The sequence below is a fragment of the Falco punctatus genome (assembly GCF_963210335.1).
Source record: "Falco punctatus genome assembly, chromosome: 12".
Lineage (NCBI taxonomy): Eukaryota > Metazoa > Chordata > Aves > Falconiformes > Falconidae > Falco > Falco punctatus.
The window spans coordinates 19,393,854-19,538,032 of NC_137592.1; the positions used below are offsets into that span (position 1 = coordinate 19,393,854).

Below are 144,179 nucleotides of genomic sequence, written 5' to 3' on the forward strand. Positions count from 1 at the left end.
CTCTGTGTAAGTGCTGCTCAGCAGTAATGAAAACAGACCTGTGTTACCAACAGTTCCCAGCACAAATCCAAAACAGAGCCCCATACTAGCTACTATGAAGAAAATTAACTCTAGCCCAGCCAAAACCAGCATACCTTTCCATCCACAGCAGCCTTACCAGTTATTCAGTTACTCTCACTTCACAGATTTCTCCCTCCTTTCTGTCAAACTATTCTGTTGTCACCTTTCCCCCCTTCCCTTCTGAACAAGGTATATGTTTGTACCATCTCTGCCTTAATTCAATAGCTCTTGAACTTCTTACTTCATGTTCATCCTCTTAAAATAAAACAACTAATTCAGAAAACTTGTTGACTTCAATCTTATTTGCAAGAGATATTTTCTGGAGCACCTGCTTTTCTGTATGTTAGGTAATACAGGCCAAATGACAAGACCTGAAAAACACTAAAGGAATAAAATCTGGAGCCAATTTGGGATCCTGGAAAATGTTCCAAACAAGGAAATCACATTATTGCTAGCATTAAGCAACTCAAGCTCTAAAAATCACACATTTATTTCAAAAAACACTCTTTTAACATACTTTTTTTCTCAATTCACCAGATGTTCTCAGGTTATGCTTTAAGTTTGTTTTTGCAAATGAAGTTGAAATACGAGTTTGTTTTTGCAAATGAAGTTGAAATACGTATTTTCACAAGATCCGAGCATTAACTAAAAGATTCAACAGAAAAATGTGAGGGTTTACAATAACAATTATGCAATACTTCAGCTGATCCCACTTTCTCCTCTCAGAACAAAATGGAAAAGAGATATTAAAGGTGTTAAAAAAAAACTCAGCAAGTGTGAATTTAGACTTAGATTTCCTTTTCCTTCACTATCACAGAAGAGTATCTCTATATATAGATCTGTCCAGATTTATATCTATATAAACATACACAGAACCACAAGGAACCACATTCATTATTATCCTTGTCTTTTAATGTCTTGAGTATCAACTCTTTCAAAGGGGCTGTTGCTTCAGTCTGACTTGCATGCCTGAGATTATGCAAGAGGCTGAAGCCAACACTTTCAGCCAGGTTTAGAGAATAAGCCACAGGGAAAGGTCACTTCTTGGTTTCTTTGTCGTGTTCACTCAAGATATATCAAGAATTCTTATTCTTCATACCAGAATCTCCTAAGTACCACATTGTCTGAAATATAAGGTTATCTTCACTCAGCCATCAGAAATAAAACAAATATTGATACAATACAAATATGTATCTCGCCATCTTCTCCAGTCCCTGACCTACCTTCCCCCACAGTCTCAGGTAAATGCCCCAGATTATTCTCTCTGTGGAAAACCTTCCTGACAGTTCATTTCCCAAGATGAATGCAGCCACTAAATGAATGGTGGGAACTATGTTCCCTTTCCCCATTGTGTAACACGGACCATGCACCACATGGAATTATGACCTTGGTGGGAGGAGACTGCGCTGCTGTCATCCTCACAGAGCTGCCTCTAGATGAGGCCATGTTAATTTAGGGAATGAGGGAGAACTGGCAATCCCCCCTGCACACCACAAGATGTTATGTGCCCACCTTAAATCCTCCTGCCTTGACAACTCTAGAAACGAAGCTCACCTTTCCAACGTCAGAGCTCAAGCCATTAGAGGGCACCTCCGAGACCCCTGACGGCCCCATGGATCCCCCAAACCCCACAGCACAGCTTGCAAGCACAGGCCATGTTTGACTTTTTTCAATGGTTAATATCTCATAAACCTCTTATAAGAGAGAAAGGCAATTAGCCATGATCCCTGTTATCACCTTATCCCCTGACACACAGTAGCCACATCTAAACTGCCTAAAGGCAACAGTCCTAGGCCAATACTGATTCTCTTCTGCATGTCTTCTTGTCTCCTCCACTGTCAGGAAGGCATTTTGACACTACTTGGATCAATCACTCCAGAAGTTTTACTGCTCAGATTTGGGGATGTCGTTTATAGTGTAATTTCAACTTTGGATTTCCAGATTTTCCAAAGCCAACTGTGGCATAAGCTAGTTTTTTAAGCAGTTTTGTACATATGGGGGTTTATTTGAAAGACAGGAGAGTGAGCAAAGAAAGCTCTAATTACCACAAGTTAAGTGTTGCTTTGCAAATTTTCATGTCACAATTCAATTAAGTTTTAAAAATCATTAAGAAGTGTTTATGATAAACTCTCAAAGAAATTAGCAGAAGACTTATCAGAATGTACAAGTTCCAGCAGAGGTAGCATGCATGCAGGCAGTGTCCATCTATTCCCTTAAATAACCAGAACCATTCTATGGCCTTCAAGCCAACTGGAAGAATTTCGCCAGGGTCCTCGATTTTAAATCCTCCTGCCCTCCAGCATAGTGTGGTTATCGCTAAACTGCCTACTGGCAACAGCCCCAAGCTGATGGATTCTAATTCCTCAGACTATGCCAGGCAAGTGTCTAGCATGCACTGAAACTGTTGTAAAGAACAATACTAGAGACACAGCTTCAGAGCCCAGGAACATAACCTATCACTACTTAATTATTATCCCCAGGGGTAATCTCCTGAGAATTATTAGTGATGGGAATAAATTCCCTGGGCAGAATGAATTAGGCCAAGAACCCTGGAGAATGTGGTCTATTTAGAGAGAAAAACCCAAGAAGTCAGCAGAGGATTTATTTTGCTTGCCTGGAGCTTTTTATTGATTCTTTCCTTTGGTGATGAGACCAGCTAACCAGGTTTCCATAGGCTGCTCCTTTTTCCTGTCCCTTGTCTGCCACGTGTGTCTTTCCCTCCCACATCTCTTAGCCTGGACTCATTTACATCTGACTCTTCTTTTGGCCCTTATGTAGCTGACCACAGCCTTTCCTTCTAAAACTCCTTCCTTTCCCTAGCACATCTTTTGCAATCATCCTACTTGGATGAGTATCTTCAGCCCCCTCTTTGGGTATGTTTGTGCCTTTGGCCTTTTGTTTTTCATATCTCTGGATCTGTATCTTTTACTTCTGGGTTTGTATTTTTTACAAATAGAGCACAGTTACTGTGCTGAGGACCCAGAGATCTGTCTCAAGCTTTTGGTCCATACTGAAATCCTAGTGCTTCATTCACATCTTGTGTATGACTCAAGCATGGCATGGCTAAAATAAAATGCTTGCTCTCCACCTTATAACTCCTGTTTCCCAACTACTATGGGTGACACTACCATACAGTGCTTTCTCTAGATTCTCATATACAAACACCAATAGTTTTTCTCCATGAATAACTTATCTCTAAGTCTACTGCTTCAGCTATATCACATTTTGAATTAATTCCTCAGGACCTTCCTTCCTTTCCACATCAAGCAAAAAGCTGTCCTTACCTCTAAAGCTGAATCATACCCATGACCTCTCACTCAGCAGTGAAAAGACAGCTCCTCTCTGAGATCATTTCAGATCCTGTTATCCACTCACTAGATTGTAAAATAAACACCTTTTCATTTCCTTTGTCCTTTGGAGGCATTCCTGGTCATCACGTGTGCCACCATTCTCCTTCTAAAGACTTCTTATTTCCTGATTCGGTAGCAGGGAAGTCTCAGCAACAAGAAACTTCTTACTATGCTGATGAATATAATCTCATCATTTTCTCTTACTCTTCCAGTCATTTGCTTCTATAATTTTTGGTCCTGATTTGTAAGTGTTGTAGACATTTTTGTATTGGGTTGTTAAGAGCGAGTTCCCAGGGCCTCTAGTCCATAGGCTAGGCTGGCCTATTAGCATGTGTGCTGTTTGTATTTGGGTTTAAAAAATTCATCTTGGTCTCCTCATTAAGACTGAGCTCTGTATTCCAGTAAATATCCTAACACTGTGATACAGCAGAAGCCGTGATAAGCAGTAATATTGCAAATATTGTCTTATTAGCTGTGACTCCTGCCTTCAGGCTTAAGAAATGTTGTACATCTGGGACTTTTCTTATAAATAACAAAAATAAGTGTTCATAACTTTTAAAAATTGGGCTCTTTGCATCACGTGATGAGGAGGCTTTGGAAGTCTTTCCAAGTAAACTGTAATTGCAGATGGCTGATTTGTGGTTGATTTGATAAAAATCAATCTGTCACCTGGAGTAATTGTTTTCCATTTGTGTCAAGAATAATTAAATGCTTTTTTATGAAAACACTCACTTGGCTTGCAAGTACCTAAGCAAGCTGGTCGTTTGTATCATAGGAACCCACCTAACTTGCACACTAAAATGAAACATCAAAGCAGGCAGCATCTTAGTAAACATAACCAAGCTCAGGCAGAGATACACAGTTTAATTTTTCTTTTTTTATTAAGGTTCTTCCATCTGCCCCTCACTTCCATTTTGATCCCAGAAGGAAACGGGCCGGCGGGATTCCCAAGCGCCGCCAGCGCCGCCCTTCCGGGGCAACGCGAGGACGGAGTTTTTCTTATTATCGGCGAGGCTGAGGCATTTTTCTTGGCATTTGCCCGCCGCCTGCCACGCTTTTAGTGGCGCCCCGTGTGACGGACCTACCGAACGCGGCAGCTCCTACCCTCCCCTCAGAGCGAGCGGGCGGCGCCAGGAGCCCGCGCTCAGCCCCGGGCGGGAGGGGCGGGAGGGGCGGGCCCCGCCCCAGCGGATGGCGCCGCTCACGCCCCGTCGCCCACGTGACTTCCTCCCTAGGGCAAGGGCGGGCGGGCGCGACACCAGCCGCGGAACCGCGCAGAAGGGCGCGCAGAGCGGTACCCAGCTGCCGGGCCGTGCCGTGCTGGGAAAGTCGGTGCCACACCCCCGCCCCGCGCGCAGGAGTGAGGCGCGCAGAGCTCACCCTGTTTTCCCCTCAGCGAGCGGCCCCCTCCCGGCCGCCTTCCGGTGGAGCAACTCCGGGTTGGCTGCCGATCGATCCAACCCGGCGCCGGCGCTGCGCCGCCGACCTTGCGTGGAGCATCCCATCAGCGGCGCGGGGGAGGGAATTAGAAGCACGCCGTTGCCCGAACGGGTCCATTCCGAGAGCTGGGCCGTCGGTCCCCCCTGCGGGGAATGGTTCCTCCCGTCACGTGGTGCGGTGGAGGCGGAGCGCCGGCGCCGGCCGCCCCCTCGCCCCCTGGTGCGCGTGCGCGGTAGCGCGGATTCCGCCTCACGTGCTTCTCCGCGGCCGGCGCGCGCGGCGGCCATGGCTGCGCTGCTGAGCTCCGCCGGGCGCCTGCGGGCGTTCTGCCCGCGCCTCCTGCCCCTCCTGCTCCGCCCGCCCGCCGCCGCCGCCGCCCGCCCTCCGGCCCCCGCCAGGTGAGACCCGGCGCCACGGGGCTGCCAGCCGCTCGCCGGTGGGCCGGCGGGCCGCTGGGGCGGCGGTCCCCGTGTCCAAGGGCACTGGCGAGCCCGCCGCCGCTCCCTTGCTGCGCTGCCCCTGTGGCTGCCAGCGGCAGCCCTGCGGCTTGGGCCGGCCCGGCCCGGCGGTCTCCGGCCGCGTGTGCGCGGCGGGCCCGGCTAGGGGTTGAAGGCCGCGGGGGAGCCCCGCTTCCTTCCGATGGGGGCGGGCCGCTTCCCACCGGTGTGTCGCCGGGCGGAGTGCGCCCTGCTCTGGGAAGGGTGCTGACCCTCGGGGGTCAGGGAGCGGGGGTTGAGCGGTGCCCGGCCGTGGGGAGAGCGCTGTCCCCCCGGGGTCGGGGAGCGGTGCCCGGCCGTGGGGAGCCGCACGGCCGCAGTCTGGGCAGCAGCCGGGCTCCGCTGTGGCAGTAGCCGGCCGGGGTGGCTTGATTCCTGCGCTGTGGGCCCCTCTGCTATCGCGCAGGTGGGGTGGAAAACTGCCCCCTTGCCCCACTAACGCATGGTTGGGGCCCTGCAGCACGTTTGGAGACACAACTCTGCCTTAACACGAGTCTGCTTTTTTAATTAACAAAATTTTTGTTTTGGGAGAGCTAAGCTTTTTCTCTGGTGGTGGTGCACTGTGGCTCCACATTTGGGATGTTTTTTGCCCTGATCACATATGTCTTGGACGTCAAAGTGTATAAGGCTTGGCCTTGAATACATGAGCAAAGGTCAGAGCCCCTGTTTGTAGGAAACATACAATATTTCAGGTTTTTCTGAATGCACTGTTTCTTTTTAACAGATCATGAGGGTGCTGTTACCGTTGTTGTATAGGCAAGCTGATTGCTTCTGTAACTTTTTCCTTAATTACTCGTTCTAAGAAGGAAGCACCATGTGCAGATGATGACTGTGTCAAAGAGTTGGTATTTATGTTTTGTATTTCATCTACCGAGTATGCTGTTAAAACTACATGAAGACTTGCACAAGCTTTTTTAACGTTAGGGGTTACTTAATTGTCAGCAAGTTCTCAGACTTGTTGAATGAGAAAGGTCTGTTTATGACTTCTGAGCTGTGATGGGGTTAGATTCTTGGCTTCCACCATGTCCAGGTTTAAGTCTTAAAAAAGAGAGTTGGCAATGAGTTGAGATGCTTGACTTTTCATTTATGTCAAGTGATTTGCTGTGATTATAATTACAGTTGCTCAATAAAACTTTGTATACAAGTAAGTAATAATTATAAATAATTTGCAAATATAGATGTCTAGCTAAAAAGAAGTATAGATCCATTTCCTTCAAGGATGTAAGTGTTTGCTGTATTTTTTCCAGTGTTTGCAAAGCCTATTGAGATTTCAGTGCAGGCAGGTGGGAAGGGGATATATGATGCTTCTGGTGTGTGGAAGTGTCACAAACTATTCAGATAGCAGCTAATGTTGCCATTAGCTCTGAATATGGCAACACAGAGTTGTTATCTGAAAAAAAGTATCAGCATGTAGCTTTAGTTAGTATTAGTGACCGAGCTTGAAATTAATCTCTTCTTAGATGTCCAAATGATGCTGTAGACAAATTTTTGCATAACAATTAAGAACATAAAAGTATTAAACACATACACTGAGTTTTATGAGCTGACATAATAACTTAGTGCTATGAAGGGGAGAAAGTTGTTCTGTCCCGTTTCGCTTGTGCCTTAATATAGTGTTGGTGGTCCTTCTAAGTCAATGTAACAATTCCTGGCAGAAAACCAAAACAGTTTGCTGCCAGTCTAGATTCTGTTCACAGAGTCTTCTGGGGAACAGAATCTAGAATGGCAAAAACTTCTTCAGGTTTCACAATTCACAAATTCCAGAGCTGGTTCAGGAAAAGGGATGGGAACAGGCAAGAGTCAGCAATAGAGAACTCCTACAGGCAAGTCTCACCACCAAAATAAATCTGTTGCTACATGCACTAACTTTAGTGCTTATCAAACCGATTGTGAGCCGATTTTATTTGGTAGCCTGACAGAAATCTTACAAAAAAAAAAATCAACCAACAATTTTCTGCTGGTTTTAGTGATGGAAACGTAACAGGTTTGTTGAGTGCTAAAGTTGGTGGGAAGGATGAAGTAGACCTGTGCAGGAAGGACCAGGGAACTGGGAAGATGTCTGCTGTATGGTTGGCAACAGAACCACGTTTGGTTAGCGGCAAATCAGTAATAAACTTTTCTACTTTGTGGTAATTCAGCTGATTTTTGTTTTCCTCAGCTGGAAACTTAGTTTCCTAAATTAGTTTGTTCAGAGAAGTAATAGTCACCAAAATTGACATATGACTTGATGAAGGACTAACAGTGTATTTTTTTCTCGTAGAACCCTGTTTCTGGAAAAAAACTTGAAAAGTGCTTTATGCGATGATAACTTGGCTCTGATAGCTGAGTTTTGGGTTTTTGGTTAGTGGTTTGTAGTTATTACCCCTGCACCCCCCTGATACTTTTTTCTTGCACCAATATTCTTCTGTATTTTCAAGTATAAATGGGGTCATGTGTGGGATAGTTCAGTGATTGTTCCTAAAACTCTTCAGTTCTCAGGTTAGATCTAGTTAACTATGTAAGTAGGTTCGTGGTAGAGAATACATTCACAGGAAACAGCAGCAATATTTAGCTCATAGTTTTTAGGTTTTGGTCTAAACTGAATTATATTGGAGTAAGACTGAGCAGCACATGTGAATTTGTACGTTCTGTCCAGTAATTTCATTCCTAAGATAATTTTTTACCTACAATCTTTGTCTTACTGTCTTACTAGGTATGAATTTAGGCATCCTAGTGCACAAGCGATGCTCTGGGGCCAAAGTGTTTGTTAAAATAAAAAAGTCAACATTTATGAAATGAAATTGCGCATCTAAGCATATAATTTCATTTTATTTTTTTTCCTAAATAACTATTGTTGTGTTTTTCTACTTAAGCCTTAATTTCTGGAAGAAATTTTCTCTCTAAAGAACTAGAATGACATATGGACAACTTTTAGACTTGGTATAGTCACTGTTCAGGTCTTGAGATGGTATTTTGAGAGTGAAATGCAGTCTGCTGCAGTAAATTCCAGAGAAGATTGATAAAGTTCTGATTGGAATAGTGGAGAAGAACCCCCACAGTTTTAGGAGTAAATGAATAACAAGGAATAATTAGCGTTTTGCAAGAGAACGGGGTAAATGACTTTAAGTTTACATGTGCTTGGTATAGTTGCTTTAGCATTGAACATAATAAAGTCAGTTCAGAGGCTGGTCTGTGACTTTCGTTACAGTAATGGTTACAGAAAAGTTGCAAATACGTTAACTTATTTAGAAATGTGAGACAGCAATTATTCACATTACAGCAGAGATTTTATCAAAGCATCATACTGGTCTGATTTTTAATCTAAACTTCAGAAAGCGGGTTAAGACAGTAGATGGAATATCCAGTTGCATTGGTTGAGAAGCATTTCATAGCAAATGAGATCAGATCTGTGGCAAATTTATGATTTCATTTGACTGCCTCTAGGATGAGATGTGAAATATACTGAGCTGTATGTTGTGACTCTGGCGTGCAATTAAAATGGGATGTACAACAAACTTCAGATCTACAACAGCAAACTAGCTGTAGGAACTTTGTTCATAGAAGCTTTGCTAAGGAGAGAAATGCTTGAATTTGCTGCTAGTAGCTGACTCAAGCTACTAGCTACAAGCTCTCAGTCAATGAGTGTTCAGAGTAGATTTTGAATTAACATCAGAATATCTTTTGGGAACTTTATTCTGCATACTTGCGGTGATTGTTATGTTTTGATGTTACAGCTTGCTGCTGTGGCAAGTTAGTGTTGGGAGAAAGGGTATTGGCTTCATTCTTCCCACACTGATCGCCCACCCGTTGCTGGACAGCTTGTCCTACTCTGTCATGGTGCTCCTTGGACCTATTACTGGGTTCATTTCATTTGCTAGACTGCAAGGAGAACATTTCTGACGGATCAACAGGTTTTATTGGATCAATTAAGGATCTGATGAGCTCCAGAAGAGTGGAACCACAGGCAAAAGGAGAAGAGGGAACCAAACCCTGTGATGATGGTGTGATGTTAGATCACTGCAGCTGTATTGCTGAACTGTACTTTTGGATGTGTGAGTGCTATGATACTCAATCCTGAAGTCAACACCTTATGTCTCTTCAGAGAAAAGGAGAACAATTGGGCTCCTAAGGCATAGATCTTGAAAGTATAGCTGAGGAGGAAGATCAAGTGGAATCCATGTGCAAGTCTTGTGAGGCATCTTTGGCTTTACTGTCACTTCTTCACCTTGAGATTCTTGGCTGTAAGATTAAATGTAGCTTTTTAGGAATGCAGAGCAAAGAGCATTTCCCCAGACAGCAGATTGTACTGTAGTGAAACCTGCTTTTTGCAAGATCTGTGTTCCGTTCAGAGGAGTGGTTGCTTATGAAGTTAGTAAGAGGGTACCGTGTGCAATGCTTCTCAAGTTGACCTTATAAAGGCTTTTGCCTTTTGGTACATTGTAGTGTGTTTGTACAACAGTGAAGCATGTTGGTGAGAATACCCTTTTAAAGAATCTTGTGTCAGATCTACGGGGGATTCGGTATGAGCTTTGGGGTAAGCCAGAAGTTAAAATGCCAAATATTCATGGCTTAACGTGTGATGTGGTGTGGTATTTGTTTTTTGTTTTTAATTAGCTGCAAACAAGTTGCTTTTGGTTATTTACTATCATACTTGGCAATCCATCACCAGTAGACAAAAATATAGAGTTGAATGCTTAACTACTTAAGCAAAATGGTACAAGTGGTAGAATGCATGGGCTTTAAATGCAGAGGAAGTGTTCAATAGATTTGCATTTGGTAGTAATGAAGCAATGCTCTGTTGTAGTGAAGTTTCACAAGCTGCACTGTTGTAGTTGTTGTATGTGTTGTAGTGATGGACATAAAACATCCAGAGACTTCCTAAGAAATAGCACAAAGCTAAGTGTTTCTGCTTTGCTACTTGTGAATCACTTAGGCACAGTTCTCCAAAAAACTGGAGATTTCTCAGTCTGCATAAAATATCAAAATTTTGTCTGAGGTAGAATCCTTCTGTATCTCACTGAAACAAGGGTACAGTGGCCTGAACATTGTGGCTCTTTTTTTTTTTTCTTTTTTTTTTTTTTGGTAGGTGACCCTGGTATAGGTGACTATAGTCAGGGGAAATACTGTTTAGCAGTCCTGTGAATTATGCTGGGATCTCAGGTGGTTTATTTAGTCTTATATTTAGTAAATTTAATGCTAAGTCTGTAGTGCTTGTATTTACAGTAATGAATTTTAGCTCTTATGTTTACCATTTTTCTACTTTGAATATGGCTTGTATTTTGAAAACCATTTCATACGCATTTCACCTATTTAGTTTAGTAAGAACAAAACATTCAGTACTTCCTTAGAAAAAGTGTAGCAGCTACCTTATTGTGCCTCTGATAAAGGCAGGCAAATATCTGTATGGTGGCTTTGTGATTCTTTTTTTGAATGTCTGGAATGGGTCAAGTTTTACAGAAAGTAAACCTGCTGCTGCTGCCAATGAAAGCATTGGAACCATCTACTTCTTGAATTTTGGGAAAGATAGGACATTTTTTACTTGGTCTGATGTGTAGGATATGTTCCTTTAGGAAACTGAAGGCACTGCCTTCAGTGTGCTCTAGAAATATGGAAAACATGTAAGTACATCAGTATATGGTACTGGGCTTCTCACTGAACCATTGCAAACAATTTTACTACCTGAGTCAGTATGAATTTCCCCATGTGCACTTCACCTCTGCATAATTTTTTTTCCAGTTTATCTTCAAGTACTTTCCAAATGTTCCAAAATAAGCTATTTTGGAGGTGAAAAGTTGCCACGAAATAGTGGGTGGTTGTGTGTTGGGTTTACGAACGTACAATTGGTTAAACTTTGCTGTGTAGGCAAGGTCTGTGCTTTTAATCTTCACAGTTGTAGAGACAAAGCTGAAAATGGTGTAAAGGTACAGTAGTATCAGAAGGCTACTTGTAATTTCTGATTGTGTGAATGGGAGAGAGATCACTTTATAGGGCTTAATATATCCTTTTCAGCTTCTCTGGATAGGTACAAAGAAACATAGTTATGAAGCATAGTAAAGAGAAATTACACATGTGGGGGAAGAATCAGATTGCTAATTCAAACATCTGAAGATTATTGTGCAGCTTCATGTGCTTGCAAATGTAATGTTTCATATGGAGAAATTCTTAAAATGCCATGTACAGGTAATTGATGAAAGTAAAAACTTGACATTCATTACAGCCCTTGGAGAAGTGTCATGCATTTTGTGGTGTAGCATAGCATTTAATTCTGAACAAAGTTAATTAAAATAATTGAAAAAAATATAGTTACATCATAAGACTATATAATCCAATGTCTACCACTGAGGCTGGATCAGAAGTGCCAGGGTCATGATAGATTCCCTCCCCTCCCCCAGTCATACTTTATAAGCTTCCAAATGAGAAAGTTTGACTGTCAAAGTATCTAGTATTTCATTACAATTAATATGACAATAATTATTATTACCAGTTTGATGCCTGATGGATTAGGTACAGTTGCTTCTCTGCTTGGAGAGTGAGATGGGATAGATGATTCTTTTTGAGTTTTTTAAACTTGGTTTTTGTGTTTTTGTGAGTAAACACACCATGACAAGTAGAATAATTCTGTATTTTATCTGTTTTGCTTTTGTTGAAGATTTTAAGTTTGGGGTTTTTTTTTCTGCGTTATGTTTTGTGTTTAGCAGTGGCTCATTTTCAGTACTTTTTTTGTTGTACTGTTGTCTAGCTAGTCATATACCATCTTATGTTTCTGCATTTGTTTTTGTGCCCAAAACATAAAGCTTTTGTTGGTGTGTTTCCTTTTTGTTGATATCAGACCATTACATCAAGTAATCAAGATGACTCTGAAGTCTGAGGCTCTCCTTAGAGTTTGCCACCGTTATGGTGCTGTCTACAAATTTTATAAGTTTATTAACTCTTCTGTCATCCAAATTGTTAATGAAATTATTGAATGGACATGGGTCGTACCACTCTTTTCCCAGTTGGGTCCGGAGATAGCTTAACTTAGGATCCCACATGTATATTCCCAATTTTGCAACAGACCCTGATTAGCACATTTTAAAGTTATCTATATTTTAATTTTTTTTTAAACAACTACTGCACCCCTATTTTTGTAACTGAAAGTAGATCATATATCTTTGTTTTGCTTATGACATTGTAAGGTAACGTGATGCCAGAAGTCTGTATATCAATCTTTTTTTTTCCCAAAACTTTAATGAATTTTTTAAGGTTATTCCAAAGGAGTGGAGATTGAGTAAGGTCCGTTAATGTGTCTTAAATATAACATATCTTAATATTTCTAGAAATGACTTAGCACATTCTTCCCTGTTCTCATCTACAACCCCATCTCCTTATTAAAATTTACTCATGATAAAATGGTTAAAATTTACATAGTATGGTTGCAAATAACATTTTTAGAAAGCTAAACAGTGTATGATCTGTAATTTTTTCCCATTTTAAGAGTTAACGTATATTTTTAAAAACCACCTGTCTTATATTTAGAAGCCTTCCTTGCTGTGTTTTTATGTGACTTCCTGACTAAAATGTTTAACGCTTCCTTCTTGATGTTTGTCCTTGCTTTTTTTTTTAATTCCCCTTAATCGTGTGTTCTTTCTCAACTTCTGAGAATTAAAAGAATCACACAGGATGGTTGAAGATTCCTGACACATGAATAATTATGCCTTATTTTGTTAGCTTCTTTTTCTGTTTCACAGGGAGGTTGTGCCGTTAGTATCAATTTTCAGGAAGTGTGTTGTCTACTGCATTCTTCTGTCCTTTGATCGATTGCCCCAAATCAAAACTAATACTGTGTCCCTTAATTTGTCAACTTTACAGGGTTTTGGGGAAGCTATGTTTCTGGTCTGCTTAATCATTCATTTTTCAGCACAGTGAGCTTTTAGCTTTTTTGTTTTAAATATTCTCCTAAATGTTGTGTTCTTAGTTTTAGTACTAAGAACCAAATTTAAGACAGTAGATGCCTGCACCTTCATCCAATTTTTGAAGCCACAGTTATTTTTAACAAACTCTTATTATGGGATTGGCTTTAACATGATTTAAGGCACTGCGTAATGCTAAAGTCTAATTTATTCAAATGCTGAAAGCCTACATATGATAAGGTACTCATGAGTCTTATGATAGACATTCTATTTCACATTGATAATGGTAATTTAGGTGGATGCCTGTGGAAGTTTTAAGAGTCCCTCAGTTTGTTTTATACTCTCATACTCTTTTCCCATCTGTCTAAAACTGTAACTCAGACACCTATGTTGCCATTTTTTAAATATCTTCAATCAGTATAAATTAACAGAAACACCAGTATTATATTTGGTAATACCTGGGGGTGGGGTCTAAATAGAAATGCCCAACTCTACTAATCTTTGAGAAGGGTTAGTGTATGAAAGAAACGCTGCATGTATGAGTATAATGTTTTAGTGTGCAGCTGTAGCAATTGATACAGTATAATATTATAAACTTGTTATAAACAGCATCGTGTAAACAGTATCTTTGTCTGTGACACAGACACTGGGATCGAGTGCACCCTCAGCAAGTTTGCCAACACCGCCAAGCTGGGTGGTGCGGTTGACACGCAGGAGGGAAGGGATGCCATTCAGGGGGACCCTGACAGGTGTGAGAGGTGGCCCCGTGCGAACCTCATGAAGTTCAACAAGGCCAAGTGCAAGGTCCTGCATGTGGGTCATGGCAATCCCAACACAGATACAGGCTGTGCAGTGAATGGATTGAGACCAGCCCAGAGGAGAAGGACTTGGGGGTGTTGGTGGATGGGAAGCTCACCATGAGCTGGCAATGTGCCCTTGCAGCCCAGGAGGCCCACCATGTCCTGGGCTGCTTCACAAGAAGCGTGGCCAGCTGGTGGAGGGTGGGGATTCTCCCCCTCTACCTCACTCTGGTGAGACCCCACCTGCAGTGCCGTGTTCGGCTCTGGGCCCGCCAACATCAGAAGGACACAGGCTTGTTGGAGCAAGTCCAGAGGAGGCCATGAAGATGCTCAGAGGGCTGGAGCACTTCTCCTCTGAAGACAGGCTGAGAGAGTTGGGGTTGTTCAGCCTGGAGAAGAGAAGGCTCCGGGGACACCTTACTGCAGCCTTCCAGTGCCTAAAGGGGCCTGCAGGAAAGTGGGGAGGGACTTTGTGCAAGGGCATGTGGTGACAGGACAAGGGGTGATGGCTTTAAACTGGAAGAGGGCAGATTTAGGTTAGGTATTAGGAAGACATTCTTTACCCTGAGGGTGGTGAGGCACTGGCACAGGCTGCCCAGAGAAGCTGTGGATGCCCCATCCCTGGAAGCGTTCAGGGCCAGGTTGGATGGGGCTTTGAGGTACCTGGTCTAGTGGAAGGTGTCCCTGCCCATGGCAGGAGGGTTGGAACTGGATGATCTTTAAGGTTCCTTCCAACCCAAATTAGTCTTAAAATTCTGTGATCATGCTAAATGCTAAGCAAGGAGAGTTGAGTCCTTTCATGCTGTTAACCAGCATATTTTGGAGTATGCACATACTGTTTTTACCTTCATACTTAATGTTATAGAGCTATGCAAGTGCTTCAAAAAGTTTGTGAGTTTTGACATACAGAGAATCTTACAAAGATTGCTTTCTTAAAACTAGTGCTGCACTTAAGAACTGTAGATATAAATTCATTTACTGTTACAAGTGTGCTGTGTGGCATAAGATATAATTCAGTAATTTGCAGAATACTATAAAAGAATAGCAGATTTTTTATAGAAAAATATATTTAATTTTTAAGACGCGGCACAGGAGTTTTGTCCACTTGTGCTTTGATTGTTATTGGAAATCAAAGTATAAAATTCTGTGTTATAAAGACAGAAAGTCCTGTGTTGCTGTTGGCTTTCAAAGCATTTTTTGCAAGCTGACTTGGAAGTATTCTGAAAAGCTTTCAGTAAGCTTTTTCAAAAAGGTATATAGAAGTGGATGTAAGGACAATTGAGAACAGACTTCCAAAAATGCATGTGTGCAACCATAGTTTTACCTGACCAGGCTGTTCACTGTTCTGTTTTGGCACAAATACTATTTCCTTATTTTTCTCTGTATCAAATTATTCTTAAAAAAACAACAACAAACAAACAAACTTGGCAAGCTCTTACTGTTGTGGTAGAAATAAGACTCTCGTTGTGTTAGTTCTTGTTGTCAGACTTTTATTTTGAGAAAATAAATGTTTAAACAAATCCAGTGTTGATGTTTATTGGTTGACATCACAGGATGGCAGCTTTGTCCTCATTAATGTGAATTCTGCAGAATGGGGACTGATCCCATTGTTAAGCCATTGGTGTCTAAAACACTGGTCTCTGCATTAGTTTTTGTATGATTTTTCAAAAGCATGCAGGAGCTTTTGTGAGAAGCCGTAATGGGGCAATAGACTTCTGTAGCATTTGAACGGCTTCAAAATTTTTCTTTTTCTGGGAATAGTATTTGAACCCTTTAACTCATGAGATGAGTCCAACTGAAAATCTCAGAGAAACAGCTGTCATGGTGAAAAGATATATGTGACTATATATTTTTAAGTAGAAAGACACTGTAATGAATTACCTTTATTTATTTGTTGTTATCAATATGGAAAGTGTTTCAGTAACTTCATCAGAAAGAAGTGCATTATCTCTCTGTCACTGTGTGGCTAGTTTAGTTGCAAAATGAAGTGTAATCTCTGTTTGTTTGTTTTTGTTTTTATTTCAGCAGCAACATTGTGTATCAAATAAGGTTCCTTACAGTTGCACCTCAACAGGAGGGAAGTGTTAAAGAAGAACCAGTTTCAGAAATTCAAACCAGACAGACCAGGCAGTTTGACTGGGCATTAAATAGACTAGATAACTCTGTCAGAAAAACTGGCCGCATCCCTAAAACTCTTCTACTAAAAATCTACGGTGAAGTGTGTAAAACAGGTAAGCTGCTTCCAATTAAAACAAAGTAAAAGCTAAATTCAAAACTCAATATAATAAATCATCAAACCAAGCAAATTAATTGAAAGATTTATGTTTTGAGTATTGTTTAATTTGCTTTATATGTTGGTGAACAGACTTTATAAATGCTTTAGAGGTGTTACTTTGCTTTGAATGCACGTTTACTTTTGTGTTGGTTTTTTTTTGTCTTTGGGAATTAGTAAGTTGTGAAAATTCAGTGTGCTTTTAAGAAAGCTTATCATACTGCCTTGCTTATTGCGGACTTTACTCTGGTAATGTTACACCTTTCTCATAAAACTGCATTGTGCACTCTGAACAGGGATCAAATCTGTCTGCTTTACACAGTGTGTTTTTCAAATATGTGCAATAAGCCATGCTGTCCTTAAGAAGTGATTTGTTTTTAAAATGAAATTATACGGGGAAATATGGAGGTTATCCCCAAGCTTCTACACTGCCAGGTAGCTGTGGTTATTCAGGACAAGAAAGCTTTCCCTTTTTTTTGAATAAAACAAAAAGAAACAGTTGAGGCATTGTTCATTCTGACAGATTCTGTACCCCTTTGGTTAAAAATAGCTGGTCTGTATTAACACTGTGCAAACCAGGTGCCACAATTGATAAGGTTTGGTACTAGTTAGCATGAGTCAATGGAGATATTTGCTAAATATGCTCTCTTAAGTTCTACTGCCAATATTTATCAATGGCAGCATGTATTGTTTTGTTTTAAATTTTGCTGTGTATTACTCTGGACTGTTCATGGCTTGTGTACCTGGGATTGTGCTTTTAAAAGTTTTGCACTTCACTGTTTAAAAGCTGAGTCTTCAATTCATGCTCTCTTTCTGTTGAACTTCGTTTTTTCTTGTTGCTTGTGTTATCCTTCCTGATTCTGACTGCTTTGTCTTTTTTAGGTATAAACATAGTTTGCAAGTGTGGGTTGGCAAGAATTTTGTGTCTCTAAGCTTATTTGCAAATCACAGTTCTTGACATTTGATTAGTTACACGTTTTTTTAAGAAGTCATATTATGAAAAGATTAATTACTTGTAGTGGTTTCCTTCGGTTGTGTAAGTAAATTTAAAAAAAAGTGTAGAATGTCACAAGAGATTTAACAAGGATGCTGTTAAGATAAATGAAAAATATTTCCATATGAAAAAATCAGTCCTTTTTTACTAATAATGTTAAAAACTAACTTAGCAAAAGTGTGAGAGGTTAGTTACTGTTGATTTCTTAAAAAAATTGCCTGTTTATATTATTCTTACATTTCTAATTACAAAACAAAAAATGCTCGATTAAGGTGTTTGCTGTAGATCTCTTACCCTGCATCTTTCTACACTCATACTGCTGAACCTTTTCCCATTTTGGGTTGTTTGGTTGAGTTTTTTTGGGTGGGAGTGGGGGTGTGTGTTGTCTTTTTAATTATTGTTGCTGTTTTGGGGCGGGGGTTTTTTGCCTTTCAAGGTACTTGGTTGCTAGTGTAAAACTGGCATCATGAATACTGGAGATGTGATGGCATTTTTATTGCATGAACTAATTGTATGGAGGGATTTAAAAGTTAGTCAAGTATGACTTATCTCACCACTCCATTATGACTTCAGAAGTTCAAATCCCCATTTGCAATTTTTACCTGGCCCCTCTCAATGTTTTAACTTCTCATTTTCTCATTGTCACTCATTTTTTCGCAGCGCTGCCTGTGTTTCTTTCTAGATGAGCATACTCTATATTAACTTTCCCGCTGTAGATGGTACTCTTGAAACAGTTTGCAATAGTTACATGGTATCCTAGATTTACTGACCCTTTTCAGTACCTAAAGATCTAATTCTAGGCAGTATATAGCTTTCTGCAGTTGAGGTTTTTCACTTTATTTTGCCATTAATTTATAGCTGTTTCTGCAGTACTGTATAATTAAAAATTACATTTACAGTGAATAGCAGCAGCTGGACATACAGTTACTGGCAACAGCTCTGGCCTCTATGCTGGGCTGTACACAGTTTTGGAGTGTTGGCATGATGATTTGGAAGTAAATTACAAAGCATAAGTGATGCTTTAGACTTCAGGTTGTGTTGGAAGTGTTGAGTCTTTCAAGTCTGCATGTATGTGTGTGTTCAAGATACAAAAAACCTTACAGATTTTTTTTCATCATTTGTGTTGTATGTGAACATTTACCTTGCGCCTTGTTAGATGAAATTACTTCTGAAGTACACCTTTCTCTGTAATAGGAAAGGAAAAGACAACTTTTTTTGCCTTCCCCCCCCCCCCCCCTTCCCACTTTCTAAATAAACTCTTCTTTTTATTAGAAATTGTCGGGTTTGCTTATAAAGATGCAATTGAGAAAAATTCTGTCTCCATTTTATTGGATAATCTGTGATAAATTCTGCAGCTCTGCCTTACTTAGCCTCAGGAGTAGTGATGAAGTCTGAGAAAAGCAGATGAGTTTATAGTTTGTTTTTCAGCATTTTGGGGCTAGTGCAGAAGTCAGAAAAAGCCGGCATTCTCGCAGTTTTCTTCAATATTTTTTTATATATAAGTTATTGATTTTATATTGAGCATGGACAGAAGTGGAAATGGAAATTTCACTGTGGAAACTCTGAATACCAGTTTTAGAAGAGTATGGAATTGATATGAATTATTTTGCCATTTTAGAAATTTACCAGGAAGTTATGTCCCTGTAGGATGAAATCATTTATGGGTCTTGGATTAGGAAATTTAAAGTATTAGGTCATCTGAGTTTAGTATTTTGTGTTATACTTGTTAAAAATTCTGCTCAGCTGGGCTCATTATTATGCTATTGTGGAAGGTGTCCCTGGCCATGGCGGGGGGTTGGAATTTGGTGGTCTTTAAGGTCCCTTCCAACCCAAACCATTCTATGATAAATAGCATGTTTTATCATGAATTTTTTTCATGAAAGTGCGTAACAGTGTCATAGATTAATAATTGGATATCCTGTTCAGTAAAAAACTTTGACCTTGGAAAAGATTCTGTTCTATATAATACGCATAAATACCACAGTGGATCAGTCTCGAATCTTTTTTTCTAATATTAAACGTGTAATTATTTATAAAGAAATTTGTGATTGTGTTCCACTTGCAGGGTGTCCAGGGAGTAACCAGATCTTGCTTTTATTGCGAAGTTGTGGTGCTCTTTTACCAGAGGTATTGGCACCTGAAAGAACAGAACTAGCCCATATGATATGGGACAAGATGAAAGAACTGGGTAAGTTGGTTTTGTTAGCCTGTCTTCAGGAACAGCTATGTACTTTAGTTACTTTCTTGGTAAATATAATACTGAATATATTTTAGTAGTGTTTAAATGTTGGGTTATAATAGCAAATAAGCATTGCCAAAGAAATGCCAAGTTTTATTGTTCAGGTGAGACCTATTTCCTATTCTGGGAGTTATACTGACATCTAGGGGTATTAATAATAAAGACTTTTTTTTTTCCCCCCTATAAGATGCTTAAACTGGACTCTGGCTTGATTTTGATTATTGTAAGAATATATTTCACTTTTCTGTTAGATGTTATCTTGACATCTGGTGGGCTGAGTGCTACCAGCTATTTTATCAGATTTTTTTTAAGTGAGTCATTTATAGATGTTGCATAGGTGAACTGCTTCTTGATGGTAATATTGCTGAATCTGTAATGTAGACTGTGGAATAGCATGCACATGATGTTTCTGTATTCTTGTTATGTTTTAGCCTTTTATAAAAATGTCTGATATTTCAAAGGTGGATAAAAGGAAGCAGTCTGATTATATGTAAGGCTCATACAGAATAAAATTTATGTGAAATTAATCACCTGAGAAAGCTATAAAATCACATTGAATTCAGAGAATCAATGTTTACTGACTGTGGTTGAAATATTTCCTTAGGTGCTGTGTATGATACAAGCCATTATAATGCTTTACTTAAAGTCTACCTTCAGAATGAGCACAAATTTTCTCCGACAGATTTCTTGGCCAGAATGGAGGAAGCTAATGTGCAGCCCAATCGAGTAGGTACCTTTTTATATCTTCAGTGTTAATACTAGTATCCATTTATTGGATGGAAATCATTAACTTCCCCTTTTTTGTTTTTTGTAGGTTACATACCAAAGGTTGATTGCTGCTTATTGCAATGAAGGTGACATTGAAGGAGCGAGGTATTCTTTTGTATTTAAGTTTAAAGGGATTTATGCAAAATCGTTCTCATATTCCCTACCATTAATGTTAAAATTTATTTCAGTGTAATTCTTAGAAATTGAGCAAAGAGGGGGTTTAAGTATATTTTAACCAAGCACTGAAGAGCAGTTTCTTAAGAGACAGCTGGAACCTACACAGGCAAAATTAAAACAAGCGATAGACCAGTGTGTTCAAATCAAATTCTATTCAAGCTGCTCAGAAAATAGCTTGTGTTGTCATTTTTAGAGCCAGTTTGAAAAAGTGTACGTTATGAAGCCTTAGTGGCTATGTAAGGAAATGGCTACTGGAAAAGGCATTTGAGAACAAAGTGGGCTAAGGAGCAAATAGTAGTAATTCTGTTTGTCATCGTTATGCAGGGCTTGCTGGATATCTATATAACGTTTTAATTTTAGCAAGGTTGAGTTGCAACAGTGTGATTGCTGGGCATGAGAAATAAGTAAAGGAAGATAAAAATAAAAAATCTCATCCCTAGCCTTGTGTCAGCATATTTCAAAGTAACAAATACAATTAATCTGAAAAAAAGAAAATAACTGCATTGTGAGCATATTGTGCAGCATCCCTAAATTTAATAGCTCAGTGACATCAGGATTTGGTTTTGTTACAGTACTTGTCTGGCAAAGCAGCGATAGCTTGGTAGTTTGTTCTCAAAGGAAAAAAAAAACAACCTAATCATTCATTGCCTTGTATTTTGCAGTAAGATTCTTGGATTTATGAAGAACAAAGATCTCCCAATCACTGAGGCAGTATTCAGTAGCCTTGTGAAAGGCCATGCAAGATCAGGGTAATGTTCAATGCCTTTTTCTTATGTTTTCTTTTAGTTTTACTAAAATATAAAGTGATACTGTACAGAAAAATTACATACTGCAGAATAGTGTGATGTTTAAAAGACTGTCTTTTTATACATTTTTGAAGCAAAACAGGCCCATTTAACAAAGTAGATTTTTGTATCTGAAAATCTTGAATTTCAAGATAAATTAACTGTACTTTTACACTGTTTGAAAAAGAAGCGTGCGGCATTTAGTTTTGAACTTTGTCAACTTTTAAAGTTGAAAGAAGATTTTAAGTAATAAAATAAATTATTTGCACTTTTGCCTTTCAGGGTTTGCTTAGTTAAAATAAGTTTCTGCATGCTTACTGTGTTCTTTGTTTCCAATTTGAATTAATTTAATGATGAAATGTGGAACTCACAATAAACATTATTATGATTAAATCTGCTGAAGGTCTTTCTTTTGAATTCTTTTAGAGATATGAAGAGTGCAGAAAATATCCTTTCTGTGATGAGGATGGCCGGTGTTGAGCCAGGTCCAGACACCTATTTATCACTGCTGAATATGTATGCTGAAAAGGGTGATGCTGATAGCATCAAAAAGGTATTGCAAGTTTGAGTTTATGTACAGCTTATTTGATCTTTCGTTCAGTTCAGCTTTGGAATGCTTTCTATCCATGCAGGAGGAGTAATACTGAGATTTATAACTTACATTCTCCTTGTCTGCAGCAGTTAAATTCTTATTTTTCCATCTGAATAGCTGGTTAACTGCAAGCAGTTTCATACTTGATGAAAAATACTTGTCTTTTGATAGTTGCTTTTCACTCTGAGAAAACAGATTTGCCAGTGAGTGATTTGGTAATTTGGGGGGGGGTGGGAGTTGTTGGGGATGTTAGAGAGGCAAATAATGCATGTGAGGCTTTTTTTTTTTTTTTTTGGTAGTTCATACCAACAACTTAGGTTTTCATGAAGTGCAAATAAGCAAATGCTGCCTTACAGCCCTTTGTGTAGCTGGGGTTTTTTTTTTCCAAGTATTCTTTCTTTCTTTTTTTTTTTTTATAAATCAAATAAGTGATTGGAAAGGAATGAGAAAAAAAGTCAGATTGAGTTTAATAAGTAGTATCAGATCAAAATCAAGGAGAAGGGTGTGGGAAGCAGTACTGTTCTGTGACTTACAAATTAAACGAATCTTCATCAACCAACCTTCTTCCAAACAGTAACAAAAAGTTTGATTAGTCATTCTCCCCTTTTCAAAGTAATCTCTTTTTAAAGTCATCTCACAATGGGAATACCTCTGGTGTTTTCATATACTACTAGATATTATGTCCTTTTTCTCTGTCCCTTTTTCCTTTTACAGTCTAAAGGTGTTCGATGCCCTCTCTACAGATCTTGAGTATTCTCTCTACCATATTCCATGTATCAAACCCCATGGTTTTAAAAAAGTAAAAAAACCCTAGCTGCTTTCTTTTATTTTAATGTAAATTTATTATAGTTAAATTTATTCTGGTTTACAGACTCTACAAGAGGTTGAGAAGACTGAAGGGTACCTTATGGATAGAATTTTAATGCAGGTGATTTTTAGCCTTGCCAAGGCTGGATATCCTCAGTACATTGAAGATATTAAAAAACACATAAGATTTGAAAGGGAATTAATTCCAGGTATGTCCTTGGTTACTGCAGCAGTGTTTTGCTGAATGGAGAGGGAAAACATTTTCTTTTCTTTTTTTTTTTTTCTTTGCAGCAATAACAAATGTTACCCAAAATAGGCAGTTCTGTACTTTTCTCTTGAATACTTAGGGCAAATAATATTTTTGCCATTAGTTTGTGGATTTGTTTGTGCTGCTTCAGATCACGTTTTATAAAATTTAAATATAAATCAATTTTAATCATTTACATACCAAAAATAACAATTTTTTAGACTTCTGAAATTAAGATTTCATAGGAAAGCAATGTGGAGTCCTTTCCTCAAACAATGCTGTTGTAATTCCTGTTGTGACAGCTCTTTGTGAATATCATAAAAAGAGAGACTAAACATGTAATACAGTTCTTTATCTACAGTTAAAGTCCCTGTTGGATCCCAGTATGTGTAATCTGATTGATAACTGCTAATTGTACTTTATCCGTATTTTGGTTTTTTGGCATGTCTAGAAATGTTTTTCTCTTATTTGGTATCCTTCTGTCATGCTGCAGTGGTGATGCTTCTGTAATTTTTTGCATGGTCTTCTAATGGGAAAATTGAATTTCATTCAAAAGCTAAATCTGGAAAATGTAGTCTCAGATTTGATTGATTAAAAGTATGCTAATGATACTTGGGTAACGTTTACTTTCCTAGCTTTCACCAATTTTAGTAGTTTAATGTGAAAATAGTTACAGGCACTTTTAAAATGTTGTTTTTCTCTGTTTTTCAATTGCTAGATGCAATGAACCTGTGTTTGACTCTGATAACTCATGGCTTCGAAGATACAAGTTTTCATATTTTGAAGTCTTTTAATCATTTATCACGTGATAATGTGGACCAGGGTAGCTTCTTCTTGCAACATTGTGTAAATAGAGATATGGTATGCAGAAGAGTAATACTTCTTTCTTAATATACTAATAACAAAGTATTTATTTAGTTGAATGTAACTGTGAAGATGGGAAATGGTAGATTTTTGTGTTGTTCTTAAAGAATAAAAGGATTTTAATATTTCATATCAGCTTGCATAGTAAATTGAAATTCACAAAGGAATCATGTTGGCATGTGTAATATCCATTTCCTAAACATTAGAAGAATCTGACACTGTTAAAAATTTGAGAAATCGAAAAATATGTAATTTTTTTTAAATTATTTGCAGCCTGTGAACAAGCTGAAGCAATTTTGTAGTGAGTTAAAAGAAGCAAAAATGCACTCGGCACCATTACAGTTTATTTTGCGTTGCGCTTTGGAGACCAACAAATCAGGTAGTCTGCTTATTTAGTTGTTTTACATATGCTTATTTAAAGTACTTGGTGGCTTTAATGATCTTGTAATTATTTTCAGCCTTGGCCATTGAGGTGATGAAGATGATGAAAGAGGAATGCTTGCCACTCAGACCTCACTATTCCTGGCCACTACTAGTTGGGTTCCAGAAAGAGAAGAATCTTAAAGGTTAGTTATTTGATAAATGCTCCTCCAGCTTTACTGCAAAACTAGTGCACAAATCTTTGTTAAAACATTGTTGTGAGATTCAGCAGACTCTTGAAAGTAAATGAAAACTTTGCTGCGTGTCTGACTTCATTGCAAACAATTTTTCCTTCAGAAAGACTTTTTTTAAAACTCCTTTCTTAGTCACAGTACACTTCGACAAATTTGAGGTCTACGCTTGTATAGAAAGATGTGAGGAGTGTTTAATTATCTTTTAACTCTTCACATTCTTTCTGCCTTCCACTGGTGGTTCTTGTTGCTCATTACCTTTTACAGAGTTTACTTTTGAAGAATCTGAATGTGAGAAGAATTTAAAAGTAAGGTTATGTTATAATAGCTCTCTTGGACTGCAAACTCAATCATTTTTTCAAGCCAGCTTCTTACTATCTACCTTATAAACCAGATATGAGTTTTGTTACAATAATAAAAACTGCAGAAGAACTTACATTGCTGAGTGTGTGAGCCTGACCTGACAGCATACTGATTGAAGGACAAAAATGCTCAATCTTTGGGATTCTTAAGTAGGTTTAAGCATTTAGCCTACTTTCCCCTGTTACACATGGGGATGTCTACAGGATATGAATAAGAATTGAACAAATATTAAATTTTAGAGTACAGTATCTAATTCTTTGGTTTGCGTTATTGGTAATTCAGAAAGAATGGTATTGTAAAAAGATGCTTTTAACAGAAGTACTTCCCCCTTGGGGAAACAAAAAACTGTCTTTTTCATCTTATCTCACAGTATAATGTGCTTTAGAATGAGATGCAGAGTTGTTAGTGTGACACTGGGTGACAAACAAAATGCACAAACAAAAAAAAAGTGCTTTTAGCAGACTCTTCATATCGCAATTTTATCTTAAATATACAGTCACATTCCAGTTTGGAAGAAATGCTGAAACAAGTATTCCCTAATTGTTTCTGGCTATAAAAATGTCTCAAGTCTTTTTCAAAAAGCCTTTGTGAAAACAATATTCAGTTTTTATTAACTCCTTAGGCTCTGTTCCTGCTAGACTACTTCCCAGGTTTATCTTCCCATGCTTTCGAATGCCTGAAAGTTCTATGATATTTTAAAAGTCTGGCAACATTGTTTTAGTTGGGTCCTTTGTGACTTGCTTGAAGTACAATGTTGCCAAAAATAAGTAAATTGAAATTGGTGTCATACTTCTCTACATGGATGCTGCCTACTGAAAGACATGCTTTGTGTTACTCCATGGGAAGTTTCACCTTACTGACGCAATAAGAGAAGTTGGAAGTATTTTTAGGTGTAGACTTCGTTCCCAAAACTGAAGCAATATCTGAGCATTGAGAGAAACTTAAGTTTTCAGACCTCTATTGGTCTTTGGCAAGATCAGAGGTTGCCTTAATTCTTCTAGTGTAGAAATCAACTGTGTTTTGGCTAGTAGTTCCTGCTGGAAGCCATCAGAAGAAAACTGATGAAGGAACTCTCAGTTCTGACTTTCTTTGCCATTTTCTAGGGAGCCTTTATTTTTCTATCTGGAAAGACATGGGATACATAAACTTCCATATGGCTGTATGATAATACTGTGCATTTGCAAACACATTTTTGTGGGTGATTTTGCAGTTTTTAAAATACATAAGAAGTTATCTAAGTAATTTCTTCTGCAGTGAAGAATCAGTGGAATTATTCTTGCTGCAGTGAAACAAGTTGTCTTGTTCTTTTCCATGTGTAAGCTCACATTAATTTTTTTGAAATTTAATAATAAAAAAATGAATATATGAGATGCAGTATCAAAAAATATAACCAATATGCTTGAAGGAAAGTAGTTGGGGGGGGGGGACGAGGACGACAGACACCCCACCCACCCTGAAACTGTTTCATAAAAATAATAGAGCAAAAAATAATCCTGCAGTGAGAACCTAAAGGTGACAGCAGACAGTAAATGAACAGAATGGTGCTTTCTAACAGCAAAAAATATCAGAGATGTATGAACAAAATTATAGACAAACACTGCAGCACATCTCATACAAAAAATGAGGTAGTAGTTCCTTTCTCTACGAAGTAGTAATGCCTGGCCTAATGTGTGCAATTTTGTATCTTGGTGTAGTTAAAGCTGAAAATGGAGAACTTTGAGGAAAAACTATTAAAAATCTGATAGGATGTAGACAATGGACTAAATAATCATTAAAGAACACAAAATATAAGCAACAACCTATCTAGAACTGCAGGGTAAAAATGCCTGAATCAGTATGGATAATGTGACCCAAATATAACTAGCAACAACATTAAATTATATGTTTAGTTAACATTTATTATAACTAAAGCTGACACTGGATATCAAAGGAAATTCCCTAATGTCGGTATTAGGGAATTGAGTTTGAAAGAAAAGTAGCAGTGAGATGGTGGCTGAGAGGAATGAAACTAAACGAGGCCATTTTTAAATACACTGTAGAGAAGAAGTTAATTGCTCTGAAATAGCAAACAGCTTTTTTCAGTCATTTTACACAAGTAAATAATTTCAGATGGGGCATTCTTGCTTTTATGTGCATCTGTTATATAAGTTGATAATTACTTACTTCCATAGTATCTAAGTGTGTGTATATATATGTATAAAAGTACCATTTATCTGAGTAAATGCTATTAGGCTTTTAGGAATGTAAAGTGCTTGCAGAGTTTAAAAGATCGATATGCAGTGAATCTGAAACTGTTAGTGGCACGGACAGTCATACTGTGTCAGATGATACACTAAAAACAGGAGGGCCTAGTAAAAATGAGCAGAAATGTTTGACTTACACTTGTTACTGAATATTATATAGCTTTGCTTCATCTTTGTGTAATATTTTTTCTTAAAGACAGTTTTGAAGTCGGTTGTATATTTCACTTTTGGTTTCTACTAAACTGTTGTTATATACACAAAGCATGGTTAGTGAATTAAATTTTTACTTTGGGAATTAATGGAGATAGTCTTAGTCTAGACAGGAATAAGGGTGGCAATTTCACAAATAAGCTGCTTGAAATCCTGTTAGGTAGATATAGTTTTCAGGTAAAGAACTTTCAGAGTTCATCTGAAATTAACAGCATAGCAAAAATATGTCAAGTATTGTGTTGTTTCCCTGGATGCAACCTCACTTTTCGATCTGGAGGTTTCTTTTTTTATTTTCTTAGTAAACTGCTTAAAGCCCAGTTTTGCTGCCCTTGCACATGTGGAACTGTATGTAACCACCTTAGAAATCCTCCCTGTTCTGATGGGACTGCTTTAGAAAAAGGCACAATTTGTTTTGAGAAACTCGGGAAATGAAAGGTGGACTGAAATGCAGGCCTCACTTCTCACTTCTTCAAAAGCAGCAAGTTGCTGTGCTCTACCACAGAAATACTGTGACTATTTATAATTAATCTCTTCTGTATTTGTTCTTGGGATATACTGATTCAAGGGTGGAATCTGTTCTGTTGAGATGTTTTGAGTGCTGTTTCCAGTATTGACAAAAGGGAGAACAGAAGCTTGGCTGTATTTTGTTCCCTATTTCTATCCTCTTTCCAATGACTCAATTATTTGATTTTTATATACTAAACTCCTGCAGTGCTTACCTATTTCAGCCCAGGATCTCAAAAACCTGTTCTTGATCCAGCAGGGAACGGCTAGGAGACCTTACTGTGGGTTTTAGTCACATCCAGTCTTTTCGATCAGTGGTCTCCAAAATGGAGCGTGCCAGGCAATACACTGGCGTGTGAGCGGGCTGTTAGTAGATAAAATAAAAATTATATAATTAAACTTCCTATTTTTGTGTATGTTTTATGATGGGCATAATAGTATAGTAGCACATATATATAATTTCTAAATAAATACACATGTACTGCGAGTGTTCTCAAAAAAGTGTGGGAGACCAGTGTACTAGATAAATGTGACTGCACTTGTGTCTCTGTTCTTTGGTTTGGGGAGAGAGAACAGTTTAGTGTATTTTCCAATATGAGGAGCAAAGTATTTCTCAAAGTCCACACACATAATGCTCAAATCCTATTTCAGGATGTATTTGACAATTTTCTAGTATTTTGATTGAAGTGGTAATGTTTCATTGCTCTGTATTGTAGAAGATGTATCTGATAATAAATTAGTTCTACTCTTTGTGAGATAGAAAATGTATGTAAAATTGTAGGATTCTGTGTTAGTTTTCATTAATCTTCTGTCTCCTAAAAAAATTGTACATCAGCCATCTTGGAAGCGAAGAAGTGTGTGGTAGCATTTTTTTAAGTTTGCAGGTATTTTGGGTGTGTGCAGTATTGGTACTGGTATTCTTCCATAATCTGCATCTCACTGTTGTTCTGGTGTTCTGATCTTCATGCATGGCCCCTCTTCTGCTCAGGAACTGTGCCCTAGTAGACACTTGTGACAAACGTCTACTAGGGAAAGGGGATGCTTAACAAGCCTGTTTGCTACGCTGTTCTAGATACAAATTTGAACTGAAATCTTCTGCATTCACCACACCTTATTCACTATGGTATTTGTTCTTGGTCTTCAAACTAGTTCCTAGTGATAGAGTTACTTTGGAAAAGGTTTCAGCATACGAGGACTTAATGTATTATCTGGGAAACTGAAAATACGAAAGAGAAACTAGCTGTCAAAATTTGAAAGGTGTCAGGAAAGACTTACTGTAATTAATTCTTTATTCATATTTTTGCAGATTCTGGGCCAAAATCAGGGTTTTGTTTAAGGCAAACTCGAACAGATGATGCGACTTTAATCTTGTGTGACTTGCCTGCATGTATTTTCAAGTGCTCAAAGGGAATTCACATTTGATTATTTGCACCATAGTGCACTGCATAAAACATTCATGGAAGTGTCACTTTTCCATAGGTGGCACTCCAGGGCAAAGACAGGGACTTTGGACATTTTTAAAGTAATAAGTATGAAATGCAAGTTGAAAAAAACATATGCTGTTTGGTACTGGTGTCCTGCAGCAACTGACAAATCGTTTTTAGACCAGCAAAAAATGGTAATACCTGTATTGGTTTTGACAGGGGTTCAGAGTTTGTAAGCTAGGGTTACTGTCAGAAGTTTCTGCAAATCAGAAGAGTGCGAGCAGTTAAAAAGTGTGACATATACTCTTAAACTCTACACTGTAATTGCTGAACTATTAATATTTGGTATCTATTGTTTTCAAATGTGTATCTACAGTAGTAATACACAGTCTAGTTGTGTGAATTGATCTGAACCCTGTAAAAATTACAATGTCACTTTACTGGGGCTTGAGAGACTCCAGCCTTTTTCTGGATTTCCAGTTTGAAGCTGATGCGTTGATAATAAACCTATTTACTTACAAAAATTTTGTTTGTTTTAAACAAATCTAGAGAGAAATCTTGAAAACATGCCTTGCTGATCAGGGTTGGATACTGGGAACAAAACTAAGAATGTATTACAAATTGAGGAATGCATTTGTATCTTGAATTTGGTTATATACTTTACACCAAATGTCAGATCTGTTTTTTATGCACAATAATATGGACGTTTTGATATACAGCTCTAAAAGTTGTTTTACAAACATGACTAAGAGTAACTGTCATGTATTCACTGTGTTAGAAGATTAGTTTGTTTACTAGCAATTTCCAAACAAGCCAAGAGTTTCATGGTTTTGGTAGTACAGCATGGAACAGGAGGTTTAGTAAATCTCTGTAAGTTTCACAGTTAAGAACTTAATACCTAAAATAAAAGTATAGTATCTTGAGTGGCAATATCAAGGAGGGACATTGAGGAAACAAGTCTTTGTTGTTTAAAAGCACCATGTATTTTTAAATGTTGACTCTCAGGTTTTCATTTTTCTGAAATGTTTAGCCTTACCATTTCTGCCTTGATAGGTATCTTTGAGGTCCTCAAACTGATGCATGAGTTGGGGGTGGAACTTAATGCAGAAACATACACAGATTACGTTTTTCAAAATTTTGCTGATATTGAAACCGCCCGTGCTCAGATGAAGGTGAGTTTACATTTAGAATTCATAAAAATGACTATAGTATGGCTTATTTTTCTGTGTCGTCTGTGAAGGCTTTAGATCCCAGTAGTGCTCTGAACATGAAGTTGGTTTGATGAAGCCTATTCAGAATGTTTAGACTACTTTTGAAACTGTTGTTGCACTGATGGTTTGTTTACTTTGTCTTTCTTCTGCTGCTTTTCTGTCTCTTCTCCAGAGCTAACCAAAATACTTTGCTCAAGACTTACTAGCTTTCAGTTTCCTGCAGTGGAAAACTAAAATGAATTATGTATTTTTTTTAAACTGGAGATTAGAGGTATTACAGTTGTTTCTGGTTGGTTTTTTTGTTATTTTACCTGCTAAAGAATTCATTATTGCAAACTAGGTTTAACTGTCCCACTTCTGCCTCTAGTAATTTTGTCTCTTGCAATTGATTTCAATACGAAAGCTGGATAATTTTTCATCAGTAGCAACTTGCCCAGCTAGCCATGTAGACTTCTGTAGAGCATCTTCTATGTTCTCAACAGCTATCAATACAACAATACCAATGTCCTTTGGGAAGGAAACTTTTACAGATACCAAGTATCAGGTCTTCTCTGTGTGTACTTTCAATGATTGATTGCTTTATCCTAGAAAAATGGGTGCCTGTTCGAAACTGTTGGACTCTCTGTAGCAGAAATAAGATACGAAGCAGCACATGGAAGACTGAACAATGTCTTTTCTCTGTGTAAGTATTTTTCAAGTTGTGTGTTACTGCATACTTGATGGTAGCGTTGATTGGTTGAGACTAAGAGATTTACGTGTATTAATGTATGAGGTTTAAAGATACATGGGAAAGCTGAGCAAAGCTTTTATAATATGAGGTCCTCTATGATGAGATGTCGGACTGTTTGAAACTACCCTTTCTGGATAACAAATGGTTAAATTCTTTTTTAGTATTGAACCTGGGCATGAGATTTACATATAAGATATCTACAAATCACAGCTTTGCTGTGATTGTGACAGGATTGTGATCCTCTTGTACTGAAGAGGGCTTAAGGAAACAATTTGCCTTGCACAGTGGCTGTTAAGTTGGTGTGGGGATTTTTTTTTTTGTTTGCAGCATCAATTACAACAGGATGCTAGTCTAACAATGCAGCTCTGAAGTACTACAGAATGATTAATGAAAGAACCAACTTTAAAGAACTGATTGGCACTGACATTAACCTGAGGGTATATTGCTGATCTCTTGGTCATGGAAGTTATGTGTACAAATTTGATGGGTTAATGAGGTGGTGAAGTTGTAACAGCATGAATTAATCATTTCCTAAGAGTTTTCTCCAAAGACTCTTCTGATGCTCAGTGCTTGCAAAAGTTCCTATACCTCATTGACTGAGTGTATGAGAGGGGATGATTTGCCTGATTAAGTAGGAATAAATGTCTTCAAAATTTAAAACAAATACAGCTTTTGTTTGTCTAGTGTACTGAGACAATAATAAAACACCTAAATTTGGACTAAATCTGGTACAGAAGGATCTCTTTTCAGACAAGTTTTGTGTCCAAGGTTCAGGGAAAAGCTTAAGCAGTCTTTTGCTGCAGTTGTCATTAACTGTTTTATTTAACAAATATAGAATTATGTAGTCTATCGGCAATGACCCTGGGAAACTGTTGTGTTGAAAATGAGAAAATTAAATGAGTAGTTACTAATCAGTGATTTAATTTGTGTATTGGAGATTTATCAATTAGTGAATCATTAAGATTCACCTTACATTCTGCCATTGTTTTGTTTGTTGTTATTACAAAAACCCCCACATTAACCATGAAAAATGAAGTACCTAAAATAACTTTGAAATTTTTTTGAAAGGATAACAGTTAGAAGCAATGAGATTTCTTCTGGAAGGTGAAATAGTTTTGGTTCGGGTTTTTTTGCCTGCATTAAAGAGTAGAACCACCCCTGCACACTAAGTTTGATTAACTGAGGTAGTCAGATTTTAATGTGTTATAAGGCACAAATACATGTGTGCCTGATATATGGTAAATATATATGATATTGAAAGTATGATACAGGCACATATAGTAGGCTGCATTCTGTCTTACTGTCATTAAATCAGTTTTACCTAGCACATTATTTAGCTGTTGTCTCTGTGTTGAATTTAAATCTTGTAGTGGTATTTCTGTTTACAAAGACTAGGGTTAATAATTCATGGAGACATAGAAAATTTCTTTTGAACTTGCGCTTTAAAGGAAGGTGCTCCTGTAAATAGTTTACAAAGCTGAAATGAATGCTAGTAAATCTAATTAGCACCTATGTAATGATAAGGCACAGATATTAAACAACTGAGTTTTTTTTTTTTACTTGGCTCCTTTTGCAGTATTACAAAGAAGGAAAAATAAATGCAATATGGAAAATAGTTCAAGATTGTCTCATCAGTGTAGTCAGGGGAGGCGAAGGTTGGTTATTAATGCTGGTTGCTATCTAGGTGTATTGATTCAGCTTCTCATGCCTTATGTATAGATTTCTGCTACTGACAAGATGAAAACTACGAAGCATCAGCTGAGGAATCTGGGCACATAAGGCGGTGTACACGAGAGCCGCTTTTTCCCTTTATCATGCCGTTCCATTCCACTTCATTGTCAGCCCCTTGATTTTCTCAGACTTGTTTGTTGCTAAGGAAACCAGGTTGCCAATTGTCAGCAGCAGCTGAGCATACTAAGATGCTTTTCTGCTTGTCTTTTTATGAGCAAAAAGTTTAGTGTACTACTGGAGGAGGATTTGTATTGAGGGTTTCTTGAAAACAACTTTACCTGGGATTTTCAAACTAAAATAAACATTCTAACATTTAAAACTTCGAGTTTTCTAAATGCCTGGAGTTAGACTAAGAAGTAGTTTTAGTATGCTGTTCCTGCCTTTTATTTCCCAGGTTCCTACAAGAGCTGGTGTTTTTATTTCAGTCCTCTTCTACCGTGTACCGTATTGCAGCCCTTGCTGAAAGGGCCCGGTGCATTCAGGTTTCTAGAGGGGTTAGTTCTGTTGTGATAGTGAAGCCAGATGGTGATAACTTCATACAGGACTTAAATGCATGTACTACTAGTTTTGGGCTTTTTTTGGGTGTGCTGTAGTGCTGGAATGAGAGACAGCAATTCTAGAGGAAGGAGGTAGAATGATTTGAAATATTTAGCCAAGAAATTATGTAAAGATGAGGATGTAAGGCATACCTGGAAATGACCTCTCGGGAACGTTTAATTTCAAGTAATTTTACAGTTTCCTCTATGTTCAACCAGTACTCTAAATATCAACATTTATGAAGGTATATCTTTCTCCCCATATGTTTAACTTAATTAAGCGGATAGTACTTTAGATGGAACTTTTTCTCTCTTGTTCAGGCAGTTTACACCAGCAGAAGCAAACACCTAAGGAAGTGTCATATGTTTTGTTTGTTTGTTTAAATAAAAAAAGAAACAGAAGGCAAAATTGTAAAGCCTTTTAAGGCAGGTATTCAGTCTGAAACAATCAGCAAACTATTTATCTCTGGTGGATCTTCTTTGTTCCAACACTAATATCAAGTTTTCTTGATTAGGATTGTTTGGGGTTTGTTCTGCTTTTTGGAACAGAATGGTTTTTTTGGTCTTGAACTTTTCTACGGATAAGATGCTTACTCCAATTACTAATTTGTATAAAAGACTAATGTATTAACTATTGAGATTAAAGGCAATGAAGAGGGAAAAGATATGTCTTTTAGAATATGTGATGCCTTTTGAAATGGAGCAGATCTAGAGCTGATAAAACCAAGACTGTTTCAAATACTTTGGTATTTGAAATTTTGTTAGACAAATGTTTGTCAGCGTTCACTGAACTAACAAAATAGTTCTTCTAATGACACCCTATTTACATGACCTACTGAGTTGTTGCAGTTCAGGGATTTTTCTTAAATCACTATTTAGAAACATTTCTTTCATTTACAGTGTCTTCAGCAAGCACACCTCCTATTGATATTCGTCAGTTTAGAAGTAACCTCATTTTGGGTTTTAAAAGGTAAGGTAGTTATATGATTACCTCTCACCCTCTCTTTTTGCCTTGTTGAGTAAAAGTCTGTGAAGTCTTCCCCTGCCCCACCCCCCAACTCTGTGTTTGAAAATGTAAAAGTAGGGTTCCAGGTGTAGCAGATCTGAGGTGTATCTTTGTTTCTCTCGGCTCTCTGTGGTTTTCTTGTGTCTGCTTGTATATGAGCATACAATTGTTATATATAGCAGATCAAAAATAACTTCACTGTTCTTGTTTGTTTTGTGGTATTTGACAGTGTATAAACTTTTCAGTGTAGTAAACGTTCAAGGCGTTACCTTGATTCACTTTTTTGTTTATAAGCTGCTATGCTAATGTAAGATTTCCCTAAAGATTATCACTATTAACTATTAAAGTAAATGGGTGCTTAATGAAGATGAAGTACCAGTAGGAGCCAGGCATATTCTACTATATCTGATAGCTTTCTGTGCCTTCTGGGTTAATATGACTCCCAAATGCTCATGTGTAACACCTGGTGTTGTATTATATCACCATGACTTTGTATTCACAGCACTATGGGTCCCGTTTTGCAATGAGGGCTCCTTGCTACCTTGCTAACTTGGAGCGTTGTCTTACACTTATACAAGTATATGTGGATTAGCAAGCATTTCTATCGTTCACTGTTTGCCCCAGTCAAGCACTTAAGACTGAATGAGGGATTTTTACAACATACCTACACCGCTGTGAACCAGAGAAATCACTTAATGTCTCTCAGGGTCAGTGTTTGAAGGCTGATTTTGTGGACTAAGTTTTTTTCCTAAAATTTTGTAATGGCTATATGAGATACAACTATGTTTAGGTTGGATATTAGTAAAACATACCAGGTGAATATGACTAAAATAATTTCCTAGTAAATTGCAAGTTCTATCTAGATGATCCTGCTCTACCATGGGAAAAAGATGAGAAAAAAACAACCAGTGTTCAAACTGGGTTTGGTAACTGGGCCTTAGTTGACCATCAAGGGATAAGTGGAATAACATTTTGGATCCAAGAGGAGTCTTTTACTGTTGCTTTCAGTAGTCAGCCCCAGAATCATTCATTTCAGATATATTGATATAAGTAACAGATTTTTGAACACATTTTCTCTCTGTAAGTACAGATAAATATTCAGTTGAAGAAAGACTTAAACTAGAAAGCAAACCATACCGATGTCACACACAACAAATGCTGGCACGAGATAGCCCTACCATTGGATAGTTGTACAGGTGTTCAGAAGGTGATTTAAAGTATCTTTGAGACATTACCAACTTGTATTAGGAAAACTAGCTGCTGAAGAATCATAGTGTACTGAATCGAAACAGTTACTCTCCTCAGCGGTGGAACAGTTACTGTTGTGATTTCAATAGATATCAGACATTTGGGCTAAAACTGTAGAATTCTGAGGGAAATTAAGGATTACTGTTTTCCCCCTTCTCCTTGCCACTTGGAATTGTGGAATACATTAATTTTTTTTATTTCTTTAATCTTAATCTCTCTTGTTTGCTTTTATTGCTACCTGATTTCAGAAATGATGTACAAGGTTGGCTGTGCCCAAATTTAACCCTTACATTGTTTCTGAAAGTGTGTTCGTTCATGTTTCCTTTTCTATTTTAAACTTAATGGCTAGAACAGCCTGAAAATAAAGCTTGAGGGTATGATAGGATAGAAGAAAAGAATACTTGTACTTTCTGTAAAGACTCCAGCAAAATTTTATGACTAAATGCAGGTCTCAAATGTTCAAGTGAGTGGAGTTTAGGACCAGCGTACAAAAGTACAGGATATGGACACCAGGGACACATGAACAATGTCTGTGGCAGACTAGTTTATGGATTATTGTTGAAGCTGCTCTCCTCTAGTACTGCTTCGAAGTATTCCCATTCTATCTGCCTGATGTACCATTACTATTTCAGAGTGAAGTACTTTAGGAAATTGATGCATTTGATATCTGCAGTTCATTGTCATGCTGTCAGTGGTGGAGCGAGTTCACCCAGGAAAGCTTAACTAACCTCACAGATAGCAATTTATTTTTTGCCCCTGCACTGTGTGGACCTACATTTGACTTGTTTTCAAATACAAGTGGCAGCTCCCCAAAAACAATAACTCTTTCATAGGCTTAAACCTCCTAAATAAAATCCTAAACTTCTGTGAATGCTTTCAAGTTTCTATGCAGCTGTTCAGATTGACATAGGAAGATAAAATAAGGTCATAAGTTTTTCTTCTCTTAACCTTGTCTAGGTTAATGCTGCATTATAGTTGTTGAAAAGTTATAGCTTCTAGCAAGATTTTTGATGTTCTACAAATTACAGAAATATGTCAGGAGTTTTTGTAGTTAACATAATATGTTGGGGGTTTATATGTTAGTGAACTGGTTAATATGTGATGTTTGGTTATAACCTGATGATGTACGGAGAAGTGCTCTCCATTGAGCTCTGTCCTGTTCTAGGAAAGGAGAAGTTAAGAGTTCTCCTGTGTTTTGTTTTCTATTTTTGTAAATATTATCTATTTATCTCTCCATAAGAAACATAATACCTTAAGAGATTTGCTTATTTTCTTTTCTGTGTGGTATAAATGAATTTATAGCTGCCGGTAGTTTTCTTTCTATACTCAAAATGGAATTTTAATGCACAGAGGTCTAGATTTTTGCTCTAGCAAATTCCACATATCAAGTGTTTGCGATGTAAAGTGCAACTTAAATGAAGCTTATTTTCTTTAAATGCTAAATAGTGACTTATAAAATCAAAAAAATACAACATAATCTTTGTAGTCTTAATTATCTGTTTGGATTGCTGCATTATTTTAAGTTATTCAGCAGAAACTATGACCACATGCAGTATAGTAAAAGTACAATACTTACTGTGTATGAAGTTGATTTAAACAAAAGTTGGCAATTATTGTATTTTAATTTTATTGAAATAATTTAATAAGTTCCTCAGTGTAAAGGATTTATGGGTTTATTTTTTTAAGAGAAGAGTAAAATCATTGTCTTGCTCTTAATTTGTTATCCTTTGCTGCCCTCTTCAGCTCAGATGATGTACATCTTTGGAGCAAGGTAAGTGGAGATAATGCTGTAAATAAAATCAAGTTCTTTAGGCACTACATGGTTATGATATGTTACTGTAAATCTGAATTGTAAGCCCAATAATTGTAGCAATTAATTTGAGCAAGAATTTTGTCAGTGGCAGATTTTACAACTGTATAAAGTTGAGTTTTCAAATTGGATAGTTAAGTGTAATTGTGAAAAATCAAATGTAGTGTTACCATGGAGTGTACGTTAGCCACTCCAATTTCTAGATTGATGTTGTAGCTGAAGGTAGTATATAGTTATATCTTCCAGAACAAAGTCTGCCATGGTTTTGCAATCTGTAGTTGTTTAATCCCCATGCTAGCGCTAATGAAATAATAAGGTACAATTAGAACTGTAAAGTTTTTGTCATATAACATAAAACATTGAAGGCAGTGCCAGATAAATCACCTGGATGAAGTCAAGGGAAAATGATGGATCATCTTGCCCTCTCTGGTATGGGCTGCATTAGGAAGACACTACAATATAACTTGATCAATAAATTTTGCGGAGCACTAGAATAGAGCTGTTGGCAGATACTGCCTGATGTGGTTACAGAATTTGGGAAGAGATGCACTGTGCTTTTTGTCTTTTTTCTTTGATACTGTACCTGGTGAACTAATGAACTAGTACATAGTTTGCAGTATATTTTAGATTTTTGCAGAGCAATCTTGGAATGAAATGAAAATTGTAATTTGAAAAGTCACTGATTAACGATACATATAAATCAGGTACAGCTTGTGAGGTGCAGTTTTTTTTTTTTTATTTCACTACCATTTTCTGTTGTGTAAAGACTGTGGTGAGAGGATGTTTTTTGTCCTCTGCCTCTATCTTTCCTTTTTTGCATTTAAAAAATGACAAGGGGGATAGGGAAAGGAAAAAAGGGGATCTCTTATTACTCCCATTGAGAAATCAATTTTGAAGAACAGTCAGAGAACTGAAGTAATGGTGGTCTGCACATGAAGTGGTGTCTAGAGTTAATTCTGCTGTTTTCCACAATGAAAGAAAGACACATTTTGTTGTCTTCACTAAATTTTTGAGTAAATACGTGTATCAACCTTTTAAAATAAGAAATGCTAACTTGGGAAATAAATAGATATCTAGCATTAGAAATGATACCACACATTCAGTTTTGGGTTTTTTTTCCTGTAATCCATCCTTTTTTGCTATTCTGAGATTCGATTCAGAAGGAGAATTGTGTAGTTATGACTTTCTTGGATTTTATTGTAGTGTGTGTTGATTTGTCATACGAGGGTGAGGGCAAAAGGGCAGAAGACGGCTGTAGTTTAACTGTGCACAGTGTCCATGGTGTTTGTAGAATGAGAAGTGATAGATATTGTATTCCACTGCACATCTGGTATTTTCTGGCTTTATTTCTCCCATTTTCACTAACAATTAAAGCTGAGGGCTCCTTCTCATTTGTCATTACTTAAAACACAGCACTTTAACAGGGGGAATGTATCTCCTTCTGACTTCTTTGAGATTGCATTCTAGAATCATGGCAGATAAAGCAAAATTATTAAGATGCTTAAAATCTCAATTTTTTAACTACAGATTATGGTATTTCCTTAAGAACAGTCAAATGTTTTTTTTTCAAGTTATATAGTTTAGGTTAAAGTATTTGTAGGTAGGATGTGGGGACTTAACGTAAATGCTTCTTTTGCTATGATGAAGTAAAATCTGTGTATTCCTTCAGTTTGTATGACTGATGGTACGTGTGCTAAATTTAGTTAAATGCAGTTAATTTTTATGGATGCATATTTTATCATTCCAAATTGCACTTATTTACAACAGCTCTACTAGTTATCTTAAATCTAGCAAAGCATGATAGATTGTGTTCCTCTATTTTCTTTATATATTTGGGCTGATTTCAGCCTTTCAGTAAATTGCAACATAATTGTAGTATCTCCAGGAGTGACACTAGTTAATATTTGCTTTAAGCGATGTCTTAACGATAGCTAACTTTCTATAGAAATGATACATAAACAGAATACTAGAGTACCTGTCTTACTGCCATACCTCAGAAGGTATTTCTCTTTGCCATATTTTTCCAAGAAAAACCTATTATTTACAAAAAAAAAAACTTCTTTGTATTTCTTAGGGAATTACTATGATGTGGTAAAGAATAATACTCTAACAGAGAAATGCTTTATTATTTTGAGAATTCAATTTCAGATACTGTTTGTCCTTGCTTGCTTCTTTTGGCTGCAATGTACGATTATTCTGTCTTACCAGATAACAGAACTGTTGTACAAGGATGAACGTTATTGCCTGACGCCTCCAGGACCAACTGGTAGAGTTTCAATTTCTATGATTGTAACTTATCCACAAATCCGTTCTTCTGTGTAATGATGGGTTTGAGGGATTACAACAGTAAACACTGATTGCTTCTTTTTGAAAGTGAAATTTGAAAACATGTTGGGTAAAATCCTGATTTGAATAATCAGAGCATATTTTGTGAGATCCATGAGGTCTTTTTTTAGAATTATAAACAAATCTTGCTGATTTATTTTTCTAAATTTATTGACTGAAGTAAAGATTTAGAATGAACATAATATCAGTGTTTAAATAGTTTTTAAAAAAATATTTAAAAATGCAGTCTTTCAACCCAGTTTTACCTTTAGTAGCTCTTCCAATTTCGTGAAGCAAAATGGTACTTAACATCCCAAATCTTCTACTTTGATATAAGTATACTTTTCTATATAATCTGTTTTTTTAAATAAGAGGGTTTTTTCCTCCTGGTGGGGCTGGAGGGGCAAGGGGATATGGGGAAGGCGTAACCTTTGAGAAGAAAATAAATTGATGCTCTTCCTGTTCGTGGCTACAGGATTCCATATATTTTTACACTTTCATATATAAGACACTTAATGCTATCTGCTAAAGTCTTTTAATCTTGATTTTCTTCAGGTAATAGCCAGCTTCTTCAGTATTAGTTCATCTAATGGTTAAAATATTTTTTATATTAATATTAGGATACTTAATGTAGCTTGGTAATGGAATATAATGGGTAAAATGTACAGAATAAATATGCAAAGTGTTAGAAATCTGTTTTTTTTTCTGAGCAATGACAAAATATTTGTGGCAACTATTTGGGGTAGTGGGCAGGAAAGGGGGGGAAGGCCTTGGGCAGTACCACTTCTGTCACACAGTAGTGGAAAAAATAGATTGAAGTAAGATTCTGTACTGAAAAGCTGTCACTAGGTCTGAAAATAATTAATATTCCTTTCACTCACCAGTTAGATATGTGCTCCCAAACCACATAATCTCTATGCCTCAGTGATCATTGTTGCCATTTCAGAGCCTCTCATCAGGGTGACATCTCACACCAAAATGATTTCTTATAAATTAATCTTGATAACATGACAGTCTCAGTAATTTTAGGGGAATGCTTTCTCTTGTTTTTTTTCCACAGAAGCTGTTGGCTATTTTCTTTATCACTTGATTGACAGCATGAGTGACTCAGAGGTACAGGCCAAGGAGGAGCGTTTGAGACAATACTTCCATCAGCTGAAGAAGATGGTACCATTTCATTTTTTGCTACATAATGCCTGTCCTGCCTGACATGTATCTATTAGATTTAAAATTGCTGCTTTTAAGTACAACCAGACCACTTCTCAATGACATGCAAGAGCTGGAGACTTGAATTACGCCTGAGATAATTTCTGTTAGACAAATTTCAGTTTGGTTATGTTTCAAAACTCATATAATTTTTTCCCCACCTCTTGGTACAGAATATAGTTATCCCTACAACCCACTGCAGCGGCATTTGCAGACTGCTGGACTCCTCTCAAGTTCCTGAATTAATTAAGGTCTGTGGTTCTATAGCAATTACTTTGAAGCTAAAAAATCTGTACTCTGTGAATATATTCTCCTTTGCAACATAAATGCCTTTATGCAGTGATTTTATGTAAGCCTTTTAAACTTTCCATGATTTTTCACCGTTGAAGCTGTTTTCATATGTGAAAGGGATACATTTAACAAGTGCTTTTTTCAAGTCAATGTAATAATGCTGCAGAACACAGCTTTTTTTTAACATTGCAATTATATAATTAACTCGGAACATTTTTAGCTTGATATGCTTGCTTAGAGATGGAACTTTTGTGGGGGGATTAGTGATATCTTTGTCTTGCTGTGTTTTAGGATGCAAGGTTACTGTCTCATAAAAAATTCCTGTCTACAGACAACATTCCAGAAGTAAGTAAATTCGCAGATAGCTGTGCTTGTTCTTACTGTAATAATAATGTTTGGATATGGGTTTTAGATGAAGTGTAATCACTAGCTTTCAGATCGTGGAAGTATATTAATGTTATTTAAATCTACCATTTGAAGTTCAGAGGTTACTTTCCAGAGTAAGAGTAAAGGCAGTCCAGATTTTCACATAGACCTGATACTTGACCTTGGAGTTGGCTAAGGTTTCATGCCTCAGTTTCCCTGTCTGGTAAATTTTTTTCTTGAAAGTTCTAGTTAGTTAACAGTGGTGGTGTGAGACTTAATTCATGCTTGTAAATTACAGTGATCCACTTGAATGGCAGGAACCATATAAATCCACACAGCTTCTAATGGTGGAGTGTCAAGTCTTTACGTCTCTGATCTGAGCAGAGTGGAGATGGAAAAAGAAACAGGCTTCTATTCCCTACTTGCCTGAACACAAAGAACTGAGTAGGGGAGAAATAGTAATGTTGACCTTCATAGATACACTGCTTACTGCTTTTTTTACTGTATTCTGACTCAAATCTTCAATTAGTATGTACTATTTAAACAGATAAAAGCACCTTAAATGATTAAAAAATTTCTTAGAGTATGAAAGAAGAGGATTATTTTGTCTGTCTTTTATTAAAGTGATCCGACAAGTTGTTCAGGGAAGGGTGTTTTTGCAATTGACATTCTTTCTGTTGCCTCCATTTAGAGTGCTAAATCTGACGTGTCTGCTTTGGAGAAGAAGCTAGAAAAGTGCAAAGCTGAAAACCAGCCTATTACAGATGTCTTGAAACAACTCATACATGCTCTTTGTGAAGAAGAGGTATCTTAAGCAATGCAGAGATAATTGGAAACACATAGCTATATTTTTAAAGGGACATAAATGACTGTATTATGGAAAGACATAGTTAAGCAAAGACAAGTGCAGTGCTTGAGGTTTCATGGTTTGATGCTTATAAATCAAACGGAAGTGCAAAAAGCAATTAAATCAAAAGGTTAACTAATTTCAGCAACACCTTGAATGGCATGTTTTGGGGTTGCTGAAGTTTGTTTACAATAATCTGCAAAGTGAATGATAGTAACAGCTTTGATAGGTTTATCATACATGCCAAATGTCCTTTCAAGCCATGGCTCCGGTCTCTTATATCTAGATTGTCAAGCAACTGATACATGCACTAGTCATTTGCAATTCAAATATTACTAGGTTGTTAATGCAGGGATTGAAATTCCATTTTCCTGCAGGAGGAAAGCTCTTCTGAGATAAAGGGTCTCTTGCCTTCATTCGGCAGGCGTCCAGCTGTAGTTTACATTCATTTAGTGTGTGTCTGTAATTTGTGGGGTATCACCACACTTTTATTCAGTTTCTTGTTCAGTATGATCCTGCCTATAAAGCTGTATATATAGGAACAGTCACAGTTGTGCAGATGATAGCACAATATTCTCTGTTGCTAAGAGTACAATTTAGAAAGAGTGATTCTCAGCTGTCTGTCTCTACAATTTTGCATGGGAAATAAGACTAGAAGCAAACACCATTGTAAGTTCAAAGTGGTCAAATGTATGAATAGGAATGTATAAAATATAAGCTTTCTATGGGATCATTAAGTAGTTTCTTATTCTTTAGAAAGTAGTTTTGTTATGTGTTTGGCAGTGTAGCAGGTGAAAATTGTTACGAATTCCAAATAAACAAGAACTATTTTAGAATTTGGATTAATCATGTTTATGGTGTTTGTCTGGAAAAAAAAAGTCTTACATTAAAACATGCTAGAAATATAAATGTTAAGCAAGAAAATATAAATATATTTAGAAATCTACTCTCAAGCTAGTCTAAAAGCTGGTTTAGAAAAATAGTTAATTTCTGCAAAATAACTTCCACTCTTTAAATTTGCTAAAGCATTGCAGCACTGTGTTTTCAAATGTGATCTTACACTACTAAAAGCACTAAAGCAGTCATGTAACTGCACACTGAACATAGAAGAATCTTAGTGTCATATTGACTTTTCCTCTAGTTCACATCTTTGCTTTGTTCCTTTTTTAGAATATGCAAAAAGCCCTTGAAGTGAAAGCCAAATACGAACCGGACATGGTTGTCGGTGGCTATGCAGCCTTAATAAATTTGTGCTGTCGACATGATAATGTAGAAGAGGCAATGAACCTGAAAGAAAAAGTGTAAGTACACCGGCACTGAAACATGTCAGAGAGATTTATGCTGATACACAGACCTTACTGAATTAAGTAGGTTGAGTATTAACCCCCTCATCCATTTTTAATTAGTTTTCCCCACCAATGTATGTGCATTTAAACAGTCACGGGTGTGGTTTTTTGAAACAAAAAATTTGCTTTGTATAATGGAACATCAGAAGCAGCTACTTCGTATGGTCAATAATTATCTTTTTCGTTTTCTTTTTTTAAGACAAATTGCTATGTAGGATCTGATTTGTTTTTGTTATAAACATATATAGCATCCAGGTTGAAGTTTGGCCTAATTTTTGGGGAAAAAAAAAAGTACTTGTATTCTGTATTAGAAAGCACCTTAGAATGTGTTTAGGATACACTGTACCTATATTGTCTTTAGAATAGCAGTGTTTCTGAGCAACATTATTTTAAGACTGTCAACAAGCATTCTACTTAATTTTTACTTTCAGAGCTTTGTATCTTGGCTGTGAGAATTAGCTCCCAGGTAAAAGATGCTATGCATGACTTAGCCTGGAACAGATTCTTACAGATCATCTTTCTGTTTGCCCCTTCCCTTTTTCCCTTGAAAGCCTCCTTTAAGTCTGATGCTACAGTGATTATAGAACAAGTTATGTGTTACTTTCAGGTTTTCTCTCTCAGATGCACCTACAAAGTATTTGCTTTAGTTTTACACTAGGTTTGCAGGCAGGTGCTCATTATACTTGGTTAGTGCTTGAAATTACGTGAAATGATTGAGCTGTGAATATCAAGAAGTTTGCTACCCTGCACATAATGGTGGTGTATTTGGTTTGGCTGTACTACCACTCTCACAATCCTCATAGTGAGCTTGTGTGAAGTAAAACCGAGTCTTCTAGTGGAGTTTCAGCTGCTTTAGCACGTTTTACTGATCTGCCTCAAGTGTAGCATAATATTGCTAAAAAGTGACTCTTTGAATTGTTACCCCCAAAAAAAACAACAGAGAAAGAATTTATTTTAAAACTTCCAGAAAAAAGAACAAAATACATAGCTGAAACTTCAAAACAGTAGCTTTTGACTTGTTACTATAGGCAAATAGTTTCATTTCCTTTATTGAAAAGAATATAGCCCTGCACCAGCCACATGGACTGAGTTTTCTTCCCAGGCTTCTGGGAAATACCCTATTTTATGCAATAACTACCAAATAATTAATTAGTTAAACCTTTTGGCTCTTTAAAATACAGCTGGGATTTTGGGGATGTGAAGGGTGTGTGGGTAATATTTTTTAATCCCATTTTAATGGTGCATCTTTCAAAGTCCATCAGGTGTTTCTTTTAATACTTAAAACTTTCAGTTCTTAATGCTGTTGCTTTGTTGTGTAGTTTTAAAAATATATCTTTAAGCTGCATCCATAAAATGTGAACTTCTGTTGATACAATTCGTAATGTTTTAATTTCTAGCTTCCCTAAGAATTCACCTGTTGCTCTTGACGCTGGAAAGTACCTAGCACTGGTAGAAGTTTTAGGAAAGCATGGTAGACTAGAAGGTAATCCATTCGCTTTCATTGTGTGTTTCTGCTATATAATAAAGGTATCTTGCCTTAAGAATAAAAATGTGAGTTGATATTAATGGTATATCATGTCCTGCAAAGTGCTTGAACATTTTGCATACAAATTTGCATGTGAATTCAACCAGAGATGCTTGGACAGTGCAGGCCATTAGTTTTAATGGATTGGCAAGCTTGTCATTTACATTTGCACAGCTCAGTGCTTTTTGCATTTCTGCAGCTAGTTTTTATTAGCATTGCTGTTTGGATTGAGTTTGAAGATCATGACTTATGGCACAAATTGCCTATGTGCCTAGACTAATGGCTTTGTTTTTGCTTAAGAAGGTCTGAAGGCTGAACATAAAACCTATAAACATAACCTTCTCATAAGAGCCAAGTTACTGCAAAAAATCATTTAACTTTTTATAAAGTATATATTTTTCTCTTAATATATTTTTATGTTTGCTACTGAATTTTAGTCAATCTGTCAAACTGCCTGGAAATTTTGGCTTTTAATCAGTGTTCTGCAAACTGCCTATTTTCTATTTTTGTTTCTAGGTGTTTGCATTAAGCTGTGTGCTCTTTAATTTCTGTAATTTAGTCTAATACAATTCTGTAATTTACATGATTTGGTTGATCTTCAAAAGATCTCTAGGCTGTCATCAACTTTAAAAGGTGATTCTGAATATTTATCTATGATTTTGTAGAAGTCTTAACACTATAAAAGCATGGTCCAAGCCTAGACAAAAAATGTTACGGTTTTACATAAAACACTATACAATAAAATAAAATAGCTGATGTAATTATTTTCTTATCTTTCTTTAAAAATTTTCTTGGCCTCTTAGTATGCTAAGCTTACTGTTAGAAAAATAATAAACAAAGCTGATGTTTTCCAAATCATAATAAATCGGATCATGACCACCTCTACGTTAAAGCAGTTTGAAAAGATTAGCTTGCTTTTAAGAGCATGAATGTCCCTCAGAAAATGAACCAATTCATAAATGTAGCCAAATGTAGAGTGGTCAAAACATTCTGTCTATGCAATAATTAAGAACATTATAAAAATGCACTTATTCCATATACTAAAATGTTTGTTTCTGCCTTACTAATGAAGCTTAATGAACCTAATGTTTTAACATGCAGTCTGTTAGAAAGCTTTCATTGGCTCTCCTTGGCTAATTAGTATCGACACAGCAAACAGGCCCTATCGGTATCAGACCATTAGTCTGGCTGTATATACAGTGTAAACATATCTTTATTATCTGGCCTCGTGACAAGCCATCTGCTGAAGAAACAATGGAGTGATTTAGCAGATGTTAGCACTGAACGATAAAAGCATCCATTTAGTAGAATCTTGCAGCTATAGGGCAGACTATACAGGGTTATGTGGTGCAGAGTGGGCACACAGTTCCTATCTATAATTTGTAGTCAAAGTTGCAGCAAAATGATAAAACCATGCTATTGTGGATTTATAATTGTAGTCTCGTTTAGAAATGCAAGTAGTAATTAACTTGAAATCGGCATTATACACCAGAATTTACATTCCTGCTGGGTTTGAAATGCTGTTTTAATAGCAGTTTGTTTTCCCTACATGAAATTACCTAAGGGTCTTTTGTGTTGTTTCATTGTAGATGCTATTAACATTCTAACAGAGATGAAAGAGAAGGATGTTCCTGTCTCAGACAAAACAGTTGCATCTTTTTCCCGGATTCTTAATGCTGCTGCCATGCGAGGTGAAGTTGAAACAGTGAATCGATTACATGAGACCATTGTGAACCTGGGGTTGTCAGAAGCTGCTATCCTTCATTCCCCTCTGATTACAGTTCACCTTGAAAAGTAAGCTATGTTGGGGCTTCAGATGAAACAAGTTACAATACGATAATTTACTTGTGTTACATGACCTGTGTGTGCTATACACAGCTGCACATTCATATTTAAAAGTGCTTGTGCACATAAACATGCACATACATAATACTTAAGTGAACTAGGAATAGTTGTGAGCGAATATGTTTTCTTAAGTTATGTAAGTCTGTTTTCATCAGTTGTACATCACCATGTTTTCTGGGAACAACAGCTGTGTTTTATGGACACATCAGAGATGAAAGTGGCTATATATTGCAATATGCTTATGAATTAGTTGTTCCTAAAGTCTGTTTGACAAGATAGCTGTTCAGAGCATGATAGATACATTCTCAGCTCTTGTGGTTAAGTAGTATATGTTTTCCCAGTAAAACAGCATTATTTTGCTGTGCCATCCAATCCATCTCAGGTGAGTTGAAGGGCAGTTGTTGAACACTGAAATATTTTTAATTCATTAATTGAAATAATTCAATGTTATTGCCAATAGTTTGCTATGTTGCTGAATTTAAAATTCAAAGAAAATGTCTAGTTTGTCTGTGGTGAGTGCCCTCCCACCCCATATACTTTTAATACCACTCAATAGAGAAAAGGAAGTTCATTCATCCATACATTAATTCATTCTCGCAGGAAGTATCTGTAATTCCATGTGTCATACTCCTTCGCATAAGTTCTCATTATGAGTTGTAGGATATTTGAATTCAGGTACATGTGAACTATATTAAAATGTGTTACAACTGAGCCAAGAGTTCCTTTCACTTCCTTTACCATATGCACAATCCTTTTATTGTTTTCTGAAGTAATTTATGTAGTTGCTGGATTTTAATACCTTGCAGCTAGAGTGATTGATGAATTTCTTGCAGTTTGGTTCATGTATATGAAATGTTCTTGGCTTAAATAGAAACCTATGAAATAAATGAATCTTTCATAGTATTGTGAAAGTCAGCCTCAAAGATGCATACTAATATCTCTGTTAACATGTAGAACTTTTTAGTTCTTTTAAGTATTCTGGGTATGCAAGGTCTGTATAACATTTTCTGTGCACAGAATTCTTGTAAAAAAGATGTAACTCTTGGTAGATGCATCTACATTCTCTTCTAAAAAATAGTATTTTAGTGCAGTGGTCAACAGTTAAGAATACAGTGTACATCTCGGTCAGCAGCACTGCCTTGGTTACGTCACATGAAAAGGCGGATGTGTATGAAAGTAATTTAACTGCAATCCTATGTAACATGTCGGAAAAATATCTGATATGCTTTGCAGTGTGCAGTAAGAGCAGCTGCATTTTACATAATTGTTTTATGAACATTGACATGCAAGTCGTACATGGCACTACTTGGGTTCTTATCGCTTGAGAAGTAGCGTATGATGATGTAAATAAAGATGTCGTCATGTGCAGATGCGGAAAGGGGGACAGTAAGGAGTGTTATTTCAGTTTGATTTGCACATTCTTTTGGATTATAAATGCTTGGTAAAACTTTCTAAAAAGTTGGTTGTTTTTTTTAAGTCACGGGACTTGTGATGAGACTAGACTTTTAAAGGAGAAAGTTATTCCACACTGTGGAGCCATATGGCTACAAGTCATTGGGACTCACCTGTATACAGGTGAGTCCCAATGTTTTAATACATTTCATATACATAAATACAATATAAAGTAAGCTAATCTACTGTGGGGTTTTTTTTGCCACCTTATGGGTGGAGAGTCTTGCTTCCTCTCTCAGTGTTAGACAGAACAGAAGGGAGAAACTTTTTCCCCGTAATTTGCTTTGGAGGAATAACTTGAGCTTTAGTGGTTTGGTTTTGGTTTTTTTCGCCTCCTGTCTGGGAGATGCTAGGAGTTGCTAGTCATTTCATTCAGGAGTAGTGCTTACTGTTTGACATCCAGCAGCTCAGGTATCATGTTGAAATGCTGTCACTTAGCTGCAGGTCGTCATCATGCCTCTGAAATTAGCTTGGGGATATTTTTTAATGTTCCGCAGCAATGGTTATGGCTAGTGTTTTGTGTTCTTAATTTATTTCAAACTTTTTGATTGCATATAAAGGGATCTGTGGTTTGCTTTTGAAGATTTCAACAATTGTAGGTGTAAAAGGTTATTATCTACCCCTTTGCTCTGTACTCAGCCTTGAATATTCTGGAATTCTTGTTGAGTCCCTGTGCATGTTAAAAGTGATATTTTGCAGCAGAGCATGGAAAATACCTTGATGATGATGATCAGTGCAACTTGACAAAAGCTAACAAAATACGATATTGTACTAGAATGGACATTTTGCCTTCAATATTTTGAGAAATATTTAACTGAAGTAATGAGAGAGAGAACTCACACTATCTTGGGTTTATTTACCCTGAGTATATTTAAGGGGAACCACACTTCTCCTTTTAATTGTACGTTCTTCATTTATGACTGAACAGTTTTGCAAGATTGTGAATTTGCATTAGAAATTGAGACAGTCTACATGTGGAATCTTGCTTTGTCGTTCAGGGTGGTAAACCTGCCTCGAACAGTATGACAAAATCGTAGTTTCGAAAATATACAAGGATGTGAAGAGCTGGTACTTTTCCTTAAAGCACGTCTTCTGTACTGGTTCTTCCAACTGCAAATAATTGGAGAAGGTTATGTTACATACGCTATATAAAATTTCTTAGGATTTTAAGAATCGTAATTTTGGCTTTTACCTTCTCTACCAACTGTCAGGGAAAGCCTATTTGAATATGAGCCATTTTACAAAACTGAAGAGGTTTGTAAAGCTAAACTGCTCCCATGCTATATGATACTTTCCTAATACCTGTTTACAGGATGATAAATTAGCAGATACAGTAACTACTGATTTATTTTTTCTCCAAAAAAGCTGCACAATCCAACTTTCCTTAAGAACTTGATACAGCTCCTGCCTTTTCATTAATGTAAGTTTCTTTCTGCTCTCCTTAAATAATACCACCTCTGAGAAAAGAAACAAACCAAAATATCTTCAGGTTTGAAATTTACTAATGCCCTATTCAGAAGTGCTTTTAAGCAGAGGGAGGAAAATCTGCAGGTAAATTATGAAAACATGTTACAGGCTGTATGAATAGCATTCTGTTATTTTGAAAGCAAGCAGTTAATACTTGCATTTTAAATGATCACAAAGCTATAGCTGGATTGTGCTTCTTTAAAAATGGTCAGAGTATTTTAGTATGGCATTGTCCAGTAAAGCATTGTGTTCTGCTCTGTTGATTAATCTTATATAAACTCACCTTGTTTAGTTTCTGATCTGGCAGGCACAGTGTGAATGCAGTGCAGTGACAATGTTTTCTACTGTTTTTACACAGTTAAATTCACCTGTGGTTTTGTTTGAGATGATACTGTGGCACGTGCAAGTTAATTGACTTTAAATTTGCTTTAAAAAATAGGTATCTTTTTAAATGAGGTGATATTTTTAGGGGGAGGAAAAAAGAATGCCTCTAGTGGGGAGAGTTTTTTCTGATTTTTAGCGGCATTATTTCAAATATTTATATTAAAACTCTTTATGTATTGCAATGAAATTAGGGATGTTTGGCTCTCTTACTCCATTATTGCAATTAGGAATTTAGCATCATCAGTGCCAAAGGACAAAAGTGTCTCATTTGCCCTATGGGGACAGGACAGTGATAAGATGATTTTTCGTCAAGGATCATTGGGTCGTAATTAAGTTACATTCATGGCTATTGCTTTTTGAAGGATGATTGGTAAATGACAGGCTTCATGTGCTTGGTACGGACAGTGTTCACTAGGGTTTTTTCTCCCTCTGTCAGAAAATCCTGTTGAGTCTGATAATGTAAATGTGGCATTTTATTCTGAACAAAAGAGCAGGGAAATGAGCTATCTTGTCTAATCATTCAGTTGTTTAACACCGACTTCCAGTTTAGACTCAATTGGCTGGAAAGCACTTGACATGTGAAGTTAGTGCTGTTCGGAACGCATGTTTGAGTAAATTTTAAAGTAAGTGACAGCTAAATTGTACCTAGGGAAATTACAAAGCCTTCAACACAGTTAATTTTTTGGGGAGGATTAGTTGTAATTGCAACACCAGTCTCCTTGAAGATTCCTTAGTATAGCAAATGAACAGAAAAACATTTAGCTCTTTCAAGAGCCCATTCTCTTTTAACAGAATAATTTTTGTAAAGCTGATTGTACCTTGCTGAATTGACTTCCCTCTACACTAACATCTGCTTCAGATTTGTAGAGAGGGTTTTGTTTTACCAGTCTACCCTCCACCCCCACCCCAGAGAGTCCCTTTTTTCTTTCTACCTCTCTAGCGATTTCAGGTTTGAGAGCTTTTCAATCAGTAAACCCCTTAGGTAAATTGCCACTTCACTAAAGCTTTATGCATAATGTTGCAGCACTTCAATTAAAATCAATATTTGGAGTCTTATTTTTATCAGGCAGACTCTCTGGCTGGGAAAGTTGTTTATTACAAGTAAAAGGGTTAGATTTAGTGCTACATTCTTGAAGCAAAAGGGGAGTGGTTTGTTGAAATTGAAGGGAGATTGTTACATCCTTGCCTCTTAGAGCCAGTCCTGCTACACAGTGTGTTCTGCAAACCCTTTGATACCGAGTTATGTTGTCTCTTCAAATAGCTTTGTGTGAGTAAAATTGCCCACATAAGTATTTTTGGAAGATTGTGCTCATAGTATCTTGGACTTCATAGGCATCCTAAACAGAAACTGAGTGAATCTGAAAACTTTTGATATCTTAACCCTAGCATCGATTTAGTTGAAAAATAATGCCAAAGTAGTACTCTTCTGAGATGATGTAGGGCCAAGCATAATGCAGTGATGACTGAAGCTCCTTCTGTCATTCAAAAATAATAGTGTATCTTCTTTTTTAAAAGAACAAGTTTCAATGAGAGGGAAAAATACACCTAATCTGTAAGTGGAATGGGTATTAGCCCTCAACAGATAATATTTGTGAGTGACTTAAAGCTGTAGTATCTGGCCAACTCAAAATGAAGCATGGATCACCTGCGTTCACATTTTAAATAGTATTTTATCCAGACTGACACTGGAAATCAGATTTTCCCGACACGGGTATGTGGGCTTTATTTCCTTTTTGACTTGATCTGTATTAATTAAATAGTAATTTTGGACCAGGTTTTTAATGTAATAATGTAGTAAGTATCCTTTGGGAAGATATTAAAAGGATGTTTGACATGCCAAAGTTTGTTCAGAGCCTGCCAAATATTTTCAAAAGTACAGCTGATTATTAGCTTAAAAGTCTCCTGTCTAAATAGTATTTTCTTAAAATCTGGAAAATATTTTTCATGCAGTTCTTTAAGTTAGCGAATCATAATAAATATACTGAAGTGTTAACTACACTCAAAATTTGAAGCCTACAGTAAGTTCTGTATTTTCATTTTCATTCATTTTCTGACAGGATTGTTAAAATGCTTACAAAAGTCATTGCTGGTACTTCCTGGAATTAACTGCAGTTTGTGACAATTACAAAATACTGCAGGTTGCTGAATAAAACATATTAACTCAAGTACAAGCATAAGGCTTGGTGGTTTTTTCTTTGCAGTAGTAGTAAAAACAATTTCTTTGAAGAGGCTGAACTTCTATAACTTATTGTTTTATAGTTGGTTGTTGCCAGTTTTATCATTTATCTGTTTTATAAAACCCATTTTCTGGTAAACTGGGAATGACTGGTTGTTTGCTTGAATGCAACTGAACAAATATCAGTTTTTGATAGATTCAAAACAAATGTCTAGTAAATTAGTGTGTAAGATACAGACCTCCTTAAATGCAGACTTATTTAGGTGCCTTCGAGCAGTAAGTACCAGTAACAAGTACGATATTTCTAGTTCTTTGCTGACTTTTTTTCTCTGCATATACAGTATTTATGCCTTCAGAAGTATACTTTTAGAGACTAGCAAACTGTAATGTTCCTGTTTGAATGACATTCCAATTATTCATTCATTTATTGATAGCTTTGACCTAAAAACAGTCACTTTAATCCTTTAGGAATACAGCTGAGACAATAGCATGGTTGTTTGAGCATCAATCTAGATTTATCACTGAAAAGCTACATTCAAATTAAAGTTTTCAGTGATAAATGTATAAATGTTGTTGTGCCTCCTTAGAGGAGTTTTCTGTAAAACTGGATTTTTTTTTAGATGTTAACTGAACTTGCATCTAAAGCAGGAGAAAAATACTGATTATATAAAGCTTTATATCTGTCTATGGTAACTACCATAGTATTTCTCTTTTATGACAGTAATCTAGCCTGCAACATCTACTTGCAGTTTTGAAATTAACCTGTAATTTAGTCTTCACCCCAAATGACAAAAATTCAAATGACTCCATGGGGTGCCAGAAGATGCACTGTAAACAGGGCTCAGTAAGGGGGATAAGGTAGAAATCCATCATCTTAGGTTCATTTTCAGAATGCCAGTATTGCAGAACAAAATTAATTCTTCTTCTGTGTTTTACTCTTAAAATTTTTAAAATATTAGCCTAGATGAAGATAGTAGTATACAGTAGTCTAGACAGTTCATTCTTGGAAAAAACAAAATCTGTGCTGCACAAGAAATGCAGTGTGAGGAGAGGACACCTGAATTCAGTTTGTTTTAACAGTAATATCTTAATTTATTAAGGTTTAATTGATCAAGAATACAGTTGCTTCAGGAATGCAAAATCATTTCAGGTCCTTTTTATTATGGCCTTCAGCTGCTGCTGTTAACTGATGGTTGGTTGTTTTAAATTTTATTATTTCTCCTTACCTACTTCCACCACCCTTTATTTGATAAGCTTTTTGAAATCTAAAATGCAGTCTTATTGACTGCTTGGCTATTTAGTACATTTTGTGTGTGTCATCTTCGTTTGTTTCAGTTTTAGTTTAAACCTTCCCCTTCAAAGAATACCTTCACATACTGTTTTACCAGTGTTTCAGCGGTTCTCTTCTTTTGCTTTCGGTTTTGTTTTGTGTTTTCTTTTTTAATTGGGTTGTAATCCTTTGAAAAAGGGTCTGCAGCAGACGATTTAGTTCTGTTAGTTACACAATAGAGAATGTTAATTTATATTTGTTATTTTAAGTTCCAGATCTGATTGTTTTTATGGCTTTTCAGTTTTGCATTTTAACTATGTATACTTCTGAAGGTGCAATACTGTATATGTAGGAAAAAATCCAGCAAAGGACCGAGATAACAAAAATGGAAATACTGTACTTGTTACTGGTACTTACTGCTCGAGGGCTTCTGAATAAGTGACTTCAAGGAAGTTTGCATCTTACCCACTAATTTACTAATACCGTGGATACATTCTAGCGTCATGGCTCTATGTGACATAGACCAGCATACAATACATTTTGGTACCTTAATATATTGTTGAATTAGTTGCAGAAATTACATTTGTATTGCAGAAAATATACATTGGATTCTGACCTTTATATAGAATGAAAAAATGCTAGCCCTTCAATTGTGATGAAATGGAAATCAAGAGATGATTTATAGCTCGTTTGTTAAGGTGTAAAACAAGTATAAAGTGATCTAAAGAACTGTGGTTATCTTAATTAACTCTGGAGATCTGTATTGAAATAAGTGCTGTGGAAAAAGTTTCAAGAGCTTAAAAATAGAAAATGTCTAAACAGAGACATTTGGAGGTAATGTAATGTTCATAAACACTACTTACTAACAAGAAAAATAGAACTCAAATACGAACAGAGGTATCTGTTATTGGGATTTTGTCACAATAATAGTACATAGCAGAACTTAAGAATTTTACTTCAAAGAGAAAGTGCATCTAATGATGGAGAGCATTCACACCTTTGGTTAATTTGTAGTGAGCAGTGGTCATGCAATCTAAAATCACACAACCAAGAGGTTTAAGCATAAATCTGTAGTTCTGTTTTCATGTCTGTGGCTGTCAAGCATACATGGCATTTGTTTGTGGGAAAACTTCACCGGTTATTTAAAAATAACTGTAACATATTGCGGGGAGGGGGAGCGAAATATAGTCTTGAATTATAGATTGTTGAGTGAATTTTCCTTGAAATTTTCAAGACTAAAGTGGGCTCAGCATGCACTGCTCCTGCTTGGAATGTTTGATTATTTTTATTTTTATTTTTGCTTTGTTTCATTCCACAAGGGATGACATGCCTGCAGCTCTGGAAGCTTTAATCAACTGTTATAAGAAGTATGGTAAAGTTCTTCAGCTTCATAACGTCTACTGTAGACTGATAGAAAAAGGCGACACTGATCTTCTGCAAAAAGGTTAGTTGCATGTGATCAAATCCTGTCTAGTTATATGGAGTGTTTTCTGGAGGCTTTTCTTCCAGGAGTTGTATGTTATTTCTTTCAACTGAAAGAAAAAAAAAGTTTGTTTATATGTGTAACTTCAAAGCACTTAAATGATGCCTGCATTCTTTGGATTGAAAATTTAAATTTTAACTGTAGAAGAATCCTGATGTTTGGGTAATACAGTGTCAAGCTCTCAGATTAGTGCCGATACGTATTCTAGTTATGTCTGCTATTGAGAAACAACTTAATTGTAAAACAACACATCTGCTTTTCAAATAGTTGTGCAGTTAAGAAATCTCTGCAGTAGAGAATGCCAATATATAGTCTGTTTTCTTGAATGTAATGCAAAGTACAATGCAGATAAATAGAAAAACATTTTAAATATTCTCAACCGCAGATAATATATTGTAATTATTCTGTATGTATCAAAATTTGTCTCCCTATAGCTTAGTCTTGGGAGTTTTGTGATGCTTGGAAAATATTAGTGTTAAGAATATCTAATATATATGTGTGTATATATACATAAATGCTTCAATATATTTAGTACATTAATGAGTTTTATTCTCTTTAGTTTCAGATTTTATAAGCAGAGAATATGGTGACATGATGGCTCTTTATGATCTCTTCTTTGCCTTCTTGCAAACAGGAAAATACAAAGAGGCCAGGAGGGTCATTGAGGTGGGATTTTAACTATAGTACTTTAATCATGCAGCTATTTAGACTCTTAATTAGAAACATTTAAAGTTTTTAACCTTTAATTAGACTTGTTCTGATTCATGTTAATAGAATTCAATCCAATAATAAAAAAACCACCCTCGACCAGCTTTATTTTGTATAATTACAGTTCAGAAGAGAGACAGTCTTGTATATTGAAATTGTTTCCTCACTTTCTCAAATTCGCTGTTATATATCAAAATGATATTTGCATATTAAATATTGGATTGTGGAACAATTAAATTAAACTGGCATTCCTGGGTGTAAAGTTGCTAATCCTCTTTCCGAAGGAATTCTTTGTTCTTAAAAGCACTGGAATTTAATTTGCTGCAGACCATGCTCAGATTTATTTGTAATGCTTGTCTACAAGTTAATCAGCCAAACAAGCGCTGTCTGCTACTGTTTGGCATTTAATTTAGCATTTCTTCTCTCTCTCTTTTTCAGGATAGTAAGCAGCTTATAGGAAGTGGTAGGTGACAAACTTGGTCTATTTAGGATTAGTATATTTTATCTAGACTTGATTGAAATTGTGCTTACTGAAATTGATAAGTCAAAGGGGCAGCTGCAGAGTCTGCCCAGATTGTGATTATTTTTCTTCTTAACACAGTTGTATGTTTTTAAAATGCTGCATAAGTTTCCCAGTTAATGTGTGGGAGGAGGCATCTTGAAGAAAAAAGTAATACTTTGTCCTCGTCATTTTTGTGTTATATACATATACAACTCTGTAACCTAATATTATGGGGGGTTTCTTCCTAAGACAAAGTATGCTTTTTTTCCCTCGTTCCCCCTAGAATATGTGAAATACCAGTTATACCTACTTGAAGAATCTAATGGAATTCTTTCATTTTAAAAAAATCTTAACTGAAGATCTGCTTGTCTGTGGTGGAACAATACTGTCCTGCTGCGGGATGTGTGGAAATTGCTAAGCACAACATTGAAGCACTGCTATTTTCGTTCTAAGAGGGGTTTTGGACCTCGGAGTCTTATAATACAGAAAAATAGAAATAACAGTATCTGACAGAAGACGACACTGAGGAGTTGAGTTCTTTTTATAGTGATTAAAGTATATAGGAGATAAAAGGATGAAATCTGATTTGGAAGTAAAATTAAAGCTAAATTAGTAAAACTGGTGCTTGATGTGATTCAGCAGCTGTTTCTTTGATACTGGCATTTAATTTCTCAAAACTTGTGTTGGTGACTACAGTTCAGCAGCCAGAACTATCAGAATAGGATAGTGAAACAATTATCAAATTGTTGGGACTTTGAAACTTGTCATTTTCATAATAGATGCTAAATGATCTCTGCAAATAGTCAGTATTTGGTGATTGATCATAAATTATTAGCAAACACAGACGCACACTTTGGTGTAAATCTGAACACCTGTATCTGGAGACTAAGTGGAAGTTTTTCTGGCTTTTTATGCTATTTGAAGTAGGTTTTCTTGCTTTTACCTAACTTCTGTCAAGTATGAATTAGAGCTTTGTATATGCATGCTGTTGAGAAAAAGAGATTTTAAGTTCCAGAAGTTTTAGGAGTTTAGGAATTTAGCTAGGATTAGCATGCATGTATTTTTACTAGTGGATGAAGTGGCACAAAATCAATTACTACATGGTGTGTTATATTTCAAGTATGCTTTTATTATGTAACAAGATGGTTAAGTATTTTTTGTAAAAACTCGACGAGGGGTAGAGGGGAGAAATCTTAAAATGGATTTTTTTACTCAAGAAGAAAATAGTTTTAATAGATTTGAACCATAAACAAGTTACTGTTTGCTTTTTTGTTTGTTGGGAAGTTGAAGCCTTATTCGTTATAATGTGGATGATGGATTATGAGGTGTATGTGTATCCTTTTCTCTAGACCAGTGTTTTTTACGAGTAAATTTACTTCTCTTGTTGGTCACCTCAGATTGTTTTTCTATTTTCCTTTCTTGTGAAATATTATTCAGTGAAGGTGATCAATTGGTACTGCTTTCTCTTTTCAGATGCTCTTGCATATTAGAGATAGATGATGTTTCAGCATGTGCTTTTATCATATATTGCTGATTGTGGTGGTCAATTGATTTCAGTGATACCATTTGTTTTGAGAGAATATACGAAGTTAATAGAGTATCTAAAAGCATGGTAACGAAGCTGGGAAAAAAATATCTTAGAAACTAAGGAAATGTAGGTTATGGAGGATATGGCCATTTAAATGGGGTGTTACTTGCTGGAGACCACTGCCTCTGCTGGCTTTTGCTATTTTTAGAGATCAGGTGTACACTAGATGCTTATGTGAAACTTCATGACAACTGCTGCTTTGAAAACTTAAAACTGAAAGCCCCAGGAATAAGAAATTAAGTCTTAAATCTCAGTCTTTGGTAAAATATGACTAGGTGACAGTAGTGGCAAAGGAAGAAGGGTAAGATTTGAGTGAGATTATAAAAATTACGTCAGAGTTGTATATGTACATTATCCAATCACACATGTTGAGCATGCATATATGTGTGTATATGAGCTTGTGTTGTGGGATATTGTCATAGCAAGAAAGCTGAAAGCTTTGGGGCTTCTTCTGCTTGCTGGAAGGACAGCAAGACTAAGCAGAGAATGATAGTATAAAAGACTACAAAAGGTGAATAGAAAGGAGATGAGGCAACGAATGCACCTGACTGGTGCTAGAACAAGTAAACTGAAGCACGTGGAAGTTCGGTGGTGCGAGAGTCTGTTGAAGTAATGATAAGTGGAAGAGAAGCTGTGATGGAGAAGACTGGGGGCAGAAATGCAGCTAAGTTCTAAGGCTGCACAGAGGTTGGTTGATAAGGGAACAGCCTGCTGGATTGCTGGATTGCCTTGTTAAGCTTTTGAAAGTTTCTTCTCATTTGTTCTGTGGCAGGTAGCTAGAGAAAACCTCTCTCAGAGGCAATACCTCCAAATGAGGTAGCCTGCTTTATTCTAGCTGTACCTGAAGATTCTTGAGCCCTTGAAGTTATGCTGGTAGATGCTCTTTTGTTTTCCACTGGAAACAAGTTCTTCTATTGGGTGCCATAGTACATCAAAGCATGATTTAGTCTTCAGTTCTTTTGTCTTGAGTCCTTCAGAGTTGATCATGTTCAAACAAAGTTGGCACATCTCTCTTCTTGGCCCTTACCGTAAAGTCACATACTAGCTTGCTTTCCCTTGGAGTGGCACCACATGTCATCAAATCTAGCTCTAGTTACTTAAGATTTTTTCCCCTTACTTGGAAAGGCAATTTAATTGCCTTTTTTTCCTTCAATTTTGTTTTTCATATTTTGTTTTTCATATAAAATTAAGTCCCCCCTGCCATGGGCAGGGACACCTTCCACTAGACCAGTTTGCTCAAAGCCCCATCCAACCTGGCCCTGAACACTTTCAGGAGTGGGACATTATGAGTAAAATAAACTACATTAAAACTAACGTAGGCTAAAAGAAAGTGATATGAACTTTCAGTATCTAGGATTAAGCTAAAAGTACTTTGCTAGAATAATATTTTCTTCACCTATCTTGTAAAATGTTGTCTTACTTTGAAAACATCTAATCAGATTTTCTCCTGGAGAGAGGTCTTATGTAATTCTTATGTGTTGCTCCAGATAGTAGATCAAAGAGTCTGGAAGAGCTGTTTGGCCTAATATTCTTGCAAGACTGGTATATAAATGGTAGGAGATTTTTCTAGAGCCTAGTCCCCCAAATCCTTCCAATCCACAGGTACTTACTTACCTGTTGCCAGAACTGGACAATTGGAATTCCCTTATGTTTACTCAGTTGTTGACCGCCACTTTATTAACCTGATCAGGCTGATGGTTGAGAGCTGGACTGATGTGAAGGTCATCCATGAGAGTGGGAATGAAAAAGGGAATGTTGCACCACCTTGGAGGAATCTACTTCCTCTTCCCTTTATCTGTTGTTCTGTTATTTTGTTTGCATGCTGCATGGAGGTTTAAAAATCTCACTACCTGTAGTACTTATAGTTGTTGTCCATCATTTTGGTCCAATTGTAATTATGTGGTCATCTCTGAATTTTATACTGAGATCTCGTTCGTACTTGCAGCTGTCTTATCTGCATGGTGGTTGAATATTTGTAGACCTGCCCATTTTCCTTTGTTTATTATTCATGCTGAATGCAATTATCAAAGTACTCTCTGAATCCGTGTTTAATTAAGCCCATGTCCATGCTTGGCTCTTCCTGGTAGAATTACAAAACTTAAATATTTAAGTACTGTAAACAGTCCTGCAGCAGAGGTTCAAGCAAGCCCTTCTATGAATCTGCTTAGCAAAGATCTAAACCATGTTGTCATGAAGTAGAAATGAGCGCTCTACACCTATGGCTAAAGTATGCAAGGTTTTAAACTGAAGTTAAATCCATTTCTGCGCTGTATGGATAAAATCGTTACACCTTAAGCTATATTTCATTGGACAGCAAAATACTTCTGTAAAAAAAACAAAACAAGCACCACATTAACAAAGGGTATCGGGTCACTGGCATTTTTAGTTCGGAGCTGATGGATTCCTTTGTTAGGAACTAGGAGTTTACAGTAGAGATGTTCAGTTGTCTTCTGTTGTTTAACAGATACTTCCAGAAATCAGTCTGGATCAAATCACGTCAGCTATTAAGTTAAAATTGTTTTTTCAATGAAAAGAGTAAAAGCTCTTGTTTCTCTTGTGTTTGTAGTTTTACTGGAGATGAAGGCTAGGAAAGGATGACTGTGTTTGGGATATAGGGAAGGATCTCAGAACTGCATGGCAAAATTTTTTATTAGACCAGCCTGTAGAGCTTTGCTACCACTAGGGGAACCTCCTTTGAAAATAGCAATGCATAGTGCATGGCTTCAGAATTGTTTGAAGCTGATTTTAATTAAGTGTGATACTTTACTCATCTTATGCTCTTATGCTAAATTTATCATTCACATTTAATAGTTAAATATATCATGCCATATTTCACATATCTCAAGGCATTTATGTGATGAATTGAGGGACAAACAGTTGTGAAATGTTTTAATGAAATGTGTTCCAGTGTGAATAAATGGAAGACATTTGCTGCAGAAATTCAAGACCTGACAAAAGAACTGTTTTGGGTGAGTTTAGTGTGCAGGAATATATCTATCAACAGATGTCAAGTTAATTCAGGAGGTAAATAGATTTAAGCAAAGAATTGTGACATCCACTGTCAGCAGACCTCAAGATACCATTTGCCATTGGATTTAATCTACCATAAAAACAACGAGAATATTTCTACTTGATATTGAGAGATTACAACCTTCTTTCATCCAGATTGTCATTTTTTTTTTTTTTTCCTAAAGAGTCTGCATCATAAAATTGAGTCTTGCTGATTTTATGTTGGAGATGAACTATGGGGAGAAGATGCTTTCTTGATTTGTGACAGCAGGATTTAGTGTTTTTTAATGTGTAATTTAATGATGGTTGTATCTAGTGTCTGAATTTACCTACAGAGGCTTGTTTTTGGTGCTGTTAAGGAAAGAATGGAGGCAATTAGAACAAAATTTAAACATTTGTGCATGTTGAATGCAAATTGTATTAGATAATGGTGGTCTGAGATTGAGCAGTAGTTTGTAGGGGGTGTAATAGCTTTTATTAAAGTAACTGTATACAACTGAGAGGGAGGGGAAAGGTTGAAGAGCTCCTACGCATGCAAGCCCTATAATTACAAGAAAAGATTTGGTTTTTTCCTTACTATTGAGTCCTGTTAGTCAAATAAAAGCATTGTTTCTCCTTATGAAACTGGACTGTGATACAACTATTAGTGAAGTTGGATTTTGTGTCCATGCATGTGTGTGTGGTTTAATAAAAAAAGGGTGCTTGATAGTTCAGTCCACATTATTTAGAAGTTCTGAATTACTGCTTTCTTAAAATAAAGCAGAGGAATATGTTTCAAATAAGTAGATCTGGTAAAGGACGTGACAACTAAAGAAATTCCTTCCAGAAAGGGAGAGGGTAATATGTTTGGAATGTGGAATCATGACAAGAGCTGTGCATCCTTTCTTGGCTTCAGGACTTTGTGTTAGAGGGAGGATACTGCTGAGTTTTATAATGCTTTTTTCATTCATCATCCAACATAAAACCATGTTAGGATACAAAGAACAATTTTTTCCTCTATTTTGAGTCTGGAACATCCCTGAGAATCTTGTTTTGAGCGAGTTTTTTGCTTATCTTTGATGTCATCTTTTCTTCCAGCATGATTATTGTTGTGAAGTTCTCTTACTGTCTAATGATTATACACACACACATATATATTTTATTGCATAATTTATCTTGGAAAACTTACTGGTAAATGTAGAATATTCCAATGATGCTTAAACACACATCAGTTGAGTTGTCATGAGCAGTGCTAAAGTTGTAAAGCTCTTTGCTGTTTCTATTTTTGTATTTTTGGAAAATATTCAGGTTTCCTTACATTTTTCTCAGTATCTGCCTAACATAAAGAAGCATATATTCCTGTTTCAAGTGAAATAATAAAATCGGAATAGTTACTCAACAGATAATAATCATGTCGGTAAAGTCAGTGAACTATGTAACTGACAGAAGCTTTGAGGCAAATACATACTTCAGGAAAAAAAACACAGACCGACAGTAAAAGCTTTCCCAGTGGAGACTGTAAGCTTTTTATTTTCTTATTATGAGCTACTGCTGCTTTTTATGTAAAAATTAACCTAGCAGAAGTAGGCTAGTTGATACCTTGGGTGATTGTAGGATAGGCAGAAAGGAAAGCATGAGCTTGAATTCTAATAACTCCCAACAAGAGAGTTAGGGAGGATATATATGCAGATGTGTGTCCCTTTATGTCTTTCATTAAGTATCTGGTAGAGCAAATAAAATATCATATACACTTCAATGAGTAGGGTTTGAAGTCATAACTTGCAGTGGAACAATTAATGATTTTCAAAACTCTGCTGCTGCATTAGAGTACTTGCCCTTGCTATCAAACATAAAAAGTACGCATATGGAAGGTACAGATTTAATTGTATTCAAGCTTTCGTACAGTTGTCCCTTGCCCAGAAAGTTGTGCAAGTGTTTGGATGTTTCAGATGAGCTTCTCTTAAAGAAATCAGTGTTGTGGGAGTTGGAGTCTGTTTAGTCATGTTTATTTTAGGGTAAAATTGCTTATAAAGGACAAAAACAATTACTCTTTTTTTTAGAGAAGTCCCATGTTGGGTATGAGCTGTTCACAAAGTTTTCTTTTGTGTAGAAAAAATAAAGTGAACGAGGATCTTTCCATGTCATCACCAAAGAAACCCTTTTGGAAATCCAGAAGAGCTAAACTTTTTTTGAGGCGGGAAATTAATTTGTAGGAGGAGTATTACTTGCATTGCCTGCCATAGACAGATGTAGCTCTAGTGTCATCCTGGTAGTACAATGACTTAAAGAAAAGCCGAGCTAGAGAAGTAATGTATTTTATTAGATAGCTGATATAATTGTAACAGAAAGATGCTTTTTGACACAGATTGCTTATTTAATAAGAGGCAAAAATATAACAGAAATGGAAGAATTATATCCATCTCATCTATTGACTAGACTTGGATGGCTACCTAAGGTACAGAAACTTAATATCTGCGTATTTTTTTCAACTTTCTGATTAAGTAGTACACCTACTGCTTAGTAGAAGTGAGGACTTCTGCCAAGAGTTTTAACATAGGGGAAGATTCAACCATAGCATACAGTGTTTATATTGTAAAAAAACTTGTTCAAGTAAGCTGCCATGCAAAAATACCCAGGCTTCATTGAAGCTGCCTGGAATTTGTGATTTTCATAGACGTTTTTGTGGAATCAGGGAAAAATCTGTCTTTAAATTAAGAACTTGCCATCAAATGTTCTGTTTTCACTGGTGCTTATGTTAGAGCTGTTAGAAATGACATACATCAGTTCTTATAGCTGTCTGTTCAAGGCTGTCTGTTTGGAGGAGTAACGCACTTTCTTGCAAGATATTGCTTTGGCATCTAAATCTCAGTAACTGGTTCTGGTACTGGTAACATAAGTCTGTAGTGGCTGTTGATGTAACTCATCATGAAATATTCTTCTTCCTTTAGCAGCGTTAGCTGTCTCTTATTATTACTGGCTTTTTCAGCTGCAAAGAGAGGAATGAATGGATCTACCTGTCGAAAAAACAGCATCAGAAAGTGCAGCACAGATGATGTTCATAAAATTTAGCTGTTTCTTTCCGCTATGTTTGGATTGGTGATGAAAATAGAACTGTTTCCTTCAGCAAAGAGCAAACTTTGGGAGGAAAATAGAATTTAGAAGAAAACATACAACATGTATGGAGGGCAGAGTTAAACTTGAATGGGTAGAATTAGCGTATTATTCATAGTGAAGTTACACCATGAAAGGCTAGAAAAAATTGTCTGGGATATGTAAAGTTATTTTGCCAGCTTACACGAGTAGTGTGTGGAAGTGCAGTGCTGGAAGGTTAAAACAAGAGTCATCCATCTTCTTATGATACACCAAATGAAGAATACTTCTGCTTGCTTTCAAATAATTAGGCATTCTAAGCCAGCTGTAGCAAAAGTGGTAGTGTTTTGGGACATTCTCAACTCTTAGTTTTCTGAAAGTCCTCTTTTTGAATAATACCATAAGGTTTCTGGTCTGTATGTTGTGGGTTTTCTCTGTAAGTAAGTTCTGTGTTTAAAGAGAAAAAGGTTGCTTCAGGCAAGTAGAGAGAAGTAAGTAAATGTTTTCCATATGTCTTTTGTAAATTACTTCTAATAAAAGTATTTTTAGAAGTAAAAAAAAGAGTATTGGTCTAGTAGCTGTTACAGAACACTAATGTAAAAAAAGCTTGAATATTTTTATAGTTATCTAAAAATCTGGAAAAAAATTTGAATAGATTCCCATCTGACAGGTCAGTGTTTTCCCGGACAGTGTTTTTTCAGCTGTAATAAGTAGAAATTAGCTCAAATAAAATTCTTCAGTACAGAAAAGATTTTTCTGGTGACTGGACCCTTTCAATCACCTGCCTGAAGTGACTGGTTCTAGGAAGGAGGAGAACAAGTCAAATGCTTTCAGTATGTTAGGATTGCTGCATTCACGTGATTTTTGAGTGCTGCTTGGCAAGAGTTCCTCTAAAGATGCAGCATACTTTTTCCCCTTCTGGTTAGTTTTCCTGTGTGTGAAGGTTTAGAATCAATGAGTAAATTAGTGTAGGGTTGTAAGTTGAGCCTCAGAAAGACAGCAACAAAGGTGTTCAAAATATGGAATGGTTTCTATAGGAGATACAGCTAAGGAGGTGTGTTCTACTTAGTCTGGAGGAGAAACAATAAATTATTATATGTACCACTCATGAAATTAATGTGAAATAGAGATGCTAAAGAAAAATCACTTGTGCATTGTCTTCCAGTACAAAATCAAACGAAGCCAGTAGAAGCTAGGCTGGAAACAAACAAAAAATGGTAGTCTTTTGGTTGTTCAGAAGGTAGCTGAGGCAACCCTTTGCCAAAAGATCTTAAGAATGCTAAAATCTTAAGGGATTCTGAGGGTAACCAGAAAAGCTCATGGAAGAGAAACCACTTGCTAGAAACTGTGACCCACTGAACCTCTAGTAGTTGGAGAGTCACAGAGCATTAAAGGGGGAAATATTTCTGGGGTTTCTGTCATTTTATATTCTCCTGTAGGCACTATTAGGGAGAGGTTAACAAGCTACATGAACCTTTGGGTTTGTTACAGCATTGCTTTTGTATTCCAAGGGAATGTAAAAGCCAGAAGATCTCCATGTTTAGTTTATATGCTGTATGAATTGCTTGATACTTTCAATGGTTGTTTCATTCTTTAAAGGAGTGAATGTCTTTAGAAATTAAAAAAAAAAACACAACCAAAACCAACCAAAAAAGTCGCAACCAACCACACAAAAAAACCAGAAACAACAAAACACTTAAGACTCAATAATGATTTTTGTGTGTCTATTGAAGCAAGCAAGATCAAAATTGTAAATTGGAATTTGGAAGAGTAATTAGAATAACAGTTTTTTAATTTTATTCGTTGCAGGTTTTTATTCTGTATTTTAGTCTGCTGTGTTGTAGAAAGTCTGCTTCCTGCTAATGCAATGTTTAAAATTCCCTAAGATGGTAAGGGATAAGCTACAAATATGGACTATCAGGCAAGCCCTGGAGATTTAGTTAATCTGACCTAGATGTTCTTTTGATGATTGAGACCTGCAGTATGTGAAAACACTTCTCAATTTCAAAATGAAACACAAGGATATCTGTTGTATAACTCAGCTGTCCTTGTAGTGACAGACACATCAATCATTTCTGAACAGGAAAGGATTTACTATAAAAAGTTTGTAGCTTTAGAGCTGTTGAGTTCATTGGCATTCGGATCAACAATGATATTGGAAGTTGTAAGTGAATTCAGCATTTGAATTTTACCATTTCCTAAAGAGGATTAGCTACAAATGCAGGCAACATACTTTTTTCTTTTTCATTTTCAAGAGCCTGTTGTGTAAGATCTTAATTCTTGACTTAGTTTTCGGCATATTTTATGTGAAACTGCTTGGTAGCTCTTAAAAAAAAGCACTGAACAGGTACCTATAAACATAAATAACTTCTTTTTTTTTAAAAAAAAAAAAAAAAAAGAAAAAAGAGAAACTAATGAAAAAAAGCAAGTACCTGGAAAGCAAACCTGTGTTTACATATACCACTTCTGAATGGTTGAGAAGCCACTATTTTTCTGTAACCTTTTAGGTTGAGACTATTTTTATAATACAGTTAAATACATAGAGAAGATGCTCCATGTTGAAGAGCTGTGGGGTTAAGGCCCTATTTTTTTAAAACCTTACAATGATTGCGTAAAATGGTTTGGATGATTGGTAGGATTATATGGCCTAACATTTACTCTGCAGAACACTGTTTCTTATGTATTTAGTTTTGACTAAAGTTTTGCATGCTGGTTTTCTAGTGTATGCTGAATTATTTCAGAAAGATGTAATGGTGATAATTCTGTGCTTGGATAATGTGGGAAAAGAAAATAATGAGTGTTAAAAAGACAGAAGGTAAATGGACATTTTCAATGGTAATTGTTTCCACTATTTTGGAGCTGAGACTCAGTATTTCTCACTGCTTTTTGTTCAGACTGCCTCTTTTATGCAAAGTAGTGTTCAAATTCTTGAAGTTGTACTTCACGTTTACACAGTAGATTTCTTATAATATTAACAGCTAAAAGCCTTCAAGAGTCAAAACATGTTTTTCTGTAAGAATGAACAGACATTTCCTCGGAATCACTTTGAGGTATTTTAATGTGAATCTGGACACCTGCAATGAAAGCAGAATCCTCTCTGTAAATGATCCCTGTGCTAAAACAAGAGAGTATAAACAAAGTAAATCCAAGTACTCTGTGAGAAGGAAGGGTAGGAGGTGAAAATGACAGATGCTTTGCACACAGGCTTTCTTTTTTTAATCATTTTTTGAGATATGTCAGACTTAAGTACTAGCAAGCCTGTAACATGTTCTTATGTTTAAGAATTTATTCAAGTGGAGAAACCCGTATTTTGATTGTGGTATGCGGTGCTGAGAAGGCACAGTGTGGTAGTCTATACAGTCTATTCCCAAAGATTGATATCTTTTTGAGGATGTGTATTCTGCAGGTTGTAGCCTGCTCGGAACAACAAAGGAATAAGTCATCAAAAGCATTCAAACCTGGGAAAATTAATAACTATGGCATATTGACTATTGTGCATCAATTCTTCCATGTACACATGCTTAAGAGTAAACTTTTTCTCTCTTCTGGGGTAGGAATTGCCTTAAGGTTTGTATACCTGGCGTCTGCATTGGCAGTGCGTTTCAGTTTTGACAGTTACTGCTCTGTAAATTCGTATTTTTCTTACTGAGCAGTAGCAAGAGAAGTCAACATATAAAACACTATTGTTTTTAAGTGTTAATAGTTGTAAGAAAATGGCTAATGTTAGCATAGGAGGGGTACCAAATGGTGATGTTGAGGTTCACAGGCATGGTTTTCTACTTGCTAAGACATTGCAGTGGTGTTGAATAGGGACATTTCATTGTGAAGACAGTTTGGAAACATTTGGTGTAATTTTTTGCTATGAGTAATACAAAGGATTACTGTGGGTAATAACAATAATACTCTGTTACAGTGGTGATAAAAATTATTTAACATTTCTGTTCATCTGAAGTGTATTTTAAATTAATTCTCTTGGCAGTGTTCAACCAAAAAGGAAAACGTCTTGAACAAAATTATTGCAGTTTTCAAGTCTCTCATAAAGGCAACCTAACCTGATTATTTGTGAGCTTGTAGTCTCATTCACATTTCAAAAACTATGAACTTTTATTATGAATACATGTACTATGTTTACTTTTCTCATGTAATGTTCTGTGTGAAGTAATGTGTTTCTTCTTGTGGAAATATTTTGCAGACTCCTGGCTTGAGAGCACACTCTGCAAGGCTGCAGTGGTTTGCAAAAAAGTGTATATCAAATAATAAGGTATGTGGCTTGTATGATGTCTTCTATGTAACTGTCATTATATTCCAAGAAAAATTGTTTTGAAATATTTCATTGCTTGATTTTTATGTTTTTGAAAGGACATGCGACAGGCTGATGAGGTGAACCTAATGCTCTGTGTAAATCCTGGTGTATACTCTAAGAGAAATATTCTTTTAGCTGAATGCACAGAGCATGTAAGTGCACATATATACAGAAGTAATTGTTTGGCTGAGTTATAACTATGTTCTTCATTCTTTTTAAAGATGGAGGCTTTGGAACACTTTGTAGAATTAACTCAAAATCTATTTGAATGTGATAGAGATGAGATGTACTATTACCTGCTTCAGCTATGTGGTGAGTGAGCTTGTGGTCTCTTTCATGTTGTAATCGGTTTTCTTTTGTGGTTGGAGATAGGAAATAACCCTGAATTGGAGGGGAGTTTTGCCCTGCTATGAAACTAGCCTGGATACTGTTTCTGAAGCATTGGGGGGTAGGGAGGAGTACAGTTTGGGATTTTGGGGTGAGGATTTTTTGGTGTTTTTTTCGTTTGTTTGCTTTTTTTTTTTTTACCTGCAGAATTTAATGTAAGTACAAGTCTTCCGGTCCATGCAATGTCTTATGTCCTAATTTAAAAGTTTATCCCATTTTGGTTTTTAAGATGCTTGAAGAAGAAAAACTGCTTGTTTGTTGTATCTTCATAACTGATAAAGAGCTGGAGTCTCCTATAATTGGGTCTGCTTCTGAAAGGTGCATTTAAAAAAAAATAATCTGCCAATTCTTCACCAGCCACAGCTTAATTTTTGCATCATTTATAGGAATGGAGCAGTTCTTAAAATGTTAGTTTCTATGCTACAGGCTTAGTGTAGGATGTATCTGCAGTGTTTTTCGTTCCTCCTGTATTTTCCTTTCTCTGCTGGTTTTGTTATTCAGTGTACCATACTGTATTATAATAAAAATTTTGGAAACTCTAGTTCGAGTTATCTTGAAAAAACATCTTGTCTGAAGATTGGCTATGGAGCACTAAATAGTACATTGGGACAAAAAAAAGGCATTACAGGGATTGCTGTGTACTTTGGTAATGTGTAGATAGATACGTATTAATGAGCCATTACAGAAATTTGATAGTTTGGTTATGTGAAAATTACATTTGAGCATTAAGTAATTTTAGGCCATTCCCCATGTATATTTTTCATTGACTAGAACTAGTAATCTTTTAATGCTAAATAAAGTACTATTTGAACTGTCTTTTTCATAATGGTAATGAAAGAGACTTCCTTCTTCCCCACTGCACTCACCCCAAGCAGAAGAGATGAGTACTTCCACCAAAAAAAAAAAAAAAGACCAGAGACAGCTTGAGAACCTTGTTGCTTTTCATTTCCTCAACACACTTCAGAGAGCCTCAGAACCACACTGTAGCGTTACCCAGTTCTGCCTTTGCGCATACTGGTTCACCATCAAAAATCAAGTAGGCCTGAAGAGCAAGCTTGTCTCTACCGGGGGGAGCCTTCCTATTTCTCCACTCATCCTGTTCACCTCTGGCAGTGACTAAGGCTGACAGTGTGCCTGCTAGGAAGAGAATCTAAGAAGATACAATTTATCAAATTCTGTCATGCAGAATCTTCAGTTTTCTTTCAAAAGACAAAACCAATTCCGTCTATTCAAAGAAGTGGAAAACGTTTGTGGGTTTCTGTCACTGTAAAAGACAAAAACCATGCACATACCGGCTTTCAAACATTTTATATTATCTGTCAAAGCTGCCCCATGCACAGGTACAGTAGAGAGTTGTCATTGTGCACCTAAGCCATCATTTCAGATCTGTTTTAGGCTTACAAAAAAAAAAATCTACGGTCTAGTCCCAGCCGTGATCAGAAATGTTGAAAGCCATCTATTTGTTTTTTTAGAATCACAGAGTAATTCACGCTGTAAAGAATCTCAGGAGTGTTAGACCTAGCTCGTTCCCAGAGCTAGGACAGCTTCATAGTTTGATCACATTGTGGCCTTGTCTAGTAAGCTTTTGAGTGCCTCCAAGGGTGGAAATCAAAACAGCTTCCCTGGGCAGCCTGTTCCAGAGTTGATCGTCTTCAGATACACCGTTGCTGAAACTTTTAATCGCCTTTCATCCTTTGCTGTGCACTTCCAAGGAGAGGCTGACTCGCTCTTCTCTGTAACGGTCAGGTAGTCGAAGACAGCAGTTGGATCCCCCGTTAGCCTGCATTTCTCCAGGCTGACCAAAAGACATTTGCTTTGACTTCCTCTTCTTCCTCCAGCCCAATGTCTGTCTTGATGGCTGAACTTACTCCAGTTGCTAACATCTGTTCTGTAGCTGTGAAGCCCAAAACTGAACACAGTCCTCTAGATGTAGCTTCGTGAGTGTCATACATAGGGGCAAACATGTGAGAAAGTGTTAAGACATTCTCTGTCCTACTCTGTTATCTGACATAATATTTTAAAGCAGATTATTATGTGTGGTATTTTTTCCTCAAAACCAATCATTTTATTTGACTTAGGATAGTTACCAAGTTTGCTGCCTCTTCTAAAAAGCTGAAGTGATACCAGAACTTTGATGGAAGTGGGCTTGGATCTTGAATCAACCTAGTTACGTATCCATGTGTTTTCTTAAACGCATGCTGTCCTGGAAAGAAGAGAGCATTGCGCTGTAGTGTTTTAGTATTGCATTGCAATATTGTTTGCAAAGCAGCATATGCTGCTTGGAAACACTGACTTTCTAACAATTCTAGGGAACATCCTGTGTGTCATGCTGCTTCCAGGTGGCTGCTCCAGCTTTTCCTTGTGTTGTGATTTAGACCAGTGGAGCTTGAGCTACAGACCAGCTGAAGTTCCTTAACTGTGGAACAGTGTAAGAATAGCTGAAGAGCTAAAGTGCTGTTATAGGCTGAGATGTTGCAGTGTAAATGATTCATTCCATCATCTGCCTTCTTGCCTTGCATCTCTTCATTTCTGGGATTCTGAATGAAACCATAGAAAGGACAGATAACAGCTAGCAGTTGTGGTTAAGTAGCGGTGAATAGTATTTACAACCAGAAGGCAATGCTATTCTGGTAACTAATGATAGGAGGCACAGGAAGCCACCTGCTGTATGTAGTTAAATAGTAATTAACTTTTCTTTCATAAAGTCCAGCTTTCTATTTATTTACAGTTATATACAGTGATGCATATGTAAATTGCTGTTCTTGTTGAAAACAGTTGAATTATTCTGTGAATTTGGTAGCAATTTATTAAGGTTTTCTCTTTCAGAAAGCTTACCTTTTACAGTTGCCAGAGATACGTTTTTTCATTAGCAAAATGAGAGCCTGAGGGTCTGGAACACTTCTTTGACTTGAAAGTGGCAAATTTGTGGGATGTAGTTGCTCTAATACGGTAGCAACATAACCAGGGGATTTCAATTCAAGAGTTTCAGAGTGGATCTTAGGCATGCTACTTCAGAGTGTTAATGTTTTGTAATAATTTAGAACTTTTGAACTTTTCAGGTTGATGATAATATGAAGCAGAAGTACATGATTAATACATTATTTTCCAAATATAACTTTTCTGAATAGCTTTCAATATGTATGTGTACTCTAAGTGTGTTTTATCTGAAGATTTGAATCTTATTTCAGAAAACAACAGTGACTGGAAGAAGGCTGAAGGTGTTTGGACTAAAATTCAAGAAGAAAATGTTGTTCCTCGTGAGAAAACGCTACTGTTACTGGCTGATATACTTGAGAAAAATGGTCAGGTTGTTCCATTTGAGGTACCTAAGGTAATTGGAGTTTAAATTTACTAACTGACAACACATTTGAATATATTTTTTTCTATTGAAAAATATTAACAGATAATATTATAGTTTCTGAAATAGTTTGGTTGTTTTAAAGGTTAGACACGAAGATACCCGAAGTTTAAGTGTTTCTAATGTGGAAGAAAGAAAAATAAGGATGCTTTGCAGAAAAAACAATGCAAAAGGTAACCTGAAAATCACTGAGTTTTTTTTCCCCTTCAGCATTAATTTTAAGATTTCGATTAACTACAGAGTAACAGGTGCTTGGTGCTGCTTTTTGTTGGTTTGCTAGTGTGTTAGGGAGGAAAGGTACATGCTAATGTTACCTGGCAATATTATGGTTCAGAAGCTGATAAGAGAAGGATGTGCTAAAATATTTAAAGTGTTATTGGAAATGCTGACTTCTAAAGGCATTTTTGAAAGCCAGTCTGCAGTGAAGTTGCCAATTTAAAAGTTACTGAAGTTTTGCTAGTCTGTAGTTCACTTTATGCTGTTAACACCATATTCTAAACTTTCAAAATGTATCCATTAAACAGTAGAAATTATATTTACAGGATTCATGCTAAAATACCAGTTTTATGCTTTCCAGAAAATATAGCTGTTCAGTCACAAGTTCTATGTTGTAAGACATGAGAAGTGTAATAAGAAGAAACATTAATAGCAAGTGAAATAGCTGGGAGAGGTTTATGGGAAGACAATCACCTATTAAAAGTAGTTGTTCAGAGATTCTGTATTTGGCTCCAGCTGTTGAAAAAAGATCAGATATGATTCCAAAGTATACTTCAGGTACCTTATTTAAGCTATAGATTTGTCAAAAAAAATAAATAGTTGAGATTAAATGAGATGGGACTATGTTATGGAGTTAGTCATTGTTGTCTTCCTACCTGTCTTTTATCTGTTAGTCTGTTTTCTACATCTATTTGTTGATGTGACAAGGCTGTTCATTTGTTTGAAGGGAGGATTCCATGTGTTGTTGCATAGTGTCTTTAGCTTCTCTGCAGCTAAGATCTAAAGTTGTCCTTCCTTCTCTGTGAATTCACAAACTTTTCCTCCTGTTGTTCCTCCCTGAAAGAAATACACATATTTTAAACAAAAGATAAAAATGTGTCCCCACAGCTCGTTTCCAAATCCCTGTGCCTGTGGGTGCCACCCCACAGATGAAACAGTCTTATTGAGAGATCACTTCAGATCCATTCTGCAATGGAAAAGTAATAGCTTGTCTGTGCAAACTTCCCTGCCTCAGATAAACACAGAATTAACTTATACATGGGTGTTTGCTTTGGTATATAGGAAGGAGGAGTGTACGTCAGTGCAGGTCATTTGGCTTGGTCTGTGTTTAAATCATTGGAAATCCATTCCTATCCATCTCATCCCAAAGCAGGGTCACAGAGTCAGAAGTGGCATTAGTGAACCATTCAAAGGGAGGAGGAAATCGGTCCATTTCTAGCATTTGCTAAGGTGCAGGGCATTTGAGTATTCCAGAAATCCTGATTTTCTTTGCCTATACTATGGCAAATAATTAGCTATGTCACTTGAAAGCAGATTAGAAAATAGAATTTAAAAAAATAATTTTGCTGAATGAGGAAAATATATAAATAGAAGAAGATACCTGGTTATTTTCTTCTGTGTTATCAGTGTATTTTACAGGTTGGATGTACAGATTTTTAAGATTTGAGTTTTTAAAAGAAGAATCTGTCAGTCATTCACACAATTAACTTCTGTTGTTAGTGAAACGACCCTGTACAGTTATTTAGTTGCAGGAGCAATGATTAAAAATCTGAAGTGAAGCCTAGATATTCTGTATATAGGGAATGCAATCTCATGTTACGGGTATGAATTTAAGAATCTTGTACATTATGTCAGTCATAAGGTTAATGTTTTCAGGAAGTTCTTCATACTGGTAAATTTTGGGAATCAAAAGAAAATGAGAAATACAGAAATGTTTTAGCTGAAAACCAGCCAAAATCAATGGAATGCATTTTATAACATTATTCCTAGAAAAGTGTCCTTTGCCTTTGATATCATAAATGATCCGGAGAGCAGGAGGAAACTAAACGTACCCTGGACCTTGCAGGGAGACTAGTTAAAAACAAAAATACAAAATTTAACTGCTAAGAGACTATGATGACATTTGATACTGTGAATTTATTATTAAATCATTTCTGTGTATTCTTTTATTTAAAGGTGCAGTATTTGAGAGGAGGTGGTCTAGAGCTATTGGGAATTAAGGGAAAAAAGACAATTGTTGGGAAACGGTTCTCTTTGTCTTAAACTATACAAACTAAGTTGTTGCTTTTATATAACAGTATGATGCAATTTTGATATCAATGTAAATAGGGCAGAATACAACTTTTCGTCAACATCAGCTTTTTGATAGGAAAAAGATTAACTTAATCTAGTTATGTAACTAATTTAATGAACTTAACTCTGACATGTAAGTGTTGTGAAAATCTATTCTTTGAAGTGCTTGATTTATGCAAAATCTTATTTTTATTTTTATCTGGATTCCTTGGTGTGAGAACTTGCCCCTGGGGGATCATGTTACACATAGCCCAGAGAGCTGCAATTGCTGAAACAAATCTGACTGTCTTGAGAACTGAGACTTTGTTGGCAAATTGTCAGTTTTCTAACAAATCTTTCTACTTTAAATAGCTAGTATAACACAATATGATTTTGAAACCAAGAACTTTCTCTTTTGAATGCTAATATACTTTAGTAATTTTAGATGCCATATGAAGAAGTAATAAGCTGATAATACCTGATCAGGCGTATGTCTCGATTTGAGTCTCATCTAGGTATACTTCAAACATGCTACTTGCACTGGTACAGAACATAGTTAAGCAAGTAATCTGAACAGGATAATCATTCTGAGGTCAGTACTGACATAGACAACAAAACATCCTAGAACACGAAAACAAAACACACAAGGATTTTTAGTTCTTCATTGGAGTAGTCATTACAAAAAAAGACATCTATGTTTCCTTGTAGAAATAGATCTTATATTTGGTGGACTGTGATAATTGATGGTAACGTGCTTGACGTCATATCCACTGGTGGCCAGGTCCATTTCTGTGCCCCACCAATGGAAAGCAATATTCGAACACAGGGTGAAATCCTAGTGCATTTTGAAGACAGCAAAGCTTTTGTAGGGGTCTCCAAACATAAAGAGGTTTTGGCTTTAAAAAATAGAATATAAGTGGGCTTTCATGAGCAGAAAGAACAAAGCTATCACCAGTCAGCTACATTTTTGTAAATAATTAGTTACACTAGTAATAAATTATATCAGCAAAAGGGGTTTGGTTGTTATTAAAAGTGATTGCTAGTCTACTGGTACCTCAGATTATAGAAAACTGGAAGAAAAAATGTCTTTTCCACTAAATACTCTATGAATATTGGTGTACAGTATATGAGCAGGCAAGAGATTTCAGCACATTGCAATAGGCCAAACTTTAACCTTAGAGTTTCAAGTAAACATAGTGGAGGATTTCAAGATCTTTCCTGTATCATCCTGTTGTTGTGTCATTGGTCTTTTGGGTGACAATGCAATCACTACTGTAATGTCAGGCATCAGTTGTTTTCACTCTTGTGTGTGTCTGTCTCTTTTGTATATGTGAAACTCACCTACACAGAAGTAGACTTAATTTTCACTGTGATATTCTTATCATTTACCTCTGCTCGTAGCTGCAAGCATCCAAAGTAGATTATGGATAGCAATGTTAATTCTAAGTATTAACTCAGTATAAGAGTTTCTGGTGTGTAAAAAATAAATTCTATGCATAGTCATTTTTGCATACATTTCAGGAGGTTTTTATGTATACTCTTTGGTTGAAGAAGTTTAAGAGTCAATCCAAAAGGCACACCAACAGTTTTGGTTTAGGGAATGCCTCTGCAGCACACCGTAGTAAGTGCTGTTAGTATGACATTTCATGTGACAGTGAGATTCAAAACAATTGTCATCGTCTTTACTTTCAAAGTATAAGGAAAAAAAAAACCACTTAGCTGTGAAATTTGTAGTGATAGTCCAAGTATTTCTGAAAAGTTTTAAAGGTTATTGTGGCTATGATTTGAATTAGCAAAGGGATTATTTTTTCAGTTTCATTAAATGAAACATGCAGTCACAGTTTAGGCGTAGAATATCATTTGTGGTTCATAACATAGCTTTCTAGCATATGTTACAGCCTGGATGGCAGTTTTAGCTGCATGTTTATAGATGCATAATCTTGTTTCAGAAAAATAAATGACTGAAAAGTGTGCTTATCATTTTTTCCCCCTTTTTGGTAACATCTTTTCATACACTGACAGTTATTGTGAATGCATGAAATAAAACTGTTAATCAGTCAAACAAATGCAGTGTAGTTTACTTGCTAAATATCTGTATATTTGTAAATTGTATGTTTTGTATAAATCTTGTCGTAACCAAATAATTTGATCTCCCCATATTGGAATCACCTCCTATATTATTTGTTAAACGCTGTTGTGATCACGCACCAGACACTGTAACCGTATACCCCAGAATTAGGTGTTGCTTTAAAAATCCTGAGTCTTCCCCTTCTAACCAGCTGCATTGGTATTTAAGCAACAGCCACATATAGAAAAAGAGCAATAGCAAACATTTTGTTCTGTGGAGGTATGCATCAATTGATTGTTGTATACAAGCACGTTTGAACAAGCTGTGACCAATAGCTTTGGGCTCAAAGATATAAGCAGAGGATAAATAGGTTTAAGATGGACCTCTTTGATGAATAGGTGACTTCTATGATCAACATCATCACAATATGACATTTCATTTTGGTCTTTTTTTTTTTTTTTTTTTAACTCTTAGCGGCCTACAGTATTTTCCTGAATATGCAAGGGAAGAATGAGTTTCATCATCATTCTTACAGCATCCTTATAAATGCACTCTTAACACAGGATTGTCTTGAAGAAGCCATGGAAGTGAAACACATGTAAGGCTTTTCTGCATTTGGGGGATTTTAATTGTTTGGGAAGGATGTTTTAAAATAGTTTCTGGATCATTTTCAGGTAAATCCGTATCTTTCAATGGAAAAATAGGTCATGACTGGTAATTAGGAGCTATCGTAAGAAATACACCGGTGTTTCATAGGGCAATATGCCATATATTAAAAAGGTACTAGAGTGACAGTGTATTGCTAATAACTCATTTCAACTAACAGTATCAACAAATGTATTTGGCATCAGAACTGAAAGTCTACCCTTCTGGCAGTCTGCCTTCTCCTCTTTAGAGCAACATCCAAACAGACAAGATTCCTTCACTTAACTGCCCGTGAGCCTTCCCCTCAGTGCCCATCCCTGCTGCTGTCCTGCCCTACCCACGCTCCCTGGCAGCTGGCTGCCTGCCAAATGCAAAATGGTACATTTGACTGTGATGCCAGTGGCTAGGAGATGACCAGAAACCTTAGATCCAACTCTCACACATCTGAAATAAATCCAACCTGCTGTCATGTATTGTTAGAATCACCAGAATTGAATTAACCTTTAGTGAGTTGTAGGGTGGTACACCGCTTGCTTTAATTATTGCCTGCAATGTGTATTCTAGTCAGGTTGTAGGCTTCAAAGTAGTAGTGTTACTACTCATCAATGTAGAGGTAAGAACAACAAAAAATTAAGTATTTTAAGTCTTTCAGTTTCTTCAGCTAAAACAAGAACTGTGGTTGTCATCAATGTGTTATCTGAATACAGTGAATTTGAAAGTGCCTGTAGGTAACTTCTGTGATGCATAGACACTGTAAAAATTTAATAATTTTTAAAATCACCTTAGTTTCTGGTGTCTGGCAACAGTATAGTTCCTGACTATATTATTTCCATGGGTTTATTATTTTCATGGTTTCTTTAAAAGTGTTTAGGCTGTAGAAATGTCTTTCATTGAAAAAGTATTTGAGCTCTGCATTCAGAAGAACAAGTAATGTTTTTTTCAAATAGCTCTCAGTAACTGGGCTTTACGATAAGGAATGTTTGTGCTTGATGGATATATGGCTTTTATCAGGGAAAAACTAAAGCAGTTTATCAAATTAAGCTCCATGGAATGGTAGTAACTGGTAAATCTTTGTAAACAAAAGATGGAAAGGAGATATTTTTGAAGTACAAAGAATGTTGATAAAATTTAGGTAGTTTGCTAAACATTTGCATAAAACATTCACATATCAAAAGATGAATTAAAAGATTCTTCAGGGATGAAGTTTGAAACTTTGCTGAAGATTTTTACATGCGTTGATTGCTTCCCTGCTCCATGGCTCAAACCCACTTTTAAGGAAGAAGGACAAAGTATTGCATGTTATCAGCAGTAATTTGCAGATTGGAGGAGCAGTAAGAAGGTGGTGACTTGTTCCTAGTATTTCGATGATTCAGAATTCCCTCTTTACATAAGTGTTTTAGAATGTAAACTCAAAATGCAGGGAAAAAATGAACAAAAAATTTTAAATACTAAAAAGGTTGGAGATGTTTTAAAGGACTAAACCTCTGAATCTTGAGGTATTTAGGAAAAAAGAAAATAGGATTTAATAAAAGGTTCTATTCTTGGTCACTGGTCAAAACCAACTATCATAATAACCCTTGTGCTTTTCAGAACTCTCATATTCCATCTTGTAGCATAGAAATACCAGATAATTACATTCCAAGAAGCCTGTAACAGCTCATTGTTGCACCAAGACAGAAAATGCTTCATATTGGCAGTGTTCGTGTTGTTTATCTGTGTATCTTTTTTCTAGTAGCAAAATGATGCTTACATTAAGCATTTTCAAAAGTCTGTAAGTTTTTAATTATTCGCTGAAATAGTGATTGTGTGTGTACCCATGGCTGAGGAATAGCAAATCTGTGTGTTTCGCACACATTTCTGCATGCTTGACAATTTTTCCAACCTCATATTATAGATTACTCTTGCAAAGCCTAAATGTGTGCAGTGGCCTGAAACTTGTGCAACTCCTAATATTTTCATAAAATACAGGAAAGCTACCTTTATTTATATAAGCTAACATATTTTTCTTTTTACTCTGCTTGAAGCCAAATTTGAAATTTAAATAATACTTGGAGCGCCCTACTATGAACACTAATATAGGCAACAAAATAAGTGATTTTTTAATTTAAAAAGGTCAGATAATTTTAGAACTTCCCTTGTGTTATCAGAACTGAGAAACTTCTGTGAGGAAGGGATGTGGTAAAAGGAAAATGCAGTCCTACTCTGCATTAAAAAAAAAAAAGGCAACAAACGCAAACAATCTCCAGAAGGTTACTGATCTGTTGGTCAACCCAAGTCTATTCACTTTCACATTCTAGCACTGTTTGGAGGAATATTTACTGTGTTCAGTCCAAGAAGTTTTAAATAGAAATTTAGGAGTATTGGAATGATGGATTAGTTCTGTAATAGTAGCTAACATCTATTTAATCACACTAAAGATTGGAAGATTGGAGAAGTAAATCCTTTGTTATATGTAATTTACAGTCTCATGCATGAATTGTTGACTTAAGGGCTTTGACAGATGGGACAAAGGAGAAAAAAAAAAAAAGGCAGAACTGAGCAGTGGGTGCTTAGGCAGGGATTAAGAGGATTGGTTGGGAGAGTAAGAAATCCCGAGTCCAGTGACTGCATTTGTGAGCCTGGGAGGCTGAAAGTGACTGAGAGGATAGTCATATTGTGTGCAATGTGAAGGATTTTCTTGGGATTGAGGAGAATAATTTAGCAATGACCCTGCTTACCTCCCAATCCGCTCAGCCTCTAAGTTCAAGTAGGTAGGCTGCTCAGTTGTTTGCCACAAGATGATCAGTGAGGTTTATCTTGATTGCTGATATGGTAAATGGCAATGCCCCCCTTTTCTGTGGAGAGATTTTGTAATCTAGAAATGAACATTTGTAAAGTTATCCTTATATATTAAAAATGTGGCTATGTCATTTAGGAACGGGAACATTTTGTAGTATAAGATCAAGGCGATGGCTGATTAGTCTCTCTCGTCTAATTTCCAGAGTGTTAAAAAAGCTTTAGCAGTGTTATTAAAGATTCTCTTTGCTATAGATACGTTAAGTTTTGTATTACAGGAGATAAAGAATTGATAAGCGAAATACAATTTTAACATGGCTAAGGCAGCAAATGCAGTATGTTCACTTTAAAAACCTGTATACATCTAGATGACAGAAATTTGAAAATTAATCAACCAAATGATATGGTGTTAGTTCATAATATGCTTTAGTTTATGTTTAAAATATACAGTGCTGAAAATAAATGTTTCATTTTTATTGCTGAAAGAATAGTTTTACATTTTATAATTATGGTGACTATTGAAAAAAGAAGAAAAAGTATCCAGCTTAGGATACAACAGAACAATGCAGGGCATGCAGTTATTTTAGTCATCTAATATGTCAGCATTCAAGAATCTGAACCGATTGTTTAAAAAAAATCTTGTACTTTGTTTCTTTTGTTGCTCACTTCCAACTTTGTCATCTGTCAGAATGCAAAAAAAAATTATCCTTCTATAACCATTGACAGGATAACACAAAAGCTGTCTCCAGGTCGATATTTTGCAGCAATATTTTTAACATACGAACAGTAGTTTTTATAATTTCACCTTGGTGCTCAACCATTTATTATCGTATCAGAAGCATGTCAGTAATTCCTTTCTAAATGTCTGCTTCTTTTAGTGCTGAGACCCACATCAAGGGCTTCACACTGAACAGTGCTGCCAGCAGCCTCCTCATCATATCGCAAGTTAGGCGGGATTATTTGAAAGGTATGTCACAATGCTTGACCTTTACGTCACATTAATGCCTCTGCAGATTTTTCTTGTAACGCCCTTCGAATACTTGGATAAAGGAGTCCATTTAGCAAATTACCTGCTTATCAAGAGCCTTTTGTGGTAGCTGAGAGACGTAAATTACTGTACATGCATTTATAATACAACTTGAATATGAATGTACTTGTCATTTGACCACTTAGTCCAGTTTCCATTCCATTTAACACAAGATGGGTTTTCTTAAGATGAATCACAGCTCTTCAGACATGCAAAATTTGTGCTCCAGAAAGAGAGAAAGTACAGGCTTTCAAGTGCGTTAAAATTCACAGCACAAGTCATTTTGCTTTGGAAATTAACATACTTTAGAGCATCTGAAACAATTCCCAGCAGTTGTTTCTTGCATATTGTGTTGGTTGTGTGAGATACCAGATGAGTTAAATTGACTGTTAAATGTGCATGATTGTGCACTAAATGATTATAATATTGATTTAAAAACTTAATCAAATACTTTTTAATAGTTCTCAATACCAACAGTAACAAAATATTCAGTTTGGGTTTCTTTTAAATGTAACAATGATGGTAGAAAAGAAAATGGTGGCTGAAGAGTATGTAAGGGCACCCAGCAAGATGGTGGATAAAGTTCATAGTTGTGTTATTTCAGTTCTCGGCACTGGTTGTTTTGCAGCCTGGAGTTCAGCTCCACAGCATTAGATTTTAGTTATTTAGTTGTGCTGTGGAACTCTTACAAGAGATGAAAATTCTGCAAGCGCGTAGTTTTACATGCAGTGCTGTGTCTTTTTTCCCTGTGCAAGCCTAAGTACAGTGTTGACATGTATTTTTGTCAGTACCTTTAAGCATTGAAGCAGCTGCATACGAAGAAAATGTATTACACTGAATTGTTTCACTTTCATACCAGAAGGCAAACCAGAAAATCCATTTATGATTTCTGCCAGCAGTTAATTTTATTCCATTCTATTATGTGTAGCTGTAGTAGCCCATACCCATGTAACACCAGCTACATTAACACATCTTCTCACCTGTGCACTTCCCTGCAGCTGATAAACTTCTCTTCTTTCACATTCCCCATTCAGTCTCCAGCCTGACATCACTGCCAGGTGCTGTTGACTGAAGTGTTTGTGGTGAATGCAATTGCTTCTCTTGCTCTTGGCAAATCTTAAGTTTTTGCAGCTTTCAAGGCCTTCACTTGACTTCCCTGTCTGATTTTATTCTAATGCATTTTCTGCTTTTTCTTCTCCAGTGTGAAGTTTTGCCAGTTCTTCCTATGTGTTACCCAGTAAAAATCTCCCTTTTTTCAGAACATCACTGATGTCACTATATTCTGCCAATCTCTTGGGCCAACTACATAATTTCTTTTTAGCTAGCATACTAAATTCTCTGCCACATCAACCTTCTCCCTTGCTGTACTCTAAAAATATTTCTTTTTGCACAGTACAAAGTTTCTTAAGACGACTGTGGAATTATATTGCTTTAGAAAATTATATTTTCCGTTATCTTGTGCATTAAACAAGCTTTACTTTGGTAATTTAAATGAATAGTCAGACTTGATCCTTGCTTCTATTTTAATTTGCAAGATACCACTTCTCTTTTTGTAAGTGAAGCCTTGAAAATGCAAGCTACTAAATATTTCAACCGTAGCGGCCATTTACTGAGGCTCATAGATTACCCAAAAATTTTTTGGGCACAGTCTTTCCGTAACCTTTTGTTGGTGAGCTCCGTTTGACCTACATCGTGTGATGGCTTTCACTTACATAAAACTTGCTTGCTTTATTACCCCCTCATATAGTTTGCCATCCATCTTTGCTGTGTAATGTGGTATAGTTAAAAGTGTTTATGTAGGTCCCTAAGTATACTCGTAAGAGCTCTAACGTCTTGAAGCAAGAACTCTGTAAAACCCAGGTTACTTTTAAAAGTCAGAACTTGAGTGTCACGGTAGGGAATTTGCGGAGTTTTTATAGGAATTAAAAGACAAGTGGTTGGTTTTCATAAGCACAGTTATCTGCTTTTAAGTACTGAAAAATCAAGGGATTAAATTCTGAATTCAGATTAGTAGTAATGAGTGCATAAAGAAAAAAGATACCAACAGAATTATGCAGTATGCTGCTAGCACATAACTTCTTGCAGTTTTGCTGCACTCATGCAACTGTCAGGTATTTCTCTGTCCTCATTCTTGAGAGGGCTGGTCATGCTCCATGCTAAAGGGAGGTCCACACTAAGTAATAAGGAGAGAACTTGAACTTAGCATGTGTTTTAAGTTTGCTTTTTAATTTTCAGGAATCTTGCCTCTGATGTGTTGCTCCTTTTTTCACTAAAAAAGGGGGGGTGGGAAGGGTGGGGGGTGCAGAAAGAAAATTTGCTGTGAAGGAAGGTTAGGCATACGGGAAGGATGTTTTTTCTTCGAGTCTTATAAAAGGTAATATTTGATTTCTGCAGTACTTGCATATTGAATTGGAATGTTAATGCTGTGGAGTTCAAGTGGGTGTATATTATGTTAGAAGTGTTATCCCTTGGTATTATAATTATTATCTGTGATTAATCCTGCCTGTGCTGGTAAGGAGTAAGAGATTTTTACCAGAGGGGCATGTCTTTCTGCGTGTGTCTGCTCTTGTCTAACATAAATTGACAAGAATTCTGGTTAGGGCAATGAGGGTGACTTAATCTGCAGTGGGTTTGGGGAATTTGTGACAGACAGACAGGAGATTTGTTGTATGCATGTATGTTTTTAACATAGGTAATTCCTATAATTTTAGGAGTTCTTGAGGTAAGTGTCCAGTTTTGTTCTCCTGTGGAGACTTGTGTTCCATGCTTTTATTGAAGAATTAGAGAGTTTGGTGCACACTTGAAAAGACAGATCTGATTACTAGACTTTAGCAGTTGCAATAGTAAATGACATTTTAAAACTATTTATTCTGAAACGTGAAACATTTTTGTATTTTAGCAAAGAAAATTGGTAATAGTTTGGAGAAAAATAAGATTAAAAGGTCGTGACTTGAAGGTCAAGTGAGGACATTTATGACAGCTGCTTTCTTTGAGCTGGATACTAAAATGAATTAATTAAATGTTAAGTATCTTAATACTTTTACTGAGCAAATACTAAAAGCATTTTAAGCTTTTATTGAATTAACTGTTGAAAGTTTTTGTATATGTATGTATTCAAGTTATAATGTGTTATAGCAATTTGGGGGCTTAAGTTCAGTAAGAGAATTATTTTCTGAACATGTTTTTAAAAGGGTAGGGTTGATGGTTGCCTTCTGAACTAAAATCTGATTTCCTCTTCTCTTGTTTCTTTACTATCGTTAGATGCCATGGCTGTTTTAAAAGGGATGCTTGACAGTGGCTTGTTGCCTACTAGACGAGCAGTTATTGCACTCACTCAGGCTCTGGCAGAAAAAGGAGATCTAAAGAACCTACAAGTGCTTAAAAACATGTGGGAAGACATCCCAAAATCAGTCAATGTATCTACCACGCTACTTGCTAATGCTATTGCATTGGCTCATACTAAGAAGTAAGTATTTCTGGGACTGTCACATGCAATTATTTTATGCAGAGTGGTGGGAAATCACTTGCATTATCCTTTTCATTCTGTTTCCAGTCTTACAGTGTCCTAGATTAAAACTCTGGTCAAGCTGAGGAGTGTGCAGGGCAGTTCTGTTATGGTATTGTTTCCCAAACACATTTGGGGTTGAAAATCATTTAATGAAATGCAGGGATAGCTATGAAGCATTTGGGAGAGCATAAGGTCTTTTCCGGTGGTGTAATTTAGCTTTGATACCTTTGTTCTAATGTATTGCACCTCATGTAAAGCGTTCTTCTTCATGTTAGTTCAAAAGCCCTATGAAATCTGAATGTAAAATTTAATTACTTCATCAATATAAATGTAAAAAAAATCTTTGAACTTAGCACCCACAGATTATGCATATAATACTTGTTTGGAAACAAAAATCTGCTGCCTGTTCCAGTAGTTGAAATGACAAAATACTACTGTGTTTACCCTCAAAATGTGAAAGCCAGACATATATCTGTGGAGTGGTTTTATATTTCTTTGCAGTCAGAATTACAGAAAAGTTGGCTGCTGTGCTGTTTCACGCCACAGTTTTGATCATGATAATTATCCCTGCACTGAGTATTCAGCTGTTTAATTCAGTATCATGTTCTACCTAACATTGTTGTTTCAGTTGATACATTGGTACTGTGCTAGTTTATCCTTTGTATAAAACTGCATGGGGGAAGCACTTCTGAGAGAAAGGGCATACCATGAACTTCTCAAATGTGCTTTGCTGGAACCAGTCTTCAGCAATCCTACGTATTCTATTATTTTATTTTCAAATTGGTTTGATCAGGCAGAGCGCCTGTGTCTAACTCTGCAGGAAAGCTGTAGAGCTGTGTGGTACGTCACAGGTACCTGATCACCTCAGGCCAGAGTGAACAGTCACTGAAGTGTTTGGAACAGCAAGAGGACTTGAATTGAAGGGGAACAATGGAGGCCAGTTTCAGTAGTGAGCTCGCTGTATTTTCAGCCACTGAAAAACAATCTGTCTGTAAAGGACTGATCTTGTAAATGCGCAGATCTGAGTGGTCCTTGGCACAAGTTCTAGTGCATTGACTTTTGCCTAAATGAAACAGCCCAAACAGAGATTTCAGGACTTGTCCTATAAGCTCCATATTTTCCTATGTTTCCATGTCATAAGTGTTACAATGACATGCTACGTTCTTACAATGACATGCTACATTCTTAAAATGTAGATTGGTGACAAGAATAAATAAACCACTAAATTGCTGTATGCAGGCACCAGTGTTTTTTAAGCAGCATCGACTTTTCCCATACCAAAACTAGCCTGGATGTGTGAAAAGACTTAGCAGCAGCATAAATAGTATGCACCTTATATATTCTTAAACATCTTGCAAGCTGTACCTTGAGAACTGTGAAAAACAGATTCTTACAGATATTTTTGATACCTGTTCATTTATTGGTAGATTCATGTTTCTGATAATAGTTTTCAAAGCTTTTTTCATAGCTTTCAAGTGTGGTGCATTTCTGCTTCACCTAAAAGCATTCATCATGTTCAGATTTCTTTTTCAATTAAATTAGGTTTTAGAGTGGACTGATAAGAGATGTTGCCATTTGAACTTTTTTGAATGCTATAAGTAGAATTTACACTTTGGTGAATACTTCCTGTGTTATTTGCATTTGCTGTACTTAAGCCATAAGATTAGAAATGTTTAGACAAAGGTACTGACCAAATGACATTTAGTGTTGTCTTTTGCATCCAAAAAAGGTGGGCATGGGAAAAATGGGGTAAATAATTAATTGAATAGCATTAAAAAAAAATACTCGAGTTGTGTGCATTAATTATTCAGATACCTTCTGTTAGCGCTTTTGATTTTGCCTTGTAGATTTGCAGAACACATTTTCCTAGAGCAGCTAACAGAACTGTTCGTCCTTAATGAGGAAAAAACGTCAAAATTATTTAGGCTTTGTACAGGTCAAAGGTCATTTGAAATTTTTTATTTCTAGGTTAATTTATTTGTCCAGTCATAAATGGTTTTACTTTTACAATATCGGAATGAAGCCATAGGTACTCAACCATTCCTGGGGAATATAATCTTAATGTAGAAAACAAAAACTTTAATATAATCACCTCTCTAGGTTTGGAAATCTTGATTTCAGAAACTAAGCCGGTTCAATCTCTTTTCCTAGCAATGACCTTGATGCTGCTGTGGAATACCTTGAGCCTTTGCTTATCGCTGGTGCACAGAATCCTGATCAAGCTGTCAAAAGTATTTCCTATTTGTTAAGAAAGGTGTCTGAGGAAGGATTAGAACAAGCTTTGGAAACATGTAAGTTAATTGCAATGATATTTAAATATTCTGACTAGACAGAAGTGTTATGAAAGAGCTATTACATGTAAAACCTGCTCAGTCAGCATAAATCATGCCTGTGAAGTTTACAAAAGTGGCTTTTCAATCAAAGATTTTCCTTATGTACCCATCATTTTGCAGTTGGTGTGATGGCAGAACGACTGGCCAGTCAGTTTGGAATTTACAGACCTGTCACAGATCTTTTCCTTCAATATGTCAGTGCAGGCAGAGTGGATGATGCCAGATCGCTGATACAGGTAATGACACAACAAGAGAGGTACAGAAATGCTTAGAGCTCTTCAAAGGTTAACTGAGAAATTGTCAAAAAGAGGTGTTGTATAGCATAGGCTAGTACTAGTAGGCTTTTGAATTACAGTGTGAGTAGCAGTAACACAGTTTAGACTATTGCAAACCATGAACTAGTAATCTCATACCAATAGTAGTAGTGGGTGCCAGAGTCAGAAGGTTTTTTGTCTTCTAACAACCTGAAGGAAATAAAGGAAGACTTGTATATTGCTTGAAATTCTATACAAAGCAAATATTTTTGTAAGTTTTCTGCTAGACAGCACTTGCTTCTTGCAAACCATTTCCTTGCAACTTTTCACATAATTTCTTAAATGCTGTAAACATAATACCTTACAGCTGTCTGGTTTGCAAACCAAAGGCAGGCAATGTTTGCTTTTCATGGACCTTATTTCACTTGGTTGCTATAATATTGGGTATGCTGTATTAAAGGTTTATTAAGAGCTGAATTTGCTTCCTGTTTACTTGAGTGTTACATGCTTTAAAAGACAAATGCTGGTCCTCTGGTGCGCAGTCTCAACTGAGTTAGTGATCTTCAAGGAATGAGACAGCTGCATTCATGCCATTTGTACATGCTACTAATTTACCAGTTCCTAAGTATTTTAAGCTGTTATAAAGAAAAAGCTGCGCTTCATCCATTGGATGTTTTGTGATCTTCCAAGAAGAATACATACTAACAAATGTGTTCAGTTATTTCTGCTACAGTGTGAGGGGAATTATTTGTATAGTCCTTGCTCTAGGATATTACTTGGTTTATTGCTTTGCCTAACTGGTCATCTGAGTATTAAATTAAAAGGAAACTATAATTTTGATATAGAACCCTCTTGCTATATAGCATGAAACATCAAAATGCAAAAAAATCAAGTTATTTTACTCTTCCTGATTTTTTGATTGCTTTTTGGTTGAAATGAGTGAAATTGAAAGAGTGAATGAAAATTGGTTAAGATTTCATGCTTTTGTGACGATAGGGAGTTCAATTTTAAGTAAAATCAGCATGTTCTTAAAATTTTTCAAAACATGGAATAATTTCCTTTTGTGTATTCCTAAAACGTGCTACAACAGCATCCAACTGTTGGAATTAAATTCATGGCTCTGTAGCATACTTGAGATAGTTGTATACACTGTATTTTTAGGGAGAATGGCAAAATATTTCATGTTAACTGGACATTCACAGATAAGCATGAGTCGAAAATTCTGTGTATTACGAGAAAATCTGAGGTTTATATGGTGCAGGAAAAACTTTCAGTTGTGTTAAATGTTCTTGACTGCTATTGTGGAACAAGTATTCTACTGATAGGTAATGAGAAGATAATAATAATCACTGTCCATTGTTTGTTACTTTCTTGAAAAGTAAGCCACAATCCAAATGAATTGTTTCACTTGTAATAATCTGAAATATTAGTATACACATGGAGAATCCTCGCTTTCAACAATACATCTAAAAGTCTGTTTAAAAGTTCAAGAAACAGCTACAGTTTCTTTTGTATGGTGGAGGGAGAATGCTTTGACTGATGAAAGTCAAAAGTAGTTTGATATTTTAGCATGAAGGGGGGCTGTAGAAAACATGTTTCCAACTAGATGGTGTCTTTCCTCTCAGAGCACCTACTGACAGTAGGTGAGAATGACTAGAAGCAGTAATAAAATGTTGCAAGTTTCTCCCATGAATATTTTGCCTCTGTTTATCACTTGTAAAGCAGTTTCTTTGTCCAAACACTATGGGTACATTTTTGTCTCCGTTTGACTGATGGAATGAGGCCTCACACCTTTTCACCTGGACCTTAAAGTGCTTGTCAAACCATATTACACATACAATAAATTCATAGTGTCGTAACCCAAAATTTCTTGTTATTGAATGTAGTAAATCCATGGTATCTCTATTTTTATATGCACAATATTCTCTTCTTCCTGTGCATTCTGGTACTGATTAAATAGCTTAGAGCTGGTAAAAAGCAGTGTGCTTTGTAAGAATTTTAAGACTGACACCTTTGAGGAACATACCCTAAAATATTGTCTTGTTCATTTTATTTTGCCCTTGTTTCTAAAGTAAGATAGATTTTTGATTTTTATCTGGTCTGTCTCAAACTTAGAAAAGTTCAACTTCTCTCTCTCTCTCAAACACTGTCTGTTGCAATGAAAGCCTTTTATAAAATAGAGAGATTGAAATCAGTCCTTTGTATGCATAAGTGTAGGTAATTATACTTTAAAGAGAACTTGCTTTGTACATTTTAATTTTTATAAAGAAACGAGCAGTTATCTCCCTGACACCTTATTAAATGTATAATTAACCTTATGATCCCTAGCTCACTTGTGAATGCTTGGCAGTATAATTGGAGAGGAATAGTGTTTCTCTTTTTCATTCTTTGCAGTCCTAAACCTCATTTTTGTGGTATGTGGAAGTATTAGTTTAATTCTTTCCCCTTTTGTTTTAAACAAACTTTATACCTACCATTTTAAAAACAATGTTTACCAAAATGGTGTGTGAAATGAACTTGCTTCCTATGTTCAGTGGTTGGTTTGTTGTTTGGGTTTTTTTGTTTGTGTTTCAAACTAATGGTCAGTTATTTACCTTGTATATAGGTAATATTCGTATATTATTTTAAACATCTGTAGTTGGAAATTTTCACCTTAGTAATTTTGTTTATCACTAACATACTGATGACTGCTACATTAATTATTCTTTTTCTTTAGAGGTATGGTGCATTAGTTGAGAAGAGAACTTTTGTGAGTTTTATGGCTAGATCAGCATCTAAACCTGGACAGGTACGGTATTTTTTCATGTATGTCATTGTATTTGTAACAAAATACAATTTCATCAACCTTTAAGTGTTTTGGATCTTGAACTTCATGGTTGACAGCTTGATCAGCTTTCTTGGGGAGAGGGAAGATTAATTTGCAGAGCTGGTTACATTTAAAGGAACAGTTTACGGAGCTTGATGGAAAGGAGGGTGTAGTTAATACTTTTCTATTGTTTCAGTAATTTCCTGCCTTTTATACTTCATATCCTACCGACATTGTGCTTTAAACATCTTACTGCACTATCCAGTTCAGTATTGTAACCTGAAAGTACTTATTTTGTTGGCTACTTTGTATGAATACAAATGCAAGTTTAAAACCTCAGCCTCTCTATATTGATAAAATGCCTCTATGTTTACATTAAAAGACACATTTCATATTAGTTGTTACAGTGGTTTGGGCATATATCTGGCTTGAGCATCTGCTTAGATTCCTGGCTTTGTGCTCATTCCCTGTAATTGGAAATGCTCTCGTTCATGTGCCTGCTTTGCTCCTGTCCATCCCTCCTCAAAGTAAAAAAAAACAAAACAAAACAAAAAACAAAAAACCCCAACACACACTCAACCCCCCCCCCAAAACCCAACACAGAACAAAAACAACAAAAAAATCAAAACACACATACACATATCCACACTGATTCTTTTTTTCATAGAGAAGCAGCATCAGGAGACAGGTAATACACAAACTAGAGTAAATACTTTTCAAATGAGGGATAATGCATTTATGTTTTGTGGAAATTGCCAGTAAATACTCATAGATTAGAAGTTTTTATGTTGAAGAGATGCTGATAAATATGGTGATAAACACCATATTTTGGTGTCTTTAGAAGAAATTTAAAAACTTGAATTTTTCCAGCTTTTCAAGCTGAAATTTTAATAGCACATAGAAGTTAATAGAACATGATAAAGATGCTGTTAATTTCTATAAACTTTATTTAATTCAAGACCTGAGAGTTTTTGAAACTGGATTCAGAGGTTGGGGGAGGGAGGTTCCAAATCTAAGCACATTAGTGATCCAGCTTCTTTTAAGCAGTGTCAGTGAAGGCTGCCGAGTGGTTTGCTTTTTTTTTTTTGTAAATTGGTTGAAATCCCGACATATTCTTATTAACATATTAATTGCTTCCTTCAGAAAAAAAATCCAAACCAGAGAAAACCTAATATTTATGCTTCTTCAGTATGTTTTTTAGTCCTGTATTTTGTCTGTTTTTATTTTGTGTCTGATTTCTTTGACTATTTTGTATCTGCATATTAAATTTTGGGAAGGAAGTTATGTCTACCTTCAGTTGCAGTCTGTTTCTTGCTATCAGTACAGTTCATTTCACTTAAATCTGAAGTACTTATTCTAACTTCCGCAGTTTTATTTTGTGGTTTAAGATCTGAGGTTAATGTTCTTTTTGTCTGCACATTAAATTTCATAGGCAAAGAAGATCGAGACACTTCTAGAACTGATTCCTGAGCAACTGAATGCAGAAATTGCCTACCATTACCTCATGAGATGTTATGGTAATTTATTCTCCTTGGAATAGTTTCTTAGTAAGAACTCTTGAGACATTCAGAAAGGTCATGGAAACCCTTAGAAACAGGGAGAGCAGGATCTACTCTGTGTAACTTGCTTTACAGTTTGAGCCACAAAGAGGTGGGGAGTTTGTCTGGGATTTTTGATGTTTAATTCTGTTGGATCTGTGTACTATCCTCGCTATTGGGTTCGAAAAGCAAACCAAGCCTTGAATCTGTTACAAAAGGAGCTGTATTTACATTAAGGATACTGCTACAATAGTGGCTAGGTTGGGGCTTCGTGGAATAAAAAAGAATCCATCCTAACCCATGGAACTGTAGAAATGAATGGCATTCATTACTGTAGAAATGAATTGCTTTTAAAATGCGTCTAGTTTTTTTCCTCCTGAAACATGTAGTAAGTATATTGGTTCCTTTTATGTGTGTGTTTCAAAATCATAAGTGATGAGTTTTGTCAGTAATGTGCAAGGATCTTACTGTTACTAGTGTAGATTCTTTACACCCTTCTTAATTTAGCCGAAGTTAATATTCCAGATGCCTTCATTTGGACTTACCTGAATAGTTGAAGGGTTAATCAGTTATTTTATAGTTGAAGTCAGAGAGGAAGAGCTCTAAAAATCAGGTTGCTTTTTTAAATGTGTGTGTTTGCAGCAGACAATTTTGAAAAATCAGGACATACAGCTCCTGTGGCAACACTCAGCTGGAAGCTTGCACCTCTGTGCTGTGGTGTCCTTTCCTTGTGTACTCTGATATGGTCCTTTAGTTATATTACAGGAAGTAAATACTCTTCACACTTGTGTATTACAAGCAAAAAAATATAATGACAGAGCCCTTGTGCTCCAGTCTATCACAGAGGAGATAAATAGGAACAATTAAGTAAAACACTTCAAACCCAAATCCAAGGTATGGTGTTAAGGGAGTACAAACTTCCCTGTATTTGAATCAAGTTGTAGTATGTGACTTACAAAATTTACTTGCACAGTAACATTCAAAACAGCAATCGCTACCAAAATTGTTTAACCTCATAGTTTCATTCACAGCAAGATAACATTTCCAGCATGTTTTTAAAAACAAAAAAAATGCCCTTTTGTCACCACCACTGTACTTGTTCCTTTACACTATCATTAGCCCTTTACTGCTTTTACCTCAGTAAATATTCCGTAAGTGAACTAATTAATTTTTTCAATATCCTTTCCAGCTCATTATAGTATAATTTCATAAAGAGATTGCAGAGAATCAGTCACTTGTTCTATTATACCTAAAACAGTGATTACAGTGTATTGGTCACGTGAAGCCACACTGTATGTGAACTGAACAGATGGTTGCTGTAGTTTCTTTAGGCAGAGACATATCTGGCTTGTAGCACGTTCTAGAGGAGACACTCAGTACCAGCATGAAGACTTCTAAAAGCTATTCCCAGGTCTCACCTGTATGAGACATTGATTCCACTCCTGTATCGGGTAGAAGAGTGTGCATCAGTTAACTTGATCTGCTTTACCAGGGCTGAGCTGGATGAGTTGTACAAGGGCATCTTTGCATTTTCTATTGCATCTTTCTGTTTTAGGGAGGGACGGTGTTGTCCCAATTTTTATTTTTTTTATTTTACAGTTAGTAAGCTTTAAAACTTGATTTCTCATTTTAGGCCAAATCCAACTTCATAGTAGTATCGTTTTTTAGAGAACAAACAATTCTCCTGTCAGGTCCATTGTTATTTTTAATTGGTTAGAAAGGGTACTGAAGGAGAGCAGAGTACTATTACTACAGCTGGTTTCTGTTGGTAGTTATCAAAATAAATGGACAAATTATAATTATTTATGTGTTAATTAGCAAAGATGTAGTAGAATATACATCACATCTGAAAGAAGTCTGATCATATATCAGACACCCACAACTGGACAAGTAAAGGGACACTTATTCCTTTCCTTGTCCCGAGGTATGAGCCACTGCAAAGGCTAGATTTCCTTCATCTGGTGAGATGCATAATCCTTCACTGTATATCTTCTAGAAAAAGGAAATACATAAAATCACATTTGCATGATCCATTAAATGCAGTCTAAGTATTAGCTCTTTTTTGTTGTTGTTGTTTTCCATACATCACATCTATTTTAAAGAAATAGAAAATTAACGATTTCTAGTAGGCTTTCATTAAACCATCGCTTCAAGCAGTTTCTGCAGTAACCTCCCACATTCAAAAAGTAGCTTAGCCACTTGCCAGATGTGAGTGGGAAGCTTTTTCTCATGAGAAAGGGACACAAGTTACCCATTTCTGCATAATTAAAGATTTTTTTCTTTAAGAATTTTTTTTTGTAGCCCTATGGTTGTGAAGGTGGTGTTTCTAAATGTGAACAAGACCTGCGGCAGCTCCCGTACTGCAGATGTTTGCTTTTTCACGGGCAACAAAATCAGTTTAACTGGAAATTATGGCTTGCTTGTTCACAAGGTGCTAGGAACTGTTGTGCTGCATCTAGGACACTGAGGACAACAGTGAAACTGTTGGGGGTAACTTCACTGTGATGCTTCTCAAGCAAATGTCTGAGCAGCAGCAAAGTCTATGGTTAAGCGTGAGTCAATGTAGAAGGAGGGATTTCTTTCCTCTCCCACTTTAAAGGGAGAAATATACTCCGCTCTTCTACAGCTAGAAGTGCATAGTGCTTCAAATAAATGAAGAATGGATTAGTTAGGACCTGTTGCAGGGTTGGTGCATTTATGGAATATCCAGAAAAATGTTATTGGTTACCTAAGCAGTGGGTTAGCAAAAATTTTCTCCTGCTCTAAAGGTTGAAATGGGTTTTTCTTTGTGCTCTAAAATGAGCACTGACCTTTTTTTTTTCCTTTGCTTCTTTAGGTTATAGTTTAGAGGTAGCCAGCACCTGGAACCATAACAACACTCTGCCCTTACTTAAGGGAATTGAATTCTGTTCTAGAGTTCTCACATGCTGAAGTTGAATGGGTTTCATTTTAGCTTTTCTTTTTGTTTTTTATCATTTGCCTCAGAAAGAGGCATATGGCTCTCTGCCTCATCCTGGAGTGGTGTGTTAGAGTCATAGAATCGATTAGATTGGGAAAGACCTTTAAAATCATGGAGTCCAACCATTAACCCAGCACTACCAAGTCCAGCACTGCCAAGTCCACCACTAAACTGTGTCCCTAAGTACCACATCTGCATGTTTTCTACACACCTCCAGGCATGGTGGCTCAACCACCTCCCTGGGCAGCCTGTTCCAATGCTTGACAACCCTTTCAGTGAAGATATCTTTCCTAATAACCAACCGAAACCTCCCCTGGCACAACTTGTTTCTTCTTGTCCTGTCACTTGTTGCTTGGGAGAAGAGAATGACACCCACCCATCTGCAGCCTCCTTTCAGGGAGCTGTAGAGACAATCACATCCCCTGTGATCCCCTTTGTCTCCAGACTAAACAGCCCCAGTTCCCTCAGCTGCTCCTCACAGGACTTGTTCTCCAGCCCCGTCCCCAGCCCCTGCCTGGCTCTGGACACGCTCCAGCCCCTCAGCGTCCCCCCTGCAGTGAGGGGCCCAAACCCAGCCCAGGGTGCGAGGTGCGGCCTCACCAGGGCCGAGCACGGGGACGGTCACTGCCCTGGCCCTGCTGGCCACACTGTTTCTAACACAAGCCAGGAGCTGTTGGCCTTCTTGGCCACCTGGGCACACGGCTGGCTCATGTTCAGCCGTCCATCAACCAGCCCCCCAGGCCCTTCCCCGCCGGGCAGTTCCCAGCCCCCTGCCCCAGCCTGCAGATGTTGTGTGGGGTTGTGGTGACCCAGGTGTTGTGCGGCTCCTACTCCTTTCTGGTTCCAGCACAGGCTTGAAGGAATTTACTATTTAGCCTCATATAAGAAGGAGAGCTAGAATGGCTGTATGTTCTGTTGTCTTATGTGAATTGTCAGTAGGATATGAAGAGTGTCCAAAGTGTTTGGAATATTGTATATGAAAATATTTAGCATATATTCTGGCAGATAGAAGGAATGTGTGACATCATGGAAACAGATGAAAAGAAGAAATACTTAATCATTGGGGTTTTTTTTGGTTTTATATTTTCTTCCTCAGAATTGGATGAGGATGTTGCTTCTGTGAAAGCTGTGTATGAGAAAACAAAAGAGAAGAATATACAGCTGAACGAGCTATCTCTGAAGTCTTTAGCAACTTTTCTGAAGAAAGTAGGAGAGCCTGTCCCTTTCACTGAACCCCCTGTGAGTATTTCCTAATTAAGAAACAGATCTGCAGAACTGTGTATGTTTAGTGTTAATAAAACAAATTGCATGAATAATTACATAGGGATTAGATCTCTGCAGAGACTTCTCAAAGGAGGTAATGTGTGAAGTACTGAGTGTTGTAGGAGCTGTGGTAATTTTGCGTTGGGTTCAACTTGAGGAAATAAAACTTCTTGGGGCTTACAATATTTAAACTACCTGATCCTTATCAGGCACTCATCTACAGGTATACCTTTATTCAGTGTCCTTGGGGCATTCATCTAAGGAATTGAACTTTAAAAGGCTTATAGAATGTGTATTTCATTAACAATTAATAGGTTTTAATTTTCATTAATTACCTGTTTTGTATCTAGTACAAGTTGCTGCTTTAGCAGGATGGGATTTTAGAACTGTAGGAATTATTTTTCTATTGCAGCTTTACTTCTACCTGCCTTGCCAATAGCTATATGCAACTGTGCAAATATATCTTATTTGAGGGTGACAAATGGTGTGAGACTAAACCTGTCAAGACTGTAAACACTTCTTTCACATCATTACTTTAACTAATGGTCTACTAGTGCCATGTTAGCAAAGCAGACTTTGAAGACTTACTATATTTTCCCCCTTCAAACAAACTTTTTATTGCGATTTTCTAGCCACTTTTTATGTTTAGAAATAAGTGGTTTTCTATAGCTCTGTAAAGACCTGATTACATGCTGTTTCTCCATATTGCTTCATAAGTGTGATTTTTCTTTTCTCATTTTGTAAAGAACTTGAGAAAATTTGCCGTAAACTACTTGGCTTAGCCTTTTAACAGCTGTGGAGTTTTTTCCACAACCCTGACATAATTTATAATGTGAATTTTTATTTGGATTGTGTAAATTTAAAACCTAAAACGTCTGTTTCTTGGTAGCTAGTGAAAATAAGTGTTATTTCGAAGACACTGAAATTACTCACTTTCTGATTTCCTTGTTCAGCTTCTTTAATGCAGTTTGATCTTTAAAAGTGTCTCAATTTTTTTGACACAATTGCAGATTGCAGTTAAGAAGTATTTTCATTTTTAAAATGAAATTGATTATATTATTGCATTTTGTAATAGAAGCTTCATTATGCGTTTTTGGCAAGGTTTTCCTTTTCCTTTTATTCTGTCTCTGGCATTTCTCTTAATTATACAGACTTCAATACAGATCTAGTTTTGCTTGACAGAGAATACATTTTGCTTTTGTCAGGACATAAGACTTTGTTCAGAATTAGTAACTTTGCAGTTGAAACAATGTTGAACTTGTTTATTCCACTCTTGTTTATAGGAGACATTCAAGTTCTATGTGGAAAAAACGAGGAAAGCAAGATTGGAAGCATCATGAATACATAGTCTTTTATGCTTTAGTTGTTTATGAAATTGTTTAAATATTACATTCAATAAAAAAATTAAAAAGCATGTTATTCTGTGTAATTTTCAATATAAATCTGTGTTTAAAAAGCACTCTCCATAGCTGTAATTGATAGAAACAAATAGAAACACTGTTAAAATTGCTAATGGAATACCAAGATGCAGCTTTCTAGACTATTTCTGTTCTGATATATGATCTGTTTTAACCTGAACTGTATTTTGGCTCCTGTTGAATAACCAAATATATGTATATCAAGAAAGTTGCTAGAGGGGTATGTAACCATAACAGTCAGCAAACTGTCTTATCCTTTGTTGTTCTTTGCTTGGACAGTGCACTTCGGGGTGAAAGTAGAAGGGTAAAGAACACCATCTTCAGGGTTCATCTGTATGTACACAGAGAATAAACACACCTTTTTTAGATTTCTCCTGAATGTACTTCTCTTCTGTTAAGTATCTGATCAGAGTGTTTGATATTACAGGTAAAGACAAAATAGTTCTACCTTTTACACTGGGTTGCGTGTTGTAGTTTTATAGCATCTTTAATTCATTCTTATAACTTCATATAGTTCATTTAATCTTATGGATACGAGGACTGCATACCCATGAAAACATGCCTTTTAAACAAAGCAGTGCCTGTTATTTGCAGGGGTAGCAGTTTTTACTGGCTGGGAGACTGGTGGGCATGCTTGATTTGTATAAATGTGGTAGTTAAGCTACTTTGTGACATTTTACAGTCCAGAATTTTGGGATCATGAAAATAAGATACTTGTAAATTATGAAGATAAAAGAACAGATAGAGAATAAATATCTCCATTATCTCTGTGAGTAATAATGGAAACTCACATAAGTACATATTGATATAACAGATGGAATAAGTGTCTATGCAGTTAAACAGGTTTTAATGAAATGAAAGCTTGTTTCTGTGTGTTTAATTTATTAATCTTCACATTTTTAGCTAGTTAACCTTACCTTTCTTAGTTTTTCCTGTATAGACAGCACTGTGGTAATTAAATTCATGTGTCCACACAAGGTTTTGGCAAAATTTTGGAAGACTTGTACAGTAATCTGAATGTGTCGAAGTGGGACCTAACTTTTTAGAGTAAAATTTCCAATTCATTAACTAATATATTTACAAATACACAGAGAAATCCTGCTGTACTTTAAAAATGAGGCATAACTAATCGGGGTCTGAGGGGAGTGGTAAATTCCATTTCCAAACAAACCGGATGTATCCTAGCTGTGTCTGCTCTGTTGGTGTGGGTTTACAATGGCCTTCGTTACTTCACAGCATACCACACCTACGTGGCTCTAACCCTCTTGGCACCCTTTGTTCCTGGGTTGTCAAGATGAGGCATTAACATCTGAAATTTCATTCATAGCCTAATGGTTGTGTGCCCTATCTGAAAGCAAGCCTAGGCAGTACTCGGTTTATTTCATTTCACAAATGGAGATGTTTCTTTTTTCTAAAGCTACAGCTACATTACATGTGTTTCAGTGTAATAGCAGCATAATTGAAGACTCTGTCACCTAGTTGGCAACCCTTTCTCTAGCACCACAGCTCTTTTTTTTTAGAGGTCATCTTGTGAATCTCTGTTTCACAGCGGTAGCTGTGTTCCAGCCAGCGGAGCCACATCAGCGGAGCATAACTGGCAGCCGTGGGCTTGTATGCTTTTTGAGCTAAGCTAGCACATCGGATAAAGAAGAGTAGTACTTGAAGCAAACTCCAGGTCATCAGAGAGGAAGGTAACAGCAGATCTGTAGATCTTCACTACCTTCTTGACAAGGAGGAGCAATCTTGGGTGCAATTGATTGTCAGGTGCTGCATTAGTGGTTGCTGTGCTGTGGGACTGGCAGGTTGTTTGATGGCTGCTGCTTTCCGAGGCAGAAAGGCAGCACACAACAGCGTAGCCACAGATGCGTGGCTGTGTGTTGCTGGTGCCCGTGTGTGAGGGCTGACCACGCAGGATTAGTACTGGTTAGCATCTATAAGTTTTTTCTTCTAACTGGTTTGACTTGAACTCAGAATAATGCCCTATAACTGAATAGTTGCAGTCATGGAAATGGAAAATAAATTTGATAGCCTGTAACTGAAGAATGTAAACTAAATTGTATACAGCCCTGAAATTGCATTTTGAGTGACCTCATGAAAAGTTACGGTCCGTTGAGCCAGCCGCTGAGCTGATGAAACATCAGTGAGGCACAACAGGAGCATGAGACCAAACAGTGCCAGGCTTTTGTGGCAGCAGTGGCAGGGGAGTGGGCGGAGGTACATGCTGATCGTTTGGGATCCCCTTGCAATAGCCCAGGTTGGTGGAGTCTGGTGGCAGAGATCATTCAAAGGGTGGGCGAAGGCTGCCTTTGTGTGATAGTATTTCTGGTTTTCTGTTCCAGTAATGTTTCGTGTGCAATTAAGGAATGATCACACAGAGGAGTGCAGCCTCTCCTGTCTTTACAATGTGGGACAGTGAGGGATTTGTGCCACTCTGGGACACAGTCATCTCAGTCTGAAACAAGGCTCTACTGAGAAGGTTTTGCAGAATCGGCATTTGTGCCGACTCTTCTAGAATACGCTTGAAATGATATGTCTTGTGCATTGGTGTGCTGCGACTCAGCTATTTCAAGCATGAAATAAAATGCAGTTTAGGAGGTTAGCATTTCTTCGCCAAATAAGGAGGCAGTTTCATTATTCATTTCTTCATATTCAAAGAAAGCAACCTGCAAGATGACAAAATGCAGAATGGCAGTCTTGCAAACTTGTCATGGTGTTTTCTTAGTCCAGATACCAAAGTTACTGTGTCATACTGACCATAGCATGCACCCCTTCAAAGCAGAAAAGGATTCTTTGCCACTGGCTAATGGATAACTGGCTGTGCAAGATCCAGACCAGGTGCAGTGCCTGTGAGATAGGAGTGCACTTTTCCAGAGGCCTCCGTGGGAAGCTGAGAGTCTGATGACATGAAATGACCTGACACGTTACTGTAAAAAGCAAATTGTGGGAGCGTCTATGTGTTTGCATAATACTGTATCTTGATTGGGGTTGAGGGGACTGGAAAAAGCTTGCTGCTTGAATTGAGATGACTTAATCTCACTTCTGTGCCCTGCGCTACGTTACAGACTCTTCTCTTTCCCCACTCCCCTGGAAGTAGGGGTAGGGGGAGGCTGTTTTTTGGTGTTGAGCTCAACATGGGATAAGTATCCGTGTTAACTACCAATACAGTCATTTTGCAGCATGATAATTACATGCTGTACTTCTATCCTTATCTACTAAACCAGTTCATTCACCTCTGTCTCCTGAGACCCTTTTCTATTAACAAGAAATGTAGCTTGCTAGGTTGTAGTTGCCTTTAGACTTCCTTAATACATACCCACTGCTGAAAATGGAGTAGCTGAACAGATCGTGTCTTTGGCAGTGACAGCTCAGGTTTTTATAGATGGAATGCCTGAGTCAGCAGGATTCCAGCTGCAGTTTACAGTAACACGAGAGCATCGTTAACAGTGAAGGTAGGATCACGAGTGCACATACTGACAGAGAAATAGACTGGAAACGTGTTCACCAGAGTACTACCGTATTTATTGCTTTCCTTGAATGTGTGATGTTTCCAGACTTCCCAGGAACGCAGCAGAGGAGGAGGTGATAGAAGTGATGGATGCAACCAGGAAGTTTTGCTCTTCGATGAGAAGCCTGCTGGCGTCTAGAAGGAACGTCCCATTTCCTGCACCCAATATGTTGTTGCTGTGAAGGTGAAAAAGAGTGTAAGAAAAAGCGGAGACTGTCATTGAATTTAGCCTTTTTTAGCAAAGATTTCTTTGCATTTCCTGAAATTATTCTTAGAATTTCTGTGTAAAGGCAACTGCAAAAAGCTATTTCCCTTCCAGAATGGCTGCAGCCTCTGGTGGTTTGCCAGTACTCCTGTGAATCAACAGGCAGAGGAAACCCAATATTCTCTTAAGGTAGTAGCTCTGCCTGGGAGTGTAATTTAATCCAAGGGCATCTTTCTGAGTATGAGTGTGCAGATCCTCAGCTACAGGAGCAAAGTTCTGGGTTTCCCATTAGGTATGGAAATAAAAGCAGATCTGGAAGTTTGAGGTTTGAGTTTTCTCTACTGTTTCCTGTAATTAAGAAAATGAGATAATAGAAACTGTCTTAAGCAGTGCCTGCAGTAGACGGGGGTTCCACATTGATCTACTTTTAGATAAAACTATTAATGCAAGGTTTCTCTCTGATACTCTTAAATATCTATTACAACTGGCTAATGCTTCACAATTTCCCATGTGATTACCCTTACAACACCATGATAAAGCAATGGTATCTACAGAACCGCTGCTGTCTGCAGCTCCAAACCTCTTGGTAGCTCTGTTTCTTGTAGTTAATTGCCGTCAGATCCAGTGCCAATGAACTCAAGGCTCAGAAAGCAGCAGACCTCGGTGTTTCACAGCAAGTGATGAGTCTTCAAAACCAGCAGCAAATATCATTCTTGATTTTGCAAGTAGCTTGCAGCTGCTGTTCATCGCCTTGGCCCTGGTCCGATGGACTGTCTGAAAAGCGGGGTTAGGGGAAGAGTTGTTGATAGCAGAGGTGAATCATCAGGGGAGGAGAGGAGGATGGATTTTTAGGTGGAAAACAGTTTGGGCTGGAGGGAAAGCAGAGGGATGTGGACAGGATGGGCTTGGCCTGGCCAACCTTTGAGGTTGTCAAAGAAGGCTCTGAAGGGCTGTTTTGTTTGGTTCTGGATTTTTATTTATGGGAGAGAGGCTAGAGTGGTTCTCAAAACATGGGATTGCCACAGAGGAGTTCTGAAGGGATTGGAGGTACTGGGGAAAATACCTAGGTGAGAAGGATGAGAGTTCGTATCGTGGGTGGCGATAAGACAAAGCCGGCAGCTTCAGCGTGATGCCTTGGGCCTGGCTGGGCGGGGAGTGCGGGAGCGTGAGGGGAAGGAGCAGCCCTCAGCTCGCTGGCAGGCAGGGCCAGTGACACACCACCGCGGATCTTGGCCTTTCTGATGGCTCCCAGTCTCCTCCTCCTCCTGGAGGCTCATGGAGAAGGCAGCAGTGGCAGCAGCAAGGGCTGCTAGGGGTGAGTAGGCTGCAAAGCCCAACTCGGTGAAGGAAGGGGCTGTGAAGGACTATCAGGGCTGCTGAGCCAAGCCTGTGCCCCTCGTGCCTTTCCACCCCGGGGGGCTGCGATGGTGCTAGTTCTGTAATTACTCCTGGGTAACTGAAGAAACGGGAGCATCGGCATGTGCCAGAAATCCTAAAAAAAGTTTGTTCCAGCAGCAGCCTTTTAAAACCTCACACTTCTCCAATTCCAAAGCAGCTGTAGGAATCGGTGCGTTCCAAGTGTAATTTGCGGTGGCTCTAGCGATGAGTCTGAGTACGGGGCAGTGTCCAAGTGTCCGGCACCGGGGCTGTTTGCCGTGCCTTTGCCTGCTCTGGTACTGCAGCTGCAGCCTGAGGTGAGGCTGTTACCGAAGCAGCTGTGGGGTTGCTGAGCCCACTAGCTAGCCATACTGTGAAAAACTTTCTGCCTAAGCCAGAAATAAATCAAGCAGTTCTCCTGCTACTTGGAGAGTTTGCCTGGATTTCTCTCTGATTAGTTCAGCTAACAGCCTGAACAGTTCATGGGTGGAGGTTAGCCGAACTGTAAATCTCAGCCACCTCTACCAATTGTCCATTCTTAGGGCCCTCTGAACCCTTTGTAAATAAAATTACACTCTAAAAACTGGAAATGTGACAGAAAGTGCATGCTTATTGGAAAATCCATTAGAAGTCATATATCCGTAGACTTTGCTTAAACAAGGGTTTTGCTTTCCTTCATGATTTTGTTGACTCAGCCTGTATTCAAACATAAATGTTCAGAGTGAGAGAGCTGGTAATACCACACGTCACACCTGGTTAACTGTTCAGCATTCCAGGGAGGAGGAAAAAACCCTGATCAAGTGTGATAGTTGAAAAGAAATAAATATGTATATACAGTTAATTTAAAAACAAACAAACAAAAAACCAAAAAACCCCAACCAACTTCAGTATTCCATCTTTTTTTATGGTTTTTATGACAGCTATCTTTTCCAACATCTATAGTACATATAAAATATTGTGCTCTAATTGTTTCTTAGGCCCAGGAATACAATTTCTGCATTTGAGTGTCTTTCTCACTGTCATCAATAACATTATAAATTTTTTTAAATTCAGCAAGTAAAAACAAGGTTGAAAACTATGTTTTATACCACTAGCTGCAGGGGGCATAAAATTACGGTAATTTGTGGCTTTGCTATTGTCAGTCATGTTCAAGATTTTTTTCCAGTGGAAAATCTATCATGCGCCTGGCACTGAACGTGCTACAAAGCTGCAAGACATATTTCTAATATATAAGCACTGAGAAATTCCCTATGAAGTATATAAAGCTAAAAATACTCATTCACCTTTCTTTTGTCTGGCTTTTTGAAGGGGCAAACTTGAAGCTAGTGTGTCCCACGTATTCAGCAGTTCTGAGCCCTTCTGTAATCAGCGTGCTTTTCTAGGTAACAATAATTCCTGGCCAAAACGCTTTTTCACATGATTACTAGTACGAGTTGTGGGTACAGTACAGGAGGAAGGCAGGGAAGCAGGTACAGCATGTGATGTGAGCGCCCGGAGCCACTGACCACAGAAGTTCTGCAGGACTGGTGGGACAGGGATGGTGCTTTGACTGTTCCCACTGGCCCGAAAATGCCCCTGCGGCTCCATGGGGGTGGCGACACATACCCCTATTGCTAGGAATGGGAAGCCAAAAATTTTCTTCAATTGATTGTATTAAGGGGGTGCTAAAAGAGGGGAAACAATTGTTGGTGCTGTACCTTTCTCAGCTGAGATCAGTCTCTTGGGGTGATGGCTACCACAGGCTTGCCCTCTGACTTACCCACCTGGAAATGCAGCAGCTGCCTCATGTGAGTAAATATCCTGCACCTGGGAGCAGTTAACCAGGGCAGCACATGGATGACTCTTCAAAAAGTTTTCAGTTTGTGTAGCACATTTTGCTGTTGCCTGGTTTGGAACTCCATTTTTTGGCTTTGTGCCTTTCTACAATTAGTTGAAGCACTGCTGCAAGTTGATCAGCTGTTCTTAACTAGGAGTAGTAGAAGATTTGGGTGGGTTTTTGTAAAGCAGGCATTAATATAGTACTCTGTTCTTTCAGGGCACTCAGTGTTGTGATTCGATCATGAGAAGGAAGATCACTTGTGTCAGGGAGGAGCTGCTGGTGGAGACTAGATGGGCATAGCGGTGGGGCTACCTTTTATTTTTTTCTTGTGACTTTCTTGGTGAAACATTAAGTCTTTTTTATTAAAAAAAAGTTTCTGTTCTTTTCTGAACTCTTCCCTCAGCCCCCAGTAAGTGAAAGTGACCAAAGGTACTGTATTGAAGAATGATGATGTTTACCGCTAACTAGTAATGTTGTATATTGTTGTAAGACACTGGGAATTTATTGAAAATTACGTGCTCTGTGCATTTTGCTTTTGACTATTTGTCAGTGTCCATAGATTTCCAAGTGCTGTGCATTTGCTTGAAAATGCAGTACTGAAGTAGTAGATGACTGTCTTGTGGGCTAATTTGCTTGTGTACAAAATAGAAATTATTTTTGAAACAAGTGGCATTTTTAGTTGACTCACCATATGGGTTCTGGCCAGTAGTTTAACATTTATGCCTCTAAACCCACTTGTTAAACATGAAACAGTGAGGTGAGGCAGAAACAGTACTGAGATACGCTAGGAATCTTAGCAAAATCTGATCAAATGCTTTCAAAGGACCAAAAGATCCAAATGTGTTGTTTGTAGGAGGTGCTGGTTCTGGAGCCGTGATGTGATGGTTGAGGAGGTATGTTTGTTGCAGTTTCTTAGCACTGGAAGCATTAAAAGTATCTAATTGTGTCCATGAAAGCAAAATAATGCCAACAAAATTTGCAATTCAAAATAACCGTAAGTTTGATTTAATGACAAAATAAACATCAACAAACAGTTTTATAATTAGTTATATAAATTAGCAACATGACTTTTTATAAATTGTGGATCTGAATTGCTTTTTAAATATTCTCTGGAAAAAATTATGTGCTATCATAGGCATTAGATGTGTGTGTATATACATATATAAGTAATCTATTCATGCAGATATCTCTACATACGCATATTAATAGGAACACATGCACATGTATATGCTTTTTAAAGCTTGTCAGTTCTTAAAAGGGTTAAGCGGTTTTAAAATTACCTCAACCCACTGCTTAAACATTGTTGCCTTAATTAATAGCTGCTAACATATGAAGGGCTTGTCTTGGCTCTCAGAGTATAAAAAAAACCCCTAGCAGTGTGTCACAGAGCTCTATGTACACTGTTTCTTGTCTACTGCCATTAAAATTAATCATTGTGGCTAAAACCTGAAAGGTTTGTTATTTCTGGTACAAGTGGACATACCAACACCCACAATTTCTTACCCGTTGAGTCTCCTTGTGTAGCGTATTGTCTGTGATTTTTCATGGTTTTTTTAAGGAATTTCATGGATTTCTGTTAAATAAAAGGGATGGGTATTGATACTTGTTACTTACTTAGCACTTTTGAATGCATTTTGCAATGAACAAATATGGGATGAAACTTCCAACAGCTACTTATTAATTTAGCTTAGTTGTAGTGAAAGCTAGTCCTTTCCAAACGACGAGTTAAAAGTATTTTGGAGGACTGCCACTACTGCTGAGCCAATATGCAAAGCAGTGTTTCTAGAATCCATTTTCCAGTGCTAAAAAAGTTTGTCCCTTTTGCCGAGTGGAGAGACTGCATAAACTTGGAGTAGAGGCTGGGGGAGAACTTCGCAGCTTTCCCTGTATTAAATACTTTAATAAACATAAATTCTTCTTGCCTGTTTCTTTACAGGTACGATACCACCTCTAGTACACAGAGGTGTAACAACACACAGTCTTGTTGTCCTTCATAGTATCCATGTCACCAACGCAGATTTTTCTGATTCTGAGTTTGGTGATTTTTCCTTACAAATATTGTGTTTGGGAATGGGAACATCAAATAGAAGCAACAACAATGTGTCTGCAGACAGAAACCCCGAGGCCTGTTGCAGGGAGCTCGTGCAATGGGCAGTTCATGCGGCAGCTGGTTGAAACAGCGTGGAGGCTCTGCAACCAGTGAGACGCGGTGCTCATGCAAAACTGGCTTTGAAGTAGTGATTTGGTTGCCTGCAGTCGCAGGGGTCATGGCTTACAGCTGACGAGATCTTTTCTGAACCTGTCCAGGGAGGATGCAGGAGAGCAAAGACAGCAGTGGGTAAATCCTCAGGACAGCGGCGCTGTCAGGCTGTTGGGCAGTGGTAGATCTGCCTTACCACAGCGCTTAAATACGTAACAAACTAAACGTTGTTGTGCATGGGAATGTCCAGTACGACGTGTTTTGCGCAGTGTCTTGCTTGTGATCTTTAGTTTCCCCGTTGAGATTGTTGTGGCCTGCGATAACCTTGGTTGCCCTGATACGGGGAGCGCAGGCAGGAGGGCACACCGAGCTGCTGCCGACACTGGGGAGTGCAAGGGAAGGGAACAGCTACTCTGAAACTTGGAAAGCAAAGCTGTGCTGAAATGAAATGATGACATCTAGCCTTGATTAGAACTCACGGGAAGATTTCTGTTCCGTCACTAACCCCTTGATTTTGCAGCAGCAGCTCCGCTGTGGAAGTGTGAAACCTTTTCTGTGCAAAACTAACATGAAGCAGGACATGAAGGCAGAGGCCAGAACGTACAGGACATGACCTTCACTGGCTGAGAGGTACATAATCCCCCCCTAAACTTGTACTATTTTTCAACTCCTGGTAGTGCAAGTGGGGCAGGTTGTGTGTCATCCACCCACTCTTCCCTGTGCTCTTCTCTGTACACAGCCCCACGGCATGCTATTGTTAGGCATGAACGCTAATTGCTGGTATTTCAAGGCTCCTATCTTCTTATTGCTAAAGCCTGTAACAATAATCACAGCCTATATTCCCCATCTCTAGGCATCAAGGAAACAAGATATGATCATAGGCAGCGTGCTAATGTAATTGTAGTATATAGAATATGAGCTTTTTCTGTGTAAACACAGGCCCGGCCACATCCTATGATAGCTCTTCCTACACTCCATACGATGGCTGTTCCTAGGCTCACCGCTCAAGTCCCCATTATGTATACATCTACCCTTGTCATAACACCACCTCTGAAACACTCACACCGTTTGGTCCTGCTGCATAATGTTAAGAGGGTGGAATTTTAAATTGAAAAAGGCTGTTTAAGTAATGTCAGCAGCCTGACTAATTTCACAAAAGGAAGGAAATTCAAAGTTAAGGCTATGGTATATTCTTATCTAGATGCCTGAAGATTTTTGTGCGTGACAATATGCCCCTAAAATTCAGAGCTGTCCCTTATGTCTTTTAATTTCTCCCATTGTGTCTCTTCCTTTTTTTATTAAACATCAAAGTGAATTCACAACAGAGAGTCAGCCTAGAATTTAATCCTCTAAATACCTTGAAAATAGAGGTTTAGACTAGAAGTACCAATATATACCCTTAAAACTTCAGCGTGATATAAAAGAGATTCTAATCACAACAGATCATTACAAAGAAGAGTAAACCACTTTAAAAAAATTAAGTGTCTTAAATATAATAAAAAGGAATAATTAAGACTCAAACAGGAAGCTGCTGTTCTGACAGTTTAATGATGCTGAATTGGACTGAAAGAATTGGTTTTGCCATTAAAAGGCAATGAAAATCTGATCATTTCAAAATGGCACTAGGATCAGATCAAGTGGGGTTTTTTTTCTTCAAAATCAAATGCAGCAGAACCAGAACGAAATTGTAGAATTCACCTCAGAAGAACCTTGGAGTGTTTTGGATTCCTTCTGCTGCCTGGGGCTGAAGCTGTTATTTTATCAGACTGGCTTAACATCTTCAGACTAGGGTCTTCCTGGGAATTTATTTACCACATGGCAATTGCGGAAAGTAATGTGGCAGTCTCAATTGCCAGATAGAATAATAAAACATTGATGTACTTTCATGCTTATTTATTAAAAATAATAATAAAGGAAGAGGGATTTACATAACAGTATCTGGGGCATTATAGCCGATTACACTAGGATTTTTCCACTGCATGCAACATGTAAATGAAAGTAGACTCTGATGTACTTTGGGTCTCTGGGTATAAGCACAGAGATACGCATCCAAACAGTTAAAATGAAGCAAGCTAATCCTATGCTCACAATGCCTGTACACCTAATTTGCACATGCACTTACCATGACTGTGTGTGAATTAACAGCCATTCATTTACTGTTACTCATTTTCTAGGCATTTGTGTCTTATGGCTGAGCATAACTAGGTGCACAATTACAAGCTTTTCACAGATTGCATCATTAGATTTTTAATTACTAAAGGGTCTGTTTGGTATCTTCTACCTGAGAATCTTAGGAACCAAACTTGGCTCATTGCTGTGATTTGTATTGCCACGGAGAAATACGTGATTATGGATTAGCCGACCTTTAAAGGTCCCTTCCAACTGAAACTGTTTTGTGATACTATTCTAGTTATACTTTAAAAATAAATCCAAGAAGGTGCGATGTTTTTCTTTATTACCTGGTGAGTAAATACCCGTTTAGGGCATGAACAGCATCTAACTGGAACACAAAGGCAGAGCCTTAAACAGATAAGCAATTAGAAATTACACAGATTAGTTAACAGTTGGGTTTTCCATCTTTGTGTGTTGTCCTGGCGCATCAGTGAAACCTTCAGTGCTGCTTTCCTCTACACTGTTCTTACGAGTGCCGCATGTTAAACATGCGACGGAAAGTAGCGTTCTGTGCGTGCCAGCCCTGCTCCGAATTCGGTATGTGATCGCCCTGTGTTCAAACGTGCCAGGCGAAAACATCAGCTCCTACAGTGTGGGCTGCGTCCTTACAAATCGGTGGCCCATATCTCAGAATGTTTCAGGGTGTGAAGAACTCATAAGTGTCTTGTCACCTGTAAAATCCCAGTGTCCAACCAACCAAGCAGCCCCCCAAACCTCCCCCCCCGGGCTGCAGTCAGTCCCAGTGCTGGAGTTCTGCTGCCACCCTGTGGCGGCCGCCCGCCTGCGCCCCGCCCGCCTGCCGGGGGACAGAAGCAGCCCGGGGGGTGTCCCTGGGGGCTGCCGGGGGCCGCCGCAACCTGCTGCCCCCTCTGCCTGGTCTGCTGTTACCAGTCTTGGCTTGATTTCTGCTTGATGAATCTCAGAGATAAGTAGTACAGAAGCAGGAAGCTGCAAACGATGCCAGCGAGGACCAGGTAGCTGACGTAGAGAGGGTGGGAGTCCAGGTCCAGAGCCTCAGTGACCTGTAACCGCGGAAAATGCAAAATTAGGAATGGACCCAAAATTATCCTGCTGCATCTGTGGAGTGTGTTTCACGTGTGAGCTCCCCTGGCCCCTGCTACTGGGTTTCTAGCTGCGTTTCTTTTTTTTTACTGCGTTTACTGGGTTTCTTGCTTTCAGAGTGGTTCGATAGCTGGCGACAGCGATGCCGTGTCTAGTGGCTGCAGTATTTCACAGGAATTTGGTTCAGCTTCTGAACAACTGTAGTTGGGGCTTGTGTAGAAAATGGTTGCCCTTTATTCTTTTCTTTTTTTCTTTTTTTTTTCCTTCCACTAAAAATAAAGGCATAACAGGAATAACTGCTATAGGGAAAAATGTAAAATATACAGAGTGTAACATGCTGTCACGTATTGGTTGCTAAATTTGAGGCCTACAACATCTACTTAAATCTACAGGCATATAACTAGCGCTCTAATTGGTTATCAAATGTTTGTAAGAATTTTTATTAGTGACTTACAAGTTCCCCTGGTATTTGAAAAGTAGTATTTCCAACAGTCATTTCATATGTGAAGTCATTGAACTGGATTTGCATCATGCTTTGAAAATTCCATCTGAGAAAAGAGATTTTGGAAACCCAAAATGGAACTGGGGAAAAAATGGCAGAAAGACAGACAGACATTGATACACATACACAAGACTTGAGACCTCAAAAACTGCTGTGTTGCTGCCAAACACAGCAGGTTTGTCTAATTTCTTGACAACCAGAGACTAAAAATATATAACAGTTCATTATTGGGCAAGATATACTTTATATTGTTACATGGAGATCAAAAATTAGGAGAGCACTAGTATCTGTACCTTTCAAACCCCCAGTGTCAACTCTCACTGAACTCAGTCTTGATCTACTGAATATAGTTATCTTTGTTGAAAATTTTAGCAACCATGTAAGAATCGAGCCTTTCACTAGTGCTTTTTTGACCAAACTTCTTGTTACCTCATTCTCAGATGGAGAAACTGATGGGAAAGGAACGCTCTGACTCCACCATCACCACCCAAAAGGTAATTGCAAAGGTAGGAATCAAGCTGAGTTTTCCTGTACAGGACATGCTCAGCCTCACAACCACCGGTTGCTGATGAAAGCCATCGATGTTTCAGTTCGGAGGGATGGTGGGACATTTGTCTCACCTGTCCAGAGGCTTTCCAGGCTTATCACAAAACCACCGCTCAGGTAGAATGATGTGAAAAGGACGTTGCCAAAGAAGGCTGAGAGCTGTAATGTTGGCAGCAGTGCTGCCACCCAAAGTGCCATCGCGCGGGCACTGTACACAGCCAGCCACACCGAGAGTAAGTTCAGCAGAAAATGTTCTGGTTCAGGAACAAGGTTTGCTAGCCAGTAGATAGGAACCCCATAAATTATAACAAAAGCACAGTGTTCTGGGAGCTCCCCTAAAATCTGTTCAGGAAGAAAAAGCAAACAGAACGGGGGGGGGGGGGGGGGGGGGAAGGAGAAAAAAAAGAAGGAAGTAAGTAGGTTGAATAATAATTACAAAACCACCTGAGATACAGCTTAATGGACTTATGGACTGTTTATGGAAACTACAGGAGATACTTCTTTAGAATGCAATCATCTCCCTGTCAGGTGTTTTCAGTGGAAACCAATTCACAACAGAAATCGAAATCCTCACTAGTTTTTTCTCCAGTTGTGACAATTCCTATGACTAATTGTTAATTTGAGAGGATTCTTGTTACAGGTGAGATGTCTTGTTTTGTTGCAGTTTTGGTAGCTTCTAAGAATTTTCTTCACTTTTCCTCAGAACTGGTGTGCTTGATAGCAGTGATACAGTTACTGAGTCGTGGCAACTGCATGTTTTGTCCAAACTTGGTTGAATCTAGTGTGAGATCAAATTTGAGACAATTTTGGCCATTGGTCACTTCCCCACTTTGTCCCAAGGGCAGTCCGGTTAGTAACTATTTAAGTCATTGTAAAACTAAAACACGCTTAGGATTTTCTCAAATATCTAAAGATACCTATAGAGAGTATTATTATTTTCCCCAAAGAGGTTGCTACTATCCTCTACCACTAAGGCTGTAACAAATTACATCGATTTCTCTATGAATAATGTGCAAGTTTTGTGACACAATGCAAAGAATATTTTTCTCTGGCAACCACTAATAAGCATTTAAAATCTTGTGCAGAAATGGAAACCTAAATTACAGATGCCATGGCAGGCAGAACTCATCTAACAGTGGCAACATCACAAAGAAGGGATTATTCTAAACCTTTTCGAAAAAAGAGAATGTAATTTTTTCAAAGTCCTACATTTATTTCCAGAAACTCTGGCTTTTTATGCATTTAATACAATTGTTTGTCTCTGACCAGTACAGGCCTAAACAACTACTGGAAATGTCACAGCATTTTATTATTTCTGTTTTACCTTTGCTTTAGTATTTTAATATGAGTATTTTGTTTTAAAGATCAAGATGTAATCAAACTTTCAAAGATGCTTCAGTGAATGAAATATGCATGTAAAACTTTCGAAACCCTCAAATTTGAGTTGAGATTTCTCAAATTTTGGCCAAACAACCCAGTGAAAGATTCTTCTTTGGCTTTCCTGGGGTGGGGTGTCAGCCATGACTCATGGCAACAGAGCTAAAGTAATGTGAGGTTTAATCCATTAATGCCAAGAAAGCAAGAATGATAGCCTTAGCTGGCAGACACAAAAGAACAAAGTCTGATACGAATGTGAACGTTTTTACAACAAGGCTTTGGTTTGTTTGTGTTTTATAACATTAAAGCCAGCTGTTGGTATTCCCTGGCAACAAAACCAATTACCTTAGCAAAGAAGTACGGGCTAACAGAGTACATTCCACCTTCCAAGTCATGATAAAGCATAGCTCTCTCTGAATGACCTGCAGGGTGCGAAGAAACAGGTTTGTTTCGTCCCAGGGTTGCATTAATAATTTTTTCACTGGTTTAGGAATTTTCTGATTTTGATTGCTTGTAACGTTTACAAGAAAACTGACACTTACATTTGGCAATAACATCCAAAATCACTGTGAATGGGATTAGTGCACCTATCATGTACAGCAGGGCTGTTGTGTCACGAATAGAGAGTCTGGTTTTCTCATGGCCATAGTACAAAAATCCGATTAATAATGACATGAGAAGGGCCTCAAATCCATGGATTAATAACGTTGAAAGATCTCTGAAGTCATTGGAAACTTGACGACTAGGAAAACAGCGACATTGACCATAAGGTACAGTACTTACTAATGCTGGTAATATTCAGATGCGTTGTCCCAAATGCTCTGCTAAAATCAGTTTGTGGAACTTGCTGACTTTAAGTAGGACGGCAGGTGGGCTGTCTGTTTCTGTAAAGGATTTTGCCTAATCAAAGCTATTGAGCATCTGTAGCCGCCTAGTATTTCAGGTCTGAAATGCTGAAAGCTTGAAGAAAGGCAGCAGGGGGGGACAGTTTGATTTCAGAGGCACAGAAGCAATTACATCAGTAACAGAAGTCTCTCTGGTAAGGACCTGTAGCGTACACTAGCAACAGCTGATACCAGTAGGGGTGTTCTACATTTATTAAACTAGTTGATCGTGTTTCTTTTGAGTACACATGCGTGAGACCCAACTGCAATACTCATCTATGCTGGCCATAATCAGTGAAGCCTCCTGGCTTCAAATGTGAGGCAGAGGTGTGAAGATGGCAATGCCTGAACCTACCAGGCGGCTGCCTGGGCTTGCTGAGGGTTGAATCACCACGCTTCACTTCAGTGTGGGTATCGGAATGGCAGTACCCAAATCTGTGACATGTGTTCCTGATTCTGGAGGCTTCTGCTGCTCCTGAAAGCCACGAGCTCCCAGTGATGTGAGCTGGAGCTGACTGTGTCTGGAAGGAGCCCTGGGGCAGGAAGGTGGGGCTGTACATGTGGCTGGCTGCTGTCCTGCTCAGGGGGCTGGGGTGAGCTGGTACAGCCTCACCTCTGATCTACGGCTTGCTCAGGCCTGAAACTAGCTCTGCACTTTCAGCATGCAGTCGGTTCTCATTTTGTGCTTTTTTCTTATGCTTTAAAATACAAATGGGCATGCTACATAACTGTTTATGTTAAAAATAAGGTTACCTTAATAATATAGTGAACTGCTTTAAGACTCCTGGTAACTGATCACTTGAATGGTGAGGCATGTTGATGGCCTCTTCTGAATTTAAATGGGACCTGCCCAAAAGAAAACAGAAAAAAACTCTGAAATCAGCACAGGCTGTAGCGGTTATTCCAGATCTGCTGTGTGGCGCTTTTCTTTACCTTTCTTTGCTGAATGTAGTTGCAACATTGTCTCCTTCAGTAACTTTCCATAAGAAATCATCAAAATCTTTGACTTTTTCTAGGAACAAGTTGGCAAGAGTATTTGCTCTTTCTTGGCTTTCCATCTCCTTTTCTGCAGTCTGTTTATCGATAGTGGTCAAGTCAACTGTAAGACATTATTTGACATGAGGCCACATGCTACAGATGTGAGAACTTTGTGAATCAGAGCATTTAGAATCAGAGGTTACTTTAGGTCATTAGTGAAGAACAGATTGTTAATGTGTATTTTGTCTTGGGAGATGTTTCTTACCTAGTCATTCAATGAATCACTGAGAGATTTCGTCAGTGCTTATTATAGTATTGTAAAACACTATTTCCAATTTATCTAAATTTAATATTGGCTTGGGAGGGGTGCTGACAATAAACACTTTGAATTCCCTTCCTGGCATGTAGGCATTTACAATCTGTTTTGTGACTTTAACTTAAATCATATGGGTTTTTTCTCCATCTGCAAAATGGTAGTTACCATCTTCTTTTGTATCTTACAGAAGTGCTGTAAACTTTACCTGATACTGAGAAAGCCCAACAATAATATTATCTAAGGGCAACATAGTAGCAACAACAATAATTGACTTAGCATTATTTTATGTACTTCACAAAATGAACTTTTTTTAAAAATCAAAACAAAAATAGTATTTTCCAATGCTGACCTTCAGCGTAGAGTGAAAGTACCTGACATTTTGCAGATGCTTTCTGAGAGAACTACCGCTGCACATTTCATAACTCCTTACATTGGGCTGATCATCTCTGTTCAGCCACTCAGCAGGACTCATGAGAAATGAGTTGCAATCTGTGCTACCTCTTCCCTTCTGCCACGCTCTCCTGTTTCTCTGTCAGACACACAGCCAGCATTGGCGTGTTTCCATCAGGTGCTGCTTCTTGCTGTAGCGTCCTCTACCACTTCCACCTTCCTGCTCCCATATTTCTCTTCTCTTCCTGTGGGTACTGACTCCATGCATACTGCTGAATGACCTCCCTTTCTCATCCCTCCCCATCTTCATGTCCTAGGGGTTTGTCTCTGTAACCACAGGCTGTAGCTACAAGTTTCCCCAGAACTGCCTCGTATTCTCCATTCCCTTACTGGGGTGCTGCAAGCCTTCCTCAAGGCTGCACTTGGCTGAGGATTGCTCTGAACTGTGGTGGTGACAAAGGTCTTTTTGCAGGGCTTGACACTGAGGTTAACTTCTGTTTATCTCTGCACAGCTGATATGAGCTGACACTGCTTGCCACATAGGCGCAGCCAAAGAGGTTACTCCAGAGCACTGAGGTTGGTGTCTGTACAAGGTTTCCTAGCCAACTTGAGTGCAAAGACCTAAGGGCTGGACGTGAACCAGTCTCTGTGGCAAGAGACTACTGTCATTAGTTTAACAGGGCCAGGTTCCCTTTGCATGTTGGGAAAAACAGAAGGAGAATGGATTTGAAACCTTGTAGTTAATGTTCTTTGAGAAAAGGAATAAAAGAATTGCTGTTCTGGTTTTGTTTTTCTCCTTTCCAACGTGCTCCATTGGGCAGCACTCCTCTTTCCTGTTTAGTGTTCCAGGTGTGTGTTATTCTTTGTCCTGGGAAACTAGCTTCCTATGTTTCTTGACTCAGAAGTCAGAGAATGGGCTACAATTGATCAGTTCACCCATGTCTTTCCCAGTGAGGGTAAAAGTTTCAACTGGCTGGAATATGGGAATAAGCTTGCTAAATATGTGGAAGAGTTGCTACACCTGGCAGGGTTAGAAGGAAGATTATTTAAACTTGATTTTTGTCCATACCTCTTGTTTTTGTTATGTTTCCTGTACTGACAAATAAGGATCTTACTAAAAACTGAAGCTGCTGCAGTATTGATTCAAGTTAGTTATAAGGCATTTCTAAGACAGTTATGGTCAATAAAAATCAATCTTAGCTGATACACTTATGAAAGCAAATGATTTCCAGCACCTTTTTTTATGTCAGTGCTTGATACTAACCATAGAAATCCGCAGGATTGCTGTACCTTGGGCAGGGATAGCCTAGTTCTGTGAAATATTGTACCATGTCTCTAGCTGTTCCACAATAGACAGTGACTCCAGAAGTCATCAGAAGAACTAAATCAAACAGTTGGAAGATATCTGACCGGGGCTGATGAAGTGAAAGAAGAACTAATCTGTTTCCTCTGGCCAGTCTGGATAATGTTATCACAAGGTTATGTGCAGTAAAACTGTCCAGTCCAGATGTGGGTTCATCAAGTATGAGTATTCCTGCCAAAGACAATAAGTTTAGCTGCGGAAAGCAGAATGTTTGATTTGGAAAATATGTTCTAAGTGAGATATCTAGTGCATGAAATCTCACTGATATATTGCTTCTTTTTAAAGTCCAAAGTATATTTCATACCAGCATCACACAGTATTCCACAATGGCAGTTGCTTCCACTATCTTACTGAACATGATGACCAAGAGTAATTATTTTAAATCTTATCTTGCTCCCACTGGAAACAAGAATTTTCTTTATTTTTCATTGGCATGCAGATTAAGGTTCCTTATTAAAAGTACATTCTTCTCTGCAGTTTTGCACTGCCTGTACCAATATCATGTACATGAATATTAATTAATACAGTAGTACTCAATTTGTATCCTGCCTACCAAAATGTTTTAATCTAAATGATTGATATTTAAACCTCTTGCACTGTTCCTGTGTAAATACTCACATGGTATTGATTTAGATAGTTCCTCCTCCTTCCAGCCTGTGCTCTATTTTGCACCTGTTTGCACATATGAGATATGCATGTCTGCATTTTTTTTTGTTTGCCTTGCAGTTGTTTGTTATAAACGTGAAAGTGTTTTATTACTTTGCAGTGCTTGTGTTATTATAGAACTCAGTGGCCTCAATCAGCACAAGGTAATGTCTGTATACAGACATGGTTTCTGTGTTGAGAGGCATAACACGTTTGAAACGTAAATAAAGATTTACTTATATTTCCTAGAGCTAATTATTTTTCATGTTAGTACCAGCACATCTATTCCTGAGCATCACTTCTTACAAAAAAAGACTTCTGCTTTCCCCATAATTACAAAAATATAACTTCATACAAAAAAAAAAATTCTCAGATCCATTTCCCAGTGGAAGAGTTGATGCGAAATCTTGCTCAACAACCGGCTCAGCCAAGATTAGTAGTGGTTTTGATATATATAAGAGCATATAGGGGATTTGGTCCTGCAAAATCAGCTACGGATCTAGCCTCACGTTTTGCTTCTACTGCAGACAATGGAAGTTTGTAGTTCATCTGTGGCATGAACCAGCTATGTCAGTGAGTTGCACAAGAGCACAACTGACTATACAGCCAAGGAAATGACCTTCCCTGTTAAAATGTCACATGTAAACAGGCTGTGTTGGAGAGGAAAGCAATTTTGATGTTATAATAGGCCAGCAGCCTTCCAAAATAACTTGTGGCATGCAGTCAGATGAAAAACAAACCTCATGCTTATATGTACAAACCAGAGCACTGCTGTGAGGGTGACTTCAGGCAACATTCAGTGGTCTGAGTGATGGTGGTTTTGGAGAGCAATGGGTGAAGGCTCCCAGGGGGGCTCTGCCTGGCTCTGTCACTGCCCTTTCATTAGCAAAGGTGACAAAAGTGAAAGTAGGTTGGCTGCTGAAGCACTCCATTTAAGAAATTATTACTGTAATGATTACAGCGTTATCTGTGATCAGCACTGATTTCAATTTAAGCAAATGGACCAGCATGTGGTTACTGTGTCTAACTGGTGCAAAACCTGTTAAGTGTCCCGAGTATGAACACCTTGAGCTGCTCCAGGGGCAACTGTCTATATGAATCTTACCTGAAAGCTCGTGGCTTCGTGTACTGACCCATTTCCCCCCGTGGTCTGTGGCTGGCACAAGGAAAGTGTCAGGGCTTTGCCTACCTGGGTTCCAGAGGAGCTGCACACCGATGCTCACCCTCCGCCTCTCACCTCCTGAAACACCACGGAGATACTCGTTCCCTACCCTGGTGTTTGCACACTGACGCAATCGTAGTTCTGCTATGACGTCTTCTACCTGAGGGGATCCGAAGGGTAACAGAGATAAAGCAAGAGTTTATTTGCACATTCATCCATAGATAAAGCTGAAAATACGATTGATGTGGTTAAAATTCATCTGATACATCAGTGGTAACTGAATGAGACACTTAAAAACAAATCTTCATTTTAGAGATAATGTTGAAAAAGACTCAGTGATCAGCAATTTAGTTCTTCTTTCAGCCTCTCATGCTTTTTCTAGATTGTCATTTTTTATGAGCTTTTGAACAATTGCTGGTTTCTGTCGTGAAAGAAGAAAAAGCGTTATAATTCATAATCTACATTAAAAAATGCCAGATTAGCTGTTCTGACTCCAAACACACAGGATCTCTTGGATAATTCCTGTCAGACACATTTTTGACAACTTTATTTTTTTGCAACAGCTTAATTACCCTTTTTTTCCTTTGCGAGTCTGAAAAAAACTTTGGAAGGCGCAGTTTGGCAACGAACAATAACGTTTCTCTGACAGTCAGGTGAGGGAGCAGTCGGTCATCCTGCCGCACATGTGCTATGCATTTCCTAACAAGCTGGGGAGTGCTGGGTTTGTTATTGATCATGATTTGACCAGACTTGATTTTGCCTCCGTGGTCCCGGCAGGTTATTACATCAAGCAAGGATGTCTTTCCACCAGCTAGAAAAATTGAAATTGAAAATTAGATTAATTTCCAAGGAATCATTTTGAAAAGTGATTTAGTTACAGACAGAGGATAGAAGTTTTTGTTCTTTAACACCTTTTCCCCAATGCTTCCTGAACCTTTTCCAAACCACAGAGACAGAATGGCCTTGAAAGAAAACACCAACTATAAGCTTGTGTTCAGGAAATCTCCTCTGGAATGGAATATGTGGCTTTAACCTTTGTCATTTCTCAACAGAATTGGGTAGTTGAGCATTGCAGATAGCACCATGAACTCAAGAAACGAGATCTCTTTGTCCTCCTGTTATCTGTCTTTCCCTTTGGAAACACAGGTGGAAGGTGGTGTCCTGTGCTGGCTGCAGGGCTGGTGCCTAAATGCTCCGCAAGAGCTTGCTTTGTAGAGGGAATTGTGAATTCAGAAACAGCAGCTGGAACAGCTGAATGACTAAGGTGCTGAGTGATTATACAAGCAATAAGAATCTTAACAATGACTGAAATAAAAATTATTATGACTGAAATAAGACAAAAAGTAATTTAAATAATTAGGAAAAGCTGGCTCATACTCAGAGGTAAGAAAAGTAAAACAATGAAAACAACACCTGCTTTGGAATTAAATAGCAAATGAATTTTTCTTTTTTGCTGTGTGATACTGTATGTAAACACACAGAGCTCTCTTATTATGATTAGATGTCATTTATTTCTAGTCTCCCTGTTGAAAGATTAACTCCACACCTGTTTCTTAATATATACATTTTAAAAAAGAAACCCATCCATCTGTAAACCACGTATTGCTCTATTTAAGAGTGACATATTGATTGCCATTGACAATGTGAAACCCATCAGCAGTTTAATCCATTTTCCTAAGGCATTTGATGAAAAAGATGATAAACAGCTTTTAGAAATAGTTTGACTAGTTTGCTGAAAGGGGTTTGTGCTCAGTGTATGTTACCTTACAAAGGTGCTATATCTATAACTCAATATGTTATTTCATCACAAGATTTTCCTTTTATTATTGAGAGAATTTCTAAGGTACAACTTCAATTACATTAAGGATATGCACTAAGAAAAAATTCCCATGGCAATGGGGGAAAAAAATGTCTTTTGTAGAAATAAAGTTAAAAACTTCTTTGGCAAATATGCCTTGCCTTTGAGAGAGAGCATCTTCACTGAATCACTGAGCTAACCTGATGTAAGTGGGGACGCAGCATGGGGGTGTTTACGTCCAAAGTATGAGTACTTTTTGCTCCAGTTTAACAGGTCATGTGTCTACTTCTTCCCCCCCCTAGATGAGCTTAGACTGAGCTAACCACATGGGGTAAGCTCTTTCTCCATTAGTCAGCCTCACCCTGGAGAAGATTAATGCAGTCCTACCAGAAAATGCCAAAAAAAAAAAAAAAAAAAAAAAAAGAGAGAGAGGTAAGAAAGCAGAGACCCATTTGGCATAAAGCCAAACAGAAGAGGAACTATCTCTTCTTCTCCATAAGTTTCTTTTAATTAATCCTAATGCAGTGGTTTATCCTATTAAAATTGTTTCAGTCTGAAGGGAATTTCTGGTTATGCTTATGCAAGTTACTGCTGACTTTCTTACAGGGTCTGGCCTCATTTGTCTGCTATGTTACTGCATAAGGTCTGCAATTGGCCTGGTTTGAATCTGAGCCATGAAGCCGATTCATGCACAGCAGAACTGGGACTGCAGGTCACAGTTATAACCATACCCCACTACAACTCAGGAAACAACTACCAAATGTGTACCAGTCATAACAAAATTGGTTTTGAAAGTAAATGTTATTTTTTTCTCCCCAGTCTCATTCTTTGTTTCCTCATACATTTTAAAGAGTATATGTAAGTGACACATTTCCAATAGTTGCTTCTTAACCAGATTTTACCATTCAAAAGACTGCAGGTTATTGCTCTTGGCTGTGTATGTTTTATCTGAAAGTTGTTCAAATAATGAAATTGGTTTGTTCTTACCAGTGCTTCCTATAATAGCTAGCATCTGACCACTTTGAACTTTTAAATTCAGATTCTGGATTATTGACACATGAGAATGGGGATCCGATTTCCATGTCCAGGGCATTTTCATGTGCGCAAGGTTTTCATACCAGGGAATCTGGGATGCTGTGTTAACCTAACAAAGAAAGAAACAAGTCCCTTCGATTCAAAGAATAAACTATTTAGCGATAAATACCTTCAAAGTTATGATGTTAGAAGCAGAGTATATATTAAAATATTGTTAATGTCCAGAAATACATGGGGAAAAAAGTTCTTTTGCAGCCAAGTATGGTTTCCATGCTTTGCTGCTTTTTCTATTAATCACTAAAGCCATCTCTGTTCTCTGTTACTTTAGTAATTTATTGCTATTGTAGTTTTTAAATGTTTAAATTTTGTAATATAATTTGAAATTAGACAAAACTGAAAATTGTGAAATCTACTTCAGATGCCGTGGTGGCACAAAGCAAGATGAAAAATTTCACTGGTTCCCTGAAGTCCTCCTTCTTAGTCATCCTTTCGTTGTCTCCTTCCACATACTCATTCTTGTCAGCAAGGGCTCCCACCATCCCTAGCTGGACAGAAAGTCCCTCTGCCCCAGCTCTCAGAGGAATAATTTGGCTCAAGACTAAGAAAAAACAGAGCCTAGAAACAGACGCCTTTCCCTGTCTTATCCCCCAGCTTTACTAGATATATTTACAACGGAAGGCTTAGCCTGTTGTCAGTATTGCAGCCAAAATCATGATTCTGCTCACAAAACTGTGTATTTCACTGTGTGAACTCTGGTTGTGAACTTCAGCTTTGTTCGGCTTTTAAAATAGCTTGCATATAGAAACAGGAGTTGCTGGATATGCTCCCTGCTGAAGGAGGTATATAAATTACAACTTTTACCTGGTAGTTGAGTTCTTTGACCTCGAGAACATTTGATTTTCCACTGTATGTGAAATACAGGCTGTTATCTTCTTCAGAGCAAAAAATAGTATCCTGGGCATTGGTCTGGAAAAGTTATTAGGTTAATTACCATAGTTAATTACAATACCTGAAGTGCTGTTAAAATTGGCGTTCAGAAAAGGTGAACCACAAAGGGAAAGATATTCTATGGGATATAACAGTATTGTTGATGAGTTACAGTAGTGCAAAAGTCTGAAGGGTTGAAATGAGTTACCTGTTAATCAGCGTGAAATGTACTTTGTTCTAGCAGCATATACGAGGGCCAAACATGCTGTGCTATGCTCTGTTTGCTTTCAGTTTAAATGAAATCACTTTCAAAATGGAGATACGTGTCATGCCACTAGAAAGAGGTTGGTCTCTTTCTATTTTTGAGGAAAAAAAGTACTGTCTCAACAGTGTTAGTCTACTGGATCAAAATGGCGCATATTTAAATTTATAAGTTATGGCAGCTAAAACCTAAGGTTCACTGAAAGTAAGTTCATTATTGAATTCCACAGGGACTTGTTAACTTGGAGGCTTTGCAAACAAGTAGGTGTGCAACCGTGAGCACAGTCTTTTTTTCTCCTCTTTTTTTAAATTCACAGTGCTGTCAACTGGAACTTCGTGTTCTGAGATACCAGTTAAAATAACAGACTCTCTACTTGGCTTGGTTAATCTTCTGCATACGGCTGCGATTACGAAGTCTTTGTTGAGGCAGCTTTCTGGCTTTGGGTTTAATTCTGTGCGTACATCTGTAGCTTTTACTCCAGACAGCCACATCTATCACACAGCCTTGTGCTTTTCCTACAAGTCGGGCTCATACCCTAGCCAAGGCAAACATACCTGTTCCCTGTGTAGCAGACACTACCCATGCCTGTGGTATCTTTGGCAGATGGTGACCACAGTTCTTGTGTACACCTCCCACCCTCACAGCAAACGAGGCTGATTAATCTTTTCAGCCTACATACACCCCAGAAAGCAACTTGACGCTAAGCAGCCTGAAAAGCCATGTTAAAGCCTTCCAAACTCCCCCCACTGCCAAAGCACTCTACGCTCTTGCCTAATTTGAACTTAATTTTTAAAAAAGCAGGTGCTCCGCAGCAAACAGGGGCAGCCAGTTTTACAGCCCGAAGGCACATTTTGGGAAAGCCCGTCCCAGTGCTCAGGGACTTTCTGCTCCGTGCATGTCTTTGAGGGTGCCCTCCCTCAGCTCCGCTGCTGTGGCATCTGAGCACAGTTTGTGTGGCACCAGGGTCCCTGGGGGTGAGGGTGCCTCGGGTCCCCATTGCGGAGCGGGAGGAGGGCTGGAACGAGGAGCAGGGCTCGCTGCCTGCGAACGTGCAGTCGGCAGGCTGGTCGCCCGCCTCCACCAGCTCCTCCGCCAGCTCCGGGCAGCTCTGCGGCTGCGGGTGGCTGAGCCCGGCGGGTCCCCCCCTGCTCCCCACAGCTCTCACTCACCGGCAAGCCCTCGTGTGCCACCTGGCTCCAGCCGGCACCGTCCAGAGAGAGGTTTTCAGTGGCTTCCTTCATGCTGGTGGTGCAAGGTCTCGTTCCCTGCAGTGGTTTGACTCTTGGCTCTTTGAAAGCTGCGGGAATCCTCTTGGTTTTGAGTTCAGGGCCCTCCAGGTGCCTTCGCTGCAGCCCCGTTTCCCCCGGTGTGCTGTGCCTCTGCAGCTGGAGTGACCCCGCGGACAGGGAAATACTCCCCTCCTCTGGGACTGCAACAGCTCGGGCTAAAGGTACATCAGATAGTGGCTTCAGCTAATTGCCTGTCAGTTGTTCTCGTGGGGGGGAAAAAAGGAAGAGGAGTCCCTCTGTTTTCTTGTAGGCACTTGCCCAGCTGGGTGGTGAGTGCCAGGGCCAGCGACCTGCTCCGACCCGGGCCCTGCTGGCTGCTGGGGGAGGCATGGTGGTGGCGGCGGCACCAGGCCCCTGGCCAGCAGCGTGAGGGAGGGAGCCTGTGGGTCCCAGCACTGGAGGATGGCGGGCAGAGTGTCTGCCACCCCGGAGGGCAGCGGCGGCGGTGGGCAGACAGGCCAGGCGAGGGCCGCGGCGCAGCCCCCCGACAGCATCAGTGTCCGGGGTGTCTCCTACACCATCAGGTAGGGCTGGGGAGGGCGGCGCGGTGAGCCCCTGCCTGGCAGGAGCTGCTCTGAGCCCAGGGACCGAGGGCAGAGGGGCCGGGGCCGGTGGGCTGTGGGTTGGCTTCAGCCCAGGAAAGCAGGAGGGACATTGCCAAGCCACCCGCCTCATGGTGCTGGGCTGCCCACTGCAGGGGTAGGGTACACGGCTTGAGGGGGTCAGGGCCAGTCTGGCCCCCAGAGGGTCCAACGGTTCTTCACACGTCTCTGAAGGAAATGCTTTAGGGGAGATTCCCAAAGATTGTGCCCTTTCCCACCACCTCGCTTGCTGCTGCCAGAAGGGCGATGGGAGGCCCTAAGGAAATGGTCAGGGGGGTTAATGGCTGGCAAACGTCGACAACGAGCAAAGGTCCGTTTGTTTCCACTTTTGGTTGTAGTCCAAAGGCCTCGTAGCAGTCATTCTGAAAAATCCATTCAGAATTCATTTTATCTTCCAGATGATAATGCTAAAGCCTGAGGGGCATGAGGGGGGGAAGACTGATTGATTTCCCGCCCCCCCCCCCCCGCCCCATATTTTAAAATCTTTGCAGGCTCTCATCCCACATGATGCAAGTCGCTACAAACCATTCGCTTGCTCTATACAAAAGTTTTAAGTCTTCTCTATTTAATCTTTTTTGATGTTTGTTTTCCAAGAGAGCGTGTTGGCCCATGGTGGAACTTTTCTTTGTATCATAAAAAATGGACCCGGCAAATACTTAAGGATGTTTCATTTCACATAGAGAGTGGCCAGATTATGGGGATTTTAGGAAATTCTGGTAAGTTATTCCAATACTTTAAAAGACATAAGATCAGAGTTAATACCAGTGACTTCCACAGTGGTATGAATGTGACTGAGGTCTGTGTTTTAAATAATGAAATTGCAGCTGATTTTAACCTTTGCTTGGTTTTCAGAGTTCAATCTTCTGTCATCTAACTAACAATTACAACTTCAATAAAAGATAAGGTTGCTTCTAAACCAAAATGTTTCAGTATGAAGTGTGAATTTGTATGAATTAAATGCTTATTTACGCGCATTCTAAGTTTCCCATTTAATTCCCCTTAACTGCGTTTTCAGGACCTATTGTTACTAAGAAAAATAATACTTTGTTCTTTTCATATGTCTCCATCAAAGTGAGGGTACCGCTCTTGAAATCCTAGAATTCATCTCATCACATGATTAACTTATTTTGTTTGAAAGGATCTGGGAAAACCACACTTCTGGATGCAATATCCGGAAGACTGGGACATAAAGACAACTTCTTTGGTGAAGTGTATGTGAACGGACGTCAGCTGAAGAAGGAACAGTTTAGAGACTGCTTCTCTTATGTGCCCCAGGTTGATCTCTACACTTATTTTTGTGTACTGTGCTTCCTCTCATGTAAAGAAAGTAAAGTTGCTAGTGTAATGGGGTAATGTAATCTGACTATGATTTTACTAATAAAATTGGTACGAAGCAGTTAATAAATCCTATGAATGAATGTATGGAAGTTGTGTGAGCAAGATCTTAATTACTACAGGGCTAACTCCTCCTTCCTTGTCACTGTTTTTTTCAGAGTGACACTTTGTTAAGCTTCCTCACCATACAAGAGTCTCTGACGTACACCGCTTTACTAACTCTTCAGAAATGCTCCAACAACTTAATCAACAAGAAGGTCTGTATTTTATCATCTTCCACCAGAAAGGCAGACATGATGTCATTTAATGCTTTCACCAGCAGCACTTTCCATCCCTGGTTGTGTTTTACTTTTATAAGGTTTTGTAATCCTCATTCTGCAGATGGGGAGAAATCTTCCTGCTGAGGAGTAGGACACAAGGTCTCTGATGTGCCCCGCCTCTTCAAGGGGCTTGTGCTGACGCCCCAGGGACAAAACTCTCCCACCCAAAGCTGCAGCAGTTACTCCTGCAGGAGATGCTGCCCTTGGTACTCCTTGATATCAGTTCCCCTTCGCCAGCTGGGAAACCCAGTTCTCTGGGGTGTTTGGGGCCATGTGTGCTGGCAAGTCTCTTGGACAGCAGAAATGACTTTGACACTGTCTCCTATAGGACATCTCTCAGTAACCAGAACAGCTCCAAAAAATACTGGTCTAATAAGTACCCTACCAAGCTACTTTCTTGATAAAATAGGTGTGTTTCAGATCTGGTTTTGCCCTCTGTTGAGAGTAAAGATTGGATATTCCTGACCTAAGGCTCTTGCTCTCTGTCTTCTCTCCTGACCTGTCTTCCACTCAGTATTTTATAATTCTGTAGAATTGATGTATGTTTCTGCTTCTTTATTTTGGAAGCCAGACCAGTACATTATGCTTCATACCTTAACTTCTAGTCCCACCTCTGAACTGTTCATCTCTTAACATCAACTGAAGCTGAAAGTCTACTCATTTCAGAATACATGAAAATAAAAATTTAAAAATAGTAATTATAATACATAATAGTAATTATAATATATTAAAAATAATAAAATAGAAATGAGGCCAGATAGCTTCCAGTGGATGCAAGTGGCATATTGGAAAAGCCATAGCTTAAAATTATGTCTTTTTTTCTTTCATTTTTTCATTTTGCACACAGATGTCTGAAATGGACTGTGTTTAGTCTTTCTAAATTGTAATTATTTTTTAGGTAGATGCGGTTATGGCTGAGCTGAGTCTCAGCCACATTGCTGACAAAGTCATCGGAAGTCGTAATTTTGTAGGAATATCTGGGGGTGAGAGGCGTCGTGTTTCAATTGCAGCCCAGCTATTACAAAATCCCAGTAAGTACCACTGCATGGATTTTCAAAATAAAACAAAGCAATGTTACTTTGTGCTCCTACCATGGGCCTCCATAAATCACTTTAAAATACAAAACCATTTATATTCTGTAATTCAGCAAAAGCTAGTCTAGTAATGACAGAAAAGCACTAACAGTAACTCAGGATTGCCACTAATCTACTACTTGATCTCAGAAAGTAGACAATTTTAAAATCTCAGGGAGTGAACATAGGTTTAGACTTGCATTTATCCATTTTAAATCTTTGTGGGCTTGCCCTTCCTGTGTATGAAACGTTGATTGTGGCCTGTTCGTATTTTTTGAGTGTGTTAGAGCCATTCATATAAAGCATTGAGCCTTGTCGTGAAGTAGCTGTCATTTAGCCATGTATGTGTGAGCGCCACGTACCTTCTAGAGCCAAAAATATTCCACAGAATTTTGGTAAACCAAAGCAGACTAACTAGAACAATTAGCCATGGGAAACAGCACTTAAATTCTGTCAGTTTTGAGATAGTTTCTTCAAGGTGCCAGAATCGTATGGAGTGAATGTATGGCATGCATTTGTTGGATTCTGGAGTCCTCATGGTAGTGCAGATGTGCTAGACCTGGTTACCAGGCAGGAAGGAGCATTTAAATAAGTGAAGTGTATCACTGCTACTATGACTCCTGGAGAGTTCATTTGGTGTAGCTATTGCTCATTAAGTTCACTAAACTCTATAGTAAACACTGTAGTAATTCTGTGTAGATAAACCTATAGAGAAAGTTTTCCGCCCCCTTGGTCCTGGTTAAGGTTTAACTGTCCTCTTCCATGCTGTGTCTTATCTATGTAAAAGTAATGGATTTTACTAACTTTTACCCTTCCATGTGCAATAAAATAATGAAGAAAATGTAGTGTACACACACACAAATCTGTGGAATTACATATGCTGTATCTTAACAAGACTTAGTTGTTCATAACAAATTCTGTGAGTACATATAGATTTAATTCAAGTTACAACTTCTAGCTAATTATGTCAGTTATATTTACATTTGTAATTATTATTATTGTTCTTAGAAGCAGATGTATACGTGAAATGTATTTTGGTAATTTTCAGATTTCACCTGAACTTAGAAAAAAATGATTATGCTCTGATCTTGCAGTTGTGTTTTATGTTCTTATTCTAGTCATTGAAACTGAACCACTAAAGGTAACTAAACCTGAAAGATCACATCATGGCAATATCAATGCATGTTCTGCTTTACATGTGGAACTTCAAATGTAAAGTAATTTCTATACTATTTGCCAAATTAGCTGGAAAGGCAGAATCTATAACATTTGCTCCCCCATTACCTGCGTTTTAATGTTATTCCTTGTCATTTCACAGAGGTCATGTTACTAGATGAACCAACGACAGGGCTGGACTGCCTGACTGCAAACCAGATTGTCTCGCTTCTCTCAGAGCTTGCACACAGAGACAGGATTGTGATTATTACAATTCATCAGCCTCGCTCAGAACTCTTCAGGGTGAATGATGTCTAATCACTATTTGATTTTCTTTCCCAGGCTTTCTAGTAGGATAAAAGTGCAAGATCCAGTATAGTTGCCTTCAAAGGCTCCCTTCCTTCCACCCTGCATATATAGAGGCTTGTCTTGAACTTCATAGCTCTGGCCTTCTGCCAGTGACAGGACACTTTGGGACACATACTTCCCAATTCAGAAGCACTGGGAGAAGATGTGTAAATCTCCCATGTGCGCAGGCACTGTAAATACGAGCACTTTATTTATCTTTACATATTTATATTTCACTAACACTTGCCATTTGAGACAGATAAAGCCATGATTTAGAATGGAAAGGAAAAAAAAATCATCTTTTTTTCTTTTTTGTGTCAAGTGATGTGAGTATACCTTGGTCACGTGGTGAGGCAGGCCTGCCTTGGAGGGCTTGTGCTAGGGAAAGCATTTGTGCCTTCCCATCAGTGTTTCACACTTTGCTCTTCTGACACATCCACCACCCACCACGTGACTGCAAGGCACATCTTCAGTGGCAGACTGAATTGAGTCTAAGTGGTCATGAAGCCAGAGGCGAGTGACTGTGCTCTTCTGGACTGAAAGCAGTCTTGGTGCCTTGGGGATATGGATTGATCACAGCTGGCGTGAACCCTGCCCTGGCACATGTTCACCCAAAGAGCAGTGCTGTTAAAGTCCTTAAGCACTTTGGGCTAATCTTCCCAACAATTTGGGGACTTTATGGACTGGGGCTATTAAGCACCAAAGGAGGGCAGTCAGTAAGGGAAGGTGCATTAGAAGTGATGTCAAGAGGCCACAGCTCCCCTTTTTGTTTGTGAATTACCTCTGTATGCTGCTGTCACTGACAGTTTTGAGAACCAACAGTTTTAAGTGCTTAAAGATGTGTCATCTTGCATAACCACTGAGAGAAGTGAAAGAAAGGACAAACTTACTTTGAGAGAAATATACTGAGGAAGTTTGAAGCTGTCAAAACACATCCTGTCAAAGCATTTTTATTACCAAGACAGTAGCTGTACTCAAGAATTAATGCACTTCTCAGTACACATTGCTAATATATTAACTTTGCCTCCCACAGTTATTTGACAAAATAGCCATCATGAGCTTCGGAGAAATGGTTTTCTGTGGGAACCCAATGGAAATGATCACGTTTTTTGGTGACTGTGGCTATTCTTGCCCTGAACAATCAAATCCTTTTGACTTCTATGGTAAGTTTGTCTAAGTTGTTTTGATTAAAATATGTGTTTCCTTTAGGCAAAAATGTTGTTTTCTTCCCCAGATCAAAGTTTTCCCAGAGATAAACATGTGTTTGAATTATTCCCCAAGTTTGTAACTATTCTCAGGTCAGTGAAGAGAGAGGACTGGGCTTATGTAACCTCCACTGACTCCATGAAACAGCAAAAGTTTGTGGTAGGTCTGAAACACAGCAGAAAGGAGTAAACTACAAATTAAAAACGGAATCCCAGCTTAGTGAAACCTGTGGATTGCTGATAGCATCTCTCTGTGGGTGTCCCCTGGATGCTGGAAAATCAGTTTGATCTCCAAACTGCAGAAAGTCCCATGCCCTTAGGACTGTGGTGCTAAGCAACTGAAAACAGCTGCTGCCTGGAGGGAAGGAGGTAGAATAAATATGGGATGACTTGAGGCATCAACTTCCAGAGATTCTGAGTTTGAGGTTTCTGAAAGTTTAGGGAGTACTCACCAGGATGAGCTACTGGAGCAGAACATACCAGTGCTTCAGGAGACAACGACAACAAGCTGTTGGCAAAAGCTGGAGTACTGTTTTACCAACTCAGGATGTAAAAAAAGCGTGAGCATGAGATTTGGAAATGGAGTTTGGTTTTGCTGCAGGGCATCCGTGTACCTGATCCATGCAGATAGACATTTGAAGAGAATGTGTACGTGTTTGTATGTGTGCATGTACGTGTACACATATACATACATGTACATATTTTTTTTAAATCTAGTATGTACACTGACTGCTGATGATACTAGCTGAGCGTTAACCAGGGAGTTTGACCAATCCAAAAAGCTGCATTCAGAGGAGGCAGCGTTTTCCTATTGTCTAGATGGCATCCTAAACTCAGAGAGAAGAGAGGATGGTTGTTGACATGAAGCTGGAATGGGATGAAGCTGAAAATACTGCTGTGACAGTGAGGATAATTTTGCCTTCATGAATTTGAATAGTCTTGAATAGCGTAGATAATTTGAGATTTAGACCCACTTTTAAAAAAGCTTGGTAAAGAGAGTACTGCATTCTTCAAATGTCAACCTTTGAATGTGACAAGAAAAGGAAAAAATACAGTTTAGAGCAAAGAATCATCAGAATATTTAGTCTTTGGAAAATTGGTAGTTTATATTTTTTGTATGATTTAATGATGTGAATGAAGGACAGATTCTGATATAATTTACACCAACAGCAGAGGAAAATAGATCCTATGTATTGAGTGTGGACTATATTATTGAAATGTCACATGTTCTGTTTATTAAAAAAAGTACTAATGCATGGTAGGCAATAGCTGCTTGGTCTAGTGACTAGTTGGTGGTGTTATTTTTTTTCAAACACACCTGGTTGTCATTTATTTCCTGTTTGGCTTCTAGCAAATCACAGTGGCCAAGTTTTAAGCAGCATGCCTGCATTTCAGATATACATATTTATATGAAGACTTCATTTTGGATATGTTTACTATTAAAGAAAAATCTGCTGAATTTGAGCTCTCAGAACACCAGGGAAGTATTCATAAGTGTAATTCAGGTTTTAAGGACAAATCGAGAGTCTTCTTGGACAAGGCCTCCTTTTTTCTTGTTCAAATTGTATTTTGAAGTTGAACATAACACTGTAAGACTGAAATTGAAGGATGACAGAAACCTTAGGAATAAATACGTGATGAAGATGTTGCGGTTTAACCTCAGCTGGCAAGTAATTATCACATAGCCGTTTAGTCACTGGAGACACACACAGAGACACACAGCCCCGCCCCGGGATGGCAAGGAGATTCAGGGAAAAGGTAAAGCTCATGGGCTAAGTACAATTTAATAATTGAAATAAAATAATAATAATAACTACAACAATAACAATTGTAATGAAAAGGAGAGGGAGAGAGGAATAAAATCCAAAAGGAAAAGAAAATAAGTGATGCACAATACAATTGCCCATCACCCACTGACCGATGACCGGTCAGTCCCCAAGCAGCGATCGGCGGCCCCCAGCCAGCTCCCCCCAGTTTATATACTGAGCATGACACTCTGTGGTATAGAATATCCCTTTGCCCAGTTCGGGTCAGCTGTCCTGGCTGTGTCCCCTCCCAGTTTCCCCGCCCCTCCAGCCTTCTTGCTGGCAGGGCAGGAAAAGCTGCAGAGTCCTTGACTTGGTGTAAACACCACCCAGCAAGAACTAAAAACTTCAGTGTGTTGTCAACGTTATTCTCATCCTAAGTCCAAAGCACAGCATCATACCAGATACTGAGAAGAAAATTAACTCTATCCCAGCCGAAACCAGGATAGACATCAGATGTAGAAGAGTAATTAAAAAATCTGGAAGTACAGCTATTCCTGAGAATGACAGTCTGGTTTTTGAAATGTTAGATAATTCATTGCTATCAGGGAAAAGGGAAATTTCTAATGCCTTTTAGCACTATCGCTGAATCGACATGACTTGGGCCAATAGCACACCCAAAGTTCCCATCTGCCAATAAAAGAATTGCTGGTGTCGGGGATAGGTATAGGTACATTCATTAGAAAGGAACATTAAGTCTGTGAAGTATTTACCTTTCATAAGTTCCATGGCAGTAAGTAGTATTTTCTTCAGCTGGGGCTGAGCCTGCAAGGGGAATTTGGCCTGCTGAACACCCTCTGACTTCACATTAAAGGAGAAGTGTGTCTGAGAAGGAGGTGGATGAAACCCAGTGCAACAATACTGTAACGGCTCAAGTAGAGAAGAGCAGTGTCTCTGCAGCATGACCTCAGACTAACTAAAAAATAAAGCTCCGTGGTTATGGAGGAGCAGGCAGAGGACAGGGGAGCCGTGTCTGAGCATTTGCCTGAAAACCTGAGAAATACATGAGAATGAGAAATACTTCTCTTCATCCTCATCAATGTCCACCCTCAGCTGGTGCTCTGCCTTGCTCTCGGCAGCAGTACTGCTTCACCTACACAGCGCTCTGCTGTGCACGGAGAACGCTAAAGGTCTGACCAGCACGCTGCTCACTCCTTGTGTTTCCACATAAAGGACTCGAATTTCAGGGTCCTACAGAGGCCACAAAACGCAAGAGATTTGTTGTGGCTGCACAGTTACTCATTCATGCTGCTTCTAATGGAAAGGAGGAGTAAAAGACACCTTGAATACTTTTAATGGTGCTTTTTTGGGATAGAAGATTTTGGGATAGAGACGAGGAAGTGTTAGTTGCAAGGGGGGAAGAGATGTGAAGAGAAAGTGATATGTATATGTAGTAAACAGTTTGTAAATTTACAGTGGATCTGACATCTGTGGACACCCGAAGCAAGGAACGTGAACTTGAAACATACAGTAGGGTTCAGATAATTGTATCAGCCTACAAAAACTCAGAGATCTTTAGCAAAGTACTGTCAGCCATTGAAAGAACAAAGCATATGAAAGAGCTGCCACCAATACCATTCAAAAACAGAGATTCACCCAGTGCCTCTTACAAATTATGGATTCTTTTACGGTAAGCCTTTTTCCCCCCCCCCCTTTTTTTTTTAAAGAAAAATTGTTTTTCTTATCCACTAATCCTTTGGCTTCACCCCTCAACCCGCCCCCCGCCCCCCCCCCCCCCCCCCCCCAAATGCACTTTCTTGGTTATTTTAGTCTACCACTGTACTTGTGTCTGTCTTTTTTAATATTGTATCTTTCTGTGGACACTGTGTGTAAGATTTGTTCAAAGCTAAATACCCTCCCAACATGTAGGTCAGTCATAGCTAACAAGTACACTGTTATTGTTTTGTTTCATTATCAGGAGGACGACAAGAAACTTCTCCAGAGATAAGATAGGCATCATCATGCGTCTCCTCCAGAATCTGTTATTTGGCTTGTTTGTAGCATTTTTCCTTCTGAGACTAAAGAATGACCTGGTAAAAGGAGCTGTGCAGGACCGTGTGGGGCTTGTCTACCAGTGCGTGAGTGCCCCCCCCTACACAGGGATGCTCAATGGTGTTGCCCTTTGTGAGTTTCTGTCCTGTATTATGTGCAGCAGCAGCAGTTATTGCTGGCCCTGTTTTATTAATAGGAAAAAGAATTTATTTAAGATAGTAATTTAAAGGATCTTAACAGTTCTAAGTAATGTCACACTTGATAGAGAAGCATGAAATTCAAAGGCAAAGCAACAGGAAGCGTCACACCACAGAAAAAGATTAGCACATCGGAGGGGCTCCAGGTTTACTCCACTTACGGAATGAGCCCTGATCCCTGCCTCTCCATTTTACAGCTGGCCTGTGTACAGAGGCTTCATTTTCAGCTGTGCAAGAGCCCTTAACTTGCCTGTGTGTAGCATTATAAAGGCAGGAGAAAGTCTAGGTCTGTAGTTAACAATTTGAGATCAAAACCAAAGACATGTGAAGGACAGAACTACAAACCAGCTTTGACATCAATGAAGCATGATTAGATTTAAGAGTACTATGTGGTGATTACATTTTTCTTGGAGGGTATTTCTCTTAAACCTGCCATACCAAGACAAACAGTAGTTTCTATTTACAGCCCTAAAAACTGTTCTGCTCATGCAGGGAACATACACTGCTGTCATCACCTTGAGATCAGAGCACTTCAAGAAATTATCCAGTGATGGCAGGTTTTTCATGTCTTTAATAGGCCTCTTTCGTTAAATTTACCAACTTCTGCAACCTGCAGGGAGCATGTTTTGCATTTATAGTGGGGGGGGAAAGTGATCAGACTGGTTTAGACAGTGTTTCTGATATATTCTCAAGGTTGTCTGTGTGCTTCGGGTCATTTTTGCTAGCAACAAGTCTTGGTCCTTTTTATTCAATAGTGATTTAATTTCTTTCTTATACTTTTAATCCAGTCCCACCTTTACGTGCTATCAGCGACCAAGAAAGTAAAGATGGCTTGTATAAGAAGTGGCAAATGCTTTTGGCTTACATAGTACATTTCCTGCCCTTCAGTGTCATCAGCGTGGCAATTTTCAGCACTTTTATATACTGGTAAGCACTTGTACCATCTATTGGATTGTTAGTTTCTTTTTCTTAGCAGCTGCAATTCCCATGTCAGCAACAGGCCCGCTGGCATGGCTTTCTGCTATTGTCTCTCAGAATGATTACAGAGAGAGCATAAGGAAATTTTTAGTCCTTCTTTTAGTCCATCTTTTCCAGGCAGTGTTAAAACACCTTCAGAGTAAGCACATTACCAGTCATCTAGGTAGCTTGGGAAGTTTTAATGGGCCTGGAACATTTATCATTTTTATGTCACACCAAAACCAGGAGGTGTTATTTTACATGACATTTAGAAAGACAGGAAAAAAAAGAGAAAAAAGAAAGCGAGGAAGACAGCAGTAGGTATGTGACAGTACCAAAGCTTCATATTTCCCGGGACATTTGGGGTTTAGCTACAGCATGTGGAAGTGATGGGATCTGCATCCTCTCTTCCACTCTCCAGAGAAAGGCATTAAAGTGGATTTGTGAAAGTGGGAGAAAGGGTTTGATAGTAAAGCTTGCTTTTTTCCCCCGCAGTACATTAACCTCCTTGTATCATTGTGAAGTAGTACCTCAGATTGGGGTGATGAAATGTTTCATCTGTTCATTGCCTTATCTGTCATATAGGTCTGCTCTTCTTCATTTCTGTTCCATTGATTTTTCACCTTCCACTTGCTTATTCTGAAAATAGAGTCTATGGCTGCTTATGCAGGCTAATAGCAAAGTAATAAGGACCAATTTCTGTCCTTCAGTCTTTTTCTGGTTTGGTTTGGTTTTGTTTTGTTTTGTTTTCTTAATTATGCAAGGAGAGGCATGTAGTCTGCTATAGTTAAGTTTTGGTTTTGTTTGACAGTCGATAGTAACACTGAAGTTGCAATCAGATGGTAGTCTGTAGTAAAATGTGTACCAATAAGTCATAGGCTTGGTTTGTGTCCTGGATGCATGTTCTCTGGTTTGCTGTTGAGAAATGGTAAGAGGACAGGTCATTGTAACAGAGAAAAACTGCAGCAGCTATTATGCTGTAGCTGTGCATGTCAGTGCTTGTACTCTGCAGTGAGATGCCCATGGGCAGTTTGAAAACGGATGAAGTAAAACTGCACCGAATGGCTTGGACTACTGAATAAGAACTTCAGCACAAGGAGCTAATCTGCCGTGAGAATTTTGAAATAGCTGGTTTCCCATCTAGAAAAACTCAGGAGAAAAGATCACTGTTTTCTTCTTCCTCCTGGTCTGTAATAGGTAATGAGGGGATATGCTTAGCATTTACCTAATTCTTTCTGCATGGGATCTCAGTAACTGTCAGGTCCTAGGTGAAAAGACAAAAGCTCTTGAGAGGGAGATTTCTGCTCTTCCAGATGTGAGGACTTGCATGCATGGGGTTTTTTTTTGGTGGTGTTTTTTTTTTTTTTTTTTTTAGATTGGTGCTGATATTAAAAGTAGCAGTTTTGTTCAAGTAAGGTCATCTTTCTCCTTGTCCCCTTAGCTACCTGGGCTTTCATTTCTGCAAGCTGTCAGTGCTGCCCACTTCGGCAGTGCTCCAGGAGAAGACCTTTTTCACAGCCAAGCAGAAATCAACTCGTCCTCTCACTAATTGTTTAGAGGATGTGCTGCACGCACCAGAGCCCTTCCACTTCTGCCTGCTCGTGAGCGGGTCACTGAGAAGGCAGCCGTTTGGAAAGCACCTTTGCAGGCTCACTGAGGGAAGGTTTGTGGAGCTCCTGAAGATCAAGAGCCACTCTTGGTCATGCTGACTCCTTAACGATCAGGAAATTCACATGGGCAGAGACTTTGCCCTTGTGCTTTGGTAGGTTCAAACACAACCAGCAATAAATAGTGTGGTTCCAGTTAATGGATAATATCTACAGATATTTACTTCTGCGTATCTTTGCTATCTTGTGGTTGTTTGGATGTCACCAGTGATGTGTTGGAGTAATTTCATAGTGCTCTTAGACCTCTTAGGGCAAGCAGTTTCTCTATTAAATGTTGAAGATTGTAGCTGCACAGGACCAAATTTTCCTGGATGGACTAACTTTTTGAGAGGCTTTAATAGCATCTGTTATGTGTTCTTACAAGCTATTTCTCTCAGAATTTGTTTGCAGGTCAGACAGTTTGGGTCAGACAGACCCAAACTCTTACGTGACCAGACACAAGGCAGGTCTGACCCAGAACAAACAGCCACTTTTGCAATCTCTTGCTAAAACGTACTCCAGTTATGCACATTTTCCTAGCTAAAGATCCCTCTGGGAAATGGTCTAACAGTTTATATCACCCTACCATTCTATTGCTGCAATATCCTTTCTTCTGAGTTGTTTAGGTTTTTTTTCTCTTTTATGCTTTCTTCTCTTGCTATTCCTACCCCAGATATACTAGACTGTATCTACATCGCTCTGTGTAAAGTATTAGAGCACCTCAGAGAAGGTGATACTTTACACTACAACTATGGAAAGCTGTTTCTTCTGTACCAATCTGTGATTAAAGCTTATTGAATACCTGCTAACTTGTTGAATGTTTAATAGTTGAAGAGTCAATGTTCAGCCATCTATTTATAATAGAGATTGTTTTGGAGTTATGAAAAATGCCACAGGAAAGCCTGTGCGAAAATAATACTTCCCTTTTAAGACCATGTTCAAACATGGTGGATTAAAAAAAAAAAAAAAAGACATAGGGCCTTGCACTGAGCAATGAAAAAGCAAATAAAATGTTGAATAGCCGCTTGTTAGCTAAGCAAAGGATGCAGTCTGTACCTAGCATGAAGCAATTTTGCTGTGAGGTATTTTGGAAAATGAATAATATGTCACCACGTAATAAAAGGTTTTGTCACCTCTTGGATACACTATAAGGCTGAATTAAGTTTGCTAAGCAATTGCTGGCCTGTCTTAACTTTTTAATCTTTAGTACAGATTGGGAGGATTTTTTTCCTTCAGTTAGCTGTGGAGAAGCTGGGAACAATTTGTATTAAATTGTTGTATTAACTGTTGTATTAAAGAGTGCAGGAGTATGGAGGAAATTGCATTTGAATGAATTACATGGGTAGTAAATTCAATTAGCCTTCCATTTAACTGAGTAGATCCAGTTTTACATTTGCATGCACAGTATCAGAAATGCAAAATTCCATCTGTTCATTATCTGCATAAAGACATACTCTTAATATGTGGCTTACTTTAAATAACTCCCACTGCATAGACTCTAAAAGGAGGAGGATGTTAGTTGAAGGGATTGTAAGAGCCATGCTGGCTATTTTGAAATAACAGATTTCTGCTACAATTACATCTTTACATAACCTTCTTTAATGTCAATGGAGAAACCTTAATAACTACCTGCATTCATGTCATGATATTAAGTGCATGCCCTTTCTGTTAAGATTCCAAACAACACAGTAAGGGTCAAGGCATAAACTGTTCACTTAATGAGCTGTAATTGCAAAAAATCAATAAAATAAAAAATAACAGTTACTTTCCAAGTTTAGTACCCAAACAATGTTTTGAAAATGTTCTTTTGCTCATTTTTGTACAGGACTGCAGGGTTGTATCCTGATGCTTCCAGATTTGGAATCTTCTTTGCTGTTGTCTTAGAGTCTCATATAATCGGTGAACTACTAACACTTGCTATACTTGGCATGGTTCAAAACCCAAATATAGTCCAAAGCGGAGTGGTACTACTTAATTCAGCAGGTGTGATAGTGGGAACCGGACTAGTAAGGTAGGGAAAAGTTTTATTTCATGGTGGTGTTAATGTTAAAATGTCTACCTAACAAAGAGTTTAATGAACTGTCGGTATTGCAGAAGCACAATAATGCACAGGTAGCAATGGAAAGAAAGTGCATTATGTTATCCTTCAGCTAATCATGTTAGGCCTAGTATTAAACACACAAATGAGACACTTGATAACTTTAGATATCAACAAAGATATTAACTTGTCACATTTGCAAATATATTGAAGATAAAACTCAGCCACTATCAGTTCAGCTGAATTCTTCTACTTTTTACATTATGATGTGAATTCCTGTCCTCGTTAAAGGAACCTACGAAAAAAAAGTTCTTACAGCTTTTACTAACTGCTGGAACTTATCAGACATTAAACACTGGGAATGACGGTTTAAAAAAAAGTTGTTCTCAGCTATCTTACTAGTGTTACTCTCCAGTTTAGCCATTAAACTATTTAGATGTTTTTTCTACCTGTGCAAGAATGAACTATATAAAAATCATAAATAAAAAATTAGTGTAGTAAAGATGTGGGAAAATTGTGATCCACTTGCTCTGTTACTGTGCAAATAAATGTTTTTGCATTATAATTGCACAAACTTTGAATAGTTTTCCCCTTGCATTTGTCAATGCTGAAATTACTGTTTTTTCAAGAAACATACCAGAATAGGTGTATTACTGTTGAAGCTTTCGTGAGATGTTGAGCAAACAGGATATCTCACCTGAGAGCTTTCCAGTGAAAATGAAGGAAGCCTAACAATAGCTGGCATCAAGCATACGAGTCTTCAGAAAGCTGATGATGTTTTATCCCTTCAAAGTAGATCTCAGCTAATACTTGCTTATCAAATAGAAGTAGGTTAATATCTAATTACTTGGTCCCTGCCTAATTTCAGAAAGATGTATGTTTATAGCGACAAGACAGTTATTCCCACTACTGTAGTCTAATGCCTTAACAATAACTTTTTTAAAGCATTAGGGTGGTTTCTAATCTTATTTTACAGTAGAGACAGTGTTAATTAATACTGTGAATCTCTTTGATTAATCTTCATAGGTAATGAAGTATGTTAAAAATAGCATTGAGACTTGGGTTGCTGGGGTTCTTTTTCTGTTCATTTGTTTGTTTAAAGTCTTGCAGTATTTTAGGTGCAGAAATCACCCAATCTTGTTGAATAATGTTATTTCAAAAAATACTCTGTTTTTGAAGACAAGTGAGGAGGTGGTGTTTTCTTCCTTTGGAAGCAAAACACTTTTGAAATGAAGGTTTATATTGGGTCTTGTCATTTTCAGTTTACCATTGCAATGTGAAGAGCGCAACACTTCACAGAATTATTTGTGACTGTCCATAAACAAGTCAGGGCTGAATGTTATGACACTGAACCAAAGTCAGAGACAGCCTTCATGGTTATCTCCTCATTTACCACTAAAATAGACTTTAGGTTTGAAAATGCTACAGGTACAGCCAAGAACTGTTTCTGTAACAGGCTACAACCGAAGATGAGGGTAGATGGGGTAGAATTGGCTCTTGGAATGTAGCAAAAGGCCGTTTAATGTCTCTGTTTCTTTAAGGACCATTGAAGAAATGCCGACACCTTTTAAAATACTCAGTTATCTCACCTTTCAAAAATACAGCAGTGAAGTTCTTATAGTCAATGAATTTTATGGCTTAAACTTCACATGTGGTAAGTGCTAAAAAAAAAAACAACTAGCCTTTAATCAGAAATACTTTTCACGAGATGTCGAAGCTTATTTTCCTTCTACATACAAGTATCCTGATAAAATAAAGGTAATTTTGTGAGTTGTTAAGAAAGCCTATTAATTAGTAAAGACTGTAATGCTGTATCAGCAGGCTAGACTAAAGTTTGATTCATTTTTTTTTTCCCTGACCATTTCCCATTCTATCAGTTTTTCATCTTCACCTGTTCTTTTACCCTCCCTCGGGGGGCATTTTGGAAGGTAAACTTTGCAGCTTGTTATGACCTTATTGGGGCAGGGTTACACAAATGGAAGATCAACAGAATAGCACAATATAGGATCAAACGTAAGTGCAGTGAGCACTGACAGGTAATACCTGTTTCCCCTAATACTAGTGAGGCTTCAGTTCAAATACGTTACCGTGGCATATAGTGAGCAGCTTGGATCTGCCAGGCTGTGCTTTGCAGTTGTGAGCAAGTTAATCGGCAAATCATGAAAATCAATCAGGTTGGCAGGGTCAGTAGCTAACATCCATCAATGGGGGTACAAATCACAGCTTTGAACCTACCCTATGATGTTTTGGGCTTTGTAGCCAGGTGTCTGTGCTCCTCTCCAAGGCTATATATTCTTCATCCATTATCTCCTGTCCCTCCTCGCTACAAGAACATAGATGGCAGGCTTAGAAAATGAATCCATGAACCCGTTGGTAGTAATAAACAGCTGAATTTTAATGCGCCCTTCAGACAGTTTTCATTTCTTGAATTTTGGAAGCCCTCAACAAATACAAACACTGTAAGTCTACAACATTGGGCAACTTGCTTCTTGAGGCTCCTGAAGATCATCTGTCTGAAAAGCCATAATTTTTTCGTTTGGCATGAACAAAACAGAAAGCTCCTACTGACGCTTTATTCTTCCCTTCAAAAGATATGGCACAGATTAACTCCAGAAACACATGGCTTGTCTGTTCTTATTCCAAAATGATGAGAAATACTGCTGTGGGTATAGATCATTAAAATAACATCAGGCCTAGGTATATTAAATGTACGCACTAGATACTGAAACCTGAGTTTTAATTTTACCGATTCACCTACTAAAGAGATTAATTTTTTCTTTTGACAGGTGGAGCCAACAGTTCCACTGCAATTAATGCTGCGTGTATTTTCTCTCATGGCATTCAGTTCATTGAGAAAAACTTTCCTGGTGCATTGTCCCGGTTCGCAATTTATTTCCTAATACTCTATGCTTTTCTACCAGGACTTGCCCTTATAGCTATTCTGAGCTTCAAAATAAGAGAGAGAATTATTGACAGGCAATAAAAAAATAAACAAACAATGCCTAATACTGCACTTTTAACTTTATTATGGTTGAAGGGTTAAATTGTTGGATTTTTAGATAGAATTATCTGATTATATATACAGAAGCACATTCACCTTCTCCTGTTTGTTTCTAACTGGACATTTTCCATCTTGAAAAACAATGTTCTCTTAAGAGTGTGAATGGTTCCCTACCACTGGCATTCCCACCCCACTCCCAAATCAGCCATAATCAACAGTATTACATGTTTTAAAGGACATTTTGAATTTCATTTAGTCAGCTGTTGCTGTCAAATTTTAACAATGTAGCAATAGTGCTCTGATTTTTTCCCCCACTATTTTGTTTTTTAACTATTACCAATAAGCAGAGGGGCACAACTGCTAGTAAATCTCATTTCCAGAGTTGTTTTTTAAGTTCTATGCTTTGTTTTTATACCATTTTGGGGATCTGTAGAAATGGAACAAACCAAATATGTGTAAATAAACACAGAATCAAGAGATCACTCCACTTTAATATTATGCATGCTATACAACCAAGGAGTACAGGATCTTCAAGCTATACAAAAGTTACCTAACATGTTTGTTTCTTGTAAATGATGGCAAATCAGAGAAGACAGTTATGTTATTTATATCTGTTCCTTCTTTCCATTATCAAGTTCTAAAGCAGTTTGTGAATTACTAGAATAAATTTTTGTTTGTTAATAAAATGTCAATTTAACTAGGAAAAAAATATAAAAGTTGTTTGCCACTTCTTGGAAGCAATGTAGTTCACATCTCTGGAAATTATTCTCACAGGCTCATTAACATTCCAAAGAGTCTAATTTATCCATTTAGTAACTATAAGTACCTCTCAAAATTGAAAGCGCAACAGACAAAAAATTCCTAAATTTTATAACTAACTTTTCATGTTCAGTAAAGAAATTATTTGTTACAGAGGGATAGCTAGAGATTTTTTTGAGAAGGTAAGTATATTTGTATCAAAATTCCATAAAATATAATTAGTTTAATTTGATGGTTTTGAGATTATGCCCTTTGTAACAAAGAATTTCAAATCCTTGAGTTAATGCACGTTCTCCACTTAACGTTTGAGGCCAAGATATTTTTTCTAATACCTTTTATGTAAAGTATTCTGAGGTACAAGTGTTGTATCAGGAAAAACATTTGGTGAACAAATGTTAAAAGTAACAAATAACTCTAAAGAGCTGGAAAGATACTACGTTAGTTTGCCTTTCCCATTTTTATGCACATGTAGGGTGGTTCATCGGGGAACTTAACCTTAAGACCTGGGCTGCAAGGTGACAGTTCTGATATTTACTCTTTAACAAGTCTTAGCTCTCAAGAGACACGTCCATGGATGAAAAGCTGTATCTAGTTCAGGCTAGCGTTTCACCAGCTTAGGCTGAATGTGAGTCAATTATACTTCCACCACTAACCAAGTATCTGTCAAATTGATTAGACTGACTTCCTAGCATTTGAATATTTGACAGAAATGTCAGTCTTCTAAATTCTGGGCAAAGTTATTGCAACATTATACATTGCAAGAAATAATTCCTGTATTAAACCATATGATACTGAAACAGAGATAAAGCAAACTTCTGAATTCAGGTCAACCATGGTTTTAATTTACGGTTCTAACTTTATTCTGCCAGTTTTTGTGGACCTATCCTACTCAAATACATCACACAACGATGCAAATATATTCTTAAGCTTTGCTTTTGAGTGATATATGCAAAGAACTAGGATTAATAATAATATTTTGGGTGTGAAAAGTTGTTTAGATTTGATTATGTTTGGGGCAGAAGCATCCAAAAATAAACCAAATAATGTGTCATAAAATAGGTAGAACTGACTAGTGCCCATTTTCATACTCAAATCTATCTCTGAACAATCTAGAATTCCTTCCTCTCCACTTTTTAAAACTGTCTGTACCAAGCTATAGTTAAATTTGGACTGAATGAATAAACATCTCTTTTCATTAAATACAATAACAGAAATGCTTTAATAATACTGATTTTTTAGTTTGATATTGTATATTTTCTAGTGCATCAGATTAAATTGCTAATGTAACGTTAGAATTATTGAAGTAATTTGTAAATGTTAAACTGGAGACACCTATAGCAGTTCATCAGAGTCAAAATCCATTTCTTTCCAGGATTTAGAGGCATTTCTTTTGTATTGTTCAAGTTCCTAAAACAGAAACATATATCTATATATTAATCTAATCTCATTACTAAAAGTTATGTTACATACATTTGCTACTTGAATGATTAAAGCATGTACAAACATTTTTCATCATTATCTTGCTTAGATCAGGGCAACAGGTGGACATAAAAGCCTCAAAAGTAGGCATGTGTTTTACATGATTGCTATTCTGATTTTAATAGAATGCACTTCACAGAGTAAGGGAGGCTTCACTGTAGGTATACAGATACCAGAACTGAACAAAAACAGCACCAGATTAATTTAACAGAAGCATTAATTCTCAATACAGAGCACAGAGGGAGGAAGAAAATAAAGAGCAGAGCAACAAAGAAATTGTCATCTAAAAATTGTATGGAAATAACAAATGGAATTTTCTCTCTCTTGGGGAAAAAACTCCAGCAGCTTTGTCAGCAATGCAAAATTTTCATGAAGTGCCACAGATTTATGAGCAGTAAGAGGATCTGTAATTAGCGCATTTTCTTCATGGTGCTTGCAGGAGTCTAGTTTAACAGTTAAGCAACTCATAGATGACTGACACAGAACATACTGTGTCTAATCTAAATCTAGTAAGTTGCATTATTAACTAGAACTCTAGTACTGTTCTATCTCTAAGCCAGTCTTTACTCAGTATTTTCACTCCCTCATTATTAATATGAAGTAATTATGATCTCAGAACATACTGAACTGTTGGAAACTTGCCAACAGTTAGGAACAGAAAGAATACTGTGACATTTTAAGGAGCACATGTAACCTCATTTATGCTAAGTAAATAATTCTGATTCTAAAAACTTACTCAAAGGCTACCAGAAAGGGTAAAAGTAGACAATGAAGTTTTACATGTAACAACAATGCTGTCTGGAGGTCATGTCTACAAGTGCTGCCTAAATAATTAGCCTTACAGATTTATCACCCAGCTAAACTGTTTCAAGAAAGAGGCAGACAGTTCAGCAGAATTTATTTTGTTGTAATTTTAGCTAGAAGTCAGTTCAGTATAAAGACCATTTGAAACAATTGAATCAGAAATGCAAAGTATCAAAACCACAGCGTATATTAAAACTCTGTATCTATATCACTACACACAGAAGTACAGAACAAAATGCTAAATACTTATTTTGGAGACGTATCTAGGGAGGATTACCATTTAAACAAAGGCACATGAAAGAAAAAAAAAGAGATTAAATAGGAGGATATTAAAAAAAAGAATCTTTACCAAATTCACTGATTCAGGAGGAAAAATGCTGTCAGGAAAGTATACTTCCTTAGTTTTCATGTAAAATAGAAAGTAAAATAATTCCCCTGAAGTCAGATATTTAATGGAAAGATCTTTCCAATGCAGCTCAAAGATTACTCCAGA

At 37.8% G+C, this 144,179-nt stretch overlaps 3 protein-coding genes across 8 annotated transcripts in view; 2 read left to right on the forward strand and 1 right to left on the reverse strand.

Annotated features, from left to right (window-relative positions):
* Positions 1-4,586: 4,586 nt before the first annotated feature.
* Positions 4,587-97,527, forward strand: LRPPRC (leucine rich pentatricopeptide repeat containing). Of its 2 annotated transcripts, none has more exons than XM_080408576.1 (38): positions 4,587-5,248; positions 16,041-16,246; positions 19,347-19,469; positions 20,125-20,246; positions 20,335-20,393; positions 21,128-21,214; positions 21,677-21,803; positions 22,714-22,858; positions 23,615-23,757; positions 24,034-24,139; positions 24,219-24,326; positions 30,169-30,287; positions 30,915-31,008; positions 34,224-34,293; positions 37,321-37,348; positions 39,596-39,653; positions 40,773-40,879; positions 41,092-41,169; positions 41,501-41,554; positions 42,267-42,380; positions 43,593-43,723; positions 45,166-45,251; positions 46,883-47,087; positions 55,207-55,331; positions 55,930-56,036; positions 68,439-68,507; positions 68,771-68,861; positions 72,125-72,267; positions 72,380-72,467; positions 77,105-77,228; positions 80,929-81,017; positions 84,339-84,543; positions 86,737-86,876; positions 87,039-87,154; positions 89,889-89,960; positions 91,411-91,495; positions 95,572-95,714; positions 97,022-97,527. In XM_080408576.1, exons 1-38 carry the CDS (start codon positions 4,602-4,604, stop codon positions 97,076-97,078), a joined length of 4,671 nt encoding a protein of 1,556 aa, XP_080264702.1. In that variant the 5' UTR covers positions 4,587-4,601; the 3' UTR covers positions 97,079-97,527. The 2 variants fall into 2 exon arrangements, with proteins under 2 accessions (XP_080264702.1, XP_080264703.1); XM_080408577.1 differs by having other exon boundaries at positions 16,044-16,246.
* Positions 97,528-106,885: 9,358 nt separating this feature from the next.
* The window catches only part of DYNC2LI1 (dynein cytoplasmic 2 light intermediate chain 1), a 56,110-nt gene continuing 18,816 nt past the window's right edge, over positions 106,886-144,179 (reverse strand). The window contains exons 13-24 of the mRNA XM_080408621.1: positions 121,354-121,458; positions 120,445-120,601; positions 118,232-118,470; positions 117,687-117,819; positions 115,754-116,023; positions 113,739-113,904; positions 113,559-113,651; positions 112,464-112,663; positions 112,267-112,343; positions 110,619-110,886; positions 109,951-110,078; positions 106,886-109,456 (exon numbers count right to left, since the gene is read on the reverse strand). Of these exons, the coding sequence (XP_080264747.1) occupies positions 109,319-109,456; positions 109,951-110,078; positions 110,619-110,886; positions 112,267-112,343; positions 112,464-112,663; positions 113,559-113,651; positions 113,739-113,904; positions 115,754-116,023; positions 117,687-117,819; positions 118,232-118,470; positions 120,445-120,601; positions 121,354-121,458 (1,974 nt within the window). The 3' untranslated portion in view covers positions 106,886-109,318. The remainder of the gene's footprint in view (positions 109,457-109,950; positions 110,079-110,618; positions 110,887-112,266; positions 112,344-112,463; positions 112,664-113,558; positions 113,652-113,738; positions 113,905-115,753; positions 116,024-117,686; positions 117,820-118,231; positions 118,471-120,444; positions 120,602-121,353; positions 121,459-144,179) is intronic.
* The window catches only part of ABCG5 (ATP binding cassette subfamily G member 5), a 33,245-nt gene continuing 7,445 nt past the window's right edge, over positions 118,380-144,179 (forward strand). Inside the window, exons 1-13 of one of the 5 annotated variants that reach the window (XM_080408594.1) lie at positions 118,380-120,251; positions 124,171-124,288; positions 124,711-124,847; positions 125,066-125,164; positions 126,126-126,258; positions 127,619-127,758; positions 128,837-128,966; positions 132,230-132,443; positions 132,732-132,937; positions 133,791-133,929; positions 137,431-137,616; positions 139,185-139,297; positions 140,430-141,616. In XM_080408594.1, the coding sequence (XP_080264720.1) occupies positions 124,267-124,288; positions 124,711-124,847; positions 125,066-125,164; positions 126,126-126,258; positions 127,619-127,758; positions 128,837-128,966; positions 132,230-132,443; positions 132,732-132,937; positions 133,791-133,929; positions 137,431-137,616; positions 139,185-139,297; positions 140,430-140,626 (1,716 nt within the window). In that variant the 5' untranslated portion in view covers positions 118,380-120,251; positions 124,171-124,266 and the 3' untranslated portion in view covers positions 140,627-141,616. Of the gene's footprint in view, positions 120,252-123,495; positions 124,848-125,065; positions 125,165-126,125; positions 126,259-127,618; positions 127,759-128,836; positions 128,967-132,229; positions 132,444-132,731; positions 132,938-133,790; positions 133,930-137,430; positions 137,617-139,184; positions 139,298-140,429; positions 141,617-144,179 lie in introns of those variants that run through there. The other 4 variants (XM_080408596.1, XM_080408593.1, XM_080408595.1 and 1 more) reach the window with 4 other exon arrangements.

Excerpts from the sequence above, each read along its gene's own strand:
- LRPPRC (XM_080408576.1), top strand. The coding sequence starts at position 4,602 with ATGGCGCCGCTCACGCCCCGTCGCCCACGTGACTTCCTCCCTAGGGCA. Across the intron at positions 19,470-20,124 it reads GGACAAGATGAAAGAACTGG|GTGCTGTGTATGATACAAGC; the intron begins GTAAGTTGGTTT and ends ATATTTCCTTAG. Across the intron at positions 21,804-22,713 it reads ATGCTGATAGCATCAAAAAG|ACTCTACAAGAGGTTGAGAA; the intron begins GTATTGCAAGTT and ends TCTGGTTTACAG.